The 144,179-nt window shown below is 33.1% G+C and overlaps 7 protein-coding genes, 6 long non-coding RNA genes and 2 pseudogenes across 20 annotated transcripts; 7 read left to right on the top strand and 8 right to left on the bottom strand.

Moving 5' to 3' along the window:
* Window positions 1-7,765: 7,765 nt before the first annotated feature.
* LOC123920405 (cyclic nucleotide-gated ion channel 2-like) lies at window positions 7,766-12,873 on the bottom strand. Of its 2 annotated transcripts, XR_006813655.1 has the most exons (8): window positions 11,685-12,873; window positions 10,869-11,084; window positions 10,437-10,753; window positions 10,193-10,304; window positions 9,664-9,903; window positions 9,439-9,525; window positions 8,440-9,331; window positions 7,766-7,960 (listed from the first exon to the last, which is right to left on the bottom strand). XR_006813655.1 is itself a non-coding variant. In XM_045972664.1 (7 exons), exons 1-7 carry the CDS (start codon window positions 12,114-12,116, stop codon window positions 8,846-8,848), a joined length of 1,890 nt encoding a protein of 629 aa, XP_045828620.1. In that variant the 5' UTR covers window positions 12,117-12,873; the 3' UTR covers window positions 7,766-8,845. The 2 variants fall into 2 exon arrangements, 1 of the variants encoding a protein (XP_045828620.1); XM_045972664.1 differs by having other exon boundaries at window positions 7,766-9,331.
* A 5,386-nt stretch (window positions 12,874-18,259) lies between these two features.
* On the top strand, window positions 18,260-20,333 carry LOC123920576. Its single transcript, XM_045972857.1, has 7 exons — window positions 18,260-18,439; window positions 18,530-18,616; window positions 18,710-18,872; window positions 19,050-19,213; window positions 19,359-19,412; window positions 19,642-19,782; window positions 19,962-20,333. Exons 1-7 carry the CDS (start codon window positions 18,260-18,262, stop codon window positions 20,331-20,333), a joined length of 1,161 nt encoding a protein of 386 aa, XP_045828813.1.
* Window positions 20,334-23,065: 2,732 nt separating this feature from the next.
* LOC123920410 (EH domain-containing protein 1-like) lies at window positions 23,066-31,491 on the bottom strand. Of its 2 annotated transcripts, XM_045972672.1 has the most exons (16): window positions 29,990-31,489; window positions 29,822-29,901; window positions 27,183-27,251; window positions 27,053-27,110; window positions 26,824-26,879; window positions 26,690-26,726; window positions 26,523-26,584; window positions 25,860-25,973; window positions 25,621-25,723; window positions 25,455-25,504; window positions 24,971-25,099; window positions 24,629-24,880; window positions 24,442-24,521; window positions 24,047-24,173; window positions 23,615-23,758; window positions 23,066-23,513 (listed from the first exon to the last, which is right to left on the bottom strand). In XM_045972672.1, exons 1-15 carry the CDS (start codon window positions 30,078-30,080, stop codon window positions 23,738-23,740), a joined length of 1,329 nt encoding a protein of 442 aa, XP_045828628.1. In that variant the 5' UTR covers window positions 30,081-31,489; the 3' UTR covers window positions 23,066-23,513; window positions 23,615-23,737. The 2 variants fall into 2 exon arrangements, with proteins under 2 accessions (XP_045828628.1, XP_045828629.1); XM_045972673.1 differs by lacking the exons at window positions 25,455-25,504; window positions 25,621-25,723 and having other exon boundaries at window positions 29,990-31,491.
* On the bottom strand, window positions 28,129-29,073 carry LOC123920413. The gene is made up of 2 exons (XR_006813657.1): window positions 28,791-29,073; window positions 28,129-28,487 (listed from the first exon to the last, which is right to left on the bottom strand). It is a non-coding gene; the product is annotated as an uncharacterized LOC123920413 (long non-coding RNA).
* Window positions 30,082-33,904, bottom strand: LOC123920575 (syntaxin-31-like; the record flags this gene model as incomplete). The annotated part of the gene is made up of 4 exons (XM_045972856.1): window positions 33,576-33,904; window positions 33,227-33,477; window positions 31,568-31,606; window positions 30,082-30,132 (listed from the first exon to the last, which is right to left on the bottom strand). Coding segments are annotated over exons 1-4 (558 nt in total), but the record flags the coding sequence as incomplete, so codon positions are not given.
* Window positions 33,905-45,621: 11,717 nt separating this feature from the next.
* On the top strand, window positions 45,622-49,776 carry LOC123920415. Of its 4 annotated transcripts, none has more exons than XR_006813659.1 (4): window positions 45,622-45,757; window positions 47,038-47,143; window positions 49,223-49,283; window positions 49,392-49,776. It is a non-coding gene; the product is annotated as an uncharacterized LOC123920415 (long non-coding RNA). The 4 variants fall into 4 exon arrangements; XR_006813661.1 differs by having other exon boundaries at window positions 45,648-45,757; window positions 47,035-47,143; XR_006813660.1 differs by lacking the exon at window positions 47,038-47,143 and having other exon boundaries at window positions 45,625-45,757.
* Window positions 49,777-61,470: 11,694 nt separating this feature from the next.
* Window positions 61,471-65,671, bottom strand: LOC123920406 (cyclic nucleotide-gated ion channel 2-like). The gene is made up of 7 exons (XM_045972665.1): window positions 64,626-65,671; window positions 63,810-64,025; window positions 63,378-63,694; window positions 63,134-63,245; window positions 62,605-62,844; window positions 62,380-62,466; window positions 61,471-62,272 (listed from the first exon to the last, which is right to left on the bottom strand). Exons 1-7 carry the CDS (start codon window positions 65,055-65,057, stop codon window positions 61,787-61,789), a joined length of 1,890 nt encoding a protein of 629 aa, XP_045828621.1. The 5' UTR covers window positions 65,058-65,671; the 3' UTR covers window positions 61,471-61,786.
* Window positions 65,672-67,560: 1,889 nt separating this feature from the next.
* LOC123920412 lies at window positions 67,561-70,910 on the bottom strand. The gene is made up of 3 exons (XR_006813656.1): window positions 70,756-70,910; window positions 68,054-68,114; window positions 67,561-67,945 (listed from the first exon to the last, which is right to left on the bottom strand). It is a non-coding gene; the product is annotated as an uncharacterized LOC123920412 (long non-coding RNA).
* Window positions 69,765-70,650, bottom strand: LOC123920417. Its single transcript, XR_006813666.1, has 3 exons — window positions 70,486-70,650; window positions 70,282-70,377; window positions 69,765-70,164 (listed from the first exon to the last, which is right to left on the bottom strand). It is a non-coding gene; the product is annotated as an uncharacterized LOC123920417 (long non-coding RNA).
* Window positions 70,911-76,239: 5,329 nt separating the features above from the next.
* Window positions 76,240-77,551, top strand: LOC123920416. Of its 3 annotated transcripts, none has more exons than XR_006813664.1 (4): window positions 76,240-76,559; window positions 76,759-76,829; window positions 76,938-77,033; window positions 77,151-77,551. It is a non-coding gene; the product is annotated as an uncharacterized LOC123920416 (long non-coding RNA). The 3 variants fall into 3 exon arrangements; XR_006813665.1 differs by having other exon boundaries at window positions 76,748-76,829; XR_006813663.1 differs by having other exon boundaries at window positions 76,240-76,658.
* A 5,644-nt stretch (window positions 77,552-83,195) lies between these two features.
* On the bottom strand, window positions 83,196-130,823 carry LOC123920572 (annotated as a pseudogene).
* LOC123920404 lies at window positions 88,830-95,648 on the top strand (annotated as a pseudogene).
* On the top strand, window positions 106,775-109,408 carry LOC123920414. The gene is made up of 3 exons (XR_006813658.1): window positions 106,775-107,028; window positions 108,856-108,916; window positions 109,025-109,408. It is a non-coding gene; the product is annotated as an uncharacterized LOC123920414 (long non-coding RNA).
* On the top strand, window positions 111,227-115,448 carry LOC123920407 (cyclic nucleotide-gated ion channel 2-like). The gene is made up of 7 exons (XM_045972666.1): window positions 111,227-112,332; window positions 112,933-113,148; window positions 113,264-113,580; window positions 113,713-113,824; window positions 114,114-114,353; window positions 114,492-114,578; window positions 114,686-115,448. Exons 1-7 carry the CDS (start codon window positions 111,901-111,903, stop codon window positions 115,169-115,171), a joined length of 1,890 nt encoding a protein of 629 aa, XP_045828622.1. The 5' UTR covers window positions 111,227-111,900; the 3' UTR covers window positions 115,172-115,448.
* Window positions 130,824-138,463: 7,640 nt separating the features above from the next.
* LOC123920403 (syntaxin-31) lies at window positions 138,464-143,596 on the top strand. The gene is made up of 6 exons (XM_045972663.1): window positions 138,464-138,792; window positions 138,889-139,139; window positions 139,497-139,636; window positions 140,734-140,772; window positions 142,572-142,769; window positions 142,942-143,596. The coding sequence occupies exons 1-6, from the start codon at window positions 138,576-138,578 to the stop codon at window positions 143,099-143,101; spliced, it is 1,005 nt and encodes a 334-aa protein (XP_045828619.1). The 5' UTR covers window positions 138,464-138,575; the 3' UTR covers window positions 143,102-143,596.
* Window positions 143,597-144,179: the final 583 nt, after the last annotated feature.

Raw genomic sequence — 144,179 nt, 5'->3', positions numbered from 1 at the left:
CGAGTGAGTTCTTTTAAAAATAATGACACAAAAGGTGTGTACACTTGAGACCTAATGTCACATACGCATAAACAAACAATATTTTAAAAGGTAATTTCACCATAATCAAGGATTTCGTTGTTCTCTCTTTGGTGGCTACGAATTTGGTGAGAAATTAGGATTTTTGTGAACTTCAAATACCACAAATCATAAGATCAATAAATATTTTGATTCCCTACTTTATACTGTATGTGTGTATTTACACAGATTTTTTATTTTCTAACTCTCATCAACCAACTGCATATTTTGTAACATGTTGTAATATAAAATTATAAAAAAAAAAAAAAAAGGAAAAACGAGACAATCTGCCAACAAGATATGTGTTCCATTCCATCCTTATTATTAGCCTAAACAAAACTATACAAACTTCTTTGCAAACATACAAACTTTTGCATACAAAGATCCTTATGCAGCTCATTCTGCCGGTGGTTTTTACAATGGTATTTCTTTGAACTACTTTTTTTCTTCTTGAAAGTGCCTTAGTAATGGGTACTCATAAGTCATAACTCATAACTACATGCATTGGAATAAAATACTACCCTGTTATACCATTGTGATGTTAGTGGAAGTACCTTAGTAATGAATACTCATACATGTGTTCAAAAAAGTTGGTATGTTAGTGGTCATTCATGAGATGAATATGTAGTGAGGAAAGACACATAGTTATGTTCGAATTGTTAATCACCTTTGTTCTTACTAATGTTTTCCCTTTTATAGTTCAGTCTTCAATCTTAAAACTGTTTTCCCTTTTATCTTTGTTACATGCTGAAACTCTTTAATTTGTTATGTCACATAGTCTTCGAATAAACTAGAATTACAAATCATCTTTGTTACATGCTCAAACCTTTTGATCTGTTATGTCTCATTTTTCAAATTATCTATTACAAACAGTTTCACCCATGTCTTGATTTTATTTTATTTCCATAGCTTTCATTTACAAACTGTTTCATGATGCTACAATAAATATTTTGGAAACGTATATTTTGAAAAGATTATTCAAATTAGTAACTGTTTTATTTTAATGAAACTGCTGGAGAAACACTTAGTAGTGTATTTTCTGGTTTTGTTTGGTTGGGTACGCGGTATAAGTGTGGTTTACCTAAGGCTACTCGACATAAGTGTGCTCTCCTTAATTTTCTATTTTGTTTTCAATCTTAATTTTTAATAATAACTCTTTGCCTTTTTTTAGTTGTTCCATTTTTATAGCGATATTTTGTTATAAGATTAGGTGTATTTATTCCATAATTTTAAATCGCAACCTGCATTGGCTTAGAATGACATTGTTTTTTCTCTATTAGATTGCGCTGATTTATTCTGTTTTGCGAGGTTTTGACTCTGATCCATCACAACAAACCTGACAAAAGTCAACTATGAAACACTGTCAGACAAAAAATTTCCACATCTTTTGGCAATGTTCAGCTGGTTACAAGACTTTTTCTTCCTTAAGTCACTCTCAAAATCGAATCTCATCCCATCAAAACTTTTCCATGTTCTATTGGTAAGATTATTTGAATTTTGAAATTCAAATTTTACCCCTTGCTTTTCAATATCAATAATTGATTTGGTTTGGTCATGCTTATCCCTCTTTAATTTCTATTAATTACTTCTAAGGTCTTTTAAGTATATTATAAAAAAAAAGGTTTTTCTAAGTATATAATATATTCAAAGCTAATGCTTTAAGTCTTGACTTTTAAAGCTATTTAGTGAATCAATGAGACTTGAATCTGTGAAACGATTCTATCTGTTTCTTGTAGTTATTTTCTGTAGACTTTTTGTTTGTAAATCTCATATGAAAATTATAGCTACTTTCTATTTGTCAATCAGACTTGGTAGTAGGGGTGCTCGCGGTTCGGTTTGGATCGGTTATGAGGCAAAAAGTCATCCGATCCAAAGAAAAAATAGCATGCGGTTTGGTTCGGTTTTTGGATGAGCAAGAAAAATATCCGATCCAATCCAATCCAATTTTATGCGGTTTATTTCGGTTCGGTTAGTTCGGTTTTATTCGGTTTTTAAATAAACAATGCATAAATACTTGTAATATAAAAAAAAATATATTTTATCTGAAACTATTTGAAAAGAAAATTAAGCAAACAACTAATTATATATATAGGATACTTGGTGGACGGTTTAGAAAGTCATATTTTCAAGATTGCAAGAGAAAATCAAAGAGTATTATTATGCAAAAGAGAAAGAACCAATAAAAAATTTAGGATTGTTGCCGTTATGACAATTGAGTTTTAACCATGGGATTTTATATGGATTTGGAATAACTACAAGATATATAAAATAATTTAAAACCAATATATATATATTGGTTAATGTAATATCATACTAATAAAAAAGAAAAATAAGTATTAAAATATATGTATGCGGTTTGGTTCGGTTTGGATCGGTTTTGAGAAATCAATCCAAAATCCGATCCGATCCAGCGGTTTTTACAAAAGGGCATCCAAATGCATCCAAAATTATTCGGTTTTTTGCGGTTTTCGGTTTTTTTGGATCGGTTTTCGGTTTTTAATTGGATTGGTTTGGATTTGAGCACCCCTACTTGGTAGTGTTCAGATCATATTTGGGTTAGTGTTGGAATAGTTTACATGTGATGTGTGTTCAATCAGACATATGGTTGTTGAAAGGAAAATAAAAAAAATAGAAGAGGCATATGGCGAAAACTGTGTGTCATAGAGCATCACGGACATTTCATTATATAATATTAAGAGCATTAATTACAAAAGAATATTTACTATGGAATATGCTATGCTAAGAATACTCTAGAATATATTTACAATAATATTAAATATCAACAATGGTAAACAATTTTAGGAAGAAAACTACCAAATTACTTAATACTACATGACTTTCCCATTGTTTAGTGCAACAAGAGCAATAAGTATCATACCATCAGTTACTACAGGTGCTAATGTGTCAGTAAATCCTTTACTACCAGTTGTGTTTTTAGCTTCTTGAATTGACCATCTACATCCCCTTTGGTTTTGTAGATTCATCTAGACTAGCAACTGATCATTGCACACCCTTTTCTCCCAATCCAATAGTTATCCTCATCAAAAGTAACATTGTTTGATTTTATAACATTTTGAGTCTTCACATAAGGACTCCGTACCCCTATGCTTGGACGCTATAGCTGATAAAAATTATGATTTCTATTAGAAGAATCTTCTGAATTGTTTTCATTGAACTGAGAATTGGTAGTTACAAAGTGGTTACAGATCCATCATTTATAGATGGTTACACAAGCTAAAGCTTAGAGCCTATGAACTATCTGGGATGTGAGGTCAGCCCATTGATATGTCTTTGGGACAATTTAATTCAAACCACAAATTAACCTATCATATCATATTCACTTACACCTAGTCACGTGGTACATAACTCTTCTAAAAATGTCCTATGATTTTCAAAGAGGCATGAATCCACTACTGTGTAGGATCAACTAAACTCAATGATTCTAAATTCCAACATTATCAAACACATGTTCAACATTGGCCAATTAATTAATTAAGCCTTCTAAATTTTCTTCAAACAAATATCAAAGGCAATAATTGAACATGATATAATTCTATATATGAAGTTATATTTCAATATAAAATCCTCACATGTATAAGTAATTGGAAACTTTCTTTAAACAAAATGAAAGTGGTAAGATACTCAAACCTCTAGCTTGTTAGTAATTATTTTCCTTTGTTCCACACTTCTAATTTTTACTTTTATAGATACAAAAACCATACACAACAAAGAGAAGAGAATTGAAGTTCAAGAGAATATTAACTTGAAATTAACATAACATATATTATTATTACAACAAATTAAATAAATAGTACTAGTGATTTTCAAACCGACTTGGAAGCATTATTATTATTACAACAAAATTTGATTTCTTAACTCAAGTACGTAGTGATTTGAATTAAGAAAGAAATATATCCAAATAGGCTTATTGCACAAACGACTTGGCCCACTCAAGATTCCCCTTTAAATAAACCTATAAAACTTACTCTCTAATCATACTTCTAGAACTCAGAATTCTCAACACAATTTTTTAAAGTAGTAACATTTTTTTTGTTGATAGGAAAAGAATGGAAGAAAAAAGGAAATTAAAAATAACAATAAAAATAAATAAAATATTAGATGAATGAAAGTATTGTCTTAATCTAATAGCTCGATCAATAGTGTCTCTTTTTCTATATGTCTTGTGTATGGTGTAAAATTTGTTTAAATTGTTAGATTAAATTACACCACTAGATTCTATCACGTACCTTCAAAACTATATCAACTCTCACATGTTTTCTTAAAAAAACACTTACTTTATTAATTAAGAAATAAAATACAATGCCTAGATTTATTTAAACTTAAACAATGTAGCTAGATGAGCATAAAACTAATTCCTCTCCAGTGTAGCTTGCAGCTCCTTCAAGCATGCGCCGGCAGCACCTCAATCATAGGCATAGGCGGCAACATTACTGGTGGTGGCTGAGGAGGTGAACGCTGCCTACGGTATGAGAAAATTGAAAAAACCACACAAAATATCACAGCAACAACCATTCCGACAATGAGTAAAATCGATTATAGTGGAATTCGGTAGGGGTTGTAGTCATGGTGGTCAAATGGTAATATAGTATTAGTAGGTTGAGTGAAGGTGGAGGACGCCGGTGATATACTCACCGGCGGCTCAGGGAAGGTGAAGGTGGGAAGTACAATCACCGGGGGCTCACTCTCGTATTTTTTGCTCATTTGTGTATGTAACATCCCGGATTTATATCCAAGAAATTACTTAAAATTTACTTAGAAAATTTCGGCTGTTTTTTTTTTTTCTTTCAATTAAAATAGTATAGTATAACGACTGAATTGAAATTCAAAAGGAACATAGCTTAATTAAATCCAAGTGGTAGTTCGAAAATCCTAGCGGAAGAAAATCCATAACCGCATTTCTAAACAAGTTTAAATGTCAAAAAGAACTGAAATTAAAGTAGTATTGCCGCAACGGCATATTTATTTCATAAAATGCTGAACTTGCAAAAACCCAATTTTCCCGCACGTACGCGCTTCAAACGTCACATTCAATCAAAGCTTTCTTCTTGAGTACCTAAAATGTTGGGTGTAAAGGGTCAATTTCCTTATCCATATTGACTCATACTCACCACAAGAAAACATCATGAAACAATAACAAAACACTTCACCTTATGAAAAAAAATATAATTATTAGTTTTCATAAAAAACTTTGGTGATTAGAGCACAATTATAGAATAAAGTTCAGATACAAAGAAAAGTAGAATACGTGACACATTCTAGCATATACCACAAATGTAATGATCAGCCAAGTATATAAAAGAGAAGCAGCGATCTGTTTTGCCAAGTACAACCAAGTCCATGTATTTTATTTTCTTTCCCTCTATTTACATTAGTTCTCTTATGACCAGAGTCATTATTGCCACTATTGATTTTTCCTCTCTATGTGAAATGCAATGTAACTAAGACAACCCTATATGAGACAATGATCCGGATAAAAACCCATACCAATGGCAAAAATCTGCCACACAGGCTCCTGCCACACAGGCCCTAAAACTTGCCACACAGGCTCTACTACAACACATACCAATGGGGAACATCTGCCACACAGGCCCTAAAACTTGCCACACAGGCTCTAAACAGACTTTTCTCTATATGATGCATGCCTCCTATGTAAAGATTATCATCTTCTTAAATAAATTAGTCCTAACCGACCACTGTAGACAGCACCCTAATAATCCTTGCACTCTTATCTATATATGTACCTTATTTTATACTAACCAACAAACAATGGAATTAATCCTCCCGGTTTAAGTATAAATTGGTTAAATTTTACTTGCTTAATAATCTAGTTTCACATAAGCTTGTAAACAACCATAATAGCACATCAGACATTATATGATATTGTACATATGCAAATAATAAACTAATAGCAAGTATTGAAGCAGGTCATAAATACATATATGTATATACTGGTAAGTAAAAACACAATTAGCAAGACAGATTACACATTTACATGAACCGACCCCATAGTTCCTAATGCATTACCCTATTTCTTTTCTTTTCTAATAAAGTTACGGTTGTTTCTAATTTGTTTTAAGTGACAAAGGCTCTACTATCACCTCACAACATAGTCCTATGTAGCATGAGTGTATGGGGAAAAAGCCCTTACCTGAGACGCTTTCCTTATAATGATTTTGACTCTAGATTTCTCTACGGTTAATCGCACGATCGGGGCTTAACGGTTCTAGAAAGAATAATTATTTTTAGGATTAGAAAGAGAATGAACTGTGAAGAAATAAGGAAGTGAATGGAAGATTGATACCTTAGAGACCAAGAGCTACACTAGGAGTTGACGAGAGGATTGGTGGTGAGAAGTGGCTTCTGCAAAGTATACTTGTTTGTCAACTAGAGAGTTTGTGGGAGTGGAATGTTTTTATGTGGGATATGTATGTTGGTATTTATAAGGTTTGAGAGTTATGTTAAAATAGGAGGCGGCGGTGAATAGGAACAAATAGCATAGGAATTTTAGGTTTAGTTAGTACCCGTTTTATCCTAATAATTCTCATCCATATCAATTCCCTCTCTCACAAAACAAGGCTCTACCCAATCCATGGATCAACGTGTGCCTCTTTAGGCTAAAATGTTTCAATACCATTAATAAAAATAAAATACTTCAATATAAGAATTAAATTAACATTTCGAATATATTCGGTTGCTCCTATATAAAAGAATACTAGCATTACATTGAATAATTAGAATATACTGAGATCCTAAAGTAATTTGTGGATTGACCAATGAAAAATACTCGTCAAATAATTATTTTTCCAAAGATGATTTGATAAAATATTCATTATCTTATAAAATAAATAGAATATAAAATAGTTACCATATTATTATAGAATTTATTTATCAAATAATAGATCAATAAGATGCATATATAAAATATTGGGGCGTTACAGTGTAACTCTCGGAGATGAATTATGAGAATGTTTAGAGAAGAATAATAATCTTCAAAACAACAGTAATTAATTTTCCTTGAATAATAATCATCTATCTGTCTTATTCAATGGTACTACAAGGTACAAACAAACAGCTGTAATTCCATTACTCATCCTAGTCGTCTAGATCCTTCCTAGGATGGTTGACCATTCTTGACTCTTCTCTTTTATGATTGTTGCCGTATTGTATTTAACTATTCTTTGATTTCTTAAAAATGTGAAATACTAGTGTATGAAATAAAGTGGAGTGGAATAGACCGGAATAAAATCGAAAGTCGAATTCATTGTCTACATATTTTATGGATCCAGTACGTCGACCAAAGTTTCAATTTCATAGTTTACAAAGTGGGGAATCAATTAGAACTTCTTTATTCTATTTTTCCCCTTAAAATAATAGAAACACAAAATTATGAAATATAATTTGAGATCATGTCGTAGAAAAACGGTGGATGGTGTTCTAGCCTTTGAATTAGTTCAACAAGACACTATAGCTAATAAATACATATGCAAAGAAAAATCTTAAAAAAAAATCTTGGGATGTAGTGTGAATATTTGATGGACACATATGCAAAGAAAAACATTATATTATATTTATAACTGAGAACTCTCTAGTCTTAAAACATCTAGCTATAAAGACAAAGAGTTATGCATAAACTTACTCTGCCATGCCCAAACACTCGGAACATCCTTTTAATCAGTGAACAGAGGACAAAAGTGTTGTTAATGATACTACATAGAAAACTCCATGATTACTGTCATTTAATATTAACAATCAAACAAAAAAAATTAAGACTAAAATAAAATGTGAAAATAAACTAGTAAGGCTATCTTGAACCATTTAACAAGTTCATCAATGGGCTTATCTTGAACCAATTGTGATAGAAATCCTCCAACAAATGTGTCTCCTACAAACACAAAAAAGTAGTACATAACCATGTTTCCATTAGCAATTTAGTTGGACAAAATTGGCATCCTAATTGCCACTGCAAACATAAATCATGTAGAATGTGTTTGAGTATGGTCCCAACATCCTATTTATTCATGTATTCAGCAAAATCCTATCTAAAACTTCAATCTCTTTCCTTCATTTGGCAAACCGCAAATCAATAATACATCTCAATGTACCTTTTGTGAGTCAAACTAGTTTACAAGATCCCTAGCATGAAGCTAGTATAATTATAAACAAAATCCACATATTAGAACCTTTTATCTGTTAGAAATCACTTGAAGATTTATTCTTATTCAGAATCTATTACTTATCAACAATTAAAAATCTAACCTGGCATTGTTCAATAACCAAACCTCATACCAAAACCAATCCATCTACAATTACTATGTTACCACCCTAATCTAAAAAACTACATAACAATCTAAATGCACAAACCTTTATTGTTTAGCTCTATGTCTTGCAAGATTGACTCATAATGAAGTAACAAACCATGACCATCCCTACTCAGAATCAAAATCATTTGGCAGGCACCAGGGCTATGAAGTAACATGGCCTCGAGGGTGTAGTATATTAAAACTAACACATACAATTACAAATTAATCATTATCGATAATTTCTCAGTATTAATATCACCATATAATAAACAAAACATAGATCCTGAAAAAAGTTCATCAGAACATACCGAATGAAGAAGACATGAAGGTTGTAGATTATTGAAGTTAACACTTAGGAGAGAAAATGTTATTTTCATTACTGTGATATTGTGCTAACTGCTATTACAAGGAGATACTTCATCATATACATAGGTAATGATGAAGTTCTAGCTAGAGGAGATACTTTATCATTCAAGGTGATCATGTGGCCTAGTTGACGTGAACATTGCAGCATACTGCCAGAGTGTGCGCTCGGTGCCTCCATTGTCCCTTACAAGAGTCACTAGACCTCTAGTCCTTTGCCTGTAACGCCTATAAGCAACTTGAATGTTGACAGCAGCCCATGTTCTCCAATTCGACGAGTAGTATCTCGCCGTTCTCTTAAGCCTCTCGTTTGCGAATTTGTACCGGAAGTGATCAGTTATGTACCTCAAATTTTGAGCATCAACACCGAATGCTTCTGTTGATTCGAGACACACAAATGTAGCTGAGGAGGCCGGAAGCCGGTCTATAAAAGGGCGTCTGAGGCACCATGAAAGAAGTTCATCGCCTAAAAAGCCACCTGGTTCAAGGACACTTGTTGCTACCATGCCTTTGCTGAGATTTTGGGTTCGCCTTATGCTTCCACGGACAATAAACACCATCCTTGGTACAAGATCACCTTCTCTAATTATCTGTTTCATAATGATATACACAAAAGAGTTAAACAACCATGACCGTCATTTTAAAGTTCTATCTAAACAAATTGCTTCAATTGTTAATATGATAATATCATTAATACCTTTTCATCTCTAGAGAAGACTAGGGGCTTCACTCTGTCACAGATGTTGTCAAGAATAAGATCATCCAAGTTATGGAATAATGGTACCTATAATACAAGATGGAAGTCATGGATAAGCTTGTTTCCTTTATCTTTCTTAATCAAACAACTACGGAATATTATCCATTTTATTGAGGCAACTTTACTGTACAATTTCTTTCATTTTCAAGTTTGGAATTATCTTACCTTTTTAATCAGGTCCAAGCAAAGGTAGCGCTTGATGTCTCTCCTCAGGCCCTCGGGTAAGTCTTTGATAAGTTCCTCCATCTCATCTTCTCCTCCCATGGCTGCCCATCTCTGACGTTCAAAATGCCGAACCCTTTGTCTTAACCGGGATGGCAACTGCCTCCTCCTCATCCACCATTCCATGTCACGACGTCTAAGCTGCGTGTTTCTCTTCTTTGCCAGGACTCCTTCTAAGAATACCTTCATAGTACAAATGTCTCATTGTTAAACAATGTGTGAGTCTGAAACAGTTTTTCAATAAGCGTAACAATATCAAGCATTTTTCATATTTACTTGTCGGATTGGATTGCCTGCAGTCACCAATCCCATGCATTCACGCAATCATCCCATTGGTGGCTGATGAATTGATATCGGACCGCGCTTGAAATCTAGACTGTCCAATTTCGATCCAACGGCCACTAATGTGTTTATTGTGTTAATGCGTGGGATTTCGGGCAATCCAAATCCAATAATAATCTATTCTGGATACCTGGATGTTACCAATCAACAGAGTGGAAAGTAGTATTCCAGCAAGTACAATGCATATACTGAAAATCACTTCTAGCCAGTTACTTGTGGGTTCAAGATTATTTCCAAAAGTGCTGCAAGAATTAGTAGGGGATTAATATATGAAATAGAATATTATTTGGATACTTCTCAACCAAATCCAGGGAAACATTTTTGCATGAATCAAACTGCAATCAATTATGGAAATCAATTATTGAGAAATCTACCTGAAAGTCTTCAAACCCCAAAAAATGGGATCAAGAATCTTGTCAGCCAAGGAATCGCTGGATATGACAGGAAGTGCCCATTTGTAGATCCCATATCTGAAAGGTCCTTCGACATCTAAGCACACAGGCGGTATCAATGTTGAGTTTCCACCACATGAATTTCCAATGGTTCCTGGTGGAAACAATGAGTATGACCGATAACATATTTCCTCTGAGCATGACAGAGGGAGACTGCATCCGACAGACCTGTCACATTGCTGTTGAAGACAAGATGCAACGCGTTGAATGGCAAGGACATAACAACACGCTCCAGCAACCTATAAATTGTATCCCATTTGAATGATAAACTCAAATAAGTTAATTTCAAACATGCTTTGTATGATAACTTGAAAGTAGTGATGCGGCTCAAATTTTCATTTGAGGTTTTCTTACCTGAGAGGCAAAGAAATAAGCTATAAGATTGAGTCCAAATCCCCAACAAATGGTGCCAAAGATATAGCCTGTGACTTTTTGCATTCTTCTCATCATGGATATGCTATGGTAAACCTTAGGGAGAAATTGGAACAAAAAAATCAATAGCATTGTTGTCATCAGTATTTTAATCCTCTCTTCTTTTATCAATTTTGGTACTACTACCCAAAATACAACCTGCAAATAGAAGGATATCATATAGTCAAAATAAGTTTAATAAATTACTATCTGTTAATAAAAACATTATGAGATTAATTTATAATATTGTTCTAGTTTTGATGAATTTATTTTGACCAATTTATAAAGTTGAGTCTATTGACAACTAGCTTGTTGACCTATTTACAGGTAAATTTATCGACATGTTTTGAAGCTGTAATGAGAAAATTTTAATATTAAATCATACTTATTTTGAAAGATCAGAATGATCTACAGTTCTCGGATATTAACCTGGTGGTGGAATAGGTGAAAAGATCATAATGAACTAGAGTTCTCGAACATTAAAAAAAATGTTAAAAATAAAGAATTGTTAGTTCGAACCCGCATCCCCTATCATATCCAACATGTTTATCATTTGTGTTATAATGACATGACAATAATGCATCTCTTTGTATCAATTTGGGTGTAGCATATAATCATTTGGTTCAAAGTATACTTAACAAGTATACTTAACTGTCTGTCTATTCCAAGAGTATAAATAAACTATAAAGTATAAACTAATAAAAGTAAACTAATGAACACTCAACTGCTTATACATATATATAGGTCCAAAATTCTTACCTGAGGCACCGGAAGAATAACAAAAACATCGAACCAAAAGCCTCTGAGAGATCTCATATAATGACAAGCAATGGCACGTGCGTCCCACACGAGTCTCCCACGTCCAACCACAAGTGATTCTCTCAACACATACGGTAATCTAAACTGCAGCAGAATATGAAGCAGATGAATCGCATCAATAGCCGACCGCGCCACAGTAGCAAGGAATGCCAAACCACCGTCCATATACAAACACGGGGAACCTCCTCTCCCTATGGACAGCGCGTAGAAAAATATGGGGTCAATGGCCAATGCAACACCACGCGCAAATAACAAAGCGCGGTTCCATATTTTCACGCGCTTGCTTGTTGGATCGAAAGGTTTTCCGTAGCTATCACAGCTGGTGGAGTGGAAAAGTGGCACACCTACTTGTGTGCAAGCATAACACTCCATATTAAATGCTACTAAGTTCTAGACCCCAGAGGAAAGCACAGCAATCAGTCCTAAAGGTAGATGCGACTTCGTTCCTTTATTTTCTTATAAGAGTGTTAGCGCACCGCAGGAAAATTCGTTCTTCAATTCATGATAAAACACAATGCAGCAAAATAATAAAAGAAGAGATGCTTCCACCACCACCGCCTAAATCAGTTCAGTCATCAAATCCACCACTTAACTCATTCATGATAAAATACAATTTCCTACGCATAAAATCTTCTTTCAAATTCACCAGATTCCACCACTTAACCCAGATTCTTCTTCACCGAACTTAATTCTTCTTCAAATCACCCACATTCACCAAACTCAGTTGCATACTGCAATTTTCCCCTGAAACCCACCACCATACAGATCTATATTTCCCCTTTGTAAGATGGGAAAAGAAATCAAAATGATGGAAATGGTAGAAACAATTGAAATTTCTTCCGTACACTTTCACCCAAATACTCTTCTCCTTTGTTGTTGACTTGACAGTTGACAAAACAAGTGTGTAAATGTAATGCAGCTGGATGTGTACGGAAGAATTGTGTAATGAAGCAGGATATGTACGGAAGAATTGTCTATCTTTCTTTCTGGTAGAGTAGAGTAAGTAAAGAATGGGACAGACAGAGTTCAAGGAGATATGATTTGACAAGACTGTCTTTTCCTAGTACTAAGGTTGTAGAGAATGATTTGTCTGATCAGAAGGTGGGACCCACATGGGAGTCCAAATTTGAAAAGGAGAGGAGAGGGACGTTACTTGGAGGTTGAGAGAAAGGGTGAAAAAGAGAACGGATTAACTCTCGATTCGTTTGATTTTTTATGTTTTCAATGTCCGAACCGATCAACTCTCGATTGGATTACTGAATTAAAACATAAAGAACAAATTTTTAAGATGTAAGAAAAATAATTAAAACACCATGTTGAATTCAGATGTTGTAGGAGAAACAAAATTTGATTAAATTAACTTGTACATACATACACTAAAAACATTATGAAATATGGAATATCAAAACAAAGACAAAGTAGTATCAACAAATTAGGACAAATAAGATTTTGATGTGTTAGTGTATGATATACTAACTTGTTGCTTTTCATTATAATATCACCCATCTTAAAAAGATTTGTTACAAAGTTGGACATCATTTTATAATATAAGAAAAAGACATTAAAATGCATCTTTCATTTTTGGATTTCATAGCTGACTACAGCATTCAAACATGACACCATCCACAATGGCATGCCCAACTCTTGGTGATAAGTTGAAAAGGCATAAATATAAGAAAAAAACCAAAAGATTTGAAACAAACAAACTTATCATATTATTGAGAACCAAACAGCGACATTATTTTTAAAACAAATTCATAAAAAGGTTTAGTTTAGCATGATAAAGTAGAAGACGAAAACAGCGAAATGACTAGGGAAACCTTAGCCAATCACCAAACCCAAAACTAGTGAATCAGCTGTAAATCAAGCACATGTCAGTGCAAATCAATAACAGGTTATATACCTACAGATTAGAACAGCGACTTCCAAGTTACTACTCACTAACAGGTTATATACCTACAGCCGTAACAAATAATGACGCTATGCAAAGTCAAAGTTGTTTCATTTCACTCCCAGTGGCGGCTTGGATATATGTGCAAGATGTGCGACGGCATCGGGCCTCAAAATTTTGAGGGCCTCGGCTCAAAATTTTGAGATCCTATAATATTACTTATATATTATTTATACCTATAAAATATCAGATGTATATTAATAGATTAATTTTTAAGCCCTAAACTAATAGTTATATATTGTTAATGTTCATATAATATCATATGAGTATCAATAGATTAGTTATCTATGCTCGTAAATATAGTTTTAGTCCATTTATTCTTTCCATAAAATTTAAACTTAGATTAGGAGGTTCCTTTTTGACATTATATACAAAGATAATTATTTTGTATTTCTTATCCCATTTGATTTGATGCAATTGGTTTAATATTGATAATCTATATGTTTACAAGAATAAAAATGATTTTTTTTATATTATACGCAATTTAAATCGACAATTTTTAAAATTTTTTTTTCTATATTTAGGGCCACTTTTATATTTTGCATAGGGTCTCCTAAAACCCAGAGACGCCCCTGTTCACTCCAATATTCCTTCAATTCCAAATCTCAAACTTTCAACCAAAAATCTCTACTGATTTCCCTATTTTAATTCCCTATTTGCGCATGAGTCACAGAACTGAACTGGTAGATGCAGCCTTGAGCTGCTGCCTCTTGCGCATGAGGCACAGTTATAGTTGCGCATGAGGTGCAACTCGCAGTATATATACTGTTGTTCATTTTCTGCATCTGCCACGAAGAGAGAAAGTGAGTTTTCCAAAGATTGTTCATCAACATTAATCTAAGGTCAAAAGGGATCTTTTTGGGTATACTCTAGGGTTGGGATAATCATCGTAACATCGGAAAACACATATTGGTTGAACCTTTTGGTCATGGGGAGAGATTCCGAAAAAGGGTAGATTTAAGAAAAACTCTAAATCTTTTAACACTTGTGGTGAATCTCATTGTAATCAAGTTTTCTATTGATAGTGGAACATAGAGCTCTCTCTCCCAGAGTAGGTTGGTTTTAACCAAATTGGGTAAACAAATTCATCGTGTTCTTTATCATTTTTACTTGTTTTAACTTTTGTGTTTAATTGCTCATCCATTTTGATTTGATTGCTTATTCATTTGCTCCATACATTAAAGGATTTATTGGTGTCGTTTCTTCGAATAGAAATAAGATTTTGATGTGTTATATTTATACTAACTTGTTGCTTTTCATTATAGTTATCCATTTTGAAAAGATCTGTTACAAAATTGGACATCATTTTATAATATAGTTGAGCAAAGAAAAAAATGAGACATGATTTGAAAACATATGTCCTTTATAGTTGGAGAGACAACTATAAGTATGTGTTTGGTTACCAGCAGTATTTGGTCACACCGTTGATAGTGCATATATATGCCGAAAGAAGATTTATAGTTGGAGAGACAACTAAGTCTCATTAACAAATCTCCTATCAAGAGTATTCAAGTATATTTTACACACATATATCGTTTATTAGTAGTTTAATTTAAACTTCATTTAATAGCTATTTTTTTTTACTGATTTTAGTGGTTTCTATAGAAAGAGTTAGGGTACATATAATCGATTGTGTTGATATTAACAAACAATCTGCTTTCGATCATTCTTTATTAAAGAATAATAAATTGCAGGTAAAATATTTTATTGTAGTTAATTTTCTTTTTTTTTATTACTCATTTCTCCATAATTTTTTCTTACCTCAACTATATTATAAAATGGATGATTTTTGTCGTTTGAGTTGCTCTTGAAATTCTCCTAAATTTGATGATTTTTTTTGCTTTATCTGAAAATGGAAAAATCAATTAATGCACATAATATTGTTTGTTTCAAATATTGGAGAAAGAAAAGAGGACTAGAAACCGGCAATTATAGAAAATCTTAGTTGTGATGCATTTCATTCAACCATGTGTCACGTGAATACATATCATATCAGCCATTTTCCATATCTCAGCTTATAAAAAAAAAAAAAAAAACATTTTCCATATCTCTATCAGACTATCACCATTTAAAATGGATCTCACACAAAAAGGGACAAGAAAAAAATTAAGAGAGTTCTATATTTAAAAATAGAGACAGTCCTACTAATTATGCAAATTTAAGTAGGGTCACTAACCTAATAATAATTTTTTTTTAAGAAGTCAAATAATGTTGGAGAACAAGCACGCACATACACTTTGTGTTATTGAAGAAGAAGAAAATTTAGGGAGAAGAAAAGAGATTTTATCGATTAGAGAATATGAGAAAAAGTTATTTACACACTTGTTCTAACTCCTACTTATAGAAAACAAAATATAGGTGATTAACTTTATAAGCAAGTAACCAACTAACCAACTACTAACTAATAAGTTAGTTACAACCAACTAACTTGAAATGAAACTAACTTTTTAAACTAGGTTTGAACAATTACAAAACAACAAATAATATATTAACAAAACAAAATTTTGTGCATTTAGATTGTGTGCTAATTCTTAAGAAAATGACTAATTTTATTGATTTTACAATAAAATTAATATTATTTATTAAAACATCCTTATATTATAAAATTCAATAATTAATGATATAGTGAAGAACGTTAATAAATGGCTACACTGTTAGCAAACAAGATATATAATGCAGGGGGCCATATATATTATGTACATGTCTGTTTTTTTCTTTTTCTAGTAAAATATATTAGACAATCTAAATTTACTTATGTATTATTTTCCTATAAAAACAATTGTAAAAAAAAAAAAAAAAAGTCGAAAGTGGCAATTAGGCACATGCATATGCATCCAACTCCTAGTTTGCAACAAAATGAATATAGACTATTTTTATTATTAGTATGGAGTTTGTTTGTTTGTTTTTGACTCAAGAAAGAATATAGTTTGTCGATGAATAATACTAGTAATCTTTTGTCAAAAAAAAAAAACATAATAATAATAATAATACTAGTAATCTGAATATGAATATGATGATCACATTATTTGGTCCCACCGTGAATGTACTTTAGAATTATGAACCGCGAACGTGTTGTGAAGAACAAACAAAAAGACAAGACACCATACTGAAGATGAAATGGACCAAGGACATGCTGAGAAATTTTGCTTCAACAGTTGATCAATCCTCCATTTTCACAATTTGTCAAGTAGCATATTGAGAGTTAATTAAAAATGAGAATGAGAAACAAATTTGAGAGTTTTCCACCCTTTGAGAGTTATCCCACCTTCCCACCCACGTACATCGCCTCCCCCTTGCCACCCGATAGCATATTACCGACTTTTACATTTGACGACGCTGACTACAACCCCTACCAAACTCCATCATGGGTTATTTGGCTCGTTGTCGGGTTCATGGTTGCTCTGGTTTTAGTTTCGGTTGTTTCAATTGTGTCACAGTGCTGCTGCAGTAAGAGGACTCCTCAGCCACCACAAGTGGTGTTGCCTCCTATGCCGATGACTGAGATCGAGATGCAGACCTTTCTGGCACGACCTTGATGGAGCTGGAGGAGAGGGAGGAAGTGTGTGTTAGCAAGCTGGGTCGACCCAAGTCTAATACAGAAGTTCAAAAGTCTTTTTGGCACCATGATTTCAAGTTCAATTGAAAAATTATTGCACTTGTTAGTTGTTTTTTATAACCAACGTTGGCTATAAAGAATTGTGCATTGGACTAAGCATGACATGGCAAGTGGTCAACTAAAACTTAGTTTACGGCAACAATATAACCAACGTGAACTAAGCCAACTTCAAACAACATAGTAATAATATTTTATATCATTATGAAAATGAACATCAACTAGCTATATTAATATGTGGGGTCAACTTTTGGTTCTTTATAAACAACCCACGATTAAAGTAAAAATTACTTAAATCAACTATAAATTTTTTAAATCCTACAAATCACTTTAGGTGGGAAGAACTTCTCTTTTGGTCGTCATTTAATTTAATTTTGATGTAATTTTCTGTTTAATAAAAAAAAAATTATGTAATTTTTCGGTCTAATGTTTTATGTTATAATCAACAAATTTTTTATGTGATATTTCTGCATATCTTCTAAACTGAAAATACCACTTTTTACACAAAAGTGAAGTTAAGCCTATATTTTCCTACATAATATTTTTTAAACAACATATTGGGCCTTTTTTTAGGTAGATAATATATTGGGCCTTAAACACTTAAGTTTCTACGGTTCAAATCTTAACAAAATAAAATGCATATTCACACTCAATGCCTTATAATTTTTTATATAAATTATTCATATTAAATTTATAAATTTGATCTCCATAAGTTTGATTCATGCCTCCGTCTCTCCTTGACTGCATATATAGAATTAAAACTAATGGGTTAAATTCCGTCAAAACTGTATTAAATTCATTCAAAAATATAATCAATTTATATTAATGATTCATATATCCTAGGGTATATATATATATATATATATATATATATATATATATATATATATATATATATATATATATATATATATATATATATATATATATATATAGGCAATATATTCAACTATGATTCATCATCAAAACAAGAGAATTGTAAAAATGATGAATATGTTGTTCTTTGTTTTTTATTTGGCGACTAGCACTACTGTTTACACAGTTGATAGTTTGCAACGCATGTCGAAAGATGATTTAGAGTTGGAGAGACAATTAAGTCTCATTAACAAGTCTCCTATCAAGAGTATTCATGTATATAAAAACATTTTTATTATTGGTAGTTTAATTTGATCTTCATATATAATAAGATTTTGTTTTGATTGATTTTGGTTGTTCCTATAGGTCGAGGCAGGGTATATAGTTGATTGTGTTGATATCTATAAACAGCCGGCTTTTGATCATCCCTTGTTACAAAATCATAAATTGCTGGTAAAATATTTTACCATGGTTAATTTTATATTTTTTGTTTTATTTTTTACCTATATATACTCTTACTTTCAATATTCATTTTATTTGTGGTAGATAAAACCAAGTTTTGAAAGAAAAGATACTCAAACAAGTATGAAGATTTCGCCAACCAAATCCCTTTATGGGCTCCAGAAAGTTAGTTGTCCAAAAGGAACTGTTCCTATTCGAAGAGTCACTAAAAATGATCTCATTCAAGACAAATATTTATTCAATGATCGTAAACTAACTCAAAATAGCTTTCGCACTAGTGTAAGTTTGCTCATATATACAACTGAATTTGTGTCAGGAACGACTTCATTTTGGTGTTAATATATATTTCATTTTTGTTTGTTCAAAAAAATATATAATGGTTCAATATTTCATTAATATATATGTGATTGTATTGAACATGTAGACTGCTCATGTATTACTTTCACCTTCCGGTGGTCCTACTATGGAGTAAATGGAACTACTAGTGTTTGGCATCCAAGTGTTGTTAAGGGTCAAGAAAGTGCAGGGCATTTATATGTCCAAAATGGAAATGGAGATGGTACTAATAAAATTGTAGTTGGATGGCATGTGAGTTTTAATTTAGGATTTAATTTATCCCTATTATTATATCAATATTTTTTATTCATAAAAGCATTCATTTTATGGCTTTATAATTTAAATAAATTTGATGTAATAGAAAAAACTAACTAATATATCTGATACATGATGTTAGGTATTTCCACAATTATATAATGATAATTATACACATCTATACACATATTGGAAGGTAAGTAATTTTTTAATTTTTTTATCTTTACTTGTATTACAACATAAGAAATACTTCGTATCTTGGCAAGATTTGTTCTTACTAAAATAACTAATTTTTTCAATGTTTAAATTTTTTTAAAAAATTTGCTATTATTTGAAAAACACAATTTTCATTCTTTAAATTTTGATGTTATTGAAAAACATTGTTTTATTACTTTAAAATCTAACATGATACTTAAATATCACAGTCAGGTAATGCAAATGGATGCTACAATATATTGTGCAACGGTTTCGTTCAGACCGCCCAAATATATTTCGTTGGTTCACGCATATCACGTACATCAGTCTATCGTGGCACTATGACTGAGTTGCCAATTTCTCTTGTCCAGGTTAATTTTTACTTGAAATTTTAATTGAAAATATATAGATTATTTTTTTTAATCGGCTAAATTTTATTAATGAACAAATTACTTAAACAAGAAGTAAAGTATAATAGAAATTGTCAGATTATTTTACAATATCAAGGATTTAAATAATATATTTACAAAATTTTATGGTATATATCCAGGATCCAGCAAGCAAAAATTGGTGGTTATCTGTGGCATTTAAGACAATTGGATATTTTCCAGCACACTTGTTCTCTAACTTGAAAGAAGCTGATGAAGTGGGATGGGGTGGGCTTACAGTAACTCCTTCGGGTACTGATAGTCCTGCGATGGGAACAGGAGGTCTCCCAAATGGTGATTTTGGTTACGCTTGTTATTTTAGGAACGTTGCATATCAAACCGTATCCAGAAAATTTATTGGACCCGTAACAAGTTTAGCAGCCACATTAAATGATTGCCCTAATTGCTATAATGTTCGCTACTATGGAGATAAAGGAGGACAATTTGGATATTCTCTTCAGTTTGGAGGACCTCCATGTTCCTGTGGAAAGTAATTGTATAAAACAATATTGCAACTCTTTTTGCAATGATTTATGAATGAATATGGTTTTTATTTTATTTTTGTAATTTTGATAATGTTATTTATTAAAATAATTTAAAGTTCCTTTTTATAGCGTCTGTTTGTTTCCAATGATTTTGGAAGGAAAGATTCATGAAGGAAGGAAAGCTCAGTTTCCAACATCCTTCTATTGTTTGGCACATGAAGGGGAGGGAAACATTTGAAGTACAGAAGCTGGGACCCACACATTTATTCTTTCCGTCCAAAAGTGGAGAGAAAATGGAACAAAGACAAAAGCTTACGTGAAAATGACAATAATATCTATCCTTATGTTGTTTTTAAAATTCACACCTAAGGAAATATTATATTATAGGGATATTGATGTCTTTTAAAAAATTTATTCTTTTTTAATTTTACTTTTTATGTTTCTTTCCTCTCACTTTTTATTCACTTTTGCTCAAACCAAACAACCATACAATCAACTCATTTTTCACTCAGTTTCTACTCATTTTCATTCCTTCAACATTCTTTAGGGATGACAATTTGACCCATACCCAGAGGGTACCCGCAAAAATTACCCACAACGGGTAGGTAAAAACCCGCATTTTGGGTACGGGCATGGGTATGGGTAATTACCCGCAAAAATAAACGGGTATGGGTGCGGGTACGGGTACCTTAGTACCCAACCCGCCTCATACCCGCATAATATATATTTATTTATTTTATTTATATTATTATATTATAATATATGTAAATCAATTTAAAAAAATACAACTCTACTAAACTATTACATATTTTTAATAAAAATGTTTATTTATAACATAATATAAAAATAATGTGAATATTTAACATAAATATGAACTTTAAAATAAGGTTAGTAATAATTTTGTTTATAATCTTCATTAGTCAATATTAAAATCTTTGAAATTTTTTTAATTATATTAAAATTATATGATATTTTATAATTGATCAATTTATTTTTAGTAAAAATGCGGGTAACGGGTACGGGTATGGGTACCTAGGTACCCATAGGGTATGGGGACGGGGGCAAAAGTTATTACCCACGCGGGTTTGGGGATGGGTACTAGTATTTTTTCAATCTGCGGGTATGAGGATGGGTACTTTAGTAACCTACCCATACCCTACCTATTGTCATCTCTAAATTCTTTCCTCTTACTACTGTATTTCCTTTCACTTTCTTTTGTCAACCAAACAAAGCCTAAGAGTCAAATAATATAAAAATATATGTCTCAATGAAGACCTTATACATCATGATGACAACTACACAAATATCACAAATAGGCTATTCTTCTAGTTGTATTGCAAATGTATCTAGTGGGGGCCAAATTATTTGTGTAGCAAGCCTATATGATAGCCGAATTGGGGATTTTATTGAGAAAGATGTTTGTGAAAAAGATAAAGGGTTTAAACAAGAAACATTCAAATTAGATAAAAAAAAAAGGCCCAACTTGAAAAACTTAAATGTTTTAGAGAACTCTGATGAGGATCTTCAAAAAGCAAGGAAAATGTGGGAGGTGGTAACCAATTGAGCTTTTATGCAGAATTGACAGATAGAGTTCTTCAAAATCTATCGAACTTGAAGCTCAAGGAAAAGAACTACTTCAAAGTGTTATAAATACCCAACACGGTTAACAAACCTTTTAGACACCTCCCACCACCATTGGAGAAACAGAACACACCCAACACCACAAAAGGATAGCTATGAACGAACAACTGATACAAAACCAAACTACCTTAAAGTTTTATACAACAACTCCCGCACGGGGCAAGTCCCAAGTCCCACATACAATACGGTTGAAAACCATTACAAATTAAAATTTCCCTCTTAGCAAGGCTTTCTTTGTTGGTAATTGACCAAAGAAGTAGTTGCCAAGTAAAAACAATAACTTTTAAATGAACATGGCTTATCCATAATTTCTCGAATCAAGATAACTTATCCAAGCTCAAAGAAACTGGGGGATGGATTGAACCGAATAAGTAACGAGATATTGAGTTAACCGTGTACATACATCCAATCTTGTGGTCACACTTCTTAAATGAAACTATATATCCTTTTGACATGAAATTAGAAACAACCACGTTTTCCACCCATACATCATCCCACCAAAATTTAATATTGCTTCCATTCTCATGCTTATTGGAAAATAAGCCTTGAAATCGATATGACCCACAAACCAAGCCCACTATTAATAAATATTTGCACCACAAAGAGACTATAACCAATGTCCCAGGGACATTGTCCCCTCAGTTCTGCCATGGTCATCGTAAGTTGTAACCTAAAGCAAATGTGAAGGATTTTTGTTAGATGAAGACCACAAAGTACGATAACCAATTCTCATTTTCCATACTACATTCACTTCATTCAATAGTATTTTTGTTCTGCGCTTCGTTTCCATTTATTTCTTCGCTATCACTCTCTCTTCTTTCATTCTCATTCTCAATTTCACATCCTTCTCTACATTAATATCCTTTTCACATGTATGTTGCAGAACAATGAGAATGTACGATAACTAAAAAGGAACAAAAGATTATTGTGGTGGGGATGTGTATTTCTGTCGGACCAACCCATCATCACTCAACAGTCAAAGATTCATTAACAACAAAGACTAGAAAATACTAAAACTTTTAAACCAAGTAAGAGATTCAAGACTAGAAGCAGAAAAAAAATTAAAAACCAAAAATCACTGATATTATAGAGAAAAAACATGTCTAACCCGACAAATAATTGTGGTTTCACTTTATTTTTTATTTTGAAACTTTGTTGCTGATGACACTGATAAAGAATACAATACAAAGTTCATATATGAACATTAAAACTCTACTACAGAAAATGGGATTAGGGACCAGGGTGTATTACATCAATAACCCGTAAGATTATTCTTTTTACTGGATATAACCCGCAATATTAGTATACTACAAATGTCACTGCAACTAAATCAACTCATCAATGGATTAAGTGCTAAGAAATTTAATCATAAGGATTCTTAAAATTCTTCAAGAGGTTAGGAATGTCGTAGGCAAGCATGTCATCAACTACTTGTATCATTTTTGGCTTCAATTTCTCAAACTTGTCGATATTATAACCACGCAAGCTCTCTCTGAAATGCTCAACATTTGGAAAGTCACCAGGAGGTAAATGGAACTCCCTTTGTACCTGTTTTGAATTTTACAGGTCATATATACACAATATAATATTTAAGTGACATCAAAGAGACATGTAAGGTGAGCAGAGCAAATGAAGAATCTGGTGCATACCTTTCCAAATTCACCTGCCAAGTTATCAATGAGTTTTTGCTGAGCTTTAGATTTGCCCATCATCGCAGGCATCTCCTTTTTAAGATGACCGATAATGTAAGCATGTATCTTGGCTGCTCGGGCTCATTTAACAAATTCAATGATCTACAATAGTCAATGAATTGAATACATAAGATAAAATTATGCAAATCAGCAACTTCAATAAATAACATATAAACAATAATTAACTGGATTGTGATATTCAGCAAAAGTATACATATCAAATTTCTCCATCAAGAAAATGACCCCGGAAGATCCACAAAATTAAATCAAAAGGCAAACTTCCTAGTAATTAAATCATGTCAATCTTCATAGTTTATTTGCTAACTATGTCTAGTAGAAAATAAAATAAAATGACTCTTCAATAAAATAAAATTAAATAAATAAACTCACTCTTCGATCACAAGCCGCCTTTGGTATATCTTTCAGATCTGAAAGAAGGTCTTCCTGTTCTTTTTCAAACAGTTCCTTTCCGATTGGACCGCTGACAGCATCATTTACAGGCTTGTCGTTAAAGGAGCTGCAAAAGAAAGGTGAGATTACGGTAGATTTGGAATTAACCCTCATAGCACAATAACAGAAATCTATAATTATGATAAGTATCAAAAAAATTTGAAAAATACATCTGCCACAATTCCACCACAAAAATAACATTGGTGCAACTTCATGATACTAGATAAAGATAAAATTAAAATAACTGGTGAATGCAGAAACACATTGGTTTCTTTCCAACTCTCCATGTCAAAGAGTACATTTTAACAATGACATACATATACTAAGTGACATACCCAATATACACACGAGTGACTTCAGGTGTGTTCAGCACCTTCCTGAGTGACCACATTAAGGCTCCATAAACCCTCATCAGCTGTAACATAGAGCCAAATTGAGGTCAGTATTCCCTAAAGCATGTACTAAGAGTTTCATTAGTATATATATAAAAACAAACCGAAGTTTAACTACACAAGTGCTTACTTGCTGAGTATCAACTTGATCTGCCTTGTTCAAAACTACTCGAATTTTGTCATCATGTCCCCGCAAAGAAGTTATCACGCGATTGAACTCATCACTAATATCAAGTTTGTGAGGATCAAACAAGAGGAGTATCAAATCACACTTTGCAGCAAACCAAGATGTTACACCCGTAAAATCATATGCTCGTTGTGTCCGTTGCTTTTCTCCAGATAGAACTCCAGGACTGTCCACAAATGTAATGTGCTCCAGTAGCTTTGGACAATCAAAAATTGGTTAATGGTTATATCCAAATGCACACAAGGAAAATCAATTAACTTATTCAATGGAGCTAAAGCAACTTACCGGATGAGGCATTTGTGAACACTCAAATTTTGACAGAAAAGCTGTGCCAAAAGTTGTAAGTCCACTAAACGGCATGTCTGCTTGGACAGCAACAGTATTTCCAGGAATGCTTCTCTCATCAGGTCCAGACTGTACACCAACACCATTTGCTAGTTAAAATTAATGCAATAATTCATTTTCCAAGATGACTTGAAGATATCTTACAATAATTCAAAGAATAATGCTAGTAACACACTTTTTAACACACTCTTTTATTGGTTAAAGTTTATATCGTCCCACCAAAATTATATGCGACCCACCTGATTTGGTGGGACCAATATGAATTTTAACCAATAAATGATAGTGTGTTGGAAAGTGTGTTAGAGAGTGTTGCTAGAACTCAAGACAATTCAAATAGTCAAAACTAGGCACTTATGCAAAAATAATTTGAAAACTTTAAGGTATTAGAGTGTTGTGGGAGGGACTCTGGTTTTCTGGCACATACCATGACAACAACAAACCTATCAGTTGTAGGCTCAGGTCCAATATGTGCACCTATTGATAGTTATGGAAAAACAACACAAGCTTCAATAACTTATGTCTACAAAACAGATATGGGAAGTTCCACACTTAGACACCGATATGGATATAGAAAAAGCAGAATTACTTGCCTGGATAACCACATTTAAGCAGATGTTTGATAAATGTTGTTTTACCAGTTGAATATTGACCCAAAAGCATAACCATAGGTTTGGCATCAAAATCACTATTTGTCTACAGTAAGTAAAGCATTGCAATCAATAAAGATGTCAATTGTGTATTTAAAACAAAGCAATGATGTAACCAAGTATAGAAATGTGACACTAAATCTATAATGGCCAGTCATTTCTAAAGATGGTAACTTACTGACCAATAATGGGGAGACAAAATCATTAAAGCGGTAAGTAACTTCTAAAGGCTTCAACTTCTGGATATAGAGTCTCTTCAAGCCATCAATTATTGATGTCACAGAGGAAAGTGGCACCTGTTGAAATATGCACCAAAATAGAAGTGAAAACCCTATAAGAACATATAAGTATAATTTCTAAGCTTTGGCAATAGCAAAGAAGTAGCAGCACACCGAATAAAGGGCCTAGAGAACACATCTACAGGATAATGCCAAATTGTTTTATGCCCTATCAGATACCAACTTAGATGGATACAAGACAAAATGAAAATTTGATTAGCCTTGATACTTCAGGCAGATTATTGGTATTGGCATGCATCATTTAGACGTTTGCATAAAATCCAAGAGATAATGTTAGTTTCAGGCCTCTAGTAACATCCTAGTCAGACAAAAATCAAACCAACCATTCCTGGGGATACTTTTCATTCTTCAAGATTATGATGACACAAAATGAAACTAAAGCATAATAAAGCTGGTAAAGAATGCCAATCAAACTTGTAACTGTTACTAATCCAAAACTTAAGATGAATATTGAGGATGTTCTCTCTAGCAGCAGATAAGGATAATGCACAAAGAAAGGGAGGAAAAATTCAAAGTCACAGATACACAGAGTAGCAGAATGCTTGCCTTTTTTGTGGACTTCGAAGAAAACCAACTGCTTGATGGTGATAGCTGTAACTGAGGACTACCTGCATTATCGCTAGTTACTTAACTGGGATTTTGAAGAGAAAGGAGCAAACAAGAAAACAAAAATCAACGAGTGCCCATATTCAATAAAATGGGAAATATATTACCATTTACATCAGTGTCTTTTTGTTTATGCTTTTTTTTCTGTAGATACAAAGCCAAGCAGTAAGTACTTTTACTAAATAAACATGAAAAAGTTAATACCATAAAAAAATAGGAAATCGTAAAAATAAATACTTACAGCTAGTAATACATCCAAACCCTCCATTATGGGAGGTTTCAGATTTTTCAAATCAACTGCAATAAATGATAAGCTCTATTAGCTAAAAAAAAACTTGCTATCGAAATTCACAATAAATATGTGCAGACAGTACACACTATGTGCATTTTAATATTTGACCAATACAATTACAAAACTTTATTCAAACAAAACAATAGAAGAAAAACCTAAACACACATAACTTACTTACCATCACTATTCAGCAGATCATGTGTTATTGGGTGTCCAGATTGTGCCAAAGAAACTACCTACATTTCAAATGAGTAAGATTCTGGAAATCGATCAGCATTAAACTTCCGCAAAGTGTAACATATTTTTACCTGCATAGCAATGATAAACTCTTGGAAACCTAGATAACCTTGTCGCTTTGAATCTGCAATAGCCCACACCTTATTTTGGTAAGGAGCAAAGAAACAAACAATTTAGTTCACGAGGTATAAAGAAAAAAATTAAAAGAGATACTTATCAACAAGTACAGTTTATGTAAAAACTCAAATACCACATGTCCATACCATTCCAATTGATAGACACAAACGTCAAATTAGTATCGAAGTGAAATAAATAAAAGTGTAGGAGTTCAAATTCAATCCACTATCAGTCTTTTTTTTTTTTTTTTTGGAATAGAAGAGGGCAAACGCCCAATCCACTATTAGTCTAGTACAAAACAAAATAAATTAAAGTTAAAATTTAAAACAAAATGGTCAATTGACAACATAAAACTCTTAATAGCAACATCTTTAAATCTAAAAAACAAAAAGTCAAAACAAAAGGAGTTACATTGAATAACAGTGTCGTTAATTGCAGATTGCAGAAAATAACGGTTTTTTCAAATTCCACTACACAACAGTGCTATAAGCCTATAACGCTGCTATAGCCGCTATTTCACAATATTTGGTACTAAATAGTATATCGTGGAACAATAGCGATTTGTTCAAATTCCAATATGCAATAGCGCTAGCGCCGCTATAGCTGTTATTTAACAACATCGTGGGATAATCTGTGATAGTGTTTCCACAAATCAAAGTTCAAACCCAATTCAAGAGCAACCACTATAATTTGATTTAGCAAAGTGAAAAAGAGTAGAGTTTAGTATAGTAGGCATAGTAGTTAATCCCGGATCCCGGAGCGGAGCAGCCAACCCCAAAAATGGGATAGCGGCATCCCGGGGAGCGGGATGGCCGGGATGGCGCTATTCATTTTTTTATTTTTTTATAAATTACATAAATAATACTATAAATATATAATTAATGTAAAACTAAACAAACATCTCAAAATCCATAAAACATTCATAAATCATAAATTCAAACCACAAATCTCAAGTCTTCAACACCTTCATCATCATAAAGTAACAAAAATTACCAACAAAAGTCAAGCAAAATAAATAAGCAAAAGTCACTTAGATTAATAAAGTAACTAAAATAAATAATCAAGTCTAATAATCATCATCAAAATCATTGTCTTCTTCATAATCCTCATCAGCCTCCACAACATTATCTTCAACATCATCTCCAATTTCTTCAACACCTTCATCCTCCACTTGTTGTATGCCTCACATAACTAGACTGCACAGTTTCTGAGATTGATGGTATTGCTGAAGATGAAGATGATGCCATAGTTGACAAATTCTAAACTATAACAGAATGAAATAGATATTAGAAGATAGAAAGAAAAAAAAAACTGAGCTTGAAGAGAAAGGAACAGAGTGGTTTAATTAGAACAACAATCAGAGCTTGAAAAAATAATCAGACCTTGAAAAGAAAAAAAAAACAGAGCTTGAAAAAAAAAAAAAAACAGAGCTTGAAAAAACAGAGTTGGAAAAGTAGAGAAGAAAGAAACAGATTTGATGATGATGAAGTAGAGAGATTAGAACAAAAAAAAAACAGAGTTGATGATGATGAAATAGAGATGATGAAAGAAACATAACCAACCTTGGTGAAGTTTGGAGAGATGATGAAGCTTTGAAGAAGTTAGGAGGTGGAGATGATAATACGATGAAGCTTTGATTTTGGAGATGATAATACGATGAATTTGATTTTGGATCGTTATTTTGATGTGAAGAAAATAATAGATGTGAATTGATGCGGCGGCTAGGGTTTCTTTTGTGAAGTTGTGAACAACAAGATGTAAAATACCAAATATACCCTTACTAAAATCAATAAAATTCCCAAAAACCCATGTTTTTAAAAACCCGGTCCAATCCCGGGATGGATATACGCGACCCGCTCCATTGAGAACCCGGGATCCCACCGAGAAGGTGAGCTGCTCCGCTCCGAGTCTTCCCGTAGCGGTTGGCCACCGCTCCGCGCCGCGTCACCGGGATCCCACCGGGATCGCGCGCGATTGACTACCCTGATAGTAGGATGGACAGGGAAAGTTGAAATTGGACCGATGCATGCTTGACAGTGTAAGATGCTCATTGGATGTTAGTGTAAACCATTAATTTGCAATGTCATACAATTAATTTCAAAATAACCTATGATTTGGTGGAATACAAGATGCTCATTGGATGTTGGTGTAAAACTATCTTACATTGGCGGTGCATATTCTATATTCTCGAATACAAATGCAAAGTCATTACAATTACTATATATATAATAAAATTCTATATTCTCGAATATAAATGCAAATTCATTACATTTACTATATATATAATAATGGTCATACATTGTCGGTGTAAAATAGGTTTACACTAATATCCAATGAGAGACCACCATCTTTCCGCATCACACTATCAGTTTAAAAATAACCATACAAAGTGGGTGACATGGCAAAACAGTGGATTCTCAGTTAGAAAATTACAACAGGGGCAAACCTGCCAAAATCACATTATCTAAGTTTTGATTCCATTGCATATGTTACCTCCAAGCAACCAATTTAATCCCTTTTTCTGAACTATCAAACCAAGCAATCATATCTTAAGATTGTTTACAAGTCATAAATGTAAGAAAAACAAGAAAACCTGTTTAAGATCTTGACGGGACAAATTAGACATAGCGAAAAACTTGGTGGCATCATTCCCCGTCATGCGTCCATCACTATCTGAAAATCAAAGCGAGCACAGTGTTCAGTTCCATTGTTAAACCAAAAAAACTAAGCAAGAAATTAGTGAAAATAGATAGATTAGTACCTGAATCAGCGAAATTGAACCATTGCTGGTAAATGTTGTGATGCTCTTTGGAGCACGAACCGATTGGGATCGGATCGAACTCCAACTCCATTGATAGAAGAACAATACACTGTATTGCGTTTCACGTTTCCAAAACGCAGATTCTGTGATGTCGTTTGTGCTTTTTGTGAGTTATCATATTCGACGAGTTCGATTAGCGTTGCAAAGGAAACTAGAGTTAGCTTTCTTGTTTAAGATGATTCGAGGATTCAAGAGACAGTAAGTGAAATAATAAGCACTATCGAGGTCGTAATTAAATTTCGTGAATACATAAATCATGTCAAATTAAAAAGGGAAAATAACTGACACCAGAAAAAACCATACCATTACTGATGGACTAATTGACAAATCAGAGTTAAAAAATACTAAAGGGCCAAGGATGGAGGGACTGAATTCTCCTTGTTTGAGAAGGATTCTAAGCTAGGTTTCAACTCGTCAGAGTTGGGATCATTCACCTTGGTGGCCTTTTGGCTTCATTGCAAACTTGTAGTGATGGGTTTATTCATGTCATGTTTTCTGGTTTGTGACTTTATTCGTGCTCAGAGCTATGGGGTTAATACTCTGGGTTCATTCACCTTGGTGGCCTTTTGGCTTCATTGCAAACTTGTAGTGATGGGTTTATTCATGTCATGTTTTCCGGTTTGTGACTTTATTCGTGCTCGGAGCTATGGGGTTAATACTCAATACAACATTGTTCATTTTTTTCGCAGATGGGTTCATGATGGGATATTATAGCAATTTGTAGTGTCAAGTACTATAACTCCAAGACTAATGTTGTGTGCACTATGTTGTTGTATCCTTCAGCTGTTGTATTTTGAGTTTATGAAGAATAAAAAAACTACTATAATTTTAGGCATGTCAGGGGAAAATAACCATTTGTTAGACTCATTCAATTGTTGTCAAACTCACAAGTCTATAAAGGCTAGTCAATTTTATACAAAAATAATAATTGTAAACAAGTTAACTCAATTTTGATACCTAAAGTCGGAAACTAGCTGATTCTGAGTTAACTCGAAAATTTGACAACCACAGGAAGGAGAGATTGCCTGGCTGGATAATCTTTGGGAACCACATGTTACATGGTGTGAAACGAGGAGGTTAGTGAAGGGGATTTAAATGGCGGAAAGAAGGGACGCTTTTTTAGCACGACTGATTAGGGTAGAGGATTTTCTGTGTGAAAGAAGTGCAACTCTGACTTTTTAGAGCATCCTCTGGTTTTTTATTTCTTCATTATGTTTGTTGTCCTACAATTCTGTGATTAGGTTTCTATTCTCTGCTTGTAAGAACTCACTCCTCTGTTCCATTCAGAAAGTTCAGTGCTAATTTCTGTTCTTCTTAGACTAGGTCTTTTTAAGTTAATATACAACAAGAGATTTATGATCCATGAGAAACCTATGAAAGCCACATTTTTTACATTTTACATAAAATGCTAGCTTAAAAGTAAAATTTGGAGTTTTTAGACCAACATATAATCACGTTATATAGAAATGTAAAGGGGACAATTTGATCTTGTAGCTGTGAAAGAAAATGCAAACAAACCTTAGCTGATTGCCAACTGGAATTCCATTTGATGGTAATCTGCATAAGACAAGAATTTTTCAGGAATTAAACTTCAAAGGCTTGTCATTTTAAACATAATCAAAATAAGACATTTAAATTAGCTATGTCAAATAGAATCTGTAATTGTAAGTATTAAAATGCTCTTTGTCAAATAGAATATGTAATTAGCTATGTCATAGTTAATCGTAGGTTCCTATTTAAGCGACATAACAGACACATGTACAAACCCAAAACTTGTGATTTTCGCATTCCAAATATGTCAGATATTTGTTAGCAGTAGAAAAGAATTGAGGATATATAAAATAAGCCGTTAAGACTACGAGATTTTAACAATGTTTCACAAGGAGTAAATATCTGAAAGGGGATTCAGTAAAATTATGCCGAGGGTGAGAATCCCTTCAAACAGTTTAAAGTGCAGTTCTAAACTTCGAGTTTAAATAATTTAATTGCATGTTCATACTGAATTTCAGAAGAGTAAAAATAGATCTTCTATACAGAGTGCGGGCCTCTTGTCTGGGAGTCATTTGTCAAGTCTGACATTTAAATTTTTCAGCAAGAGAAACAAGGATCACCTACCTATCAACACATCAAATATATATGTTCTGCTTCTCTGAGATGACTATCACCAAGACTATTACTTGTCTAGCTGAGTAAAGTATCAAAGTTGAAATTAAAGTTTTTTCTTTCTGGTACAAGAATTAAAGCTCTACTATGTCATTGTGTGTGTTAGGGAAAATAATGAAAAGTATTGATACTCGAGAGTCGGAAAATGAATTATATATCATGTCAGGGGTAAAATGAAACAATAAATTTTTAGCTAGATGAGACATTAATACGAAGGCACACTCGCATACATATGGCCAGATTGAACCATTAACCAACCCATGATATGACCTCAAGACAATTGAAGAATAAGAGTTTTAAAACTTTCAAATTCAGATGCACCAAGTAGAACTAGAAGGTGACAAGACAACCTCAACAGCCACATTCAAATGTTTGCACATTGTGCCACCTTCCCTAGTTTTACATAATGGCAACGAAGTTGGGAAAGAAAATTCACAACGCCAAGGCATAATAACAAAGCCAACCTTTAACATGATAATAAAATTACTTACCCTGATGTTTGTTGTAAACTCTCAGTTTCAAATGCATTTGTTGAATTAGACCAAGGTGGCGGCTCAGTAGTTGACTTTGGTTGATGCTGTAAAGGGTTATTAGAAAATATTTGCCTCCTATTCTCGTGAGCCTTGATATTCTAGGGTACATAACATACATTCACCATATAAATTACATAACATGAGAAAAATTGTGTGACATGACATAATATACATAAAAATTTGATTGACGATAAACATACAAATATAGATTTAATTCATATACACCGTCAATCTAAATAATTTTTAATCGTCGGATGATTAAAATCTTTTGACATAAGTATAGTCAATCAAGCATCACAGAAAATAGCAGTTTGTTCAAATTTTACTGTGCTAGAGTCCTATAGCCGCTATTTGACAACACCTTGTACTAAACCGCGTATCAGAGAACAATAGCAATTTGTTAAAATTTCCCTATGCAATTGCGCTATAACGCCACTATATCCGCTATTCGTTTGTAAAGTTTGTGCTAAACAATAGTTACCTCTGTCCTAGTAGTCAAAACATCTTGAAGATGCTTTGTGGCTCCCATGAGCTTGTTCTTCAAGTCATCACAAACAGCATTGGAATGTACAACTCTATCTTCTGAGTAAATCTCATCAGCCAAATCAATTTTCTGAATATTTTGCAAATCCAAAACAGCCGCATTCAACGTCGTTATATCAGTCTTAATGAATGCAGTTAGTTCTTGAATTTCCATAATTGGATCATTAAACATCGACGATTGCTTCGCCACTACAACAACCAATAACAGATCATAAAAACAAAATTCAATCAATTCAATTCGATTCAATATATATATATACACATAAAATGATGATGAAATTGCTTACACTTAGCGAGTCTAGCGATTTTCTGTGAAGTTTCATGGATTCCAAATCCGATTTGTGATGCTTTTCGGTTGAATTCGGATCTTGAATAGGAATTTTGAGAGGTAGACGGTTGTTGATTAGGCGGTGATGTGGCTCCACCTCCTCCGCCGCCGATCTTCTTTAGAGTCTCCGTCAGTGATCGGAACTCCGACGTACGGTCACGGTAAGTGGAAGCCATCGAATCGGAGAGAGAAATTCTATGGCGAGAGAGATTTCGTACACACAACGTATCAGTTTCATTGAGCAAACGGAAACGAACCGAATCAGAAAAGCCATATTGGACCGGGTGGTCGGACAGGGTCTGTTTGGGAAAATACAAAACAAATACTCCGTCTGTCCCACAATAAGTCAGTCATTTGACTGCGTCACGCATGTCAATGCATGATTTTAATGATTAATATTTTTAATCGTATAATAATAAAAATTATAAAAATATGATATTTTGTAAATACTCTTCGAGATGAATTCAACATCTTATATGCTAATATATGTTTTATTTATTAGTAGAAAAATAGGGTCAAAACAAGATATGTGAATAGTGTATATAGTCAAAATGACTCACTCATTTTGGGACGAAGGGAGTAAATTTAACTGACTGAGTTAATTCGAAAATTCAATTATTAACTCTTTCAATTTCTTTATGGATCAAAAAGATATTTTTTTTTTTAAAACTTGATATTCGACTTAAAAAGTTGAACTTGAGCTCAAAATAAGTTCATCAATTAAATGAATTGAATTTGAATAATGTATAATTCAACATGTTTGAAGGTATGTTAGATTAGTCCATCCAAATTGATAAACATTAGTATTATGTTTTCTCACTTATTTTAAAATATCTAAATCGAAGGCATACATTAGTATTTCACATTTTTAAGAAATCAAAGAATAGTTAAATCATAAAAGAGATCTTCTTCACAATAAAGTTAACAATCATAAAAGATAACATAGTTAAAGCATAAATAGAATCTAGTTAAAGAATAAAAACATCAGAGGTATATACAATAATGTTATATTTTTAGAGGTATACATAATCACATAGTGTCATAGTTAAAGTATAAATCAATGGTCTAAAATAAAACAATAACATAAGTTATATGAAAAAACCTTTATTATGACTTTGCAACAAAGCTCCACTGATCACACATTGATCATACATGGTGTTATCTGCATGCACACAAGAAAAATAGGTAGAAATAGATAAACTCTCATAACAACATCAGGGCATCACAAAAGTCATAGAAATTGTGTTAGACTAGAAGGAAAATGCCATTGTGTTTCATGACCATGCCTAAATTATAAAAAATCTAATATTGACAAGTGAAAGTCGTGATAATATTTTATCAACTCCACGATAACATGAGTAACATCATTTCCCCTCTAGTCTCTAGGTTTGTCAAAATGCCAATCAAGTATATATCTCTCACCCTTATTATCCTAAGTCTTTCGTTATCTAACTACTATATATGTATCATTATTGCATCACTTGGCCTATATGTTCTAAAGTATCTTCTCAAATTGTGAGTTATGTTTTCACTTGAGTTTTTGTTGAAAGAACGATAATCACATAATAAATCATTCACACCAACAAGTGCATCATACTTTCTCAACATGAAAGAATCAAAGTAGCATTATAAAATTGCAATAATATGGTATCCTATTCTTCGTGAAGATATTAGAAAACTATTATTCGGGTCATAAAATAATTAATTTAGAAGGTGAGAAACTTATCGTATAAAGTCTTCTTCATCGCCACAAGCTAAGGTTCTCATAAAAGAATTGAAGAGTCATGATATAAGAACTTGCATCACAAACTACATAAGATTGCACTTGAAGTTATGTGACTAAACTCACATTGAGCTTTGTGTGCTTTGAGAGGATATACTACAACAATACAAGACAAAAAAGGAAAACTACATAAATTTTATGAGATCCTCATAATCTAATAAAAGTGTCATTCTACTATAAAGTTTCTCAAGATGAGAATGTTTAAGAAAGATTTTCAATGAGTTAATATTTTAAGATTTTCAATAAAGATTTTCAGAGTTAATATTTTAAGATTTTCAATGAGTTATGTTTAAGAAACAATATTCCTATACTAGTTCAGCAAAGTGAAAAGAATCATCCTTGAAGAAGGAATCATTTTAAGATTGAATTATTCAATTAAGTCATTTGTTGGTAATATATATAAGTAGGATAATTATATTTGAATGAAGGGCAAACAGGTAACAAGCTGTGCCGCTATTAATTGAAGAATAATTATGAGAATAATATCATGTGGGAGCCCCTAATATGGTCCTCAAAAATTTAGGTGCACTGGTGATCCTCTTAATTTGACCTGCTACAACAGGTTTCCTTAACTTTTTTGTTGGTGGGTCCCATAACAGTAAAAAAAATTAAAAATTTGTTGATATTAAATTAGGATGATAGATTCCGTTAATGCCCTTGCATTGAACTGTGAATCTAAGTAGTAGTAAGTACAACTCTGTCAAAAAACAACCAGCAGCCAATCTCACAGTATCAATGCTTCATTGCAAATAAAATCCAAACAGTTTAACAAGATTACCATTCTCATTGGACCTGTTAATTATCACCACTCATGAAATTGAAACTTTCTATTTTCATATTATCAAAAATAGATATTTCTTTAATAGATCTTTCTCCTTCTCTATCACGTTTCCCACTCCCATAAGAAATAACTTTAACATACTTGCAGTCTCCAACAACTGATAGTATTGGATCTGTCTTATTCATTGCAAAAACATCTCCTAGACCAACTGGTACATCATCACGACCCATCATATGAAGTATGTCATAAATTATGTCTATTGTTGCAAAGGACGCGTGCGTTTGATGTGGGGTTGCACGAATAGAAAACAATAGCACGAATGAGGAGATGGAGGTGCGGCGTCACTGTTGGGTTGTTCGTCGACGGCGGCGGCGCGGTGACGCGTGAGATCGAAACAGAATACGATCTGGTTCGCGACGGTTCTTGCAAGGACTAAGAGCAGAGTCACGATAGAGAATATCAGTGTTGGTTGAGAACATAAAGCGTTTTTTATATGTTGATGAAATTCTGGGTTGGGTTGTAGTTGTTCAATTGATGATTTTCTTTTTATGGGTTTACTTTAAAAAAAAAATATTGAGTTTATACGAAGATCGTGATTAATTTGTGGATTTTTACGAAGTTTATGATGAATTTCTGTTTTTAATTAAAAATATTTTTAAAATTGAAATTATTAATATTTCAACATTTTTCCTAACATTATATTATAGTATTAAAAGGAACTACTACTACTAATGCATTAATAAAAAGAAAAAGAACTACGGTTAAAAAAAAAGATTTGTTCTCATCAATTTTAATAATATTTTAAATCTTTTATCTTTAAATGTAATTTTATCTTTAAAGATAAAAATATAAAAAAAATACAAAACATAAAGTCAGGAACAAAAAAATAATTAGTTAAAATAAAAGAAATCTACCCATAAAAATAAGAACCAAAACCATGATAAAATATATGCATAAAAAATAGGTCCTTTATTTTTTATACTGTAAATAAATAAGGGATCAAAGTGTTACAAAAAAAAAACTAAAGGACTAAAGTGTTACAAAAAATAAGATAAATGACATGTAATGTAATTTTGCCTAAAAAATAAAAATTTGGGGAAAACATAATTTAGGGATTTAGGGTTTGAAGTTGGGTTACCCTTTCATTAAAACTAGGTTTTCGATTAGACTTTTATTACGATCTGTCTATACATTCGGAGTCTGATGATCAAAATTCTTTTTCTCATTTGTTTGTTAGTCCAATTAGGTGATATTGAACATTCATATTGATAAAATTTAAAATCTCCGGTCAAAACTTAAAGTTTTAGTCAAAAAAAAAATTAGATTTTGAAATATTAAAAAAATTCTTCTTCATTGAAAGCCAACATGACAACACAAAATGGTCATAAAAGGGAAAAATTAATTCATATTCGTATTTTAATTTATACTAAAATACAACACCCAAATAATTTTGGAAATAATCAACGATTTAAAAAAAGTTATACATTGTGTGTAAAAAAAAAAAAGGTTATACATCCAATAATATGTAGTTCTTTGCTAATCGAAAAACAAAATTATATAATGAATTTATGTTTTTTAGTATTTAATTCACCGTAAATACTAGATAAGAAAAAAGATGAACAAATAAAAAAACTCAAAAAATTTCAAAACCAATATTATTTCAGATGAAGAAGATGAGAGCATTATGAAGTTGTAGATATATGACTATGACTAGTTAAAGGGGCAAACATGTAATCAACTACTCATCTCTTTAAAAAATTTGTTTTTTTTCTTTTAAAAATTTTGTGGGCCCCACTCACCAATAAAAGGAGCAACCTGCTATAGCAGGTACAATAGAGAGGTTCATTGGTGGACCTTTTATTTGGGGTTCATATTAGGGGGACCCATATCATGTCCCTATGTATGAATATTTTTTCATAAAAATATTTATAGCATGATTTAAGTATGAGCCAGAACTATTCAATATTTATTTTTGACCAATATAATTAAATCAAACATCATTTTGGACTTTGAAAAAGACCCTTAGCTAGCGTATTAGCCTTTGCATATTACAATGGAATGGATTGTGTGAACCAATTATGAGACATTTTACATTACCTTTTATTAGCATTTGTTACCATCCTGTAATTTTATTTATTGGACTTTTTTATAAATGTTTCCTATATAAAAAATAGCGAATGATTGATAAACTGACTAGCTTATAGGTAGATGAGCTTATAACGAATGACTTGTAAACTAGACCAAACATAGTGCTTCATATATAATGTTTTTAGTACAAAAAGAAATTGAAAAAAATGGCAAATTTTAATCAAAATAAATACTGTATTTGATTGACTAACATAAAATAAATAATTGATTATTAATCAAAATTTTAATGTTCAAAACCCACCAAGTTATGAAAACGCGGTCGTCCATCCGTGATTGCAATAATGTGAATTGGCGTTGGCTAGCATGGGAAAGTAGCGTAGGTCTCCCACCATGGGAAAGGGATTTTTAATCTGTATTTGCAGGTGAAACAGGTTATATCATTATAATATTAAGTTATGTTATTTGCACAATTACCACAACTGGCATATTTATGAATACTGCCCTTTACAACATTAAATATTAGTTTAACCCCAAATTAAAAATATAGATGCCTCTTTCTCTGTAGTTAGGGGTTTTCATTGCACTAAGTTAGATGATGAAATTGTAGATGAAAATAAGCTTAGATTGAAGACTTCCCCTTGTAGTTAGGGGTTTTTTTGCTCTGCTATTTCTACCATGAATTCTATCATTAATATGACACCAAATTGTATGAATTAATTCAATGGACACTTTCTCAAACTCTAACCTTCAAAATCTCATCACTTCCACCACAACACCATCAGCAACTCGTGAATTTCATCACTTCACAAGAATTCCTATTGCAATCCAACAATTTATACAGTTAAAAATTTAATTGTAATTCTAACTATTTTCTTCATGATTTCTTTTATTTGAAAAATCAATTAATTTCTTCATTGTTACCAAAGGGACAAATTATATTTTGACTGTAATTTTGTTTCATCAAAGGGACAAATTATATCATAAAACTGGAGATTCAGATTTTAATTGTAATAGTACAAATTAATTCAATTTTAATATATCCTTTATGTTGAACGAAAACTTAGATAATAAGACCAGGTATTAGAACTTGTAGTCTCTGATTTCACTGATATGCGATTGTGTATCAATCTTGAAACCGTAGTCTGGTTCGAAACCACCGTGTTCTTGCGATTGTTTTCGAAATCTTCATCGTGTTCTTCCATCTGTGCAACACCTTCACAATGATGTACAAGGGGGTTTTCAATGGGATTAAAAATGTGTGATTAAAACTGAATTATAGAGATTAATACGACACCTTCACAACACCAATTATGTTTTTTGGTTTATTTTAAAATCAGTGGAATTAAAACTGAATTATAGGAAATATATGGGTTATATTGGTGATGGACAAATTTTAATTACTCAAAACCATGTGGTCAATAGTATGAAAAACAAAAAACTGAAGAACACTGCACCCTTCAGGTTGCCAGTCAATCATCCTGTCCATTAATTATTTTATTAATATATCGAATGGCTAAAACCTCATTTCCCATGATGGGAGACCTACACCACTTTTCCATTCTAGTCAGAGCCATGTGAATTGAAGCAATACTTTATGGGTCTGTTTGGTAAAAATAAGCTATAAGCTAGCTGATAGCTGAAAAGCTAGTTTATAGCTGATAGCTGAAAAGCTAGCTTATTGAAATTAAAGTGTTTGGTAAAATTAGCTTTTAAAGTGATTATTAAATATAAAATTACATAATTGATAGTGGGTAGTTTATTTTTTAGAGTGGGTAGTTATTAAATTAAAGGGTAAAAATGGAATAAAGTGTAAAAAGCTATAAGCTATAAGCTCAAATGCTACTTGAAATAGCATCTGAAAAAAAGCTATAAGCTAGTACAAAAAGTTTGTTGCCAAACACCTCTAATTTTTTGAAACAAGCTTATAAGCTCATATAATAAGCTATAAGCTAGCTTATTTGTGTTACCAAACAGAGCCTATGTTATTTTGGTAGTCATTCCAGGTTGGTTGGAAATTGGAATAGTTGTACCGTTGAATAGATAGGAGATCGATGTGGGAGCATAGTGGTTGGATAATTGGCGTAAACAACGTCTCTTTGATTTTGTTTTTCTTATAGAAAATCTCTTAATAATAAATGCAACATACCGTCCATCATCATCATTAAATTCTTTTAAATAAGGGTATGTTAACTTGTGTGCACATGTTAAGTAGGGGTGTGCAAAATATCCGGTCATATGGATATGACTATATCCAAATCCAAAACCAACTCCAAATAACCAGTTATTTGGAAACAGATATTAACCAGACCATTCTAAAAATGGTTGGGTATCCATTATGTAAATCCGGTTTTTTAATTAAATGCCCATATCCATGTCCAAATCCATTGGATTAGACTTTTTGCGCATTTCTTCATTTTTTGATATGAAACTTTTGACTATTTTTTTTACGCTAATTATCCTATAAAAACCTAAAATCAGCCGGCAACCCGAAAAATCGGCAGAAAAAACCTAAAATTGGCCAAAAGCCCAAAAATCGACTATAAACCCTAAAATCGGCCAAAAATCTAAAAAATTTGCCGAAAAACTTAAAATCGGCCAAAATTCCAAAAATTGACTATAATCCCTAAAATCGGATGAAAACCCAAAAAATCGGCCGAAAAACCAAAATTCGACCGAAAAACCCAAAAAATCGGCCGAAAACCTAAAATCGGCCAAAATCCAAAAAATCGACTATAAACCCTAAAATTGGCCGGCAACCCGAAAAATCGGCAGAAAAAACCTAAAATCGGTCAAAATTCCAAAAATCGACTATAAACCCTAAAATCGGCTGAAAACCCAAAAAATCGGCCGAAAAACCAAAAATCGACCGAAAACCCAAAAAATCGGCCGAAAACCTAAAATCGGCAAAAATCCAAAAAATCGACTATAAACTCTAAAATCGGACGGCAACCCGAAAAATCGGCAGAAAAACCTAAAATCGGCCAAAATCCCAAAAATCGACTATAAACCCTAAAATCGGCCGAAAACCTAAAAAATCGGCCGAAAAACAAAAAATCGACCGAAAACCCAAAATCGGCCAACATCCAAAAAATCGGCCGAAGAATCTAAAATCGTCCCTAAACCCAAAAAACTCGGCCGAAAACCTAAAATCGACCCAAAATCCTGAAATTGGCTATAAACCTCAAAATCGGCCGAAAAACCTAAAATCGACTATAAACCCATTTTTCGGCCGATATTAGGGTTTATAGTCGATTTTTTCGTTTTTCGGTTGATTTTTCGTTTTTCGGTCGATTTTAGGGTTTATAGTCGATTTTTGGGTTTTTTGCCGATTTTAGGTTTTTCGACCGATTTTTTGGGTTTAGGGTCGTTTTTTGGGTTTTCAGCCGATTTTAGAGTTTATAGTCGATTTTAGGGCTTTTGGTCGATTTTAGGTTTTTCAGCCGATTTTAGGTTTTTCCGCCGATTTTTTCGGTTTTTCGGTCAATTTTTGGGTTTATGGTCGATTTTATTAAAATGAATAAAATTAAATGAAGGAAATTCAATTACATTATCCAAATAAAATATAGGAATTTATTCTATGTATAAAATTCTGATTTCTTTACTATTTTTTTTTACGCAAGTTTTACTAAATTTGGAATTTTTTCAAAAAAAAAAAAGATTTTTTTAAATTGTCTTAAAACCAGTTTTTAAAATGAAATAACTGATTTTTTTTATCAGATTTAAAAATAACCGGTTAAAAATTGGATTTAAAAAATGACCACTTTTAAATTTGGTTTGGTTAAAATAACTGGTTATATATCCATAACCAAATTTATAACCAGTTTTATAACCGGTTTATAATAAAATATGGTTATGGTTATGAATCCAAATCCAATTAAATGGTTTCGGTTTGGATATGGTTTGGTTTGTCAAATTATCCGACCATGCACACCCCTACCATATATAATATATGTACATGTCTGTTTTTTTTCTAGTAAAATATATTAGACAATCTAAATTTACTTATGTATTATTTTCCTATAAAAACAATTGTAAGAAATAAAAAAGTCGAAAGTGGCAATTAGGCACATGCATATGCATCCAACTCCAAGTTTGTAACAAAATGAATATAGACTATTTTTATTATTAGTATGAAGTTTGTTTGTTTGTTTTTGACTCAAGAAAGAATGTGGTTTGTCGATGAATAATACTAGTAGTCTTTTGTCAAAATAATAATAATAATAATACTAGTAATCTGAATATAAATATGATGATCACATTATTTAGAATTATGAACCGCGAATGTGTTGTGAAGAACAAATTAAGAACAAACAAAAAGACAAGACACCACATTGAAGATGAAATGGACCAAGGACATGCTGAGAAATTTTGCTTCAATAGTTGATCAATCCTCCATTTTCACAATTTGTCAAGTAGCATATTGAGAGTTAATTAAAAATGAGAATGAGCAACAAATTTGAGAGTTTTCCACCCTTTGAGAGTTATCCCACCTTCCCACCCACGTACATCGCCTCCCCCTTGCCACCCGATAGCATATTACCGACTTTTACATTTAACGACGCTGACTACAACCCCTACCAAACTCCATCATGGGTTATTTGGCTCGTTGTCGGGTTCATGGTTGCTCTGGTTTTAGTTTCGGTTGTTTCAATTGTGTCATAGTGCTGCTGCAGTAGGAAGACTCCTCAGCCACCACAAGTGGTGTTGCCTCCTATGCCGATGACTGAGATCGAGATGCAGACCTTTCTGGCACGACCTTGATGGAGCTGGATGAGAGGGAGGAAGTGTGTGTTAGCAAGCTGGGTCGACCCAAGTCCAATACAGAAGTTCAAAAGTCTTTTTGGCACCATGATTTCAAGTTCAATTGAAAAATTATTGCACTTGTTAGTTGTTATTTTATTTTATAACTATTTTTAATTCCTCCAATTGTTATTTAGTATTATTTGTATTTCCTTCGAGTGGCCAATGACCCAATTGTATTAGATTCACTATGGAATAGTACTTCCTCCGACCTTAATATAAGAAGAAGTTCACTTTTTAGATACATTGAAATATTAATTTATCTAGACTATATTATTGTCTAGATAATATATCTAAAAACTGATATTCTTCTTATATTAAGGACCGGATGGAGTGAGTATATTGTAATGCAATCTCTCTTGGAAATATGAATAAAGTTATATTTTAGGCAAAATTACACTACAGGTCCTTTATCTTATTTTTTTGTAACACTTTGGTCCTTTATCTTTTTTTTGTAACAATTTGGTCCTTTATCTTTTTTTTTCGTAACACTTTGATTCATATCTTATTTATTTATAAAAATAAAGGACCAAAGTGTAAAAAAAAACAAGATAAAGGACCAAACTGTTACAAAAAAAGGGACTAAAATGTTACAAATAAAAAAAATAAAGGACTAAAGTTTAGTTTGACACCAAATCTCATCCGTTAATTTGTTTAATTCAAAGGTTTGTATTTATTCACTTAATAACCAATTTTGTTCCATAAAACACACAATTATTTCTTAAAATAAAAAAAATATGATTTTAATTAAAATGCAGATTTTATTTTCCTTCTAAAACTCCTCACCATTATTTCTCTCTATCTCTCTTCCCGATGTGGTATCTCTCTATGGTCAGAGATTTTTGCTTTCACATATTGATAAAAAAGTTTCTTTGATTTTCACATTCATACTCAAAATAATTACAAGCACTAAGAATTATTCAATGAAAGATGTCAATATTCCGATTGGATATAAAAAACTATGAATTAAAACTAACATTATTTATCAATTTTGAATTATGTGAGGGAAGTGTTTTTCTTGCACAAAAATTCAATTAACATATCCATTAGTTGAGTTTACGTTTGGTGATTTTGATTAAAGCTTTGTATGTGTTCATTAGAGTTTTGTTTTATTTTTTCTTTGATGATTTTTTCATTGATGTTGTTGTTAAAGAAGATAATAGAAATCAAACCGCCAGCAAAGCACATTTTTCTTATTTGGGTTCTACAATAATAATGACTAGAGAATTACCAAATCAGGGATTAAAAATTGGAGTTAGATGATTAAATATAGTCCATTAGATTAAAGAAAATGAACGGATGAAATTTGGTGTCAAACTAATCTTTAACACCTGGTGTCAATGGATTCCGACTCATATCTTTATTATTGGTATAGATAGATTATAGAAGATAGATGTCTTCTGCTGTGTAAGCACGGTTGAAATCAAAAATCATACTATCCCCCGTGGATCAGTATAATACTAATAGTCAAAATATTCTCAATATTAAACTTCAACAATTAAATGACAAAAAAAATACTATTTCAATGATAAATCAAAAACAATAAGATATTATTGGTTTAGTCATCTTCTCCATATATAGTTCACTTTTGTGTACTTTTTCTTTAATTTGTCACTTCAATATATTATAGTAACTGAACCACCAAAAAATGAAAACAAATAATTTTAATACAAAAGTCATAAATTCATTAATAATAAAAAAACAATGATATCGAAATAAGATAGAGAGAAAAAATGGTTGAAAAAGTGAAAATTGACGAATATCCACAGTATCAAATTGAACTAACCTCATGTGTTTTTCTTGTTTTATTTTGCCTTTCATTACCTTTTCTTTGTTTCTTTGTATTAATTTCTCTTTAGCAATCTTTTGGCTTTTCCAAAAATAATAATTTCAAATGATATTGTCAAAATAATAATTAAAAATGCAAAATACTCCAAATATTCATACTCAAAAAATCCATGAACAAACCCATTACAAATTTGGTATACATAGGATAATCTTCCCCCTTCCATTAGAATTACAACGTGTCAAATAACAACATAAATTGTTCTTGTTAAAATATAGTTTTGACAAACACTGATACATGTTTTTATTATAGGAGTTGTTGAAATTCCAACCTATTTCTATTGATTATCCGTATCCAACACAATTGTACAAAATAAGAGTATGAGATGAGAGTATATATAACAAATATATTAATTGTTCAATAAATTTTAAAATATGAATGGTCTATCATGAAAACTTACAAGAGGGAGCCGAAAAATTAAAATAAAAATTTACAAGAGGGAGTATATCAAACCAAATTAAAGAGAATAATTTTTTTTGATAATAAAATAGAATAAAAAATTTGATAGTCAATTTAAAACTGAAGGGCAGAATAGTCAATAAAGGAGTTAGTTAACGTATTCTAGTTTCTTCTTCGCTACTCTGTTTTTCACAAAGACACCCCTTCTCCTTCTTCTTCTTCATCATTCACTCTTCAAAAAAATTTCAACCCTTTATTCTTTTCTTCATTCATCAAATTTCTTCTTCAAAATCCTCAACAATGTTCTTCTACAACCTTTTCTCCCGTTTCTCAACAACCATTTCCCGAACCTCACTTCTCTCTACTCAGCGAATTCCCCAACAACAATTCCATAACTTCTCCAATCAATTTCATTCCCTAATCATTCCTCAATCTACCAACAAGGTTCATTTCTAAACTTGCTAATCAATTTTCATTTTTTCCTATTTTTTCATGTTGTAGGATTTTTCTAGGGTTTTATGTTTAAGCTCAGAATTTGTTAGGCTTATGATAAAAAAACATTAATTTGAAAAATACATTATATATTGTATTTGCATATTGTTTAGTGTTGCATTCTAGATTAGCTAGTTGCTTTCTACGAAGCACAGACTCTAACACGTCGACGCCAATAATAATTTTAAAAATTAACATAATTTAATGTAATCATAAGTTTCGGTGTCGTGTCGGCGACACCTACATGTGTCTGACACCGGGACATGCTTAATCCGAGGAGTGTCCGAGCTTCATATAATGCTTTAGCATGTTGTTTCAGGTTTTTAATCTGTTTTAGTAATTCCTTTTGAATTCAAATGTTTAGAAGGAATACTGAATGTCATTTTAGGGTTTAGAAAAGTAGCTGTGAAATCTCGTCGATCATTCTGGATAAGCCTTCTATCCTGTGTTGAAAGTAGTCCTTGTGAGCACGAAAGTAGTCCTTGTGAGCACTTAAGTTTGCGTTCAATGCTCCAGCTATATTCAAAGCAACTCGGAGATTTTTTTGATTGCTGAAGTTCAATGTTTAGCCCCAGTGTTCTCCCAGTTCTGATTTTTTTTAAGTTCCTTCAATTGCTCGATTCTCAAGGATTGACACACTTTGTTGGTGATCAATTACACATATCTCCTGATTAGTGATAAGCTTTTGTATAATATGTAACTTAAATGGTGATTTGGGTTTAAGTTGAATAAGATCAAGATTAGACTCAGAGTAAATTCCATTAGCTTGTTATTAAAAATTACCAATTTAAGATATGATTCACATGATTAATGCAGGTTCTCTCCCATATTGGGAGAACTGACTAAAATGAGGCTGTCTATTATCAATAACATGTGCTCCCAACATCGCATACTTCATAGCATCAATCAAGATAAATGAATTACCTGAGGAATGACATCGATTTTGTGGCTGCTTATGATTGATATTAAGAAATGGATTTAATTGCTAAGAATTCCTTGGTGTGTACTTTTCATTTTGTCTTTGAAAGGAAACCTTTCCTCAACTAGATGTTTGAAGAAGTTAGAAAGCACCTTACATTTACAACATTATAGAAATAGTTTGACTTGTATGATTATCATTAGTAGTATAACATGAAAGCAAAAAGAAAGAAAAGAAGATTTGATCATTTGAATCTCATAAACCGTTTACTTGTTGTATTTATTACTCTAATTGATCAATTGATCAATAGCAGGTTTGGATGGACTTGAAGGAACTAATTGAGTGCAAGCCTGTTTTCTAATCTCTCAAGATGAATGCTACAAAGCATTATTAAGATATTAAGCTACAGTATGCTGCAGGTATACTATTTTTCTGCTTTGATTGTTTTTTCTGATTTGCATTTGCAGCTACGGTATATTGTAGGCACACTACTTGAAATTGTGTTCTGGCTGCTAGTAGGGCATTACTTATGCTTTTTGCATTATAGTAAGGTGTAGTTTCTTATTTGGAGTATTAACCAAGTTATAAAAGATGCCAAATATGAACCATTCCCCGAACCTTACTTCTCTCTGCTCCGCGAATCCCCCAACAACAATTCCATAACTTCTCCAATCAATTTCATTCACTACTTATTACCCAATCCACCAACAAGGTTCATATCTAAACGTTCTAATCATTTTTCACTTTTTCGTGTTTTTTTAGGCTGTAGGGTTTTGCTAGGGTTTTAGGTTTTTTTCTCAGAATTTGATAACTCATTAAGTTTCAATACTGATTCTTATACTTTATGTTCATATATTATTTCTCTTCCATGTTGAAATGTGTATTTGCAGCTATGGTATATTGTAGGCACAGTACTTGAAATTGTGTTCTGGCTCCTAGTAGGGGCATTACTTATGCTTTTTGCATTAGAGTAAGATGTAGTTTATTATTTGGAGTATTAACCAAGTTATAAAATATGCCAAATATATGAATCTTAAGCACAAGATAGGGGATTTAATGATTGTATTAGCATGTCTATATAAGTTGTGTTTGTGTGCTTAAGTCTGTATAACGGGTATTAAGGTGTTTATAATCGATATTAAGATGCCAAACTAATCATATTTTGTTATGTTGAATTGAGTCCTATTTAACAGACCATGTTACTGATAGTTCAGAATTCACAAGGCGTTCTTGATTCTTACTACAAAATTGAGAGTGCAAAGCTATCTACAATTTACAAAATTATATGTCATAAATCTGCTGTTAAAATTATCATTTATCTTTTAATGTGTGAAGGGTTATTTAGATAATGTAGATGAAGAGAAGTATTATGAAGGATAAACTAAAATATGGAATTTGTTGACAATATTTTAGAGGAAGTTGAATTTGCTAGGATACTTGCTTTGTTTAAGTGTTATAGAATTTCAGTTGATTTAATCTGTTTTAGATGATTGTGGTGGGAATTAAAATAGGGAAATCAGTAGAGATTTTTGGTTGAAAGTTTGAGATTTGGAATTGAAGGAATATTGGAGTGAAATGAAACAACTTTGACTATGCATAGCGTCATTATTTGTTACGGCTGTAGGTATATAACCTGTTAGTGAGTAGTAACTTGGAAGTCGCTGTTCTAATCTGTAGGTATATAACCTGTTATTGATTTGCACTGACATGTGCTTGATTTACAGCTGATTCACTAGTTTTGGGTTTGGTGATTGGCTAAGGTTTCCCTAGTCATTTCGCTGTTTTCGTCTTCTACTTTATCATGTTTGATTCTGTTCTCAAAATGTCTTCTAGAAATGCTAGTTCTGTTCATTACTTGTTTATCTCTTTTCATCATCCCACAAATAGAGACTGAGATATAAATGAATTTATCTAACTTATTATAGAGCTAGTTGCAGGACTGTTGTAATTACTTTTAATGATCTAATAACAGGACTATTGTGATATACTTTGTTTGTAGAGCTAGTGGAATCATGATCGAGTTGTCAAGACTCTATTGACGTTATTGTTAATTTACCTGTAATTTGTGTAAAGTGTATGTATAAATTTTGAAGGAGAATGGAAGGAGAGGAGGTGGAGATGGATAAGTGAATGTTATAGTGTGGAAATGCTAAACTAAACCTTTTTATGAATTTGTTTTAAAAATAATGTCGCTGTTTGGTTCTCAATAATATGATAAGTTTGTTTGTTTTAAATCTTTTGATTTTTTTCTTATATTTATGCCTTTTCAACTTATCACCAAGAGTTGGGCATGCCATTGTGGATGGTGTCATGTTTGAATGCTGTAGTCAGCTATGAAATCCAAAAATGAAAGATGCATTTTAATGTCTTTTTATGTCCACAAGTAGATTTCTCTTACTTCCTTTTCTACTTATTTGATGTCCATTATGTTGCTATTGGACTTTTTATGAGTAACTTTCAATCAAACTAATAGATATTAAATCTATTTGCAAGTGTAGGATTGATTAAAAGAAAGCAACACATTCAGTTCTAAAAGATTCTCTTTTAAGTTCTATAAAGGTACCATAAATGGTTCTCTTTTTCTTATACTTTATTGCAACATCAACATTTTTTATGCATCCTTTGAAGTTGCAAAAGTTGCAATTATGAATCTATGATGATGTGTAGGTTGCTTCTTGACATTACATAGTTAACATGAATCCCAGGTTTGATCACATATTGTGGAGCTAAAGTTCAGGTATCACATCATATTACACTTGCAAAACCTATTTGTGTGTACATCTTTATATTTTTCTCTGATATGATGTCTTTGGCTCTACTTATGAGCATGCTTTAGGTTTTGGTTCTGTTTCATGAATTACCTTGTTGGTGTGTGGTGTTACGATACAAAAATCTTTGTATAATTTCATTAATTTGTATTTTAAAGTGGTAATGGCCTAGTTAAAGTGCTTGTGTATTAAAACATATATGTGTACTCTTGTGATCCTAAGAGATGCGTTGTATAATTGTATTGTAAACTATTGATCAATAATACTATATGATGGTGTGTCTCTGTGTAATGTGTGTGCCATTCAGATAACCTGTGATTTTGTTCTCTATTAAATTTTGTTTCACGAAGTGATTTAGAGGTTGCTTTTTATTAGTTCCTCTTCCTCCAAAACCCTTCAATATTTTCGTTGACAGTATATTGCACTATTGTTTCCTGCTATCTCTGCTGCTGATTTGATACATTACTATTGCAATTACTTGTGCAACAAGTAATCTGTTCCTATAACTAACTAACTAACGACCTAAATCAGATAAATTAGTTGCAAATCACAACTAACCAAAACTAACTATATATTTTGCTAAACACGCTTAGTTTGAATTACTAATCTCAACAAAAACTAGAAGGCCTTTTGGCAAGAAGGATAGAAAGTTTGAAGGGCACAAGGTTCTGTCTACCACACAAAAGGTAAGAAAAAAATTAACTATATATATATATATATATATATATATATATATATATATATATATATATATATATATATATATAGGCAATTAACATTATATTGAAATAGAGAAATGAGTAGTAAAAAAAATGAAAATTAACCACAATAAAATATTTTACCTGCAATTTATGATTCTTTACTACCGAAAGCAGGTTGGATGTTAATATCTACACAATCGACTATGTACCCTAACTCTTTCTATAGAAACCACCAAAATCAGTAAAAAAAAAAAAACTATTAAATGAAGTTCAAATTAAACAACAATAAACGATATATGTGTGTAAAGATACTTGAATACTCTTGATAAGAGACTTCTTAATGAGGCTTAGTTGTCTCTCCAACTATAAATCTTCTTTCGACATAATATATGCACTATCAACTATGTGACCAAATACTGCTAGTTACCATACACATAACACAGGACAGAATAAATCTTCTTTCAATTTGTAGGAACCAAAGAATGATGTTTTCTCTCCCAACCCCCGTGTTTCTTTTATATCTCTTGAATTTCCAATTTTGTCCTTGCAAAAAACTTCGGTTTATAGAAATCGAAGTTTTTTGCCTTGAAAACAAATTTCGGTTTATGAAAACCAAAATTTACTCTGAATTTGTACTAAAAAATATTTGGTTTCTGCGAATCGAAGTTTTTTTCAAGGACAAAATTGGAATATTGGGAAGTATAAAAGAATCACGGGGGTTGGGAGAGAAATCATTCCAAAGAATCGATGAGCCGAACCAATTATTATATTATTTACCATTTATTAAGTTCATCTCATCAAGCAAACTCACACCTAAAACCGGCCCACCAAAGCAAAGTAAATTTAAATAAGGGTATCTTTGAAATATATTTAAATTTTACTTATTTAATAATTAAAAGTAAGTAATTTTACTTATGTGGATTGAACATCTTTTTCTCAAGTTTATTTGTTCAACTATATTATAAAATAATGTCCAACTTTGTAACAAATCTTTTTAAGATGGGTGATATTATAATGAAAAGCAACAAGTTAGTATATCATACACTAACACATCAAAATCTTATTTGTCCTAATTTGTTGATACTACTTTTTCTTTGTTTTGATATTCCATATTTCATAATTTTTTTAGTGTATGTATGTACACGTTAATTTAATCAAATTTTGTTTCTCCTACAATATCTGAATTCAACATGGTGTTTTAATTATTTTTCTTACATCTTAAAAATTTGTTCTTTATGTTTTAATTCAGTAATCCAATCGAGAGTTGATCGGTTCGGACATTGAAAACATAAAAAATCAAACGAATCGAGAGTTAATCCGTTCTCTTTTTCACCCTTTCTCTCAACCTCCAAGTAACGTCCCTCTCCTCTCCTTTTCAAATTTGGACTCCCATGTGGGTCCCACCTTCTGATCAGACAAATCATTCTCTACAACCTTAGTACTAGGAAAAGACAGTCTTGTCAAATCATATCTCCTTGAACTCTGTCTGTCCCATTCTTTACTTACTCTACTCTACCAGAAAGAAAGATAGACAATTCTTCCGTACATATCCTGCTTCATTACACAATTCTTCCGTACATATCCAGCTGCATTACATTTACACACTTGTTTTGTCAACTGTCAAGTCAACAACAAAGGAGAAGAGTATTTGGGTGAAAGTGTACGGAAGAAATTTCAATTGTTTCTACCATTTCCATCATTTTGATTTCTTTTCCCATCTTACAAAGGGGAAATATAGATCTGTATGGTGGTGGGTTTCAGGGGAAAATTGCAGTATGCAACTGAGTTTGGTGAATGTGGGTGATTTGGAGAAGAATTAAGTTCGGTGAAGAAGAATCTGGGTTAAGTGGTGGAATCTGGTGAATTTGAAAGAAGATTTTATGCGTAGGAAATTGTAGGAGTTAGGGGCAATTTGTCAAGTAGCATATTGAGAGTTAATTAAAAATGAGAATGAGCAACAAATTTGAGAGTTTTCCACCCTTTGAGAGTTATCCCACCTTCCCACCCACGTACATCGCCTCCCCCTTGCCACCCGATAGCATATTACCGACTTTTACATTTGACGACGCTGACTACAACCCCTACCAAACTCCATCATGGGTTATTTGGCTCGTTGTCGGGTTCATGGTTGCTCTGGTTTTAGTTTCGGTTGTTTCAATTGTGTCACAGTGCTGCTGCAGTAGGAGGACTCCTCAGCCACCACAAATGGTGTTGCCTCCTATGCCGATGACTGAGATCGAGATGCAGACCTTTCTGGCACGACCTTGATGGAGCTGGATGAGAGGGAGGAACTGTGTGTTAGCAAGCTGGGTCGACCCAAGTCCAATACAGAAGTTCAAAAGTCTTTTTGGCACCATGATTTCAAGTTCAATTGAAAAATTATTGCACTTGTTAGTTGTTATTTTATTTTATAACTATTTTTAATTCCTCCAATTGTTATTTAGTATTATTTGTATTTCCTTCGAGTGGCCAATGACCCAATTGTATTAGATTCACTATGGAATAGTACTTCCTCCGACCTTAATATAAGAAGAAGTTCACTTTTTAGATACATTGAAATATTAATTTATCTAGACTATATTATTGTCTAGATAATATATCTAAAAACTGATATTCTTCTTATATTAAGGACCGGATGGAGTGAGTATATTGTAATGCAATCTCTCTTGGAAATATGAATAAAGTTATATTTTATTTTATCAGTTTAAATTTTATGTCTTTTGGTCATCCATACAGTTATCATGTATCATAAATTTTCAAAATTACGGTTTTGCCCAATTTCATAAAATATTCTTATTATGAATTGTGGTTGCGTACAACATGATGTATCTGTTAAGAACAAATGGCCAACTTGCTTCATTGATCATACAAACATTTCTTATATAGCAAGTCATTACAATTGGGCCTAACACAACTATATTGGGCTTAAGCTAATCAAGGCTCAATACTACAAACCAACTATACAACAAACTCTCCCCTAATTGAACAATCTTAAGAGTTCAATTAAAGAAACTTGACAAACAAGCTAAACAATATTCACACAAAAACTGAAATAAGCAAAGCAAAAAACTGAAGCAATTCTGCAGCCAAGCAAAACAATCTGCAGCAAGATACTTGACTCAGCAGCACCAAGCCTACATGTCTGATCAAGCATTCATTTCATCACCATTCCTAAACCACTTCTCAATTTCAGAAAAGCATCCAACTTCAAAGGTTTAGTCATAATATCAGCCAACTAGTCTTGTGATTTGCAATGTTTGAGCTCAATTGTACCATCCTTTGTGAGATCTCTTAAGAAGTGAAATCTCACATCAATGTGTTTACAACGACCGTGCATGATGGGATTCTTAGACAGCTTGATGGAGGAGCTGTTATCACAGTAAATCTGAGATAACAATATAGTTGATCACAAGACCAACCCATTGATCTGTCTCTGGGACGTGAATAACACTAATATGCTTGGCCAGAACCTTTTCTCTAACAAAGAAGAGATCAAATTCCATGTGTTTAGTGCGAGCATGGAGGACATGGTTATGGGATGTTTTCTAACCTTTCAAACCATTGTCTAGGGATGTTTTCTCTTCGGGCCCCCCGTGTTTCTTTTATACCCCCAAATATTCCAATTTTGCCCTTGATAAAAACTTCGATTCGTAGAAATCGAATTTTTTTTAGTACAAATTCAGAGTAAATTTCGGTTTTTATAAATCGAAATTTGTTTTCAAGGCAAAAAAAATTTAGGTTTCTATAAACCGAAGTTTTTTGCAAGGGCAAAATTGGAAATTCAGGGGGTATAAAAGAAACACGGAGGGCCCAAAGAAAAAACATCTTGTCTAGGAGCTTGTTTGATTGAGCCCATACAGTGCCTTGGTGTTCAATGGTATAATAATTTTTTTTCAACTATATCAACTCACAATTTAATTCAATCCACAAATTAACCTATCATATCATATTCACTTACACCTAGTCACGTGGTACATAACTCTTCTAAAAATGTCCTATGATTTTCAACACTCAATAGAGGCATGAATCCACTACTGTGTAGGATCAACTAAACTCAATGATTCTAAATTCCAACATTATCAAACACATGTTCAACATTGGCCAATTAATTAATTAAGCCTACTAATTTTCTTCAAACAAATATCAAAGGCAATAATTGAACATGATATAATTCTATGAAGTTATATTTCAATATAAAATCCTCACATGTATAAGTAATTGGAAACTTTCTTTAAACAAAATGAAAGTGGTAATACTCAAACCTCTAGCTTGTTAGTAATTATTTTCCTTTGTTCCACACTTCTAATTTTTACTTTTATAGATACAAAAACCGTACACAACAAAGAGAAGAGAATTGAAGTTCAAGAGAATATTAACATGAAATTAACATAACATATATTATTATTACAACAAATTAAATAAATAGTACTAGTGATTTTCAAACCGACTTGGAAGCATTATTATTATTACAACAAAATTTGATTTCTCAACTCAAGTACGTAGTGATTTGAATTAAGAAAGAAATATCCAAATAGGCTTATTGCACAAACAACTTGGCCCACTCAAGATTCCCCTTTAAATAAACCTTCATATGTATTGTGTATGGTGTAAAATTTGTTTAAATTGTTAGATTAAATTACACCACAACCTTCAAAACTATATCAACTCTCACATGTTTTCTTAAAAAAACACTTACTTTATTAATTAAGAAATAAAATACAATGCCCAGATTTATTTAAACTTAAACAAAGTAGCTAGATGAGCATAAAACTAATTCCCCTCCGGTGTAGCTTGCAGCTCCTTCAAGCATGCGCCGGCAGCACCTCAATCATAGGCATAGGCGGCAACATTACCGGTGGTGGCTGAGGAGGTGAACGCTGCCTACGGTGTGAGAAAATCGAAAAAACCACACAAAATATCACAGCAACAACCATTCCGACAATGAGTAAAATCGACCATAGTGGAATTCGGTAGGGGTTGTAGTCATGGTGGTCAAATGGTAATATAGTATTAGGAGGTTGAGTGAAGGTGGAGGACGCCGGTGATATACTCACCGGCGGCTCAGGGAAGGTGAAGGTGGGAAGTACAATCACCGGGGGCTCACTCTCGTATTTTTTGCTCATTTGTGTAACTCTCGGAGATGAATTATGAGAATGTTTAGAGAAGAATAATAATCTTCAAAACAACAGTAATTAATTTTCCTTGAATAATAATCATCTATCTGTCTTATTCAATGGTACTACAAGGTACAAACAAACAGCTGTAATTCCATTACTCATCCTAGTCGTCTAGATCCTTCCTAGGATGGTTGACCATTCTTGACTCTTCTCTTTTATGATTGTTGCCGTATTGTATTTAACTATTCTTTGATTTCTTAAAAATGTGAAATACTAGTGTATGAAATAAAGTGGAGTGGAATAGACCGGAATAAAATCGAAAGTCGAATTCATTGTCTACATATTTTATGGATCCAGTACGTCGACCAAAGTTTCAATTTCATAGTTTACAAAGTGGGGAATCAATTAGAACTTCTTTATTCCATTTTTCCCCTTAAAATAATAGAAACACAAAATTATGAAATATAATTTGAGATCATGTCGTAGAAAAACGGTGGATGGTGTTCTAGCCTTTGAATTAGTTCAACAAGACACTATAGCTAATAAATACATATGCAAAGAAAAATCTTAAAAAAAAATCTTGGGATGTAGTGTGAATATTTGATGGACACATATGCAAAGAAAAACATTATATTATATTTATAACTGAGAACTCTCTAGTCTTAAAACATCTAGCTATAAAGACAAAGAGTTATGCATAAACTTACTCTGCCATGCCCAAACACTCGGAACATCCTTTTAATCAGTGAACAGAGGACAAAAGTGTTGTTAATGATACTACATAGAAAACTCCATGATTACTGTCATTTAATATTAACAATCAAACAAAAAAAATTAAGACTAAAATAAAATGTGAAAATAAACTAGTAAGGCTATCTTGAACCATTTAACAAGTTCATCAATGGGCTTATCTTGAACCAATTGTGATAGAAATCCTCCAACAAATGTGTCTCCTACAAACACAAAAAAGTAGTACATAACCATGTTTCCATTAGCAATTTAGTTGGACAAAATTGGCATCCTAATTGCCACTGCAAACATAAATCATGTAGAATGTGTTTGAGTATGGTCCCAACATCCTATTTATTCATGTATTCAGCAAAATCCTATCTAAAACTTCAATCTCTTTCCTTCATTTGGCAAACCGCAAATCAATAATACATCTCAATGTACCTTTTGTGAGTCAAACTAGTTTACAAGATCCCTAGCATGAAGCTAGTATAATTATAAACAAAATCCACATATTAGAACCTTTTATCTGTTAGAAATCACTTGAAGATTTATTCTTATTCAGAATCTATTACTTATCAACAATTAAAAATCTAACCTGGCATTGTTCAATAACCAAACCTCATACCAAAACCAATCCATCTACAATTACTATGTTACCACCCTAATCTAAAAAACTACATAACAATCTAAATGCACAAACCTTTATTGTTTAGCTCTATGTCTTGCAAGATTGACTCATAATGAAGTAACTATAAAGGAATGAATAAAGTTGTATATTGCATTACTTTTGAGAGTTTACAAGAGGTGTATATATACACAAGTATAGTAACCTAATTGGAGTAAATTATGGAGTAAATTAAGGAACAAATATCTCCAATAATTAAGGAACAAATATCTCCAATAATTAAGGTGATTGACTCTATAGACTTTATACAAATCCTAAAATAATAATGGTAATAATTAAATACTAATTATGCTTGATATCCTCCCGCAAGTTGGGCGACCTGGAAGAAAGATGCAACTTGGATAGTAGAAACTCGAACCGGGGGCGAAGCAGAGGCTTGGTGAGAATGTCAGCAAGCTGGTCGTTGGTAGAGACGAAGGAAACACGAAAACGGCCACGTTGAACGTTTTCACGGACAAAGTGATAAGCTAAGGCTATGTGCTTCATTCTGGAGTGGAAGACAGGATTAGCACTCAGATGTGTAGCACCAAGATTGTCGCAGTAGATGACAGGACCAGCTGTAGGAGTGTGACCAAGTTCAGTGAACAAAGAGAGTACCCAAAGGAGTTCACTGGCCGTGTCGGCCAAGGCTTTATATTCAGCTTCAGTGGATGATCGAGCAACCGAGCGTTGCTTGCGGGAACTCCAAGAGATGGGGGTGTCGCCAAGATAGAGCAGGTAACCAGTGGTAGAGATGTAATCATCTTTGTCACCCGCCCAGTCCGCATCTGAGTACGCATGAAAGTTCAGGGGAGCAGTCGCGGAGATGAAAATGCCTTTGTCGCAAGAGCCGGCCAGATAGCGAAGTAGGCGCTTGAGAGCCAACCAGTGCATGGTGCTCGGGTTCTGCATGAACTGAGCAAGTTTGTTGGTCGCGAAGGCAATGTCTGGTCGAGTAAGACTCAAGTATTGGAGACTTCCAACTAGTGCTCGGTATTCAGTCGGGGAGGGCAAGGGATCACCAGAGTTTTTGAGCAGCGGAGGAGTAGCAGTTATTGGAGTGGACGCTGGTTTAGCTTCTGTCATGCCCGACTTTTGAAGGAGATCAGTGATGTATTTCCGTTGTGAAAGAAACATGCCCGCAGCAGAAGGAATGACTTCAACACCCAGGAAATAATTGAGATAGCCAAGATCTTTCAATGAGAAACGGGCAGCAAGTGTAGCAATGAGACGAGACAATTCTGTCGAGGAGCTCCCCGTAACAATGATGTCGTCGACATAGACGAGCAAGTATAGTGTCGCGCGTGGTGTCCGCTGAATGAACAAAGAAGCATCGGCGGTGGAATTGACGAAGCCAATGGAGAGCAGGAATACACGAAGTTCCATATACCAAGCGCGAGGAGCTTGCTTTAACCCGTAGAGCGCCTTCTTTAGGCGACAGACATGATCAGGGAAGCTTTTGTTAACAAAGCCAGGTGGTTGAGCCATGTAGACCTCCTCGTTGAGTGTCCCTTGAAGAAAGGCATTGTTAACATCAAGCTGGCGGACGGACCATCCTTGTCGAACTGCCAAGGCGAGGATGATCCGAATTGTCACTGGTTTGACGACGGGGCTAAATGTTTCTGTGTAGTCACAACCAGGGCGTTGATGGAAACCCTTAGCGACCAATCGAGCCTTGTACCTATCAATGGACCCATCTGGATTTCTCTTGATGCGAAAGACCCACTTACAACCAACCAAATTTTGAGCAGAGGAACGACTAACGAGTTCCCAGGTGTTGTTGCGATGTAGGGCATCAAATTCAGCCAACATGGCGGAACGCCAGTCCGGATCACGAAGGGCTTGGGTAATAGTACTAGGTTCCATCGGGGATGAGGGACGGACATGGAGGTTGAGTTTGTGGATGGGTTTGACGATGTTGTTTTTGGACCGGGTGATGATCCCACCGCCATGGGGTTCAGTGGTCGTTGTGGGGGGAGAGGTCGTTTGTGGTGGTGGGAGCAATGTTGGCTGTAAGGAGGAAGGGGGGTCATTACTGGTCGTTTCATTGCTCGTTGTATGTGAGGACGAGGATTGGGATGTGGTCGGGGAGGAAATGCCAGACGGGGAGGGAGGCTCAACAAGTGAGGTATCCGGGGATGTGGGATTGGTGCTCGCAGTAGGTGGAGCGATGGTCGGCAAGACGGGCAGTTGGAGTGGACCAGTCTGTGAGGTCGTGGACGTGATCGGTTGGGCCACCAGTGATCGGAAGGGGAATTCAGTTTCGACGAACTTGACATGGCGAGAGGTGTAAATCCGTCCAGTTGAAGGATCGAGGCATAGATATGCATGTTGATCTGCTGAGTAACCTACAAAAACACACATAGTAGACTTTGGAGCAAGTTTATGGTTAGCATAAGGTTTAATCCAGGGAAAACACAAACATCCAAAACATTTTAATTTATGATAATCCGGACTAATGCGGATGAGTTTAGAGTAAGGTGATTGGTTCCCGAGGATTGGGGTAGGGAGACGGTTAATGAGGTAGGCTGCAGTGGTCATGGCGTGAGGCCAGTAGGTGAGGGGAAGGCCAGCGTGGTGAAGGAGGGAGAGACCGGTTTCGGCAATGTGCCGATTCCGCCGTTCAGAGATGCCATTGTGTTCGGGTGTATGAGGGGGAGTGGTGTGGTGACTTATGCCATGAGTACTTAGAAAGGGACGAAGACCAATGTATTCGCCACCATTGTCAGTGTATAGGACTTTTATTTTGTGTTGGTAGAAGTTTTCAACTAGTGTTTTAAATTTGGGAAAAATAGACTGCACATCAGATTTTAGTTTCATGGGATATAGCCATATATAGCGAGTATAATGATCAACAAACAAACAATAGTAACGAAGACCATCAGTAGATAAAACAGGGGAAGTCCATACATCAGAAAAAATTATTTCTAATGGATAAGTAGATGTAAGAGTAGATTCATGAAAAGGAAGTTTATGACTTTTATTAATTTGGCATGAATTACAATCTGATTGTGGAAATTTATTTGAACCTAAAGAAAAATGATGTTGAATAAATTTGAAGATGGAAGTTGAAGGGTGTCCAAGCTTGTGATGCCAGGAAGCAGAGGATTCCACTTGGACGGTGTGGGCGGAAGGCGAGGTCGTGGGCAACAGATAAAGTCCATTCACACATGAGCCTTTATGGGTTGTTTGGCGTGTCTGCAAGTCCATGACATAAAAAGAGTTTGGTAAGAAAACAACGGCAGAGTTAGTTTGTTTGGTGAGTTGAGAAACAGAAATAATTTGTTGTTTCATGGAGGGAACATAAAGAGCATTAGACAAGGATAAATCATTAATTAAAAGTGTTCCAGAGTGAGAGATGTTTAAACCTGAACCATTCCCCATGAAGAGGGAGTCGGGGCCAGTGTATGGATGGTGAAGTGCCAGATTTGTAAGGTCGTTGGTCACATGATGTGTTGCTCCACTGTCGAGCAGAAAACCAGGCGAGGATGTGCCAGCAGTAGCTGTGTGGGCCTGGGCCTGGCCAGTGGTGCTCGGAGAAGAACGAGGAGGTGCGGGGACGCTGGGGTGTTGGGTCCGAAAGAGTTGGCAGTCAGCGAGGACGTGTCCCTTGATGTTGCACCATTGACATCGACCAAGGAATGGTTTGCGATCACCTGGGCGTTGGTTGGTCGGTGCAGGTGCCTGACTTGGTCGAGGCTTGTTGTTGGTCGACCTTGCCTGAGCGTGCAGCGCAGTAACAGGAGCAGGTGATTGGCGTTGAGCAGCAGCAAGAGAGAGTTCCTGGATGAGGAGCTTTTCGAGGAGATCATCAAAGGTGATTGGAGTGTCCCTTGCGTTGACCCCATCAATGACTGCTCGGTAACCGTCATCAAGGCCGCGCAAGACATAGTCGGTCATGTCCTCGACAGAGACAGCAGAGCCGAGAGAGGCGAGGAGATCAGCAGTTTGCTTCAGAGAGTGCATGTAGGTCGTGATGGATTGAGTACCTTTCGAGGCCATCCGAAGACGTTCCTTGAGTTGTTTAAGGTGACTGCGGGAGGCTTTGGCATAGGTGTTCTTGAGAAGCTCCCAGAGGTCGTGCGAGGTCTTCGTCTGGGACACCAAGGAGGCCACCTCGTCGGAAAGAGTGGTGAGGATGGCACCATAGATGAGGCGATCCTGGCGACGCCATGTTTGAAAAGCAGGGTTTGGTGATGTTACCGGAGGCGTTGCGGTGGTGGTGATCGTTGCTGTCGGCGTAGGGAACGATCCATCAGTGTATTTGAGTAGATCAAAACCATCAAGGAAGGCTTCTACCTGGAGTTTCCAATTGAGATAATTGGTAGGGAGAAGCTTGGTGACACCGCTGAGGGTGATACATGAAAAGGGTTTGGAGGGTTCATAGGGGTTAGCTATGGAGCGAGAGCCATCGGAAGCCATGGGAGGCAAAGTGTGACGGCAAAGTGTTAACAGGGTAGGGCTGGAACGTTACCAACTGATACCATATAAAGGAATGAATAAAGTTGTATATTGCATTACTTTTGAGAGTTTACAAGAGGTGTATATATACACAAGTATAGTAACCTAATTGGAGTAAATTATGGAGTAAATTAAGGAACAAATATCTCCAATAATTAAGGAACAAATATCTCCAATAATTAAGGTGATTGACTCTATAGACTTTATACAAATCCTAAAATAATAATGGTAATAATTAAATACTAATTATGCTTGATAGTAACAAACCATGACCATCCCTACTCAGAATCAAAATCATTTGGCAGGCACCAGGGCTATGAAGTAACATGGCCTCGAGGGTGTAGTATATTAAAACTAACACATACAATTACAAATTAATCATTATCGATAATTTCTCAGTATTAATATCACCATATAATAAACAAAACATAGATCCTGAAAAAAGTTCATCAGAACATACCGAATGAAGAAGACATGAAGGTTGTAGATTATTGAAGTTAACACTTAGGAGAGAAAATGTTATTTTCATTACTGTGATATTGTGCTAACTGCTATTACAAGGAGATACTTCATCATATACATAGGTAATGATGAAGTTCTAGCTAGAGGAGATACTTTATCATTCAAGGTGATCATGTGGCCTAGTTGACGTGAACATTGCAGCATACTGCCAGAGTGTGCGCTCGGTGCCTCCATTGTCCCTTACAAGAGTCACTAGACCTCTAGTCCTTTGCCTGTAACGTCTATAAGCAACTTGAATGTTGACAGCAGCCCATGTTCTCCAATTCGACGAGTGGTATCTCGCCGTTCTCTTAAGCCTCTCGTTTGCGAATTTGTACCGGAAGTGATCAGTTATGTACCTCAAATTTTGAGCATCAAGACCGAATGCTTCTGTTGATTCGAGACACACAAATGTAGCTGAGGAGGCCGGAAGCCGGTCTATAAAAGGGCGTCTGAGGCACCATGAAAGAAGTTCATCGCCTAAAAAGCCACCTGGTTCAAGGACACTTGTTGCTACCATGCCTTTGCTGAGATTTTGGGTTCGCCTTATGCTTCCACGGACAATAAACACCATCCTGGGTACAAGATCACCTTCTCTAATTATCTGTTTCATAATGATATACACGAAAGAGTTAAACAACCATGACCGTCATTTTAAAGTTCTATCTAAACAAATTGCTTCAATTGTTCATATGATAATATCATTAATACCTTTTCATCTCTAGAGAAGACTAGGGGCTTCACTCTGTCACAGATGTTGTCAAGAATAAGATCATCCAAGTTATGGAATAATGGTACCTATAATACAAGATGGAAGTCATGGATAAGCTTGTTTCCTTTATCTTTCTTAATCAAACAACTACGGAATATTATCCATTTTATTGAGGCAACTTTACTGTACAATTTCTTTCATTTTCAAGTTTGGAATTATCTTACCTTTTTAATCAGGTCCAAGCAAAGGTAGCGCTTGATGTCTCTCCTCAGGCCCTCGGGTAAGTCTTTGATAAGTTCCTCCATCTCATCTTCTCCTCCCATGGCTGCCCATCTCTGACGTTCAAAATGCCGAACCCTTTGTCTTAACCGGGATGGCAACTGCCTCCTCCTCATCCACCATTCCATGTCACGACGTCTAAGCTGCGTGTTTCTCTTCTTTGCCAGGACTCCTTCTAAGAATACCTTCATAGTACAAATGTCTCATTGTTAAACAATGTGCGAGTCTGAAACAGTTTTTCAATAAGCGTAACAATATCAAGCATTTTTCATATTTACTTGTCGGATTGGATTGCCTGCAGTCACCAATCCCATGCATTCACGCAATCATCCCATTGGTGGCTGATGAATTGATATCGGACCGCGCTTGAAATCTAGACTGTCCAATTTCGATCCAACGGCCATTAATGTGTTTATTGTGTTAATGCGTGGGATTTCGGGCAATCCAAATCCAATAATAATCTATTCTGGATACCTGGATGTTACCAATCAACAGAGTGGAAAGTAGTATTCCAGCAAGTACAATGCATATACTGAAAATCACTTCTAGCCAGTTACTTGTGGGTTCAAGATTATTTCCAAAAGTGCTGCAAGAATTAGTAGGGGATTAATATATGAAATAGAATATTATTTGGATACTTCTCAACCAAATCCAAGGAAACATTTTTGCATGAATCAAACTGCAATCAATTATGGAAATCAATTATTGAGAAATCTACCTGAAAGTCTTCAAACCCCAAAAAATGGGATCAAGAATCTTGTCAGCCAAGGAATCGCTGGATATGACAGGAAGTGCCCATTTGTAGATCCCATATCTGAAAGGTCCTTCGACATCTAAGCACACAGGCGGTATCAATGTTGAGTTTCCACCACATGAATTTCCAATGGTTCCTGGTGGAAACAATGAGTATGACCGATAACATATTTCCTCTGAGCATGACAGAGGGAGACTGCATCCAACAGACCTGTCACATTGCTGTTGAAGACAAGATGCAACGCGTTGAATGGCAAGGACATAACAACACGCTCCAGCAACCTATAAATTGTATCCCATTTGAATGATAAACTCAAATAAGTTAATTTCAAACATGCTTTGTATGATAACTTGAAAGTAGTGATGCGGCTCAAATTTTCATTTGAGGTTTTCTTACCTGAGAGGCAAAGAAATAAGCTATAAGATTGAGTCCAAATCCCCAACAAATGGTGCCAAAGATATAGCCTGTGACTTTTTGCATTCTTCTCATCATGGATATGCTATGGTAAACCTTAGGGAGAAATTGGAACAAAAAAATCAATAGCATTGTTGTCATCAGTATTTTAATCCTCTCTTCTTTTATCAATTTTGGTACTACTACCCAAAATACAACCTGCAAATAGAAGGATATCATATAGTCAAAATAAGTTTAATAAATTACTATCTGTTAATAAAAACATTATGAGATTAATTTATAATATTGTTCTAGTTTTGATGAATTTATTTTGACCAATTTATAAAGTTGAGTCTATTGACAACTAGCTTGTTGACCTATTTACAGGTAAATTTATCGACATGTTTTGAAGCTGTAATGAGAAAATTTTAATATTAAATCATACTTATTTTGAAAGATCAGAATGATCTACAGTTCTCGGATATTAACCTGGTGGTGGAATAGGTGAAAAGATCATAATGAACTAGAGTTCTCGAACATTAAAAAAAATGTTAAAAATAAAGAATTGTTAGTTCGAACCCGCATCCCCTATCATATCCAACATGTTTATCATTTGTGTTATAATGACATGACAATAATGCATCTCTTTGTATCAATTTGGGTGTAGCATATAATCATTTGGTTCAAAGTATACTTAACAAGTATACTTAACTGTCTGTCTATTCCAAGAGTATAAATAAACTATAAAGTATAAACTAATAAAAGTAAACTAATGAACACTCAACTGCTTATACATATATATAGGTCCAAAATTCTTACCTGAGGCACCGGAAGAATAACAAAAACATCGAACCAAAAGCCTCTGAGAGATCTCATATAATGACGAGCAATGGCACGTGCGTCCCACACGAGTCTCCCACGTCCAACCACAAGTGATTCTCTCAACACATACGGTAATCTAAACTGCAGCAGAATATGAAGCAGATGAATCGCATCAATAGCCGACCGCGCCACAGTAGCAAGGAATGCCAAACCACCGTCCATATACAAACACGGGGAACCTCCTCTCCCTATGGACAGCGCGTAGAAAAATATGGGGTCAATGGCCAATGCAACACCACGCGCAAATAACAAAGCGCGGTTCCATATTTTCACGCGCTTGCTTGTTGGATCGAAAGGTTTTCCGTAGCTATCACAGCTGGTGGAGTGGAAAAGTGGCACACCTACTTGTGTGCAAGCATAACACTCCATATTAAATGCTACTAAGTTCTAGACCCCAGAGGAAAGCACAGCAATCAGTCCTAAAGGTAGATGCGACTTCGTTCCTTTATTTTCTTATAAGAGTGTTAGCGCACCGCAGGAAAATTCGTTCTTCAATTCATGATAAAACACAATGCAGCAAAATAATAAAAGAAGAGATGCTTCCACCACCACCGCCTAAATCAGTTCAGTCATCAAATCCACCACTTAACTCATTCATGATAAAATACAATTTCCTACGCATAAAATCTTCTTTCAAATTCACCAGATTCCACCACTTAACCCAGATTCTTCTTCACCGAACTTAATTCTTCTTCAAATCACCCACATTCACCAAACTCAGTTGCATACTGCAATTTTCCCCTGAAACCCACCACCATACAGATCTATATTTCCCCTTTGTAAGATGGGAAAAGAAATCAAAATGATGGAAATGGTAGAAACAATTGAAATTTCTTCCGTACACTTTCACCCAAATACTCTTCTCCTTTGTTGTTGACTTGACAGTTGACAAAACAAGTGTGTAAATGTAATGCAGCTGGATGTGTACGGAAGAATTGTGTAATGAAGCAGGATATGTACGGAAGAATTGTCTATCTTTCTTTCTGGTAGAGTAGAGTAAGTAAATAATGGGACAGACAGAGTTCAAGGAGATATGATTTGACAAGACTGTCTTTTCCTAGTACTAAGGTTGTAGAGAATGATTTGTCTGATCAGAAGGTGGGACCCACATGGGAGTCCAAATTTGAAAAGGAGAGGAGAGGGACGTTACTTGGAGGTTGAGAGAAAGGGTGAAAAAGAGAACGGATTAACTCTCGATTCGTTTGATTTTTTATGTTTTCAATGTCCGAACCGATCAACTCTCGATTGGATTACTGAATTAAAACATAAAGAACAAATTTTTAAGATGTAAGAAAACTAATTAAAACACCATGTTGAATTCAGATGTTGTAGGAGAAACAAAATTTGATTAAATTAACTTGTACATACATACACTAAAAACATTATGAAATATGGAATATCAAAACAAAGACAAAGTAGTATCAACAAATTAGGACAAATAAGATTTTGATGTGTTAGTGTATGATATACTAACTTGTTGCTTTTCATTATAATATCACCCATCTTAAAAAGATTTGTTACAAAGTTGGACATCATTTTATAATATAGTTGAACAAATAAACTTGAGAAAAAGATGTTCAATCCACATAAGTAAAATTACTTACTTTTAATTATTAAATAAGTAAAATTTAAATATATTTCAAAGATACCCTTATTTAAATTTACTTTGCTTTGGTGGGCCGGTTTTAGGTGTGAGTTTGCTTGATGAGATGAACTTAATAAATGGTAAATAATATAATAATTGGTTCGGTTCATCGATTCTTTGGAATGATTTTTCTCCCTACCCCCGTGATTCTTTTATACTTCCCAATATTCCAATTTTGTCCTTGCAAAAAACTTCGATTCGCAGAAACCAATTTTTTTAGTACAAATTCAGAGTAAATTTTGGTTTTCATTAACCGAAATTTGTTTTCAAGGCAAAAAAAACTTCGATTTCTATAAACCGAAGTTTTTTGCAAGGGCAAAATTGGAAATTCAAGAGATATAAAAGAAACATGGGGTTGGGAGAGAAAACATCATTCTTTGGTTCCTACAAATTGAAAGAAGATTTATTCTGTCCTATGTTATGTGTATGGTAACTAGCAGTATTTGGTCACATAATTGATAGTGCATATATTATGTCGAAAGAAGATTTATAGTTGGAGAGACAACTAAGCCTCATTAAGAAGTCTCTTATCAAGAGTATTCAAGTATATTTTACACACATATATCGTTTATTGTTGTTTAATTTGAACTTCATTTAATAGTTTTTTTTCTTCTGATTTTGGTGGTTTCTATAGAAAGAGTTAGGGTACATAGTCGATTGTGTTGATATTAACAACCAACCTGCTTTCGGTAGTAAAGAATCATAAATTGCAGGTAAAATATTTTATTGTGGTTAATTTTCATTTTTTTTACTACTCATTTCTCTATTTCAATATAATGTTAATTGCCTATATATATATATATATATAGTTAATTTTTTTCTTACCTTTTGTGTGGTAGACAGAACCTTGTGCCCTTCAAACTTTCTATCCTTCTTGCCAAAAGGCCTTCTAGTTTTTGTTGAGATTAGTAATTCAAACTAAGCGTGTTTAGCAAAATATATAGTTAGTTTTGGTTAGTTGTGATTTGCAACTAATTTATCTGATTTAGGTCGTTAGTTAGTTAGTTATAGGAACAGATTACTTGTTGCACAAGTAATTGCAATAGTAATGTATCAAATCAGCAGCAGAGATAGCAGGAAACAATAGTGCAATATACTGTCAACGAAAATATTGAAGGGTTTTGGAGGAAGAGGAACTAATAAAAAGCAACCTCTAAATCACTTCGTGAAACAAAATTTAATAGAGAACAAAATCACAGGTTATCTGAATGGCACACACATTACACAGAGACACACCATCATATAGTATTATTGATCAATAGTTTACAATACAATTATACAACGCATCTCTTAGGATCACAAGAGTACACATATATGTTTTAATACACAAGCACTTTAACTAGGCCATTACCACTTTAAAATACAAATTAATGAAATTATACAAAGATTTTTGTATCGTAACACCACACACCAACAAGGTAATTCATGAAACAGAACCAAAACCTAAAGCATGCTCATAAGTAGAGCCAAAGACATCATATCAGAGAAAAATATAAAGATGTACACACAAATAGGTTTTGCAAGTGTAATATGATGTGATACCTGAACTTTAGCTCCACAATATGTGATCAAACCTGGGATTCATGTTAACTATGTAATGTCAAGAAGCAACCTACACATCATCATAGATTCATAATTGCAACTTTTGCAACTTCAAAGGATGCATAAAAAATGTTGATGTTGCAATAAAGTATAAGAAAAAGAGAACCATTTATGGTACCTTTATAGAACTTAAAAGAGAATCTTTTAGAACTGAATGTGTTGCTTTCTTTTAATCAATCCTACACTTGCAAATAGATTTAATATCTATTAGTTTGATTGAAAGTTACTCATAAAAAGTCCAATAGCAACATAATGGACATCAAATAAGTAGAAAAGGAAGTAAGAGAAATCTACTTGTGGACATAAAAAGACATTAAAATGCATCTTTCATTTTTGGATTTCATAGCTGACTACAGCATTCAAACATGACACCATCCACAATGGCATGCCCAACTCTTGGTGATAAGTTGAAAAGGCATAAATATAAGAAAAAAATCAAAAGATTTAAAACAAACAAACTTATCATATTATTGAGAACCAAACAGCGACATTATTTTTAAAACAAATTCATAAAAAGGTTTAGTTTAGCATTTCCACACTATAACATTCACTTATCCATCTCCACCTCCTCTCCTTCCATTCTCCTTCAAAATTTATACATACACTTTACACAAATTACAGGTAAATTAACAATAACGTCAATAGAGTCTTGACAACTCGATCATGATTCCACTAGCTCTACAAACAAAGTATATCACAATAGTCCTGTTATTAGATCATTAAAAGTAATTACAACAGTCCTGCAACTAGCTCTATAATAAGTTAGATAAATTCATTTATATCTCAGTCTCTATTTGTGGGATGATGAAAAGAGATAAACAAGTAATGAACAGAACTAGCATTTCTAGAAGACATTTTGAGAACAGAATCAAACATGATAAAGTAGAAGACGAAAACAGCGAAATGACTAGGGAAACCTTAGCCAATCACCAAACCCAAAACTAGTGAATCAGCTGTAAATCAAGCACATGTCAGTGCAAATCAATAACAGGTTATATACCTACAGATTAGAACAGCGACTTCCAAGTTACTACTCACTAACAGGTTATATACCTACAGCCGTAACAAATAATGACGCTATGCATAGTCAAAGTTGTTTCATTTCACTCCAATATTCCTTCAATTCCAAATCTCAAACTTTCAACCAAAAATCTCTACTGATTTCCCTATTTTAATTCCCACCACAATCATCTAAAACAGATTAAATCAACTGAAATTCTATAACACTTAAACAAAGCAAGTATCCTAGCAAATTCAACTTCCTCTAAAATATTGTCAACAAATTCCATATTTTAGTTTATCCTTCATAATACTTCTCTTCATCTACGTTATCTAAATAACCCTTCACACATTAAAAGATAAATGATAATTTTAACAGAAGATTTATGACATATAATTTTGTAAATTGTAGATAGCTTTGCACTCTCAATTTTGTATTAAGAATCAAGAACGCCTTGTGAATTCTGAACTATCAGTAACATGATCTGTTAAATAGGACTCAATTCAACATAACAAAATATGATTAGTTTGGCATCTTAATATCGATTATAAACACCTTAATACCCGTTATACAGACTTAAGCACACAAACACAGCTTATATAGACATGCTAATACAATCATTAAATCCCCTATCTTGTGCTTAAGATTCATATATTTGGCATATTTTATAACTTGGTTAATACTCCAAATAATAAACTACATCTTACTCTATTGCAAAAAGCATAAATGCCCCTACTAGGAGCCAGAACACAATTTCAAGTAGTGTGCCTACAATATACCGTAGCTGCAAATACACATTTCAACATGGAAGAGAAATAATATATCTAAGTATACATTCTTCATTGATACATCACTTTCATATCAAAATGATCACCAGAACCTTCACATAAAGCAAAAGCTCAACATGACAACACAAGTTGTGGATTCCTAATTGTGCATATGACTTGCCAGTATGCTATTGAATCTTAACTCAAGCCATCAAAATTAAATATCTAAGTATACATTCTTCATTGATAAACACTATAATTAAGACTATGCATCTCCATGATGAGTTCCATGCCCATGACCATCTAATACTAGGTCCTTGCCCATTACTAACTCCATGACTTAGCTTCGTGACAAGATGATGACGAATGCATCATATTGATGAAGTTCAATAGCAGTAATCAAAACACGAACCAAACTCTATTTGTCTTGTTAATATATAATCAGAGGTATGAGACAGAAATCTAGCAAACAAGAAGAATGAAATACTTACAGTCAAAAGTCAATGAGAATGAAACAATTTCTAATGCAGGCACTAATAATGTGCAATAATGCAAAAGGAAATATATGCAAATGTTTACCGATGATATAAGCAGCTGAAGGAGCTGCGGGGAAAATTAAGATATCATTTTGATCCAGTGCCTTGTTAAAGCTATTCCTTATAACTCAGCAAATACCTGTCATATTGAACATAAAATATGCCAAACATTGTCAATAACCATCGGTAATAATGAGAACTTAGAAAGCATACAACATTTGTACTAAAGATGGTGAAGAACTCTTACCATTACTCACTTGAGGTGGCATCAAATCTATCACTTTAGGCATCCATCAAAAAATTTCAGCATCCCTGCAGCTGCACAAACACTAATGTTGAACTGTTGGTCATAAACTTAAGTCAATCGTTACACAAAAGGCATCGGAAACAAGTAAACACATACTGTCACCACTCTGACCTTGTCAAATTCTGAGAAAAAACCTAAAACCCTAGCAAAACCCTACAGCCTGAAAAAACACGAAAAAATGAAAATTGATTAGCAAGTTTAGAAATTAACCTTGTTTGTAGGTTGGGCAATGAGTAGCGAATGAAATTGATTGGAGAAGTTATGGAATTGTTGTTGGGGGATTCGCGGAGCAGAGAGAAGTAAGGATCGGGGAATGGTTCGTGAGAAATGGGAGAAAAACTTATAGAAGACCAATGTTGAGGATTTTGAAGAAGAAATTGATGAATGAAGAAAGAATAAAGGGTTGAGATTTTTTTGAAGAGTGAATGATGTAACAAAGTTTACTGCGTATAATTCTATATGAATTCTAGTGATTATAGATTATCTTTATTTCAATATAAGAAAAAAAATTAAAATTTTAATATTAATAAAAATATCAATCAACAAAAATAATAACAGGTAATATGAAATTGAGGTACTCCATTTTATGATAAACAAGTAATAAACTGATACCAAACTAACAAGAATAAACTCCATTGATAGAACTTGAAGAACAAAGAGAAGGAAGAAGAAGATTGTATTGAATATTGAATGAATGAATGGTTACAAGTGTGTCTAGAGTTTATATAGAATAGTTAGTTACAAAACTGAATAACCAACTTATCTAACTAACTCTAACTAACTTGTCTTACAAGTTTAACTAACTAACTCAATGTAATAAGCTAATTAGTCGGGAATGGATTCTCTCAAGTGTGATTTACACTTGAGAGAATAAAGTGTAATCTAACATAATCTAACATAAAGTGTAATCCATACCAGTTATTTTCTACTTCATACGGTCCTATATATAAGAAAATTTCTACTTTTTAGATTATATAGGATCAGAGGGAATGAAGTAGCAAATAGAACAATTCTTTTATGATGTGAAAGATCATGTTTTTTTTTACCGTGAAAGATCATGTTATACATCATGTTGTACGCAACCACAAATCATAATAAGAATATTTTATGAAATTGGGACTATTTTATGGAATAAGGGCAAAACCGTAATTTTGAAAATTTATGATACATGATAGTAATTGTATGGATGACCAAAAGACATAAAATTTAAACTGATAAAATAAAATATAACTTTATTCATATTTCCAAGAGAGATTGCATTACAATATACTCCCTCCATCCGGTCCTTAATATAAGAAGAATATCACTTTTTAGATATATTATCTAGACAATAATATAGTCTAGATAAATTAATATTTCAATGTATCTAAAAAGTGAATTTCTTCGGATCAGAGGAAGTACTATTCCATAGTGAATCTAATACAATTGGGTCATTGGCCACTCGAAGGAAATACAAATAATACTAAATAACAATTGGAGGAATTAAAAATAGTTATAAAATAAAATAACAACTAACAAGTGCAATAATTTTTCAATTGAACTTGAAATCATGGTGCCAAAAAGACTTTTGAACTTCTGTATTGGACTTGGGTCGACCCAGCTTGCTAACACACACTTCCTCCCTCTCCTCCAGCTCCATCAAGGTCGTGCCAGAAAGGTCTGCATCTCAATCTCAGTCATCGGCATAGGAGGCAACACCACTTGTGGTGGCTGAGGAGTCCTCCTACTGCAGCAGCACTGTGACACAATTGAAACAACCGGAACTAAAACCAGAGCAACCATGAACCCGACAACGAGCCAAATAACCCATGATGGAGTTTGGTAGGGGTTGTATTCAGCGTCGTCAAATGTAAAAGTCGGTAATATGCTATCGGGTGGCAAGGGGGAGGCGATGTACGTGGGTGGGATGGTGGGATAACTCTCAAAGGGTGGAAAACTCTCAAATTTGTTGCTCATTCTCATTTTTAATTAATTCTCAATATGCTACTTGACAAATTGTGAAAATGGAGGATTGATCAACTGTTGAAGCAAAATTTCTCAACATGTCCTTGGTCCATTTCATCTTCAGTGTGGTGTCTTGTTTTTTTGTTTGTTCTTAATTTGTTCTTCACAACACGTTCGGGGTTCATAATTCTAAAGTACATTCACGGTTGGACCAAATAATGTGATCATCATATTCATATTCAGATTACTAGTATTATTATTATTATGTTTTTTTTTTTGACAAAATTTTGTCAAAATTTTTGAATCATATGATATTAATTATGAATAATACTAGTAATCTTTAAAGATTACTAGTATTATTCATCGACAAACTATATTCTTTATGGAGTCAAAAACAAACAAACAAACTCCATACTAATAATAAAAATAGTCTATATTCATTTGTTACAAACTTGGAGTTGGATGCATATGCATGTGCCTAATTGCCACTTTCGACTTTTTTTTTGTTTTACAATTGTTTTTATAGGAAAATAATACATAAGTAAATTTAGATTGTCTAATATATTTTACTAGTTACTAGAAAAAAACAGACATGTACATATATTATATATGGTCCCCTGCATTATATATCTTGTTTGCTAACAGTGTAGCCATTTATTAACGTTCTTACAAAATATTCTACTAAACAATGTCTCACTCATAGGGGAGCTAGATAGATATTTTATAATAAGTGTTTCATTACTACTTTTCTTTTTCTTTACTATATCATTATTTATTGAATTTTATAATATAAGGATGTTTTAATAAATAATATTAATTTTATTGTAAAATCAATAAAATTAGTCATTTTCTTAAGAATTAGCACACAATCTAAATGCACAAAATTTTGTTTTGTTAATATATTATTTGTTGTTTTGTAATTGTTCAAACCTAGTTTAAAAAGTTAGTTTCATTTCAAGTTAGTTGGTTATAACTAACTTGTTAATCACCTATTTTTTGTTTTCTATAAGTAGGAGTTAGAACAAGTGTGTAAATAACTTTTTCTCATATTCTCTAATCAATAAAATCTCTTTTCTTCTCCCTAAATTTTCTTCTTCTTCAATAACACAAAGTGTATGTGCGTGCTTGTTCTCCAACATTATTTGACTTCTTAAAAAAAAAATATTATTAGGTTAGTGACCCTACTTAAATTTGCATAATTAGTAGGACTGTCTCTATTTTTAAATATAGAACTCTCTTAATTTTTTTCTTGTCCCTTTTTGTGTGAGATCCATTTTAAATGGTGATAGTCTGATAGAGATATGAAAAATGAAATGTTTTTTTTTTTTTTTTGATAAACTGAGATATGGAAAATGACTGATATGATATGTATTCACGTGACACATGGTTGAATGAAATGCATCACAACTAAGATTTTCTATAATTGCCGGTTTCTAGTCCTCTTTTCTTTCTCCAATATTTGAAACAAACAATATTATGTGCATTAATTGATTTTTCCATTTTCAATTAAAGCAAAAAAAATCATCAAATTTAGGAGAATCTCAAGAGCAACTCAAAAGACAAAAATCATCCATTTTATTATATAATAATAATATAGTTGAGGTAAGAAAAAATTATGGAGAAATGAGTAATAAAAAGAAAAAGAAAATTAACTACAATAAAATATTTTACCTGCAATTTATTATTCTTTAATAAAGAATGATCGAAAGCAGATTGTTTGTTAATATCAACACAATCGATTATATGTACCCTAACTCTTTCTATAGAAACCACTAAAATCAGTAAAAAAAAAATAGCTATTAAATGAAGTTTAAATTAAACTACTAATAAACGATATATGTGTGTAAAATATACTTGAATACTCTTAATAGGAGATTTGTTAATGAGACTTAGTTGTCTCTCCAACTATAAATCTTATTTCGACATAATATATGCACTATCAACTGTGTGACCAAATACTGCTGGTAACCAAACACAGACTTATAGTTGCCTCTCCAACTATAAAGGACACATATGTTTTCAAATCATGTCTCATTTTTTTCTTTGCTCAACTATATTATAAAATGATGTCCAATTTTGTAACAGATCTTTTCAAAATGGATAACTATAATGAAAAGCAACAAGTTAGTATAATTATAATATATAACACATCAAAATCTTATTTCTATTCGAAGAAGCGACACCAATAAATCCTTTAATGTATGGAGCAAATGAATAAGCAATCAAATCAAAATGAATGAGCAATTAAACACAAAAGTTAAAACAAGTAAAAACGATAAAGAACACGATGAATTTGTTTACCCAGTTCGGTTAAAACCAACCTAGTCTGGGGAGAGAGAGCTCTATGTTCCACTATCAATATAAAACTTGATTACAATGAGATTCACCACAAGAGTTAAAAGATTTAGAGTTTTTCTTAAATCTACCCTTTTTCGGAATCTCTCCCCATGACCAAAAGTGTTTTCCGATGTTACAATGATTATCCCAACCCTAGAGTATACCCAAAAAGATCCCTTTTGACCTTAGATTAATGTTGATGAACAATCTTTGGAATACTCACTTTCTCTCTTCGTGGCGGATGCAAAAAATGAACAACAGTATATATACTGCGAGTTGCGCCTCATGCGCAACTAACTGTGCCTCATGCGCAAGAGGCAGCAGCTCAAGGCTGCATCTACCAGTTCTGCGACTCATGCGCAAATGGCAGTAGCAAATCCAAAACCATTTTTCTGCATTACTTTCAATTCTAAGGCAAATCCTAACAATCTTCACCTTGCCTTTTAATTGATGGTGATGTCAACTTTCCACCAACTATCATGCCGCTCCACCAGATTTTCACCACATCTTCTTCGAACCCCGGAATGCCTTCCGTATTCTCGAAGAATTGCTTGTCTCCAAACCAATCTTGGAATTTTAGATGATTCCACAAGCTGCAACATCAAACTTTCCTTGTATACAACTACGTCTATTTGTTGAATTTATGATAGATTTATTGATGACGATGTGTAAAGTAAAAGAATGAAATAAATGGTTGGTTTTTTCTTTTTTGAACCAAAATAAATGGTTGGTTTTGAAAGTTGAAAAAAGTGTGAAAACAAAAAAAGGCTACACCAAATTTTAAGTATTTTCTATATTATTGGTATAGATAGATTATAGAAGATAGATGTCTTATGCTGTGTAAGCGAACGGTTGAAATCGAAAATCATACTATCCCCCGTCGATCAATATAATACTAATAGTCTAAATATTCTCAATATTAAACTTCAACAATTAAATGACAAAAAAATATACTATTTCAATGATAAATAAAAAACAATAAGATATTATTGGTTTAGTCATCTTCTCCATAGTTCACTTTTGCGTACTTTTTCTTTAATTTGTCACTTCAATATATTATAGTAACTGAACCACCAAAAAATGAAAACAAATAATTTTAATACAAAAGTCATAAATTCATTAATAATAAAAAAACAATGATATCGAAATAAGATAAAGAGAAATAAAAATGGTTGAAAAAGTGAAAATTGACGAATATCCACATTATCAAATTAATAATTTCAAAAATAATAATTTCAAATGATATTGCCAAAATAATAATTAAAAATGCAAAATACTCCAAATATTCATACTAAAAATATCCATTACAAATTTGGTATACATAGGATAATCTTCCCCCTTCCATTAGAATTACAACGTGTCAAATAACAACATAAATTGTTCTTGTTAAAATATAGTTTTGACAAACACTGATAAATGTTTTTATTAGTTAACGTATTCTAGTTTTTTCTTCGCTATTCTACTCTGTTTTTCACAAAGACACCCCCTTCTCCTTCTTCTTCTTCTTCTTCATCATTCACTCTTCAAAAAAAAATCTCAACCCTTTATTCATTCTTCATTCATCAATTTCTTCTTCAAAATCCTCAACAATGTTCTTCTACAACTTTTTCTCCCGTTTCTCAACAACCATTTCCCGAACCTCACTTCTCTCTGCTCCGCGAATCCCCCAACAACAATTCCATAACTTCTCCAATCAATTTCATTCCCTACTCATTGCCTAATCTACAAACAAGGTTAATTTCTAAACTTGCTAATCAATTTTCATTTTTTCGTGTTTTTTCAGGCTGTAGGGTTTTGCTAGGGTTTTAGGTTTTTTCTCAGAATTTGACAAGGTCAGAGTGGTGACAGTATGTGTTAACTTGTTTCCGATGCCTTTTGTGTAACGATTGACTTAAGTTTATGACCAACAGTTCAACATTAGTGTTTGTGCAGCTGCAGGGATGCTGAAATTTTTTGATGGATGCCTAAAGTGATAGATTTGATGCCACCTCAAGTGAGTAATGGTAAGAGTTCTTCACCATCTTTAGTACAAATGTTGTATGCTTTCTAAGTTCTCATTATTACCGATGGTTATTGACAATGTTTGGCATATTTTATGTTCAATATGACAGGTATTTGCTGAGTTATAAGGAATAGCTTTAACAAGGCACTGGATCAAAATGATATCTTAATTTTCCCCGCAGCTCCTTCAGCTGCTTATATCATCGGTAAACATTTGCATATATTTCCTTTTGCATTATTGCACATTATTAGTGCCTGCATTAGAAATTGTTTCATTCTCATTGACTTTTGACTGTAAGTATTTCATTCTTCTTGTTTGCTAGATTTCTGTCTCATACCTCTGATTATATATTAACAAGACAAATAGAGTTTGGTTCGTGTTTTGATTACTGCTATTGAACTTCATCAATATGATGCATTCGTCATCATCTTGTCACGAAGCTAAGTCATGGAGTTAGTAATGGGCAAGGACCTAGTATTAGATGGTCATGGGCATGGAACTCATCATGGAGATGCATAGTCTTAATTATAGTGTTTATCAATGAAGAATGTATACTTAGATATTTAATTTTGATGGCTTGAGTTAAGATTCAATAGCATACTGGCAAGTCATATGCACAATTAGGAATCCACAACTTGTGTTGTCATGTTGAGCTTTTGCTTTATGTGAAGGTTCTGGTGATCATTTTGATATGAAAGTGATGTATAAACTTCTATTTGAAAATACTTGTGTTATTTAATTTTAAATGCTTGTTATTTTTTTTATATTTTGGTCAATATATACATACAGATTCATCTGAATTCTAAGATTCTTCAAAAATCATCAACTTCATTCTTTCAAATGAAGTTCCTTCAAAAACCACAATGACTTGGTGAAAGAATCTGACTTTTGTGCACGCAGAACCTCGAGTCGCACAGCAAAACCAATATGACTAAATTGAAATAGGAAAATATGGAAGTTGCGTGTACACGATATATATTGTCGCGCTTGCCCAACGAGTGAGTTTTTTAAAAAATAAAGACACAAAAGGTGTGTACTTGAGACCTAATGTCATACACGCATAAACAATATTTTAAAGGTAAATTCACCATAATCAAGGATTTTATTGTTCTCTCTTTGGTGGCTGCGAATTTGGTGAGAAATTATAGGATTTTTGTGAACTTCAAATACCGCAAATCATAGGATCAATACATATTTTGATTCCCTACTTTATACTGTATGTGTGTATTTACACAGATTTTTTATTTTCTAACTCTCATCAACCAACTGCATATTTTGTAACATGTTGTAATATAAAATTTTAAAAAAAAATTTTTAAAAAAAAAAGGAAAAAAGAGACAAATCTGCCAACAAGATATGTTCCATTCCATCCATATTAGTCTAAACAAAACTATATACGGCTTCTAATTTGGGTTGCCCTCATTAATTCATTAACAGTGAATTAAAGTGTGACAAACTTATGAGGACTCTTATGCATGTGATTTAGAATGAAGAAGCCAAATTACAAGGAATCTTCCTTTATATACTTTAGTACTCTTCTTGCATGCCCTTGCTTTAGGACAGTAAAAACCAACACCAACAAAAACCAACATCGAGTAACCTAGAGAATCTATTAGCAATGCATGCATAATTGCCAGTTTTATAGTCCTTTTGTTTTTTCCAATATTTGAAACAAAACAATATTATGTGCATTAATAGATTTTTCCGTTTTCTATTAAAGCAAAAAAATTCATCAAATTAAGGATAATCTCAAGAGCAACTCAAAAGAATAATAGGCTTTAACATATTTGAAAAACAAACTCACTCGCCTTTCTCTTTATAATGCTGTGTGGTCAATTGTTATTTGAAAAACAAAAAAAATAATCATCAACCTGTTCATCTTCTTCTTAAGCATACACAATACCCTTTCTTCTTCAAACACTGTTTTTCAATAAATATAATCCCCCTTTCTTCTTCTTCTTCTTATAATGTCATTGTTCACTTTCACCTTCAGTGGGCCGCCGACGAGTATATCACCGGCCACCTTCCCTGAGCCACCCGATACTATATTACCGACTTTCACATTTGACCACCCTGACTCCAACCCCTACCGACCACCATCATGGGTAGTTAGGCTCATTATCGGGGTTTTGGGTTTTCTGGTTTTGATAGTGGCTGTGTGGCAGTTCTGTACTGCTACAGGAGGAGGAGTTTAACTCCTCAGCCACCACCAGTGGTGTTGCCGCCTGTGCCCATGACTGAGATTCAGATGAAGAGGTTGATGGCGCGACGACCTTGATGGAGCTGGAGGAAATGACACAGTAAAATCTCCTAATAATATATTGTAGCTATTTATTTATTTCATCTCTAATTTAATTTGGCCTCTAGGACTTAGTATAAATAAGGCCAATCTCCATGTATTTTCAATCAAAATTTGTAAGAATTATAAGTAGTTATGAAATTCCATGTATTGTGTTTAAATCTCTGTTTTATTTATCATTATTATGATATTTAAACGAGGATATATAGTACTTTCTTATTTTGCTGTAAACCTTGTTAGTAACTTAGTATAATAATCATATTTTAACTTGAAAGTAACTGCAAGCTTCTTATACCAATGAAGAGAATTCTTAATATTTTCCTCCATTTTTGCCATATTGATTCTCACCGTGACTCATTTTGCGTACTGGTTTTTGTTTGTATCTTACAATTTTTTTTATTGTACTTGCAATTTATGGAAGTTGAAATCTCAATATTGAACCTATCCATGTGACATGTACTTAAACTGCTATGCATGGAGCAAATATGCAGAACTGGAGAGATATATATCTATCTGAGACTGAATGAGCTCGAGCAATATTTGATCTTGCAATTGCTCAACCAGCATTGGACATGCCTGAGTTGTTGCGGAAGGCATACATTGACTTTGAAACTGCCGAGTGTGAATTCGAGAGAGCAAAAGGGGGCTTTATGAAAAACAGTAGTAATGAACCAGTTTGCATTAATGAAGAACATAGGATTAGGAGGAACAGATGCAACACAATCCAGGAGGAATGAACAGAGTCGTTTTTCCTCACTATTAGTATTAACCTAAACCACATATGAATCAACAAAAAGAAACTCAAACAACCGTATTGAATGTAATGTATCACTAAATCAGTGAAAGAGAGTCCCTAAAGTATATTAACAACCAATTGCAATGACATCACATAAATCACAATCAAAAACTCATCTCTCTCTCTCTCTCTCGCACTGGTGGCAAGTACTTTCTCGTTCATGAATCTCGTTTTTATTATATTGTATGTCCTTAAAAAGGAGGGGGTAATTCAAGATGAAAAATAAACTTATGCGTCAACTCAAAAAATGCTGCTCTATTTTCATTGGCCAGTGGAAGTGGGCTGTCCGAATTTCGGGTAAACTAACATGCGCTTAATTATAAATTGTGATTTACTGATCACCCTGAACTTTCAAATGAACGTAGTCTAGCAATTCCTTTTAAATAGGGCAATGGAAGAACTTGTTTTTATTTCTTGCAGAACCACCATCATGCTCCTCTGATTTATTTGTTAGTATAATGAACTTGAAAAAGTAAACATGCCTCAGCATCCATCTCAAGTCTCAAGAGAACCTTGTGCCCTTCAAACTTTCTATCCTTCTTGCCAAAAGGCCTTCTAGTTTTTGCTGAGATTAGTAATTCAAACTAAGTGTGTTTAGCAAAATATATAGTTAGTTTTGGTTAGTTGTGATTTGCAACTAATTTATCTGATTTTGGTTGTTAGTTACTTATAGGAACAGATTACTTGTTGCACAAGTAATTGCAACAGTGTGTGTATAAATGTAGTGTTCTGTTAATAATGCAGAATTAGAAGAATAAGACAGTTGCTTGTTCCACAAGCCAACTGTCAAGTAGTGTTTGTTACTAACTGTCACAAGTTGTTAAGGGTAGTTTTAACTTGTAATAGTTAGTTACTCCCTCCGGTCACATTTATAGGGGTAGTTTTATTGCGGTGTTTGTTTAGTTCATATTGAAAGATCATCTTCGATCAATTGCAGATTCAATCAATAATCCGGGCATCAACGTTGCAGATCCGGAAGCATTGACATTCCGATGACTTTAATTTTATCGTATTCTTTGTGGGCATTTTGTCGTTGTATGCTATTAACTTAGATGATGTGAGTTTGTTCACAGATTCATCCTTTTTGTATTCGGTGATGTTGAGTTTGTATTTACATCTGCTGTACTCTATCAATTATCGGAATGAATGAATATCGTTTTTAGTAAATAAATAAATAAATAAATAGATCCAGATTTCAAATTACCAATGTGGAGACTTATATCAAACAAAATATTTTGAAATACTAGTATACTACTGAGACATTCTTACTTAGACACACATGATTTAGACACAAATTAGGCACACACATAAATTTATAAAATTAAAAGAAAAATAAAATAGTCAAATCAATCAATATTATTTTAATTATTTTTTCTTTAATATTTTACCTTTGTTGTGAGTGTGCCTAAGAAAAAATCATTTGGGTTTCTGCACATATTAGAATGTCTCACTACTACTACTGACATGCCATACTCCTCCATATACATGTTATACTCCTCCATAACACTGAATTAATATTTATTTTACAGATTTTACGGATTAAAGGAAATCATGTATGATTGTAGGCTTGGGCAACAGCAAAAACCACTGCAACAGTTTCAAACAGAGATATTCTTCCATGACCCAAAAATTTGGACCACATTCTTGGTCACACACACAAGAAAAGTAAATGTAGAAAAAGTAATAATAAAATAATATATAATTTTTTAAATGATTAAATTTTTGTTGTGTTTTGAGTGTGTGATCAAATTTAATTTCTTAGTCTCATGACTACGTAAGAATAACTCTTTCAAACAAACATTTATATGGGGGATTTAAAACTGCTGGAAATTCACCCTTTTGTTAACCGTCGTTAATTACTCCCTTCATCCCTAATTATAAGTAATCTTTCAAAGATAAAATTTGTCTCTAAATATAAGTCTCTTTTCAATTCCTTACACACATTTATTATTATTTTTTCAACCATAACCCTACTTTGCAATGAAATACGTAAATTTAACTACAAATACATATTTTCACAAAGGACAATATAGTAATTGTAATACCCAAAAAACACACATTTATCACAATACAGGTACGTTTGATTTGCAAACGAATGATTACTGGACAGAACAGTACTGAACAAGTGACTGAGTTACATGACAACTTTTTGTATTACACTCTATTTGATGATCAGTGCATATGACAAACAATTTTGTACAGTACCTTGTTTGATATGTTAATGTACAATGATTTTTTTAGTTAAAAAACACGTAATTTTATTTTTTTAAAAATATTTTCAAATTAAAATTAAACCATCTCATAATTTGATGAACAATGTTCATCATCTTCATCTTCTTTTATGAAAAAATAAAAAATAAAATCCCAACATCATCTTCATCTCATAAACCTAAAAATCTCCAACATCATGAGAAACTAACACCTTGATCCTTCATCTTTTTTGTGCTGTCCTTTTTTCTTTTTTTAAATCAAATGTCGGACAATTATTTTTGTTCTATTCTTTGTTTTTTTTTAAATCAAATTGCAAAGGGGATTTATATAATGGGACGGAGGGAGTAACTCATAAAATTCTTATGGCAAAACGCCATTTATTTGATTTTTTTTTATGAACGATCACAAAACCTGTATTCCACATTTTAATCATTTCTGTACTGAAAATAATATATTCATTTACATGTGTATTTATTTTCAGGAATTACGGGGAGTACGATAACATGCATGTTGGTTTGATCTTTGAGAACAAATAAGAAATAATCAATTTAACTTAGTTAAATAGTTCCAATTGGTTTGATATTTTAAAAGTAATAATTTTTTTTGGGTTTACAATGAGCTGAGATCGAACCCAGAACCTATAACATACTACCCAAACCCCTGACCACTAGACCAAACCTAGTGGCTTATTTTTTTTTTTTTAAGAAAATACATTTTTCATAATACTATGGTTTTTTTATATTATAAAAAAATACATAAATTACGATTATAAAATAATATATAACAGTAAAAAAATACATAACTAGAATCATTATTTTAAAAAAAAAAAAAAGGTAACACCATTCATAGTAGGAAATAAAATATCCCTATTTATATTGTACCCAGAAAACGATAACCCTATTTGTTATATATATATAATTTATTTTTGACAAAAGTTATTTCATTCCTTTTAACTTAGTGTTTATGTGTGTGGTGCACTCACGTGTGCATGCATGCGTGCGCACGTGTTAAAATAAATAAATTAAATAGTTATTAATGTCCGCAATTTATTAAAACCTTTATCATTCAAGGTTATCACGTGGCTTAAATGACATGAACATTGCAGCATACTGCAAGAGTTTGCGTTCGGTGCCTCCATTGTCCCTTACAGGAGTCACTGGACCTCTAGTCCTCTACCTGTAACGTCTATAAGCAAGTTGAATGTTGACAGCAGCCCATGTTCACCAATTCGACAAGTAGTATCTCGCTGTTCTCTTAAGCCTCTCGTTTGCGAATTTGTATTAGAAGTGATCACTTATGTACCTCAAGTTTTGAGCATCAAGATCGAATGATTCTGTTGATTCAAGACACACAAATGTAGCTAAGGAGGATGGAAGCCGGTCTATAAAAGGGCGTCTAAGGCACCATGAAAGAAGTTCATTGCCTAAAAAGCCTCCTGGTTCAAGGATACTTGTTGCTACCATGCCTTTGCTGAGATTTTGGGTTCGTCTTATGTGTCCACGGACAATAAACACCATCCTTGGTACAAGATCACCTTCTCTAATTATCTGTTTCATAATGATATACACGAAAGAGTTAAACAACCATGACCGTCATTTTAAAGTTCTATCTAAACAAATTGCTTCAATTGTTCATATGATAATATCATTAATACCTTTTCATCTCTAGAGAAGACTAGGGGCTTCACTCTGTCACAAATGTTGTCAAGAATAAGATCATCCAAGTTATGGAATAATGGTACCTATAATACAAGATGGAAGTATTATCAAACAACTACGAAATATTATCCATTTTATTGAGGCAACTTTACTGTACAATTTCTTTCATTTTCAAGTTTGGAATTATCTTACCTTTTTAATCAGGTCCAAGCAAAGGTAGCGCTTGATGTCTCTCCTCAGGCCCTCGGGTAAGTCTTTGATAACCAAGTGGCAGATCCATGTATATTTCTTCAAAGAGATCTCCATTAAGGAAAGCATTGTTTATATCTTGCTGGGCCAATTTCCATTGTCTTGAAGCTGCCAAACTAAGTAGGACACAAACAGTAGTAAGTTTGGCTACTGGTGAGAAAGTGTCCATTAAAACCTTTATCAGTCAAGGTGATCATGTGGCCTAGTTGACGTGAACATTGCAGCATACTGCCAGAGTGTGCTCTCGGTGCCTCCATTGTCCCTTACAAGAGTCACTAGACCTCTAGTCCTTTGCCTGTAATGTCTATACGCAACTTGAATGTTGACAGCAGCTCATGTTCTCCAATTCGACGAGTGGTATCTCGCCGTTCTCTTAAGCCTCTCGTTTGCGAATTTGTACCGGAAGTGATCAGTTATGTACCTCAAATTTTGAGCATCAAGACCAAATGCTTCTGTTGATTCGAGACACACAAATGTAGCTGAGGAGGCCGGAAGCCGGTCTATAAAAGGGCGTCTGAGGCACCATGAAAGAAGTTCATCGCCTAAAAAGCCTCCTGGTTCAAGGACACTTGTTGCTACCATGCCTTTGCTGAGATTTTGGGTTCGCCTTATGCTTCCACGGACAATAAACACCATCCTTGGTACAACATCACCTTCTCTAATTATCTGTTTCATAATGATATACACGAAAGAGTTAAACAACCATGATCGTCATTTTAAAGTTCTATCTAAACAAATTGCTTCAATTGTTCATATGATGATATCATTAATACCTTTTCATCTCTAGAGAAGACTAGGGGCTTCACTCTGTCACAAATGTTGTCAAGGATAAGATCATCCAAGTTATGGAATAATGGTACGTAATCCAATATGGAAGTCATGGATACAATTCTTTCCTTTATCTTTCTTAATCAGTCAACTACAGAATATTATCCATTTTATTGAGGAACTTTACTGTACAATTTCTTTCATTTTCAGGTTTGGAACTATCTTACCTTTTTAAAAATATTCCATTATAAAATAGTTATTAATTAACACGTACGCACGCATGCATGCAAGCGCGAGTGCACCACACACATACACACTAAGTTAAAAATAAATGAAGTAACTTGTCAAAATAAATATATACGAAATAATTAGGGGTATTGTTTTGAACAGGAAATTGAAACAACTCAATCATCATAACAATATTGTTCATACTTCATATGACATATAGTTCATGTACCATTATTTTTGTCTGCTCAAAAAAATTATATGGTTCAGTATTTTGCATGCGAATCACACAATAACATTTTACATGTTTGTGTTGATTGAGATATAATTGGTCAAAATGGTACATGAACTCTCATTCAAAAGCACTTCTAGTTCTAGGACATGGTACATGATGGAATCATGAAATAAAGTCACATGAGAAAGTGAGGGAGGAATATTTCTATATAATGAAACAAATGAATCCAAATAAGGGAAACTTATGTTATAAGCATATATATGGGGTCAATTTTGTATTTTTATTTGTTAGTATAATGAACTTGAAAAAGTAAACATATATCAGCATCCTTCTCAAAAGAACCTTGTGCCCTTCAAACTTTCTATCCTTCTTGCCAAAAGGCCTTCTAGTTTTTGTTGAGATTAGTAATTCAAACTAAGTGTGTTTAGCAAAATATATAGTTAGCTTTGGCTAGTTGTGATTTGCAACTAATTTATCTGATTTTGGTTGTTAGTTAGTTAGTTAGGAACGGATTACTTGTTGCACAAGTAATTGCAACAGTATATGTATAAATGTAATGCTCCATTCATAATTCAATACAATTCTCTTTCACAATTAATCCTCATGTCTCAATTACAATAATTTCTCTTCCGATTAATCATTTCTATCTCAATCACTCATTCATCCAAAACTAACTATAATTGCCATAGGTTCATGTGAATCAAATGTAAATGCTACTAACAAAGGCTCCCAATTTAAGACAGGAAATAAGATCAACAATTTATATATAGTTAGTCAATTTGGTTCTGAGCCAACAAAGGCTTACATCTCAACCTCTAAGTGTGACTCACACCAGATTTTAGGGAAATTAAAACAAACAAATAACACTTGTTGGCATGTTTTGAGATAAAGAGAAAGCGATTATCATTTTAAAGAAATAATGTTACCGTTTGATAATCTTTATTCTTTAACGTTGGAAGATATATAGTTTTTGAGTGCGGTGGTAATGAGAGATGAATAGTTTCCATTCAATGGATGGATATGGGCTGCCTATTTAATGGGCCATTGTGCTTTATCTGATCCAAATAAATATGCTAGTCTCTTTTGTGCTGTTTTTCAAAACTTCAAATAGATGAAATATGAGAATTTATTTTGCCACCTAACCATTATCCGCCCTATATAATTACTAAAATAAGTAGCAAGCTCACCCCAAAATTATCATACCAGATTTGTTTTTAATAACGTTCGCTACTTAAGTAGCGGACGTCATTTACAAAATTTCTCATTTTTATTATGTTTGCTACTTAAGTAGCGGAAGGGTAAAAATGAAAACACGTAGTGCACGCGAGAAGTAGGTAGAACGAAAAAAAAAATCTCGTAAAATATATGTATAAGTGTGTTCCGAACTGGGGCAAAGGTCCAATACGAGCTGCCAAAATACTCTAAGTCCGATCTAAACCCGCTCCATTCTGGTAGCTTCCCATATGCAAGCCACTAGTAACAAACATCATTGTTCTCGTCTCCCCCTACAACGAATACCCTCTTTGAAACACTGTTAGAACAGTTAGATTCATCTCAACGACTCTCTCTCTCTATATATATATATATAGTTTATTTTTGAGCTTATGAAAATAGTTTATGCAAATAAAAAAATAGTTATGTTAATTTATAAGTTTTCACTAACAAAAATTGTATTTTTATAAGCTATTTTTTCATAAACTACCTTGAAAAAGTTTATAATGATGCATAAAAGCATATTTATTTTCATAAGCTATTTTGCATAAGCTCAAAAATAAGTCAATCCAAACTGGCCCTATTGCCCTAAATCAAACAATCACACTTTTTCAAATAAAACTATCCATCATTAATTCAACTTGAAAATGATATTACACAGCAGCATACCAGCAATAGAAAATTATGAAACACATACTTACATGAACATTAGACAAGGGTCAATGGATAGTAACGCATAGTGACACATATTAATAGAAAATGACATAATTTAAAATAAACTCATATATAATACGAATAAATTAAAGTGACCAAAATATTCAAGCTTTTTGAATGTGCATTGTTATGATGCCACTAGGGTTTAAGAAAACTCTACAAGTGAGTTGTATACCACACTTTAACCCAAAACTTTAAGTCGTTGGGTTTATGGGTCCTCTCACTTATAAAGTGTTCAACCTTCACTTTTCTAAACAATACGAGACTTAACTCATTCCCAATTGCCACAACAATTGAACCATGTAAATAAATACAAATAAAAGTAGAGAAAACATAACTAAATAATTGAAAAAATGCAGTCAATTTTTTATTCATATATAATAATATCAAACTAATCCAATTGTTGCATAAGCCCAGTCCAATGTTGTTATCAAGCCTTTGGAGGTTATCACTCTGACATCCAAGCCAACATGTAATTAAGTTGGAGAAAATATGTTAGTAATTAAGTTAATCGTATACCTTGGTGTGACCCTGAGTCATGCTTATACAGAGAGAATGTTGTAAATGCCTACTTAGGTGCAAGGAGAAGTGCATGGAGTCGTTGAGATAAGATCTAACAATCTATGAGTGACACAGGGAAAAATCCGCTACGACGCATGTACAAAGAGATCATGTGCACCATTATTATAGTCAAAATTCGTCGAGAATAGCTCCACAACTATTGGGCCCTAGAGTTAGGCCATAAAATGGCCTGAGGCACTGTCCAAAACACCATGTATAAGGGCGTTCAAATTCTAAATTGTAGAATGAATTTTTACACATTCAAATTTTTGAATTCATGTATTAAAATTTAAACCCATATATAGAAGGATTTCGTAAATGTAAAATTTAAATATGTAAAATAATTTTTTTTTTTAAAATGTTCAAATTCTACAATTCAAGAGTAAAAACTAACTCGGGTTACAAATTTACTCATATTGCTCTTAAGGTCCGGGATTAACTTATTTTTGAGCTTATGTAATATAAATTAGGTTTTATGTTATTTCATAAGTTCACTCACACTAATGAAAATTGTATTTTTATTAACTATTTTATCATAAATTACATTGACAAACTTATAATAATATATAAAAATTTCATAAACTATTTGCATAAACTCATTAAGTTAATCCAAACGGGCCTTAATAATCTTGTGGGAAAAACATTTTCTCATATTAAAGTGGTGACAATGACACCAAGTTCCATTAACGCTAAGTTAGGAATTTGGCATGATAAAAAGCAAAGCAAACGCATATGTAAGCAAGCAAACTGCAAAAATAATTAAAAAACAAAATTGCTTTCCCCTTTACTCAACTTAAAAAAATAATTTAAATTGTTTGAGTAAACTAACAAAATAAATTAAATCAAGGCTTAAATATGAAAAAATTCTCTACATTTAAGACTCATTTGAGTTTTAGTCCGTACATTTTAAAAAACTTTCATTTTATCACTGCAGTTTTCATTTTATTTTAAAAATGATCTCTTAAATAAATAATCATATTTAGTAAAATGAAAGTGAGACATTTTTTGCATATTTAAGCCTTAAATTAAAATAAACTTATTTTAAAGTTTAAACAAGAAATATATTCTTGTACTACCAACTCTGTTTCAAAGCTAATCGAACTCGTCGTATACCGCACTCATTTTCATTTTCTGTTCACTCACAAACGACATCACATCACAGAATCTGCGTTTTGAAAGCGTAACAAAGTGTATCGTTCTGCTATCAATGGAGTTGGAGTTCGATCCGATCCCAATCGGTTCGTGCTCCAAAGAGCATCAGAACATTTACCAGCAATGGTTCAATTTCGCTGATTCAGGTACTAATCTATCTATTTTCACTAATTTTTTGCTTAGCTTTTGTTTGTTTAACAATGGAACTGAACACTGTGCTCGCTTTGATTTTCAGATAGTGATGGACGCATAACGGGGAATGATGCCACCAAGTTTTTCGCTATGTCTAATTTGTCCCGTCAAGATCTTAAACAGGTTTTCTTGTTTTTCTTACATTTATGACTTGTAAACAATCTTAAGATATGATTGCTTGGTTTGATAGTTCAGAAAAAAGTGATTAAATTGATTACTTTTAGGTTTTAGGAATTGAGAAATTGGAGGTAACATGCACTGGGATCAAAACTTAGATGATAGTAATGTGATTTTTGCAAGTTTTCCCCTGTTGTAGTAGTTTTCTAATTGAGAATCCACTGCTTTGCCATGTCACCCCACTTTGTATGGTTATTTTTAAACTGATAGTGTGATGCGGAAAGATGGTGGTCTCTCATTGCATATCAGTGTAAAACTATTTTACACCAACAATGTATGATCATTATTATATATAGTAATTGTAATTGTTAAGAAGTCCCACATCGGATGTGAGATGGCCTGTGTAAGGGTTTATAAGTAAGAGGCAATCCTCACCATACAAGCCGGTTTTGTAGGGTTGAGTTAGGCCCAACACTCATTTCTAAGATGATATCAGAACCTCTCCAAGATTCGTTGGGTCACCCACCATTTATATTCACGCACCAAGCCCAATAGTGCTGGGCGTGAGGGGGGTGTTAAGAAGTCCCACAATCGGTCCAACACTCATTTCTAAGAGTAATGAATTGCATCTGTATTCGAGAATATAGAATATGCACTGTCAATGTAAGATAGTTTTGCACTAACATCCAATGAGCATCTTGTATTCCGCCAAATCATAGGTTATTTTGAAATTAATTGTATGAAATGGCAAATTAATGGTTTCTTATTGGATGACCGTATAAAACTTTCTTACACTGTCAAGCATGCATTAGTCGAATTTCAACTTTCCCTGTCCTTCCTACTATACTAAACTCTACTCTATTTTCACTTTGCTAAATCAAATATAGTGGTTTCTCTTGAAGTGGGTTTGAACTTCGATTTGTGGAAATGCATCACAGATTTTTCTGCGATGTTGTTAAATAATAGCTATAGCGGCGCTAGCGCTATTGTATATTGGAATTTGAAGAAATTGCTATTGTTCCGCGATATACTATTTAGTTCCAAATATTGTGAAATAGCGGCTATAGCACTGTTGTGTAGTGGAATTTGAAAAAAAAAAAAGGTAGTTTCTGCAATATGCAATTAACGACACTGTTATTCAATGTAACTCCTTTTGTTTTGACTTTTTGCTTTTTAGATTTAAAGATGTCGCTATCAAGAGTTTTCTGTTGTCAATTAACCATTTTGTTTTAAATTTTAACTTTAATTTATGATTATGTTTTGTACTAGACTAATAGTGGATTGAATTGAATTTGAACTCCTACACTTTTATTTATTTCACTTTGATACTAATTTGACGTTTGTCTCTATCAATTGGAATGGTATGGACATGTGGTATTTGAGTTTTTTTTTTATATAAACTGTACTTGTTGATGAGTATCTTTTTTAATTTTTTTCTTTATACCTCGTGAACTAAATTGTTTGTTTATTTGCTCCTTACCAAAATAAGGTGTGGGCTATTGCAGATTCAAAGCGGCAAGGTTATCTTGGTTTCCAAGAGTTTATCATTGCTATGCAGGTAAAAATATGTTACACTTTGCGGAAGTTTAATGCTGATTGATTTCCAGAATCTTACTCATTTGAAATGTAGGTAGTTTCTTTGGCACAATCTGGACACCCAATAACACACGATCTGCTGAATAGTGATGGTCAGTAAGTTATGTGTGTTTAGGTTTTTCTTCTATTGTTTTTGTTTGAATAAAGTTTAGTAATTGTATTGGTCAAATATTAAAATGCACATAGTATGTACTGTCTGCACATATTTATTGTGAATTTCCATTGCAAGTTTTTTTAGCTAATAGAGCTTATCATTTATTGCAGTTGATTTGAAAAATCTGAAACCTCCCATAATGGAGGGTTTGGATGTATTACTAGCTGTAAGTATTTATTTTTACGATTTACTATTTTGGTTATGGTATTAACTTTTTCATGTTTATTTAGTAAAAGTACTTACTTTTTGGCTTTGTATATACAGAAAAAAAAGCATAAACAAAAAGATGCTGATGTAAATGGTAATATATTTCCCATTTCATTGAATATGAGAACCCATATTGATTTTGGTTTTCTTGTTTGTTCTTTTCTCTTCAAAATCCCCGTTAAGTAATTAGCAATAATGCAGGTAGTCCTCAATTACAGCCATCACCATCAAGCAGTTGGTTTTCTTCGAAGTCCACAAAAAAGGCAAGCATTCTGCTACTCTGTGTGACTGTGACTTTGAATTTTTCCTCTCTTTCTTTGTGCATTATCCTTATCTGCTGCTAGAGAGAACATCTGAATATTCATGTCATGTTTTGAATTAATAACAATATCAAGCTTTATTGGCATTCTTTACCAGCTTTATTATGCTCTAGTTTCAGTTTGTGTCATCGTAATATAAGAATGAAAAGTATCCCCAGGAATGGTTGGTTCGGTTATTGTCTGACTAGGATGTTATTAGAGGCCTGAAACTATAACATTATCTCTTGGCTTTTATACAAGTGTCTAAATGATGCAAGCCGATCCCAATAATCTGCCTGATACTCAATAGGTGAATAATATTAATGTGCCAGTTTCGAGTTGTTACTATCAAGTCTAATCAATTTTTTTATTTTGTCAAGTATCCTAAGGCCATCCTGTAGATGTGTTCTCTAGGCCCTTTATTCTGTGTGTTGCTACTTCTTTGCTATTGCTAAAGTTTAGAAATTATCAATATATGTTCTTATAGGGTTTTCACTTGTATTTTGGTGCATATCTCCACACACAGGTGCCACTTTCCTCCGTGACATCGATAATTGATGGTTTGAAGAGACTCTACATCCAGAAGTTGAAGCCTTTAGAAGTTACTTACCGCTTTAATGATTTTGTCTCCCCATTATTGGTCAGTAAGTTACCATCTTTAGAAATGACATGCTATTATAGATTTAGTGTCACATTTCTTTACTTGGTTACATTGTTGCTATGTTTTAAATACACAATTGACATCTTTATTGATTGCGACGCTTTACTTACTGTAGACAAATAGTGATTTTGATGCCAAACCTATGGTTATGCTTTTGGGTCAATATTCAACTGGTAAAACAACATTTATCAAACATCTGCTTAAATGTGGTTATCCAGGCAAGTAATTCTGCTTCTCTATATCCATATCGGTGGCTAAGTGTGGCACTTCCCATATCTGTTTTGTAGACATAAGTTACTGAAGTTTGTGTCGTTTTCCATAACTGTCAATAGGTGCACATATTGGACCTGAGCCTACAACTGATAGGTTTGTTGTTGTCATGGTATGTGCCAGAAAACCAGAGTCCCTCCCACAACACTCTAATACCTTAAAGTTTTCTTAGTTTTCAAATTATTTTTGCATAAGTGCCTAGTTTTGACAATTTGAATTGTCTTGAGTTCTAGCAACACACTCTAACACACTTTCCAACACGCTATCATTTATTGGTTAAAATTCATATTGGTCCCACCAAATCAGGTGGGTCGCATATAATTTTGGTGGGACGATATAAACTTTAACCAATAAAAGAGTGTGTTAAAAAGTGTGTTAAAGATTGTGTTACTAGCATTATTCTTTGAATTATTGTAAGATATCTTCAAGTCATCTTGGAAAATGAATTATTGCATTAATTTTAACTAGCAAATGGTGTTGGTGTACAGTCTGGACCTGATGAGAGAAGCATTCCTGGAAATACTGTTGCTGTCCAAGCAGACATGCCGTTTAGTGGACTTACAACTTTTGGCACAGCTTTTCTGTCAAAATTTTAGTGTTCACAAATGCCTCATCCGGTAAGTTGCTTTAGCTCCATTGAATAAGTTAATTGATTTTCCTTGTGTGCATTTGGATATAACCATTAACCAGTTTTTGATTGTCCAAAGCTACTGGAGCACATTACATTTGTGGACAGTCCTGGAGTTCTATCTGGAGAAAAGCAACGGACACAACGAGCATATGATTTTACGGGTGTAACATCTTGGTTTGCTGCAAAGTGTGATTTGATACTCCTCTTGTTTGATCCTCACAAACTTGATATTAGTGATGAGTTCAATCGCGTGATAACTTCTTTGCGGGGACATGATGACAAAATTTGAGTAGTTTTGAACAAGGCAGATCAAGTTGATACTCAGCAAGTAAGCACTTGTGTAGTTAAACTTCTGTTTGTTTTTATATATATACTAATGAAACTCATAGTACATGCTTTAGGGAATACTGACCTCAATTTGGCTCTATGTTACAGCTGACGAGGGTTTATGGAGCCTTAATGTGGTCACTCGGGAAGGTGCTGAACACACCTGAAGTCACTCGTGTGTATATTGGGTATGTCACTTAGTATATGTATGTCATTGTTAAAATGTACTCTTTGACATGGAGAGTTGGAAAGAAACCAATGTGTTTCTGCATTCACCAGTTATTTTAATTTTATCTTTATCTAGTATCATGAAGTTGCACCAATGTTATTTTTGTAGTGGAATTGTGGCTGATGTATTTTTCAAATTTTTTTGATACTTATCATAATTATAGATTTCTGTTATTGTGCTATGAGGGTTAATTCCAAATCTACCGTAATCTCACCTTTCTTTTGCAGCTCCTTTAACGACAAGCCTGTAAATGATGCTGTCAGCGGTCCAATCGGAAAGGAACTGTTTGAAAAAGAACAGGAAGACCTTCTTTCAGATCTGAAAGATATACCAAAGGCGGCTTGTGATCGAAGAGTGAGTTTATTTATTTAATTTTATTTTATTGAAGAGTCGTTTTATTTTATTTTCTACTAGAAATAGTTAGCAAATAAACTATGAAGATTGATATGATTTAATTACTAGTAAGTTTGCCTTTTGATTTAATTTTGTGGATCTTCCAGGGTCATTTTCATGATGGAGAAATTTGATATGTATACTTTTGCTGAATATCACAATCCAGTTAATTATTGTTTATGTGTTATTTATTGAAGTTGCTGATTTGCATAATTTTATCTTATGTATTCAATTCATTGACTATTGTAGATCAATGAATTTGTTAAACGAGCCCGAGCAGCCAAGATACATGCTTACATTATCGGTCATCTTAAAAAGGAGATGCCTGCGATGATGGGCAAATCTAAAGCTCAGCAAAAACTCATTGATAACTTGGCAGGTGAATTTGGAAAGGTATGCACCAGATTCTTCATTTGCTCTGCTCACCTTACATGTCTCTTTGATGTCACTTAAATATTATATTGTGTATATATGATCTGTAAAATTCAAAACAGGTACAAAGGGAGTTCCATTTACCTCCTGGTGACTTTCCAAATGTTGAGCATTTCAGAGAGAGCTTGCGTGGTTATAATATCGACAAGTTTGAGAAATTGAAGCCAAAAATGATACAAGTAGTTGATGACATGCTTGCCTACGACATTTTTCTGCTTATTCTGATGCAGATTGGGGGGAGTTGCACCTCAACAAGAAAATCTACAACTGGATTTTGCATCTTCATTGGTGAATCCTTGGTGTCTTGGAGATCAAAAAAGCAAGTCACAGTATCTAGATCATCAGCTGAAGCAGAGTATAGAGCATTGGCTGCAGTAACTTCTGAGTTATTATGGCTAAAACAACTTTTAAGAGCCTTTGATATAGCGGTGCCTTCTTGTAAAGTCTTTTGTGATAGTACATCAGCAATTCTGATGGCTAGCAATCCCATGAGTCATGAAAGGGCTAAACATATTGACATTGACTGCCACTTCATTAGAGAGCACATGGCTGCAGATTTCATCAAGTTAATCTTTATAACTACACACAACCAACACAGTTGTAGGGTAATTTTGTACACATGTCACTCCCATATTCAATTTCAGCAAATCCTACATGGAAAAAGACAAAACAACTACTTCATTTGGCCTCAATTTTAACTATTGTTCAACCCAAATTGTACCCGAGTGTTGTTCAACCCAAATTGTGCTGAAAGTGTAGTCTTGAGGGAAAGGTGTGTGATTATTAGTGCTTATGATTTTTAATTTATTAAGTATTGACTATTTTTTTAACACACATCAACATAATTTACTGACTATATTTTGTTGTTTTTTGTATAAAGCCTGCCTGAAAGTCTTGAGAGTCCTTCTCCAATGACTCTGACTCAAATCCATGTTGAACCTACTGTAAGCCCAGTTGACGAGTTTCTATTCAATACACCAAGAATGACTTTGCAAGGACTCAAAGACGCAACTACTGTAAATTTTTAATTGAACTCACCTACTTTTTTTTAAGTTTCCTCTTTCGTGTATATACTAATATACTTTAAAAATTTGGGTTTAGGAATCACTTAATGTTGTGTGTGCAACTGTCAAAAGGATTTTGAATCCAGACTGTTTTTGGTATACCGCTTGTGTTTGCAACAAATCTGTGATCCCAGACTCTAAGATGTTTTTTTGCGAAAAAATGCAATAAGCATGTAATGAGAGTTTTCCCTATGTAACTACTATTCCAAAACACTGTTTGTTTATTTTTTGATTTTATAAGTATTAAGGTGACTGATTCAGAATTTATAATTTTTTCTTCCATGTATAAGGTATTGTCTGAAGGTTAGGGTTATGGATCAGACAGATCATGCTCCCTGTGTGATATTTGACAAAGATGCAAGCCCTTTGTTCAACATGAGCTGTGCTGATATGTTAGAGCATACTCGAAGGGTAATACTTGAAATTTTTATCCTTTTTTAACATTATATATCTATATTAATATATGTGGTGCTGATGAGTTGTCTTTTGATAATATAGAATGGTGGTGTTGGATCAGTTCCACCTCAAATTTTTGGGTTGGTTGAGAAGACCTGGCTGTTTAAGGTTGAGACAAAACCTTCAACCAATCCTAGATTTGAGCAGGCATTTAGGGTACGAAGAATATGCACTGATCATGCCATGATCAAGCAATTCCAAGACAAGTGGGACAAGGAGGAAGCTGCCATTAGCAAAATTAACAATGTATGCAATCTCTATGACCATATTATTTTATGTTGATACTTTCTGTCTTTATGTCTTACTGATTAAGTTTCTTATTAAATTAGGAGGTTGGTTCTTTAAGTACTTTGTTGGAGAAAGGAGAAGATGTATTGGTTTGTAGTTCTGCCAATATTTTGTCTGAGGTATGTTATCAATTACAATAGTTTTCATGTGTTTAATCAATATCATATACCATAAATATTTATCTTTTACTTTCTTAGGATTTACAGTCATTGACTGGAAGTAGTAGCAAGGACAAAGGAAAAGAGATTGTTTGTACTCCTGTTGAATGTACCCAAGATTTAATGAAGAAATTTTCCTCTGCTGTTGTAAACCTCGGTGATGATTGTGTTGATACTTTTGATTTCGTCAAAAGTCCAAAGATGCAAAAATCTCTTATATCTTCCAAGGTTGTTTCTAGTTATCATCAGCTTAATTATCTTTATTATTACCCTTGAATACAAATACTGACCTCACTTATTAAATATGTTATTTAGGATTTACATGAATTGACTGCAAGTGGTGTGAGAGGAAAAGCTAAAGAGATAGTTGTTGAGGGGACTCATGCTGAAGAATCTGTCATAACTGAGAATCAACTTTCAGCAAATGAGGAAAATGGAACAAAGACCAACAAGGTTGCTGCAAAAGGAAACACAAAAGACATGGTCATTGAAGGTACTCCTGTTGGACATATCCAACAATTTGAGCAGAATTCTAATTCTGATGTTGAGTCAAACTCTAAGGTGGCCATAGCTCCCAGAAAAATTGCATCAAATGAGATTAAGGGAGCTAATAGCAAGAAACCTGCTAAGAGAGTTTCTCCTCAAAAGCTTGATGAAGATGAAGATGACAATACCCCGATTAAGCTTTTGAAAAGGGCGATTAAGATAGAAAAGATTGCTTAGGAGAAAGGTGTGTGGTGGAATCTTTGATGGGTTTGTTTTTTGAGGAGATATGTTATTATAGTGTCTTTGCCTAAAACACGTGGTGATCAACTGGCAGACCCTCTTACTAAGGCTTTGCCTAAAAACTTGTTTCATTCTCTTATGACCAAGTTCGGAATTTGTAATATATTGAGGGGGAGTATTAAGGCAATTAGTTAGTTTTTCAGTTTCAGTTAGTTACTAACTAATAACTATTTTAGTTGTTGAGTCAGTTTGTAACTAATTTTTTGTTTTTTTCCTCTAGCTAGAACTTCATCATTACCTATATATATGATGAAGTATCTCCTTGTAATAGCAGTTAGCACAATATCACAGTAATGAAAATAACATTTTCTCTCCCAAGTGTTAACTTCAATAATCTACAACCTTCATGTCTTCTTCATTCGGTATGTTTTGATGAACTTTTTTCAGGATCTATGTTTTGTTTATTATATGGTGATATTAATACTGAGAAATTATCGATAATGATTAATTTGTAATTGTATGTGTTAGTTTTAATATACTACACCCTCGAGGCCATGTTACTTCATAGCCCTGGTGCCTGCCAAATGATTTTGATTCTGAGTAGGGATGGTCATGGTTTGTTACTTCATTATGAGTCAATCTTGCAAGACATAGAGCTAAACAATAAAGGTTTGTGCATTTAGATTGTTATGTAGTTTTTTAGATTAGGGTGGTAACATAGTAATTGTAGATGGATTGGTTTTGGTATGAGGTTTGGTTATTGAACAATGCCAGGTTAGATTTTTAATTGTTGATAAGTAATAGATTCTGAATAAGAATAAATCTTCAAGTGATTTCTAACAGATAAAAGGTTCTAATATGTGGATTTTGTTTATAATTATACTAGCTTCATGCTAGGGATCTTGTAAACTAGTTTGACTCACAAAAGGTACATTGAGATGTATTATTGATTTGCGGTTTGCCAAATGAAGGAAAGAGATTGAAGTTTTAGATAGGATTTTGCTGAATACATGAATAAATAGGATGTTGGGACCATACTCAAACACATTCTACATGATTTATGTTTGCAGTGGCAATTAGGATGCCAATTTTGTCCAACTAAATTGCTAATGGAAACATGGTTATGTACTACTTTTTTGTGTTTGTAGGAGACACATTTGTTGGAGGATTTCTATCACAATTGGTTCAAGATAAGCCCATTGATGAACTTGTTAAATGGTTCAAGATAGCCTTACTAGTTTATTTTCACATTTTATTTTAGTCTTAATTTTTTTTGTTTGATTGTTAATATTAAATGACAGTAATCATGGAGTTTTCTATGTAGTATCATTAACAACACTTTTGTCCTCTGTTCACTGATTAAAAGGATGTTCCGAGTGTTTGGGCATGGCAGAGTAAGTTTATGCATAACTCTTTGTCTTTATAGCTAGATGTTTTAAGACTAGAGAGTTCTCAGTTATAAATATAATTGCATTGCGATTTCCCCCCTCTAGGGATAATGTAATAATTACTACTACTAACTGAGCCATCACTGTGTGATGTAATGATAATGGTGATGATGTTGAATTCTTAGTTTTTTCCATGTGGTATTAGCTTTTATTTTGTTTATAATGTTTTTCTTTGCATATGTGTCCATCAAATATTCACACTACATCCCAAGATTTTTTTTTAAGATTTTTCTTTGCATATGTATTTATTAGCTATAGTGTCTTGTTGAACTAATTCAAAGGCTAGAACACCATCCACCGTTTTTCTACGACATGATCTCAAATTATATTTCATAATTTTGTGTTTCTATTATTTTAAGGGGAAAAATGGAATAAAGAAGTTCTAATTGATTCCCCACTTTGTAAACTATGAAATTGAAACTTTGGTCGACGTACTGGATCCATAAAATATGTAGACAATGAATTCGACTTTCGATTTTATTCCGGTCTATTCCACCCCACTTTATTTCATACACTAGTATTTCACATTTTTAAGAAATCAAAGAATAGTTAAATACAATACGGCAACAATCATAAAAGAGAAGAGTCAAGAATGGTCAACCATCCTAGGAAGGATCTAGACGACTAGGATGAGTAATGGAATTACAGCTGTTTGTTTGTACCTTGTAGTACCATTGAATAAGACAGATAGATGATTATTATTCAAGGAAAATTAATTACTGTTGTTTTGAAGATTATTATTCTTCTCTAAACATTCTCATAATTCATCTCCGAGAGTTACACAAATGAGCAAAAAATACGAGAGTGAGCCCCGGGTGATTGTACTTCCCACCTTCACCTTCCCTGAGCCGCCGGTGAGTATATCACCGGCGTCCTCCACCTTCACTCAACCTCCTAGTACTATATTACCATTTGACCACCATGACTACAACCCCTACCGAATTCCACTATGGTCGATTTTACTCATTGTCGGAATGGTTGTTGCTGTGATATTTTGTGTGGTTTTTTCAATTTTCTCACACCGTAGGCAGCGTTCACCTCCTCAGCCACCACCAGTAATGTTGCCGCCTATGCCTATGATTTGTTGGGTCATCACGAGAGGGCAGCCGGGGATCATCCACATTGGGCTTAAGAACAACTCTACAAGTGAGTTTGGACACCACACTCTTACCCAAAACCTTAAGGTGTTAGGTTTATGGGTCATCTCACTTATAAAGTGTTCAACCTCCACTTTTCTAAGCAATGTGGGACTTAACCACTCACACTTGCCACAACAATCTCCCCCTCAAGTGTGAGTCCATCCACTCTTGGATATGCTCCCCCTCAAGCGGAAGCTTTCTTCATCCTACACTTGTACCGCCGTAAGCCACACTGCTCCACGGGACTCGCCGCCTGACCACCTTTGTCAGGAAGACTTTCGATACAAGGAGCCAGTTCAACCCTTCGTCGAACCATCGGCTCTGATACCACTGTTGGGTCATCACGAGAGGGCAGCCGGGGATCATCCACATTGGGCTTAAGAACAACTCTACAAGTGAGTTTGGACACCACACTCTTACCCAAAACCTTAAGGTGTTAGGTTTATGGGTCATCTCACTTATAAAGTGTTCAACCTCCACTTTTCTAAGCAATGTGGGACTTAACCACTCACACTTGCCACAACATGATTGAGGTGCTGCCGGCGCATGCTTGAAGGAGCTGCAAGCTACACTGGAGGGGAATTAGTTTTATGCTCATCTAGCTACATTGTTTAAGTTTAAATAAATCTAGGCATTGTATTTTATTTCTTAATTAATAAAGTAAGTGTTTTTTTAAGAAAACATGTGAGAGTTGATATAGTTTTGAAGGTACTGATAGAATCTAGTGGTGTAATTTAATCTAACAATTTAAACAAATTTTACACCATACACAAGACATATAGAAAAAGAGACACTATTGATCGAGCTATTAGATTAAGACAATACTTTCATTCATCTAATATTTTATTTATTTTTATTGTTATTTTTAATTTCCTTTTTTCTTCCCTTCTTTTCCTATCAACAAAAAAAATGTTACTACTTTAAAAAATTGTGTTGAGAATTCTGAGTTCTAGAAGTATGATTACAGAGTAAGTTTTATAGGTTTATTTAAAGGGGAATCTTGAGTGGGCCAAGTCGTTTGTTCAATAAGCCTATTTGGATATATTTCTTTCTTAATTCAAATCACTACGTACTTGAGTTAAGAAATCAAATTTTGTTGTAATAATAATAATGCTTCCAAGTCGGTTTGAAAATCACTAGTACTATTTATTTAATTTGTTGTAATAATAATATATGTTATGTTAATTTCAAGTTATTATTCTCTTGAACTTCAATTCTCTTCTCTTTGTTGTGTATGGTTTTTGTATCTATAAAAGTAAAAATTAGAAGTGTGGAACAAAGGAAAATAATTACTAACAAGCTAGAGGTTTGAGTATCTTACCACTTTCATTTTGTTTAAAGAAAGTTTCCAATTACTTATACATGTGAGGATTTTATATCGAAATATAACTTCATATATAGAATTATATCATGTTCAATTATTGCCTTTGATATTTGTTTGAAGAAAATTAGTAGGCTTAATTAATTAATTGGCCAATGTTGAACATGTGTTTGATAATGTTGGAATTTAGAATCATTGAGTTTAGTTGATCCTACACAGTAGTGGATTCATGCCTCTATTGAGTGTTGAAAATCATAGGACATTTTTAGAAGAGTTATGTACCACGTGACTAGGTGTAAGTGAATATGATATGATAGGTTAATTTGTGGATTGAATTAAATTGTCCTAAAGACATATCAATGGGCTGACCTCACATCCCAGATAGTTCATAGGCTCTAAGCTTTAGCTTGTGTAACCATCTATAAATGATGGATCTGTAACCACTTTGTAACTACCAATTCTCAGTTCAATGAAAACAATTCAGAAGATTCTTCTAATAGAAATCATAATTTTTATCAGCTATAGCATCCAAGCATAGGGGTACGGAGTCCTTATGTGAAGACTCAAAATGTTATAAAATCAAACAATGTTACTTTTGATGAGGATAACTATTGGATTGGGAGAAAAGGGTGTGCAATGATCAGTTGCTAGTCTAGATGAATCTACAAAACCAAAGGGGATGTAGATGGTCAATTCAAGAAGCTAAAGACACAACTGGTAGTAAAGGATTTACTGACACATATAGCACCTGTAGTAAAGGTTAATTTGTGGATTGAATTAAATTGTGAGTTGATATAGTTGAAAAAAAAATTATTATACCATTGAACACCAAGGCACTGTATGGGCTCAATCAAACAAGCTCCTAGACAAGATGTTTTTTCTTTGTGCCCTCCGTGTTTCTTTTATATCCCCTAAATTTCCAATTTTGCCCTTGTAAAATACTTCGGTTTATAGAAACCGAAGTTTTTTTTGCCTTGAAAACAAATTTCGATTTATAAAAACCGAAATTTACTCTGAATTTGTACTAAAAAAAATTTGGTTTCTGCGAATCGAAGTTTTTATCAAGGACAAAATTGAAATATTTGGGGTATAAAAAAAACACGGGGGCCCGAAGAGAAAACATCCCTAGACAATGGTTTGAAAGGTTAGAAAACATCCCATAACCATGTCCTCCATGCTCGCACTAAACACATGGAAATTGATCTCTTCTTTGTTAGAGAAAAGGTTCTGGCCAAGCACATTAGTGTTATTCACGTCCCAGAGACAGATCAATGGGTTGGTCTTGTGATCAACTATATTGTTATCTCAGATTTACTGTGATAACAACTCCTCCATCAAGCTGTCTAAGAATCCCATCATGCACGGTCGTTGTAAACACATTGATGTGAGATTTCACTTCTTGAGAGATCTCACAAAGGATGGTACAATTGAGCTCAAACATTGCAAATCACAAGACCAGTTGGCTGATATTATGACTAAACCTTTGAAGTTGGATGCTTTTCTGAAATTGAGAAGTGGTTTAGGAATGGTGATGAAATGAATGCTTGATCAGACATGTAGGCTTGGTGCTGCTGAGTCAAGTATCTTGCTGCAGATTGCTTTGCTTGGCTGCAGAATTGCTTCAGTTTTTTGCTTTGCTTATTTCAGTTTTTGTGTGAGTATTGTTTAGCTTGTTTGTCAAGTTTCTTTAATTGAACTCTTAGGATTGTTCAATTAGGGGAGAGTTTGTTGTATAGTTGGTTTGTAGTATTGGGCCTTGATTAACTTAAGCCCAATATAGTTGTGTTAGGCCCAATTGTAATGACTTGCTATATAAGCAAGATTTGTATGATCAATGAAGCAAGTTGGCCATTTGTTCTTAACAGATACATCATGTTGTACGCAACCACAATTCATAATAAGAATATTTTATGAAATTGGGACTATTTTATGGAATAAGGGCAAAATCGTAATTTTGAAAATTTATGATACATGATAGTAACTGTATCGATGACCAAAAGACATAAAATTTAAACTGATAAAATAAAATATAACTTTATTCATATTTCTAAGAGAGATTGCATTACAATATACTCACTTCATCCGGTTTAAGAAGAATATCACTTTTTAGATATATTATCTAGACAATAATATAGTCTAGATAAATTAATATTTCAATGTATCTAAAAAGTGAACTTCTTCTTATATTAAGGATCGGAGGAAGTACTATTCCATAGTGAATCTAATACAATTGGGTCATTGGCCACTCGAAGGAAATACAAATAATACTAAATAACAATTGGAGGAATTAAAAATAGTTATAAAATAAAATAACAACTAACAAGTGCAATAATTTTTCAATTGAACTTGAAATCATGGTGCCAAAAAGACTTTTGAACTTCTGTATTGGACTTGGGTCGACCCAGCTTGCTAACACACACTTCCTCCCTCTCCTCCAGCTCCATCAAGGTCGTGCCAGAAAGGTCTGCATCTCGATCTCAGTCATCGGCATAGGAGGCAACACCACTTGTGGTGGCTGAGGAGTCCTCCTACTGCAGCAGCACTGTGACACAATTGAAACAACCGAAACTAAAACCAGAGCAACCATGAACCCGACAACGAGCCAAATAACCCATGATGAAGTTTGGTAGGGGTTGTAGTCAGCGTCGTCAAATGTAAAAGTCGGTAATATGCTATCGGGTGGCAAGGGGGAGGCGATGTACGTGGGTGGGAAGGTGGGATAACTCTCAAAGGGTGGAAAACTCTCAAATTTGTTGTTCATTCTCATTTTTAATTAACTCTTAATATGCTACTTGACAAATTGTGAAAATGGAGGATTGATCAACTGTTGAAGCAAAATTTCTCAGCATGTCCTTGGTCCATTTCATCTTCAGTGTGGTGTCTTGTCTTTTTGTTTGTACTTAATTTGTTCTTCACAACACGTTCGCGGTTCATAATTCTAAAGTACATTCACGGTGGGACCAAATAATGTGATCATCATATTCATATTCAGATTACTAGTATTATTATTATTATTATGTTTTTTTGTGTGAGATCCATTTTAAATGGTGATAGTCTGATAGAGATATGGAAAATGAAATGTTTTGTTTTTTTTTTTTTGATAAGCTGAGATATGGAAAATGGCTGATATGATATGTATTCACGTGACACATGGTTGAATGAAATGCATCACAACTAAGATTTTCTATAATTGCCGGTTTCTAGTCCTCTTTTCTTTCTCCAATATTTGAAACAAACAATATTATGTGCATTAATTGATTTTTCCATTTTCAATTAAAGCAAAAAAAATCATCAAATTTAGGAGAATCTCAAGAGTAGGGTTGGGAATAGGCCAGGCGGCCTACAGGGGCCTTCGGCCTGGCCTGTATAAGCCTGGTCTGGCCTGGTTATTAAAAATGCCAGGCTTAGGCTTTGAAAACGGCCTGTTTACATAAATAGGCCAGACTTAGGCTTCTAAAAAGGCCTACGAAGCCTGATAGGCCGGCCTGTTTATAATAATTATTATTTATATAATATTATTATTTATATCTTATAAAAAAATATTATTTATATAAATATTATTAGCTTTTAATTATTGCGATTTTTCGTAATCGTATTTGTTATTTTATTAGTTTTTAATTATTGTGTTAATCATATTATTAGCTTTTTCTTAATGTTGTAGAAATTATAAAAATTTAAATGTGAACTTTTTAAGGTCTGTTTAGCCTATTTAAAAAAAACTATATAGAGAAGCTTTAAATTAACACAGGCTTTTAAACAGGCTACAAGGCCAGACCAGGCTTTTAAAAGGCTCAGGCCAGGCCAAAAAAAAAAACATTTGATAGGCCACAGGCCAGGCTCAGGCCTGAAAAAAAATCGTAGGCCAGGTTCAGGCCTGTCAAGGCCTGGCCTGGCCTGGCCTGTTCCCAACCCTACTCAAGAGCAACTCAAAAGACAAAAATCATCCATTTTATTATATAATAATAATATAGTTGAGGTAAGAAAAAATTATGGAGAAATGAGTAATAAAAAAAAAAGAAAATTAACTACAATAAAATATTTTACCTGTAATTTATTATTCTTTAATAAAGAATGATCGAAAGCAGATTGTTTGTTAATATCAACACAATCGATTATATGTACCCTAACTCTTTCTATAGAAACCACTAAAATAAGTAAAAAAAAATAGCTATTAAATGAAGTTTAAATTAAACTACTAATAAACAATATATATGTGTAAAATATACTTGAATACTCTTGATAGGAGATTTGTTAATGAGACTTAGTTGTCTCTCCAACTATAAATCTTCTTTCGACATAATATATGCACTATCAACTGTGTGATCAAAACATAATATAAAGGACATATGTTTTCAAATCATGTCTCATTTTTTTCTTTGCTCGACTATATTATAAAATGATGTCCAATTTTGTAACAGATCTTTTCAAAATGGATAACTATAATGAAAAGCAACAAGTTAGTATAATATATAACACATCAAAATCTTATTTCTATTCGAAGAAACGACACCAATAAATCCTTTAATGTATGGAGTAAATGAATAAGCAATCAAATCAAAATGGATGAACAATTAAACACAAAAGTTAAAACAAGTAAAAACGATAAAGAACACGATGAATTTGTTTATCCAGTTCGGTTAAAACCAACCTACTCTAGGGAGAGAGAGCTCTATGTTCCACTATCAATAGAAAACTTGATTACAATGAGATTCACCACAAGAGTTAAAAGATTTAGAGTTTTTCTTAAATCTACCCTTTTTCGAAATCTCTCCCCATGACCAAAAGGTTCAACCAATAAGTTTTTTTCCGATGTTACAATGATTATCCCAACCGTAGAGTATACCCAAAAAGATCCCTTTTGACCTTAGATTAATGTTGATGAACAATCTTTGGAAAACTCACTTTCTCTCTTCGTGGCGGATGCAAAAAATGAACAACAGTATATATACTGCGAGTTGAGCCTCATGCGCAACTAACTGTGCCTCATGCGCAAGAGACAGCAGCTCAAGGCTGCATCTACCAGTTCTGCGACTCATTCGCAAATGGCAGTAGCAAATCCAAAACCATTTTTCTGCATTACTTTCAATTCTAAGGAAAATCCTAACAATCTTCGCCTTGCCTTTTAATTGATGGTGATGTCAACTTTCCATCAACTATCATGCCGCTCCACCAGATTTTCACCACATCTTCTTCGAACCCCGGAATGCCTTCCGTATTCTCGAAGAATTGCTTGCCTTCAAACCAATCTTGGAATTTTAGATGATTCCACAAGCTGCAACATCAAACTCTCATTGTATTCAACTACGTCTATTTGTTGAATTTATGATAGGATTAATGATGACGATGTGTAAAGTAAAAGAATGAAATAAATGTTTTTTTTTTTTGAACCAAAATAAATGGTTGGTTTTGAAAGTTGAAAAAAAGTGTGAAAACAAAAAAAGGCTACCCCAAATTTTAAGTATTATCTTTATTATTGGTATAGATAGATTATAGAAGATATATGTCTTCTGCCGTGTAAGCACGGTTGAAATCGAAAATCATACTATCCCCCGTCGATCAATATAATACTAACAGGGAGCCGAAAAATTAAAATAAAAATTTACAAGAGGGAGTATATCAAACCAAATTAAAGAGAATAATTTTTTTTGATAATAAAATAGAATAAAAAATTTGAGTGTCAATTTAAAACTGAAGGGCAGAATAGTCAATAAAGGAGTTAGTTAACGTATTCTAGTTTCTTCTTCGCTTCTCTGTTTTTCACAAAGACACCCCTTCTCCTTCTTCTTCTTCTTCATCATTCACTCTTCAAAAAAATCTCAACCCTTTATTCTTTCTTCATTCATCAATTTCTTCTTCAAAATCCTCAACAATGGTCTTCTATAAGTTTTTCTCCCATTTCTCACGAACCATTCCCCGATCCTTACTTCTCTCTGCTCCGCGAATCCCCAACAACAATTCCATAACTTCTCCAATCAATTTCATTCGCTACTCATTGCCCAATCTACAAACAAGGTTAATTTCTAAACTTGCTAATCAATTTTCATTTTTTCGTGTTTTTTCAGGCTGTAGGGTTTTGCTAGGGTTTTAGGTTTTTTCTCAGAATTTGATAACTCATTAGTTTCAATACTGATTCTTATACTTTATGTTCATATATTATTTCTCTTCTATGTTGAAATGTGTATTTGCAGCTACGGTATATTGTAGGCACACTACTTGAAATTGTGTTCTGGCTCCTAGTAGGGGCATTTCTTATGCTTTTTGCATTAGAGTAAGATGTAGTTTATTATTTGGAGTATTAACCAAGTTATAAAATATGCCAAATATATGAATCTTAAGCACAAGATAGGGGATTTAATGATTGTATTAGCATGTCTATATAAGTTGTGTTTGTGTGCTTAAGTCTGTATAACGGGTATTAAGGTGTTTATAATCGATATTAAGATGCCAAACTAATCATATTTTGTTATGTTGAATTGAGTCCTATTTAACAGACCATGTTACTGATAGTTCAGAATTCACAAGGCGTTCTTGATTCTTACTACAAAATTGAGAGTGCAAAGCTATCTACAATTTACAAAATTATAAATCTGCTGTTAAAATTATCATTTATCTTTTAATGTGTGAAGGGTTATTTAGATAACGTAGATGAAGAGAAGTATTATGAAGGATAAACTAAAATATGGAATTTGTTGACAATATTTTAGAGGAAGTTGAATTTGCTAGGATACTTGCTTTGTTTAAGTGTTATAGAATTCCAGTTGATTTAATCTGTTTTAGATGATTGTGGTGGGAATTAAAATAGGGAAATCAGTAGAGATTTTTGGTTGAAAGTTTGAGATTTGGAATTGAAGGAATATAGGAGTGAAATGAAACAACTTTGACTTTGCATAGCGTCATTATTTGTTACGGCTGTAGGTATATAACCTGTTAGTGAGTAGTAACTTGGAAGTCGCTGTTCTAATCTGTAGGTATATAACCTGTTATTGATTTGCACTGACATGTGCTTGATTTACAGCTGATTCACTAGTTTTGGGTTTGGTGATTGGCTAAGGTTTCCCTAGTCATTTCGCTGTTTTCGTCTTCTACTTTATCATGTTTGATTCTGTTCTCAAAATGTTTACTAGAAATGCTAGTTCTGTTCATTACATGTTTATCTCTTTTCATCATCCCACAAATAGAGACTGAGATATAAATGAATTTATCTAACTTATTATAGAGCTAGTTGCAGGACTGTTGTAATTACTTTTAATGATCTAATAACAGGACTATTGTGATATACTTTGTTTGTAGAGCTAGTGGAAGCATGATCGAGTTGTCAAGACTCTATTGACGTTATTGTTAATTTAACTGTAATTTGTGTAAAGTGTATGTATAAATTTTGAAGGAGAATGGAAGGAGAGGAGGTGGAGATGGATAAGTGAATGTTAGTGTGGAAATGCTAAACTAAACCTTTTTATGAATTTGTTTTAAAAATAATGTCGCTGTTTGGTTCTCAATAATATGATAAGTTTGTTTGTTTTAAATCTTTTGATTTTTTTCTTATATTTATGCCTTTTCAACTTATCACCAAGAGTTGGGCATGCCATTGTGGATGGTGTCATGTTTGAATGCTGTAGTCAGCTATGAAATCCAAAAATGAAAGATGCATTTTAAAGACTTTTGTTGACCTCGTCACTAAAGTTGAGGTTTATCTTTGTAGTTCTTCTGTCTTTTTATGTCCACAAGTAGATTTCTCTTACTTCCTTTTCTACTTATTTGATGTCCATTATGTTGCTATTGGACTTTTTATGAGTAACTTTCAATCAAACTAATAGATATTAAATCTATTTGCAAGTGTAGGATTGATTAAAAGAACGCAACACATTCAGTTCTAAAAGATTCTCTTTTAAGTTCTATAAAGGTACCATAAATGGTTCTCTTTTTCTTATACTTTATTGCAACATCAACATTTTTTATGCATCCTTTGAAGTTGCAAAAGTTGCAATTATGAATCTATGATGATGTGTAGGTTGCTTCTTGACATTACATAGTTAACATGAATCCCAGGTTTGATCACATATTGTGGAGCTAAAGTTCAGGTATCACATCATATTACACTTGCAAAACCTATTTGTGTGTACATCTTTATATTTTTCTCTGATATGATGTCTTTGGCTCTACTTATGAGCATGCTTTAGGTTTTGGTTCTGTTTCATGAATTACCTTGTTGGTGTGTGGTGTTACGATACAAAATCTTTGTATAATTTCATTAATTTGTATTTTAAAGTGGTAATGGCCTAGTTAAAGTGCCTGTGTATTAAAACATATATGTGTACTCTTGTGATCCTAAGAGATGCGTTGTATAATTGTATTGTAAACTATTGATCAATAATACTATATGATGGTGTGTCTCTGTGTAATGTGTGTGCCATTCAGATAACCTGTGATTTTGTTCTCTATTAAATTTTGTTTCACGAAGTGATTTTGAGGTTGCTTTTTATTAGTTCCTCTTCCTCAAAAACCCTTCAATATTTTCGTGGATAGTATATTGCACTATTGTTTCCTGCTATCTCTGCTGCTGATTTGATACATTACTATTGCAATTACTTGTGCAACAAGTAATCTGTTCCTATAACTAACTAACTAACGACCTAAATCAGATAAATTAGTTGCAAATCACAACTAACCAAAACTAACTATATATTTTGCTAAACACGCTTAGTTTGAATTACTAATCTCAACAAAAACTAGAAGGCATTTTGGCAAGAAGGATAGAAAGTTTGAAGGGCACAAGGTTCTGTCTACCACACAAAAGGTAAGAAAAAAATTAACATTATATATATATATATATATAGGCAATTAACATTATATTGAAATAGAGAAATGAGTAGTGAAAAAAATGAAAATTAACCACAATAAAATATTTTACCTGCAATTTATGATTCTTTACTTCCGAAAGCAGGTTGGTTGTTAATATCAACACAATCGACTATGTACCCTAACTCTTTCTATAGAAACCACCAAAATCAGTAAAAAAAAAAAACTATTAAATGAAGTTCAAATTAAACAACAATAAACGATATATGTGTGTAAAATATACTTGAATACTCTTGATAAGAGACTTCTTAATGAGGCTTAGTTGTCTCTCCAACTATAAATCTTCTTTCGACATAATATATGCACTATCAACTATGTGACCAAATACTGCTAGTTACCATACACATAACACAGGACAGAATAAATCTTCTTTCAATTTGTAGGAACCAAAGAATGATGTTTTCTCTCCCAACCCCATGTTTCTTTTATATCTCTTGAATTTCCAATTTTGCCCTTGCAAAAAACTTCGGTTTATAGAAATCGAAGTTTTTTTTGCCTTGAAAACAAATTTCGGTTTATGAAAACCAAAATTTACTCTGAATTTGTACTAAAAAAAATTGGTTTCTGCGAATCGAAGTTTTTTGCAAGGACAAAATTGGAATATTGGGAAGTATAAAAGAATCACGGGGGTTGGGAGAGAAATCATTCCAAAGAATCGATGAACCGAACCAATTATTATATTATTTACCATTTATTAAGTTCATCTCATCAAGCAAACTCACACCTAAAACCGGCCCACCAAAGCAAAGTAAATTTAAATAATTAAAAGTAAGTAATTTTACTTATGTGAATTGAACATCTTTTTCTCAAGTTTATTTGTTCAACTATATTATAAAATGATGTCCAACTTTGTAACAAATCTTTTTAAGATGGGTGATATTATAATGAAAAGCAACAAGTTAGTATATCATACACTAACACATCAAAATCTTATTTGTCCTAATTTGTTGATACTACTTTGTCTTTGTTTTGATATTCCATATTTCATAATTTTTTTAGTGTATGTATGTACAAGTTAATTTAATCAAATTTTGTTTCTCCTACAACATCTGAATTCAACATGGTGTTTTTATTATTTTTCTTACATCTTAAAAATTTGTTGTTTATGTTTTAATTCACTAATCCAATCGAGAGTTGATCGGTTCGGACATTGAAAACATAAAAAATCAAACCAATCGAGAGTTAATCCGTTCTCTTTTTCACCCTTTCTCTCAACCTCCAAGTAACGTCCCTCTCCTCTCCTTTTCAAATTTGGACTCCCATGTGGGTCCCACCTTCTGATCAGACAAATCATTCTCTACAACCTTAGTACTAGGAAAAGACAGTCTTGTCAAATCATATCTCCTTGAACTCTGTCTGTCCCATTCTTTACTTACTCTACCAGAAAGAAAGATAGACAATTCTTCCGTACATATACTGCTTCATTACACAATTCTTCCGTACACATCCAGCTGCATTACATTTACACACTTGTTTTGTCAACTGTCAAGTCAACAACAAAGGAGAAGAGTATTTGGGTGAAAGTGTACGGAAGAAATTTCAATTGTTTCTACCATTTCCATCATTTTGATTTCTTTTCCCATCTTACAAAGGGGAAATATAGATCTGTATGGTGGTGGGTTTCAGGGGAAAATTGCAGTATGCAACTGAGTTTGGTGAATGTGGGTGATTTGAAGAAGAATTAAGTTCGGTGAAGAAGAATCTGGGTTAAGTGGTGGAATCTGGTGAATTTGAAAGAAGATTTTATGCGTAGGAAATTGTAGGAGTTAGGGGCAATTAGGTAAGTATACTTATATCACTGTCTTGAACGTCCTGCTGCGATTGATGACTGAACTGATTTAGGCGGTGGTGGTGGAAGCATCTCTTCTTTTATTATTTTGCTGCATTGTGTTTTATCATGAATTGAAGAACGAATTTTCCTGCGGTGCGCTAACACTCTTATAAGAAAATAAAGGAACGAAGTCGCATCTACCTTTAGGACTGATTGCTGTGCTTTCCTCTGGGGTCTAGAACTTAGTAGCATTTAATATGGAGTGTTATGCTTGCACACAAGTAGGTGTGCCACTTTTCCACTCCACCAGCTGTGATAGCTACGGAAAACCTTTCGATCCAACAAGCAAGCGCGTGAAAATATGGAACCGCGCTTTGTTATTTGCGCGTGGTGTTGCATTGGCCATTGACCCCATATTTTTCTACGCGCTGTCCATAGGGAGAGGAGGTTCCCCGTGTTTGTATATGGACGGTGGTTTGGCATTCCTTGCTACTGTGGCGCGGTCGGCTATTGATGCGATTCATCTGCTTCATATTCTGCTGCAGTTTAGATTACCGTATGTGTTGAGAGAATCACTTGTGGTTGGACGTGGGAGACTCGTGTGGGACGCACGTGCCATTGCTTGTCATTATATGAGATCTCTCAGAGGCTTTTGGTTCGATGTTTTTGTTATTCTTCCGGTGCCTCAGGTAAGAATTTTGGACCTATATATATGTATAAGCAGTTGAGTGTTCATTAGTTTACTTTTATTAGTTTATACTTTATAGTTTATTTATACTCTTGGAATAGACAGACAGTTAAGTATACTTGTTAAGTATACTTTGAACCAAATGATTATATGCTACACCCAAATTGATACAAAGAGATGCATTATTGTCATGTCATTATAACACAAATGATAAACATGTTGGATATGATAGGGGATGCGGGTTCGAACTAACAATTCTTTATTTTTAACATTTTTTTTAATGTTCGAGAACTCTAGTTCATTATGATCTTTTCACCTATTCCACCACCAGGTTAATATCCGAGAACTGTAGATCATTTTGATCTTTCAAAATAAGTATGATTTAATATTAAAATTTTCTCATTACAGCTTCAAAACATGTCGATAAATTTACCTGTAAATAGGTCAACAAGCTAGTTGTCAATAGACTCAACTTTATAAATTGGTCAAAATAAATTCATCAAAACTAGAACAATATTATAAATTAATCTCATAATGTTTTTATTAACAGATAGTAATTTATTAAACTTATTTTGACTATATGATATCCTTCTATTTGCAGGTTGTATTTTGGGTAGTAGTACCAAAATTGATAAAAGAAGAGAGGATTAAAATAATGATGACAACAATGCTATTGATTTTTTTGTTCCAATTTCTCCCTAAGGTTTACCATAGCATATCCATGATGAGAAGAATGCAAAAAGTCACAGGCTATATCTTTGGCACCATTTGTTGGGGATTTGGACTCAATCTTATAGCTTATTTCTTTGCCTCTCAGGTAAGAAAACCTCAAATGAAAATTTGAGCCGCATCACTACTTTCAAGTTATCATACAAAGCATGTTTGAAATTAACTTATTTGAGTTTATCATTCAAATGGGATACAATTTATAGGTTGCTGGAGCGTGTTGTTATGTCCTTGCCATTCAACGCGTTGCATCTTGTCTTCAACAGCAATGTGACAGGTCTGTTGGATGCAGTCTCCCTCTGTCATGCTCAGAGGAAATATGTTATCGGTCATACTCATTGTTTCCACCAGGAACCATTGGAAATTCATGTGGTGGAAACTCAACATTGATACCGCCTGTGTGCTTAGATGTCGAAGGACCTTTCAGATATGGGATCTACAAATGGGCACTTCCTGTCATATCCAGCGATTCCTTGGCTGACAAGATTCTTGATCCCATTTTTTGGGGTTTGAAGACTTTCAGGTAGATTTCTCAATAATTGATTTCCATAATTGATTGCAGTTTGATTCATGCAAAAATGTTTCCCTGGATTTGGTTGAGAAGTATCCAAATAATATTCTATTTCATATATTAATCCCCTACTAATTCTTGCAGCACTTTTGGAAATAATCTTGAACCCACAAGTAACTGGCTAGAAGTGATTTTCAGTATATGCATTGTACTTGCTGGAATACTACTTTCCACTCTGTTGATTGGTAACATCCAGGTATCCAGAATAGATTATTATTGGATTTGGATTGCCCGAAATCCCACGCATTAACACAATAAACACATTAGTGGCCGTTGGATCGAAATTGGACGGTCTAGATTTCAAGCGCGGTCCGATATCAATTCATCAGCCACCAATGGGATGATTGCGTGAATGCATGGGATTGGTGACTGCAGGCAATCCAATCCGACAAGTAAATATGAAAAATGCTTGATATTGTTACGCTTATTGAAAAACTGTTTCAGACTCACACATTGTTTAACAATGAGACATTTGTACTATGAAGGTATTCTTAGAAGGAGTCCTGGCAAAGAAGAGAAACACGCAGCTTAGACGTCGTGACATGGAATGGTGGATGAGGAGGAGGCAGTTGCCATCCCGGTTAAGACAAAGGGTTCGGCATTTTGAACGTCAGAGATGGGCAGCCATGGGAGGAGAAGATGAGATGGAGGAACTTATCAAAGACTTACCCGAGGGCCTGAGGAGAGACATCAAGCGCTACCTTTGCTTGGACCTGATTAAAAAGGTAAGATAATTCCAAACTTGAAAATGAAAGAAATTGTACAGTAAAGTTGCCTCAATAAAATGGATAATATTCCGTAGTTGTTTGATTAAGAAAGATAAAGGAAACAAGCTTATCCATGACTTCCATCTTGTATTATAGGTACCATTATTCCATAACTTGGATGATCTTATTCTTGACAACATCTGTGACAGAGTGAAGCCCCTAGTCTTCTCTAGAGATGAAAAGGTATTAATGATATTATCATATGAACAATTGAAGCAATTTGTTTAGATAGAACTTTAAAATGACGGTCATGGTTGTTTAACTCTTTCGTGTATATCATTATGAAACAGATAATTAGAGAAGGTGATCTTGTACCAAGGATGGTGTTTATTGTCCGTGGAAGCATAAGGCGAACCCAAAATCTCAGCAAAGGCATGGTAGCAACAAGTGTCCTTGAACCAGGTGGCTTTTTAGGCGATGAACTTCTTTCATGGTGCCTCAGACGCCCTTTTATAGACCGGCTTCCGGCCTCCTCAGCTACATTTGTGTGTCTCGAATCAACAGAAGCATTCGGTCTTGATGCTCAAAATTTGAGGTACATAACTGATCACTTCCGGTACAAATTCGCAAACGAGAGGCTTAAGAGAACGGCGAGATACTACTCGTCGAATTGGAGAACATGGGCTGCTGTCAACATTCAAGTTGCTTATAGGCGTTACAGGCAAAGGACTAGAGGTCTAGTGACTCTTGTAAGGGACAATGGAGGCACCGAGCGCACACTCTGGCAGTATGCTGCAATGTTCACGTCAACTAGGCCACATGATCACCTTGAATGATAAAGTATCTCCTCTAAGCTAGAACTTCATCATTACCTATGTATATGATGAAGTATCTCCTTGTAATAGCAGTTAGCACAATATCACAGTAATGAAAATAACATTTTCTCTCCTAAGTGTTAACTTCAATAATCTACAACCTTCATGTCTTCTTCATTCGGTATGTTTTGATGAACTTTTTTCAGGATCTATGTTTTGTTTATTATATGGTGATATTAATACTGAGAAATTATCGATAATGATTAATTTGTAATTGTATGTGTTAGTTTTAATATACTACACCCTCGAGGCCATGTTACTTCATAGCCCTGGTGCCTGCCAAATGATTTTGATTCTGAGTAGGGATGGTCATGGTTTGTTACTTCATTATGAGTCAATCTTGCAAGACATAGAGCTAAACAATAAAGGTTTGTGCATTTAGATTGTTATGTAGTTTTTTAGATTAGGGTGGTAACATAGTAATTGTAGATGGATTGGTTTTGGTATGAGGTTTGGTTATTGAACAATGCCAGGTTAGATTTTTAATTGTTGATAAGTAATAGATTCTGAATAAGAATAAATCTTCAAGTGATTTCTAACAGATAAAAGGTTCTAATATGTGGATTTTGTTTATAATTATACTAGCTTCATGCTAGGGATCTTGTAAACTAGTTTGACTCACAAAAGGTACATTGAGATGTATTATTGATTTGCGGTTTGCCAAATGAAGGAAAGAGATTGAAGTTTTAGATAGGATTTTGCTGAATACATGAATAAATAGGATGTTGGGACCATACTCAAACACATTCTACATGATTTATGTTTGCAGTGGCAATTAGGATGCCAATTTTGTCCAACTAAATTGCTAATGGAAACATGGTTATGTACTACTTTTTTGTGTTTGTAGGAGACACATTTGTTGGAGGATTTCTATCACAATTGGTTCAAGATAAGCCCATTGATGAACTTGTTAAATGGTTCAAGATAGCCTTACTAGTTTATTTTCACATTTTATTTTAGTCTTAATTTTTTTTGTTTGATTGTTAATATTAAATGACAGTAATCATGGAGTTTTCTATGTAGTATCATTAACAACACTTTTGTCCTCTGTTCACTGATTAAAAGGATGTTCCGAGTGTTTGGGCATGGCAGAGTAAGTTTATGCATAACTCTTTGTCTTTATAGCTAGATGTTTTAAGACTAGAGAGTTCTCAGTTATAAATATAATTGCATTGCGATTTCCCCCCTCTAGGGATAATGTAATAATTTTGTCAAAGGGATACTTACTTTGATTAAAATATGAAAAAGGTCAGGACCCTTCTTACGGAACTTTGGTAAAAAAAATCCAAATTTTTTTCATTTTCACAAAATTTTAAACGCCAAAAATGTAGAGATGCTTCTTAGCTTTCCAACGCATGGTCACAGGTTTTAACGGGATAATGAAATCCTAAGGGTCAATGATTACTCCAATACAATTAATGGTACTACTCCGTCCCAAAATATAAGCAAAAGGAGGTCAATAAAAGTGAATGTATTTGGACTAAATTTTAAACCAAAAACATCAACTTTTATCGACCAATTTTTGCTTATATTTTAGGACGAAGGGAGTACATGTAATGTTGGGAATTGAATATCATTGTTTGCAGAATACTCGCGTCAATGATTATGTATATATCATATCTTTTACAATTAATTACTACTACTAACTGAGCCATCACTGTGTGATGTAATGATAATGGTGATGATGTTGAATTGTTGATGATGACCTCTTCTTCTTAGGCTTTTCTTTGCGGTAACTAATTACCTACAAATTATTATTAGAGAGTTAAATTAAATTGAAACCCCATCAACCAAAAAAAATATAGAAACCCCTAATGTCAATTAAGCACGACACAAAATTAGAAGTAAAAAAAAATGTAAAAGTAGTTTGCACGTGGGATCTTATGGACTGTTTACCTTGCTTTCTTTTTAGACAATTATTTACTTCTTTTTGGTATTAAAATACTTTATTACCCTCATCATGTATTACCTTTCTTTCATGTTCTTCGTTTGCAACCGTAAAAAATGGACTTTTCGCTTCATATATTGCAATTTTTTCCATGTTGAATTCTTACTGGATCCATAAAATATGTAGACAATGAATTCGACTTTTGATTTTATTTCGGTCTATTCCACCCCACTTTATTTCATACACTAGTATTTCACATTTTTAAGAAATCAAAGAATAGTTAAATACAATACGGCAACAATCATAAAAGAGAAGAGTCAAGAATGGTCAACCATCCTATGAAGGATCTAGACGACTAGGATGAGTCATGGAATTACAGCTGTTTGTTTGTACCTTGTAGTACCATTGAATAAGACAGATAGATGATTATTATTCAAGGAAAATTAATTACTGTTGTTTTGAAGATTATTATTCTTCTCTAAACATTCTCATAATTCATCTCCGAGAGTTACACAAATGAGCAAAAAATACGAGAGTGAGCCCCCGGTGATTGTACTTCCCACCTTCACCTTCCCTAAGCCGCCGGTGAGTATATCACCGGCGTCCTCCACCTTCGCTCAACCTACTAATACTATATTACCATTTGACCACCATGACTACAACCCCTACCGAATTCCACTATGGTCGATTTTACTCATTGTCGGAATGGTTGTTGCTGTGATATTTTGTGTGGTTTTTTCAATTTTCTCACACCGTAGGCAGCGTTCACCTCCTCAGCCACCACTAGTAATGTTGCCGCCTATGCCTATGATTGAGGTGCTGCCGGCGCATGCTTGAAGGAGCTGCAAGCTACACTGGAGGGGAATTAGTTTTATGCTCATCTAGCTACATTGTTTAAGTTTAAATAAATCTGGGCATTGTATTTTATTTCTTAATTAATAAAGTAAGTGTTTTTTTAAGAAAACATGTGAGAGTTGATATATTTTGAAGGTACGTGATAGAATCTAGTGGTGTAATTTAATCTAACAATTTAAACAAATTTTACACCATACACAAGACATATAGAAAAAGAGACACTATTGATCGAGCTATTAGATTAAGACAATACTTTCATTCATCTAATATTTTATTTATTTTTATTGTTATTTTTAATTTCCTTTTTTCTTCCTTTCTTTTCCTATCAACAAAAAAAATGTTACTACTTTAAAAAATTGTGTTGAGAATTCTGAGTTCTAGAAGTATGATTAGAGAGTAAGTTTTATAGGTTTATTTAAAGGGGAATCTTGAGTGGGCCAAGTCGTTTGTGCAATAAGCCTATTTGGATATTTCTTTCTTAATTCAAATCACTACGTACTTGAGTTAAGAAATCAAATTTTGTTGTAATAATAATAATGCTTCCAAGTCGGTTTGAAAATCACTAGTACTATTTATTTAATTTGTTGTAATAATAATATATGTTATGTTAATTTCAAGTTAATATTCTCTTGAACTTCAATTCAATTCTCTTCTCTTTGTTGTGTATGGTTTTTGTATCTATAAAAGTAAAAATTAGAAGTGTGGAACAGAGGAAAAGCAAAAGGGGTAAAATTTGAATTTCAAAATTCAAATAATCTTACCAATAGAACATGTAACCAGCTGAACATTGCTAAAAGATGTGGAAATTTTTTGTCTGACAGTGTTTCATAGTTGACTTTTGTCAGGTTTGTTGTGATGGATCAGAGTCAAAACCTCGCAAAACAGAATAAATCAGCGCAATCTCATAGAGAAAAAACAATGTCATTCTAAGCCAATGCAGGTTGCGATTTAAAATTATGGAATAAATACACATAATCCTTATAACAAAATATCGCTATAAAAATGGAACAACTAAAAAAAGGCAAAGAGTTATTATTAAAAATTAAGAACAAAATACAAAATAGAGTTATTATTAATAATACTTTCTGATTTCAAAGAAAAAATAGACAAAACAGTTACTAATTTGAATAATCTTTTCAAAATATACGTTTCCAAAATATTTATTGTAGCATCATGAAACAGTTTGTAAAGGAAAGCTATGGAAATAAAATAAAATCAAGACATGGGTGAAACTGTTTGTAATAGATAATTTGAAAAATGAGACATAACAGATCAAAAGGTTTGAGCATGTAACAAAGATGATTTGTAATTCTAGTTTATTCGAAGACTATGTGACATAACAAATTAAAGAGTTTCAGCATGTAACAAAGATAAAAGGGAAAACAGTTTTAAGATTGAAGACTGAACTATAAAAGGGAAAACATTAGTAAGAACAAAGGTGATTAACAATTCGAACATAACTATGTGTCTTTCCTCACTACATATTCATGTCATGAATGACCACTAACATACTCTTATTAGTTATTACTGTCAATGAATTGGACCCAATCCAACAACCACCCTTCTCTCACGCAAACTTAGCACAATATTTTTGTTGATAGTTTTCTCTCTGTCTCGATATATCTTTTGAATTTTCAATTTTGTCCTCGTAATAAAATTTGATTTTTAGAAACTGAATTTTTTTACCTTGAAATTATTTTTCAGTTTTTAGAAACCGATTTTTTTTTTTGAATTTTTACTAGAAAAAATTCAGAGTTTCTGGAAACCGAATTTTTTTGCAAGGACAAAATTGAAATATTAGGAGATTAAAAAGAATTACGTGCGGTCGGAAGAGAAAATGTCATTTTTGTTTAAGAGACCGTGATTGAATTGGGCTTTGCTGGGCCGAATTGTTATGGACTAATGTTTTTTGTCCCAACTTGGTATTTGCACTTGTTGTCTATGTATTCTACTGCAAATCTAATCTTGATTATTCATGTGGTCATGTTCTTACTATTGTAATTGGTTGTTCTTTTAAGTTCGAATCAAATTAAAAATTCTCTGTTCCTTTGAAGGTTACTGGATTAATATTTGATGCTATTGTATTTGATGATGCCATCAAGCTTGGTATTTATTTAGGAATGGCTCTTTTACAGCATGGATTGTTATTGTTGCAATACTTAATTTGTTGGTTTAAACCTGGAAACAAGCTTAAAAATGCCGACCAAACTATGATGCATGGGTATTCCATTTTAGACAGAGTATTGGTACTGGGTACGTACCGGTACGCGTACGGTACTTCCTCGGTACGCACTGACGCTGTACGGTATTTTAAAAAAACATAATAATAAAGTTTTAAGAGTTTTTTTATAAATAAAATTAGTATTTTTTGGATAGTAGTAAAATGAAATTATTAAACATAACAATAAAGTTTTAAGAGATTTTTTTTATAAATAAAAATTATTATTTTTTGAAAAGAAAGTATTATTCTTTTTGATAGTTAAAAAAAAATATTAAAAAAATATTAATAAAGTTTTAAGAATTTTTTTTTAAAAAAGACTTTTTTTAAAAAAAATAATTTATTAACTGACGTGGATTTTTAAAAATAAATATAATTTAATGTATTTCCACGTGTGCATGCCACATAAGCAAAGATGTACAATCAGATGCCTAGTTGTCAATATAGACGGCAAAATGAGAAAATTTTCACATTGTAGGGGAATAAACAAAAAAAAAATTGTATAAGAGGTAAACGAAAAATCCCTAATTTTACAGGGGGTAAACAGTCGTTTACCCTTCATCTTTTAAACACTAAAGAAGAAAAGGAACAAAAGTAGACAATTTATTGATGAAGAAATTATTCATAAGACTTTTCTATTGTATAGGGATAAGGGATTATATTTGAAGAACAAACCGTACTTTTTTTCCATGGACTAATATAAGTTTTCGCTCAAAAAATAAAAAACAATAAAGGATGTTACTGTTTAAAATTTGAAAAAAGAAATATTGTTTGAATTTAGATTTTATACTGTATTATTATGTGTAAACTTTTATTTACAAAAAATACATTTTCTTTTATCGGTCTTAGACGAAGTAGTAAATACTTCGTCGTGGTTTTGGGCATATCGAAAAATGTTGGGCAAGGATGACTTACTAATTTCTGGTTAGATAGGTGGATTGGTAACGATATGCTTAGTCGTGGATTTAGGCTGTTGTTTGCTATATTTGAAAAGAAAGATTCCAAGGTTATGGATATGGGTGTTGGAAGGAGTTGTGTAGAGATGGGGTGTTCTTGTGGCGTCAAGTTATTTGTTTGGGAGGAGGAACTTCTTCGGCAACGTTGAAAAGATTGGCATCGGTTAATTGGCAAAGAAAGTGAACCTATTGAAAACTGAGATTCATATGGGGTAGCCTAAAAAAATGACACGTTTAAAAACAACTTAAAATTGCTTTAAATTTATTTTTTATTTCTATTTTTATTATATTTAACAAGTGCTCCGTGATTACTGTTTAGCATACCGATATTTAAATATGAATGAGATATTTAAAGAACATTAGATTATCCAATATCTTTTAACAATGGTAAAACAAACCCATTGTAGATTGAGAAGGAATGTACTAGAATTAAAGTTGAATATAAAAATCAACAAAATATTTATAGGGTGTCCCATATGAGAATAGTAACAATGAAAAACTTTCGCAATGAAATTAAAAGAAAAAAAACATGAAATTTAAAAACAAAATTAATGGTGGCATTTAGGGTGCACAAAATGTCAAATTTGTGCACCATGCACAAGTTTCAAAAAGTGAGATGAGAGGTTGGATTTTGCATTCTCATTAAATCTTATCATACACCTCCTACACCTTATCACATACCCTTCTTCTTCTCCACTCTCCTTCTCTCCTCCCAACAAACTTTCCTCTACACGATGGAAGTCACATACTACTCCTCCACCATCACTACCATTCAATCCGACCCTCCACCACCATTACCTTGTCACCCACCTTCCATACAAGGTTTTGGTTTTTTTTAGTTGTTTTGTTTTTCTGGGTTTGAAACATCTTTTTGTGAGTGTTTAAAGACAATCAAAAGTTTAAATTTTTAAGAAACTGGTAATTATTTTTCTATTTGGTGCTTGAATTAGTGGTTTATGTTTATTTTTCCCTTTTTTGTTCATGTTTTTGAGGGTATATGATTCTTTGTTAGTGATGTTTCTGACTTTTTTTGGTTATTAATTTAATTTTGATCCATTACTTATAATTTATCCTATTATTTTTTTTCTCTTTTAATGTGTTGTTTGTTGTTGTTGTTTTGATGAATGAGGTTAAAAATGAAAATTTTATATGATAATCCGACGGAAATGGTCACCGGAAAATCGCCCATGGTGGTGTGCGGTGGCTCTCCGGCGAAGGTGGTTAGAATAGGTGAAGTAGCAGGACAATATAGAGATCTCGCAACAAAGAGCACAAATTCGGTGTTTGTTTTCTTTGAACATGTTCAAGCTGGCCGAAAACGGCCTCTAAGATCAATGGTCTGAAAATTCAAACTACTCCAATCTAAATATAAATTTGTGGGTTCTATAGAGGAGAAAGAGATGATTCAATAGTGGTGGTGGCCGAAAAGGCTCTCCTAAAATGGAGGTTTTGAGAAAAAAAAATAAAAAAAGGAAGAAAGAGAGTATGTGAATTATCAATCAAGTGTATATGATCCACAGTAAAATCTATACATTTGCTCAATCCAATGATCCACATTAAAATAAATAAACTTGTGCATCATGCACAAATTGTTAAATTTGTGCATTCTAAATGCCACCAAAATTAATCAGCAGGTAACTATTTGACACTGTATGACAGAAAAGATTGATACAATGTGCACAGAAACTACTAAAGATGAGTGTATATTATTTAAAAAATGAATAAGGTACCGGCAGCAGCGGACCTAGGGGTGGGCTGAGGTGGGCCGCGGCCCACCCCCACCCCCAAAAAATAATTTTTTTTATAAGTAGGGTATTAATTTAAATGTATTATTAATGATTTTAAGTTACCCGGTATATATATGTACAAATATTAATATAAATATTAATTTAGAGTATATTATTGATGACTATAAGTAATTCGGTACACATATTAGTTCAAGTATTAGTGTAAATGTTAGTTCATAATTAATTGAATTTATAATAATAGATAAAATTAGCAGTTGAACTAGCGTATATAAATATGAAATGACATAAAAAATATGTTTAATTAATATTAAATTTTTAAAGTCCCATATTTTCACATTTGTTGTAATTTTAGTCCTATCTCAATATTTTTTTATTACTTTGTTGCTGTAAAATTAGCGAATTTTAATGGGAAAAAATTGTGAATTTTGGTCTCAAATTTGATATTTCATCTTTAGATTCAATGTTGGAGACAATAAATCACCTTTATAGCCAAAAATCACAATTTTTAGAGTAAAAATATAGTTTGTTGGTACCAAAATAGTAACATGTGAAAATAGAAGAGCAAAAAATTCAATTTAAAAATAGATTGACTATTTTTCGGCCCACCCACGATATTTTTTCTAGTTCCGCCACTGGGTACCGGACAATATATTTATCCGGCCTGTGTACATAAAATTGTGTTCTTTGAACATTTTCGAAAGAAAGGATGAAAGAAAAGAGGAATCCCAGAAATTGATGATTCATTGGTGAACAATTTTAGAGATCTCAACGGAAAAATACAATAGGAAAAAAATGATAGTTAATAGATTTGGCAAGCAAATATGTGGGTTTTGAAGAGGAGAAATAGATGAGTTCAAAAATGGTTTTGTTTTCCATTTAGACAGATGTGGTGGCCGGAGGGAGCATGATCGAGAAGGTGCTGGTGGCGGACGGAATGTCACAACTGATGAAAGAAGTCATCGAAACTCTTCATTTTACCAAGAATTTGGATTCTCCATAGATAATACGGTCTTGCAAACTGAGTTAAGGAAAGGAGAAAAAAACTAATTAAGGAAGTTACTTTAAACAAAACCAAATCCTCACATGTTTCCAAATAACAGTGGGCATGAGAGTTCTGGAGGATGTTCGAGAGGAGCGACAACATAAGACATCAAAATTTTAGAAACACCAAATTTTTTTAACTTACTGTATACATATGTGCGTGCGTGCGCACTCGCGTGTGTGTGCGTACGTGTATGTTAAAATGAATAAATTAAATAATTATTATAATTAAATTTTAAAATAGATTTACTCCATCTCTTAGGACTTGGCTACTTTGAAGATGACACCTTACTACAAATAGCATTCTTTGAACCGGATCTCCCTCTCTTGTTAGCTGTATGTATAACATAATTAACCATACATAATTCATGTTTCTAGCTAGTTAATTAATTATAAAAAGTTTAATTTTGATGCATTGTAGGTGTAAAAAAATTACAATGTTAACAAATTATAACCAATTAGTATGTGTAATTTATGAAATTATTATAATACAAGTTAAACATTTTTAATAATTTAAAACTTACTGTTTCTCCCTTTGTGAATACAAGGGACTTGACACGGTCATAAATGTTCTCTAGCACCAATTCATCCATATGCTGAAATAATGGCACCTAAACAAAATATTGAAACATTAACATTCAAGTCCTCTTTCCCTCATGTGAAAGTGATCATCATTGCCACCTTTAATCCAAAATCATAAGCAAAAAGATGTAATAAAAATTTAGCAACATTACCTGTCTCACCAAATCCAAACAACGATGGTACTTGATGTCCCTTCGCAAACCCTTAGGGAGATTTTTGATTAATTGGCATTCATCAACTCCGCGCATTGCAGCCCTACGTTGTCTCTCGTAGTTACGCACACGTTGTCGGAGCCCTTGTGGCAAGCGCCTTTTGTTCATCCACCATTCAATGTTGTTCATCTTCAATTTCATCTCTCGATTCTTCAATGTTGTAGTATGTAAAAATACCTACCAACATGCCCCTACTGCCTGTTTCACTATATATACACATGAGAACAAAAACCATTTATCTTTTACGCCGTCCCTTAGATTTTGGGTGCCCTTATAATTTAGGTGCTCCAATTTTTGTATAAGTCATATAAAAATATATAATGTGAAACAAAAGTTAAGAAATATACTTTTAATTATTAGATTCTACAAATTGATTTCACTATCAAATCATAAGAACCTAAGTCTATTTTAAAATTTAGTTTAATAATTATTTACTTTAACACACGAACGCACGCGCGATTGCACGCACGCACATAAACACACACACTAAGTAAAAAAAATTAGTGCCTCTAATTAAAATTATGATGCCATGTGTGGTCGCTCTCTCAAAACTCTCCTATTTATATGATATGGTGTGTACTATGTGACACCATTATTACTAATACTATTAACTAGCTTAGTACGTACTCATTGCCAAATCTATGAACGATTTTCACAAGCATGATATTATGAAGAGTCAAAATCATCTTGATTGGGCTTTGGTAAGGTTAACAAAGCCGTATAAAGACGAAGTCTAACCTCTTCAATAGATGTAGACCTTGAAAAAGGTCTACCAGGCCTAATAAAAGATAAAGAAGTCAAAGTCAATCTATGTTTATACCTTCTCCAAGCCAACTGAATTGCCACAACAACCCAAGTTCTCCAACCAGGTGAGTAATATCTAACACTTCTCCTAACATTTTCCTTTGCAAATGTGTCCCTAAAATATGGTTTGCCATAAGAAACCATATGCCATTTATCACAAATTATATAAAAAATAATAATTGATATTTGACAATTTTGTGATCTTTTTTTAAACGAAATGAAACTATTTTGTGTTTAAAAATTACTTTTTTCTAAAAGAAATAGTTTTAAAAAAAAAAGAGATACTCAAAACAGCTTCTTATTTAAAAGAGTTTTATATATGATTATTGTTCATATTGTGGTTCAGACGGCAAATTCTTGGACTAATTGAATCAACAAATAGTTACATTGATTACACTAACAACTTTTTTTTAATATATGTAAAATTTGCAATGAGGATTTATATTAAAGGACGAATGGAGTATTACAGAGACTTACATGGAAAGCGACAAAATAAGCGATCAAGTTAAGAGCAAATCCCCACCAAATGGTTCCAAAAATGTAACCACCTGCGATTTGCGACGCACGAAGTTGACTGAGTGAAAAAATTTAGGAAGGTATTGAAACAGGAACATCGTCAATAATATAGGCATCACCCACGTAATTGATCCTTCTTTTAACATAGACAGAATTGTCACGCATAACAAAATCTACAAAACAGTGACATTTTAATCTATATATACAAAATGAGAACAAAAGCCATTTATCTTTTACGCTGTCCCTTAGATTTTGGGTGTCTTTATAATTTAGGTGCTCCAATTTTTGTATAAGTCGTATAAAAATATATAATGTGAAACAAAAGTTAAAAAATATACTTTTAATTGTTAGATTCTACAAATTGATTTCACTATCAAATCATAAGAGCTTAAGTCTATTTTAAAATTTAGTTTAATAAATATTTATTTTAACACACGAACGCACGCACATGCGATTGCACGCATGCACGCACGCACATAAACACACACTAAGTAAAAAAATTAGTGCCTCTAATTAAAATTGTGGTGCCATATGTGGTTGCTGAAATTTTGATTGAAAATACATGGAGATTGGCCTTATTTATAGTACTAGTCCTAGAGGCCAAATACAATATATTATTAGGAGATTCTACTGTGTCACTTCCTCCAGCTACATCAAGGTCGTCGCGCCATCAACCTCTGCATCTGAATCTCTGTCATCGGAATAGGCGGCAACATCACTGGTGGTGGCTGAGGAGTTGAACTCCTCCCCTTGCAGCAGCACAAAACTGCCACAGCCACCATCAAAACCAGAAAACTCAAAATCTCGATAATGAGCCCAACTACCCATGATGGTGGTCGGTAGGGGCTGGAGTCAGGGAGGTCAAATGTGAAAGTCGGTAATATGGTATCGGGTGGCTCAGGGAAGGTGGCCGGCGATATACTCGCTGGCGGCCCAGTGAAGGTGAAAGTGAACAATAACATTATAAGAAGAAGAAGAAGAAGAAGAAGAAGAAGAAGAAGAAGAAGAAGAAGAAAGGGGGATTATATTTATTGAAAGACAGAGTTTGAAGAAGAAAGGGTGTGTATGCTTAAGAAGAAGATGAACAGGTTGATGGTTTTTTTTGTTTGTTTTTCAAATAACAATTGACCACACTGCATTATAAAGAGAAAGGCGAGTGAGTTTGTTTTTTGTTGTGAATTCGTTGTAAAATCACACCAATAAAAGCACTTGATGTGTTGAGCAATAGAACGGCAACCGATGACTAAGCGGAATAAGCAATAATAATAACAACACCGATAAAGAAGATAAAGGGAAGGAAGAAAACGATAATTTGTTTACCCAGTTCGGTCCAACAATGACCTAATATGGGGGAGAGAGAGAAGCCCCTCGCGCAGGAGGCAGAACCTGACTTCTGAAGATAGAAAACAAGTCTGCGCCTCGCGCAGCTTTCCTGCGCCTCGCGCAGCAGACATATTCACACCAGATTTTCCTGACTTATTGTAACTGAGATTTCAAGGCATATCCAACATTTTTCAAATATGTTAAAGCCTATTCTTTTGAGTTGCTCTTGAGATTATCCTTAATTTGATGATTTTTTTTGCTTTAATTGAAAACGGAAAAATCTATTAATGCACATAATATTGTTTTCTTTCAAATATTGGAAAAAACAAAAGGACTATAAAACTGGAAATTATACATGCATTTATGTTGGTTTTTGTTGGTGTTGGTTTTTACTGTCATAAAGCAAGGGCATGCAAGAAGAGTACTCCTTCCAGACTTATTTATAAGTAAAAGTCAACAAAAAATTTTGATTTTAATTATAAGCAAAAGTTACCAAAATTAACTTTATAGGAAAAAAAATGATAGTTAATAGATTTGGCAAGCAAATATGTGGGTTTTGAAGAGGAGAAATAGATGAGTTCAAAAATGGTTTTGTTTTCCATTTAGACCGATATGGTGGCCGGAGGGAGCATTATCGAGAAGGTGCTGGTGGCGGACGGAATGTCACAACTGATGAAAGAAGTCGTCGAAACTCTTCATTTTACCAAGAATTTGGATTCTCCATAGATAATACGGTCTTGCAAATTGTGTTAAGGAAAGGAGAAAAAAACTAATTAAGGAAGTTACTTTAAACAAAACCAAATCCTCACATGTTTTACACAAATCCAAATAACAGTGGGCATGATGGTTTTAGAAGGTGTTCGAGAGGAGCGACAACATAAGACGTCAAAATTTTAGAGACACCAAATTTTTTTAATTTACTGTATACATATGTGCGTGCGTGCGCACTCACGTGTGCGTGCGTGTTAAAATAAATAAATTAAATAATTATTATAATTAAATTTTAAAATAGATTTACTCCATCTCTTAGGACTTGGCTACTTTGAAGATGACCCCTTACTACAAATAGCATTCTTTGAACTGGATCTCCCTCTCTTGTTAGCTGTATGTATAACACAATTAACCCTACATAATTCATGTTTCTAGTTAATTAGTTATAAAAAGTTTAATTTTAATGCATTGTAGGTGTAAAAAAATTACAATGTTAACAAATTATAACCAATTAGTATTTAGTATGTGTAATTTTAGAAATTATTATAATACAAGTTAAACATTTTTAATAATATGATGATTAGGAATAGTTGACGGTGAGAAATTGCTTAGGGTGTCGGTAACCATCCGATCATGATCAAATGATGATTACTCCACCGTAGTTGTTGCTTTCATGTAGTCACGCAGTTAGGGTGTCGGTAATCATTCAATCATGATCAAAATGATCCAGAAAAATTTGATTTTAAATTTGATTTAAGAATTTTAAAATGGTGAGCTTATATTTTGACCTTTCGATCTAGATTGGATGGTTTACCGTGACAAATGCACTTTAAAACTTACTGTTTCTCTCTTTGTGAATACAAGGGACTTGACACGGTCACAAATGTTCTCTAGCACCAATTCATCCATATGCTGAAATAATGGCACCTAAACAAAATATTGAAGCATTAAAATTCAAGTCATCTTTCCCTCATGTGAAAGTGATCATCATTGCCACCTTTAATCCAAAATCATAAGCAAAAAGATGTAATAAAAATGAGTAATGATATATATAACGATTGCTAGTTTAACGAGATCCACGAAGAGCATATGTGTCATGTTTTTATAAGATTAGCCAAACTTTAAACCCATGTTTGGCGGAAAACACGGGAGAGTGGTGTTGAAATTTTTAGAAAAATACACATCGTTATTTTTTCTAGAATGCATCCTTCGTGATAAGCAGCATTATTCAATAAAAATTTGGCAACATTACCTGTCTCACCAAACCCAAACGAAGATGGTACTTGATGTCCCTTCGCAAACCCTCGAGGAGGTTTTTGATTAACTGGCATTCATCAACTCCGCGCATTGCAGCCCAACATTGTCTCTCGTAGTTACACACACGTTGTCGGAGCCCTTGTGGCAAGCGTCTTTTGTTTTGTTTATCCACCATTCAATGTTCTTCATCTTCAATTTCATCTCTCGCTTCTTCGATGTTGTAGCACGTAAAAATACCTACCATTCACAACATAAAAATTAAATAATAAACTACTAATTTTTGTTCGAACCTATCGAAATTCAAAACTCGAAAGTACTTGAATTTGATCTTCAACTTAAAAAAATTATTTAAAAACAAAAAAAAAACTTTAACTACTGGCTGAATTTCGAATTATCAAGTCTTTTTTTCTTAAGAATTGAAGGGCTAAAAAAGCAATTTATGTCACCAAAATAGAACTAATCTTCCAAAACAAAATGGTGTGTATATGTACACAAGTAAAAAAAAGTGTTGAAATATTTTTGTTATATGTAACCCCAAATTGAGTGTATTATATTATGTACATACCTTGATGTTTCCAATTAGCATAGTGACTAGAATGAGGTTCCCAAAAGAGCTCACCATGCCAACAACAAAATTGTGATAATGAGATATAGAGTGCATATGAAGCATCAATAACTTCAACAAAGCATCAATAACTTAAGGGTTCAAATTCTAGTCATTGCAATATTTGGAAAAAAAATGCTTAAAAATTGATTTCACTATCAAATCATAAGAGCCTAAGTCTATTTTAAAATTTAGTTTAATAATTATTTATTTTAACACGCGAACGCACGCACGCGCGATTGCACGCACGCACATAAACACACACACACTAAGTAAAAAAATTAGTGTCTCTAATTAAAATTACGGTGCCATGTGTGGTCGCTCGGGAGAGGATCCTCTCCATTGTAAAGTGGTTCTAGTGAAATCCTGACCACAAGTTTTTTTTTGTTGCAAGTTGACCATGGTATAAAAAAAGGGATGGAGGGCCAAGATCTAAACATTCTTCCCTCCATTGAAAATCACACTGGAGAGGATCCATTCTCGTGGTCGCTCATCTCAAAACTCTCCTATTTATATGATATGGTGTGTACTATGTGACACCGTTATTACTAATACTGTTAACTAGCTTAGTACGTACTCATTGCCAAATCTATGAATAATTTTCACAAACATGATATTATGACGAGTCAAAATCATCTTGATTGGGCTTTGGTAAGGTTAACAAAGCCGTATAAAGACGAAGTCTAACCTCTTCCATAGATGTAGACCTTGAAAAAGGTCTACGAGGCCTAATAAAAGATAAAGAAGTCAAAGTCAATCTATGTCTATACCTTCTCCAAGCCAACTGAATTGCCACAGCAGCCCAAGTTCTCCAACCAGGTGAGTAATATCTAACACTTCTCCTAACATTTTCCTTTGTAAATGTGTCCCTAAAATATGGTTTGCCATAAGAAACCATAGGCCATTTATCACAAATTATATAAAAAATAATAATTGATATTTGACAATTTTGTGATTAATTTTGTGATTTTTTTCTAAAACGAAAAGAAGCTATTTTGTGTTTAAAAATTACTTTTTTCTAAAAGAAATAGTTTAAAAAAAAAGAGGATACTCAAAATAGCTTCTTATTTAAAAGAGTTTTATATATGATTATTGTTCATATTGTGGTTCAGACGGTCAATTCTTGGACTAATTGAATCAACAAATAGTTACATTGATTACACTAACAACTTTTTTTTTTAATATATGTAAAATTTGCAATGAAGATTTATATTAAAGGACGAACGGAATATTATAGAGACTTACATGGAAAACAACAAAATAAGCTATCAAGTTGAGAGCGAATCCCAACCAAATGGTTCCAAAAATGTAACTAGCTGCGAGTTTGCGACGTACGAAGTTGACTGAGTGAAAAAATTTAGGAAGGTATTGAAATAGGAACATCGTCAACAATACATTCATCACCCACGTAATTGATCCTTCTTTTAACATAGACGGAATTGTCACCCATAACACAATCTACAAAACAGTGACATTTTAACATATATACACATGAGAATAAAAGCCATTTATCTTTTACACCGTCCCTTAAATTTTGGGTGTCCTTATAATTTAGGTGCTCCAATTTTTGTATAAGTCGTACAAAAATATATAATGTGAAAGAAAAGTTAAAAAACATACTTTTAATTGTTAGATTCTACAAATTGATTTCACTATCAAATCATAAGAGCCTAAATTTATTTTAAAATTTAGTTTAATAATTATTTATTTTAACACACGAACGCACGCACACGCGATTGCACGCATGCGCACACACATAAGCACACACTATGTAAAAAAATAAGTGCCTCTAATTAAAATTGTGGTGCCATAGCTTGTTCAAAAAAAAAATGTGGTGCCATATGTGGTTGCTCCTCTCCAACCCTCTCCTATTTATATGATATGGTGTGTACTATGTGACACCATTAATTATTACTAATATTAACTAGCTTAGTACGTACTCTTTGCCAAATCTATGAATGGTTTTCTCATTCCTAATTATGTTTGTTTTTATGTTTGTTATTCGCATACAATAAGGTTTACCAAATAATTACCATGTCAATTCGAGTGTATTGTTTTCTTCTCTAAATGAGAAGTGAATTAATTAATTGGGTGATTTGGGTCTTTGCCTGCGATAAAAAAAAAATAATCACAAAATAGACTTTTATTCTTAAAAAAACTAAAATAAATAGACTTTACTACATGCTTTTTTTCTTTCTTGAAGATTTTACTACATGCTGAGATACAAAATAGTTACTTAGACACAATCACAAATTAAAGAAAAAATGAGCAAAATTATATTAATTGATGTAGCTATTTCTGTTTCGCTTAATTTTTTTTTTATTGATGTGTGTCTATATCATTGTCATGCAAGTTCATATATCATGACTCTTCAATTATGAACCTCTTTTTCTGACCTTCTAAATTAATTCTTTTATTTATGATTCAAATAATAGTCTTCTAAATATCTTCACGAAGAATATGATACCATTAATTGTTGCAATTTTCTAATATGGTAAGTATTATGGTAAGTAAATACTAAAAAGCGGTATAGTAATTTATTGTCAATATTATGGTAAAAAGAAATCATTTAAACTCATATTTCATCTAAATTCTTTATGTAATATTTATCTCTCTTAATAATTGATAAATGGTCACACTTTACTCTCTCATGTGTATACACATAAGAGAATCTATTCCCCAATTACTTATACTTTTTTGTTTTTTCAATAAACATATGAAACTGTAAACAATAAACATATGAAACAATGAGTATGTGTATAGAATATGTGATACACTTCATCATCATTTGAATAAATTAATATGTCCTCATTTTTTATTTTTTATTTTTACCAACAAAGCATTGATCTTAGTGAAACTAGATTTGGATTATTTATGCAAGGTCTCGAGTTCACGTCTAGCTATATGAATGAAAAGAGACTCAAATAAAAATGTCAAGTTTCTCGATAAAGATTAGTAACAGACAACACTGATAAATATTTCGCATCAATAATACTGATGATTGGATTATTTTATTTTTGGATTTCACGAAAACGTACAAGTAAAAAACACTTCAATTCGAACTAAATGAATAGTAATAACGAGTTCCTACTAAGTGAAAACCACTCATATTTCAACAAAAGTATGACAAGAGTCACACCACTTCAAGATCCAATAAACTAATGAAGGACCTTATGTCCATTAGTGCAGAGAAATTATGCAGAACTTATGTACATTGGTGTAGAGAAATTATGCAAAATAATTCAAATGGACCACAAAATTTAACATATTTAGAACAATTCATTTCATTCAAATTTAATATTAAATCCTTTCACCAACTTCATCCTCTCTTTTTTGCGACTCATATGCCTTCTTCCTCCTCCTCTAGTGGCAGTACTACTGATGATTGAAGTGGTGGTAAATGTCTCCTCCAGCACAGTGTCAAAGCTACAACTACCGAAACCACCAAACAAACCATATACCCCACAAGAAGCCAAACCACCCACGAATATGATGGAGGTCCGTTGGGGCTCGAGTCAGGGTCTCCTAACATGAATGTCGGGTAGGGGTCTTCAATCGTTAATGGCGGTAATAAGGTGTCCAGGCCGGGCGGTAAGGCAACGAATGTGGGAGAAATACACTTGGGGGCTCAATCTCAAAATTTTTGCCTGACATTTTAACCTGGTGGGATGTTTGTTTCTGTTATTCAAAATTGAGAATCGAATTAGTTTGTTACAAAGTGAACCTTCTATCCAATTTATACATCAGTTCACTGAACAAGTTAGATACAATACGCATTAACAAGCAAGAAAAAAAAAAGGATGTACATCTAATTAATCCAACTTATAGAGCATGTTTGTTACAGATTTTTCACCAAAAAAATCTTATTTTTCCAAAAAAAAATATATATTTTTTTTATCTTATTTGTGTTTGTTTTAGATTTTTTCAAAAATTATTTTAGTAAAAAAATTATGGTTTTGTTGGTTAATAGTTTAAGATGATGGTGATGTTGTTGTTTGTGAGATTTTGGAGAGAGTCTTAGTTATGGTTGAAAGTGAATAGGGTTTTGATGGGAAAATGGTGGTTATGAGTGAAGGTGGAAATAGAGGTATTGATTGATGAAGGTTGAAGATGATATGATATGAGCTTATGAGATATTCATTCTTTCTTTGCTTCTGTTGTTCTTTCTCTCTATTGTTTTTTCACCACCACATTGTTCTGAATTTTATACTCAAAAATTAGGGTTTAGTGTAGTCATTTCTAAGAGAGGAATGGAAGACACCGCAACATCTTTTGTTCATTGCCAATTTGGGAAAAACATGAAACCTGAGTTTCAAAAAACTCATCACCAGAAAAAGTACCTAAAAAAATTACTGTTATAAAAAGTAACAAGTAAAAAAGTGGGGTGTATAAAGAAAAAGACATACGTAGATTGTTAATAAAACAGGATTACTCACTTATTTAAACATCAAATTTAATTCAACATGGTTTCTTTTTTCTTCATTATTTGCTAGGTTAGGTTAGGAAGATGAATTAAATTTCCCATTATGGGAAATGCTTAATCCATGCATTAAAATAAGAGTTTAATTGTTGTGCACCGTCGGTGTAAAAGTTTTTTACACATACATCCAATGACGCGTTGCCACATCATTTAATGAATGTGACACATCATGTGTTTTTAATTACCATACATGATGTGTCGTTATATTATTAGACGAATGTGCAAAATAACTTTACACTGACGGTGCATATAAATTAAATTCTTAAAATAATGTGTCATATGTGTCTTTTTAAACACAAATTGTAGGCACATACAATGATTTTTAATTTCAAAAGGAGAAAGTTGAAAAAAATCCAATAAACAGTTACAAATGGTTATCTCCCATGATGGGAATGTTAGTCCACTTACCCACCTTAACCTATCATTGGGTTTTAAATTAAAAAAAAAAAATCACCATTCAAAAAAATCACAATTAAATTTTTGGAATTCAAAAGTATTGTATGAAAAAATTAAGGCATAATTAGTTAATTGGTCTCTTAAAGACATTTTAGGTTTTACAATGGTCCCTTAAAGAAAAAAAGTTTTGAATTGGTCCCTTAAAGACATATCCGTTAGTCTTTTTGGTCCCTTCCGTCCATTTTTTCCAAAGAAACGTTAACTATTAATATGTTAACCAATATACATTGTGGTCCACCATAGACCTCAATAAAATTTAAAATTTTAACCATTTAATTATTTTGTCAAAATCTTAACCATCGAATCATGTAAAGTATATGGTATCTAAGAGCCAACCAACAACACCTAACTTTTTCTCCTTTTGTTTTCATGTCCTTCCTTATTCTTCTTCATCACCAGAGAAGAACTAGAGCCAAAAACCAATAACAAAAAACAAACATTTTTCACAATCACCCAACCTGCTTATTCACATGGTGAGCTTCATCTTTACCATCACCCCCTTCTTTTGAATCTCTTCAAAATCTTCAATACCCAGAACTCAAAACCCCTCAATTCCTCAACCCTTTTGATTTGATGTTTTAGGGTGAATGAAGCTTTGATTTTTAAAGCCAACAAAACTATGAAATTAAAAACCACAAACATCAAATCTGGATAAATCTAACATGCTTGGTGACTGAAGCTTTGATTTTTAAAACTAACAAAACCATGGAATTAAAAACCACAAAGATCACATCAGTATGAATCTAATTAATAAGCTTGGTGGGAGTGGTTATATTTTAGATCTAATTAATAAGCTTGGTGAAGAGAAAAAAAAGAATTTAAGATTTTTGCAATTTTGGATTTATTTTTTCTGGATATGTTTAGAAATTCTAGGTTTAAAGGATGAAGTTATGAAGAACATGATGAAGGGATTATGAAGGAATGAGGAAGAAGATGAAGAAATAGAAATAAAAACTAGTTGGTGATGGTGCACTGTTAGATCTAGTGGACATGCAAAATCTAATGGTTTCTTTTTTTTCAAAAAGATCCGATGGTTAAGATTAAAAAATTTATTGAGGTATATGGTGGACCACCTACAATGTTGGTCCACCTAATACATTTGGGGTTGATAAATTAACAGAAATGACTAATTTGACAAACAGTGATATCTTTAAGGGACTTAAGCGGAACTTTTATTCAATAAGGGACCAATGTGCAACCAAAATTTTTTTAAAGGGACCAAAATACTAATTAAGCCAAAAATTAACTATTCATTATTTTTTTATGTTATTTCATATTTATAAGCTAATTCAATCGCTAATTTTATCAAATAGACAAATACTACAAATTCAATCAATTAGTTTATCCATTATATATAAGCTAGTTTATAAATCATTCGTTATAAGCTCATCTACCTATAAGCTAGTCAGTTTATCAATCATTCGCTATTTTTTATATAGGAAACATTTATAAAAGAGTCCAATAAATAAAATGACAGGATGGTAACAAATGCTAATAAAAGGTAATGTAAAATGTCTCATAATTGGTTCACACAATCCATTCCATTGTAATATGCAAAGGCTAATACGCTAGCTAAGGGTCTTTTTCAAAGTCCAAAATGATGTTTGATTTAATTATATTGGTCAAAAATAAATATTGAATAGTTCTGGCTCATACTTAAATCATGCTATAAATATTTTTATGAAAAAATTATTCATACATAGGGACATGATATTATTCTCATAATTATTCTTCAATTAATAGCGGCGCAGCTTGTTACCTGTTTGTCCTCCATTCAAATGTAATTATCCTACATAATTGAATAATTCAATCTTAAAATGATTCCTTCTTCAAGGATGATTCTTGTCACTTTGCCGAACTAGTATAGGAATATTGTTTCGTAAACATAACTCATTGAAAATCTTAAAATATTAACTCATTGAAAATCTTTCTTAAACATTCTCATCTTGAGAAACTTTATAGTAGAATGACACTTTTATTGAGGATCTCATAAAATTTATGTAGTTTTCCTTTTTGTCTTGTATTGTTGTAGTATATCCTCTCAAAGCACACAAAGCTCAATATGAGTTTAGTCACATAACTTCAAGTGCAATCTTATCTAGCTTGTGATGCAAGTTCTTATATCATGACTCTTCAATTCTTTTATGAGAAGCTTGTGGCGATGAAGAAGACTTTATATGATAAGTTTCCCACCTTCAAAATTAATTCTTTTATGATCCGAATAATAGTTTTCTAATATCTTCACGAAGAATAGGATACCATATTATTGCAATTTTATAATGCTACTTTGATTCTTTCATGTTGAGAAAGTATGATGCACTTGTTGGTGTGAATGATTTATTATGTGATTATTGTTCTTTCAACAAAAACTCAAGATCACAATTTGAGGAGGATACTTTAGAACATATAGGCCAAGTAATGTAATAATGATACATAGTAGTTAGATAACGAAAGACTTAGGATAATAAGGGTGAGAGATATATACTTGATTGGCATTTTGACAAACCTAGAGACTAGAGGGGAAATGATGTTACTCATGTTATTATGGAGTTGAATAAAACATTATCACGACTTTCACTTGCAATATTAGATTTTTTATAATTTAGGCATGGTCATGAAACACAATGCCATTTTCCTTCTAGTCTAACACAATTTCTATGACTTTTGTGATGCCCTTGATGGTGTTATGAGAGTTTATCTATTTCTACCTATTTTTCTTGTGTGCATGCAGATAACACCATGTATGATCAATGTGTGATCAGTGGAGCTTTGTTGCAAAGTCATAATAAAGGTTTTTTCATATAACTTATGTTATTGTTTTATTTTAGACCATTGATTTATACTTTAACTATGACACTATGTGATTATGTATACCTCTAAAAATATAACATTATTGTATATACCTCTAATGTTTTTATTCTTTAACTAGATTCTATTTATGCTTTAACTATGTTATCTTTTATATGATTGTTAACTTTATTGTGAAGAAGATCTCTTTTATGATTTAACTATTCTTTGATTTCTTAAAAATGTGAAATACTAGTGCATGCCTTCGATTTAGATATTTTAAAATAAGTGAGAAAACATAATACTAATGTATATCAATTTGGATGGACTAATCTAACATACCTTCAAACATGTTGAATTATACATTATTCAAATTCAATTCATTTAATTGATGAACTTATTTTGAGCTCAAGTTCAACTTTTTAAGTCGAATATCAAGTTTTAAAAAAAAATCTTTTTGATCCATAAAGAAATTGAAAGAGTTGATAATTGAATTTTCGAATTAACTCGGTCGGTTCAATTTACCCCCTTCGTCCTAAAATGAGTAAGTCATTTTGACTATATATACTATTCACATATCTTGTTTTGACCCTATTTTTCTACTAATAAATAAAATAAATATTAGCATATAAGATGTTGAATTCATCTCGAAGAGTATTTGCAAAATATCATATTTTTATAATTTTTATTATTATACGATTAAAAATATTAATCATTAAAATTATGCATCGGCATACGTGACGCAATCAGATGACTCACTTATTGTGGGACGGACGGAGTATTTGTTTTGTATTTTCCCAAACAGACCTGTCCGACCACCCGGTCCAATATGGCTTTTCTGATTCGGTTCGTTTCCGTTTGCTCAATGAAACTGATACGTTGTGTGTACGAAATCTCTCTCGCCATAGAATTTCTCTCTCCGATTCGATGGCTTCCACTTACCGTGACCGTACGTCGGAGTTCCGATCACTGACGGAGACTCTAAAGAAGATCGGCGGCGGAGGAGGTGGAGCCACATCACCGCCTAATCAACAACCGTCTACCTCTCAAAATTCCTATTCAAGATCCGAATTCAACCGAAAAGCATCACAAATCGGATTCGGAATCCATGAAACTTCACAGAAAATCGCGAGACTCGCTAAGTGTAAGCAATTTCATCATCATTTTATGTGTATATATATATTGAATCGAATTGAATTGATTGAATTTTGTTTTTATGATCTGTTATTGGTTGTTGCAGTGGCGAAGCAATCGTCGATGTTTAATGATCCAATTATGGAAATTCAAGAACTAACTGCATTGATTAAGACTGATATAACAACGTTGAATTCGGCTGTTTTGGATTTGCAAAATATTCAGAAAATTGATTTGGCTGATGAGATTTACTCAGAAGATAGAGTTGTACATTCCAATGCTGTTTGTGATGACTTGAAGAACAAGCTCATGGGAGCTACAAAGCATCTTCAAGATGTTTTGACTACTAGGACAGAGGTAACTATTGTTAATCAAAAACTTTACAAACAAATAGCGGATATAGTGGCGTTATAGCGCAATTGCATAGGGGAATGTTAACAATTGCTATTGTTCTCTGATACGCGGTTTAGTACAAAGTGTTGTCATATCGCGGCTATAGGACTCTAGCATAGTAGAATTTTAAAAACTGCTATTTTCTGTGATGCTTGATTGACTATACTTTTCAAATGATTTTAATCATCCGACGATTAAAAAATATTTACATTGACGGTGTATATGATTGACTATCGATTTTTTATGTATATCACATGTCATGTCACACAATTTTTCTCATGTTATGTAATTTATATGGTAAATGTATGTTATGTACCCTAGAATATCAAGGCTCACGAGAATAGGAGGCAAATATTTTCTAAGAACCCTTTACAGCATCAACCAAAGTCAACTACTGAGCCGCCACCTTGGTCTAATTCAACAAATGCATTTGAAACTGAGAGTTTGCAACAAACATCAGGGTAAGTAATTTTATTATCATGTTAAAGGTTGGATTTGTTATTATGCCTTGGCGTTGTGAATTTTCCTTCCCAACTTCGTTGCCTTTATGTAAAACTAGGGAAGGTGGCACAATATGCAAACATTTGAATGTGGCTGTTGAGGTTGTCTTGTCACCTTCTAGTTCTACTTGGTGCATCTGAATTTGAAAGTTTTAAAACTCTTATTCTTCAATTGTCTTGAGGTCATATCATGGGTTGGTTAATGGTTCAATCTGGCCATATGTATGCGAGTGTGCCTTCATATTAATGTCTCATCTAGCTAAAAATTTATTGTTTCATTTTATCCCTGACATGATATATAATTCATTTTCCGACTCTCGAGTATCAATACTTTTCATTATTTTCCCTAACACACACAATGACATAGTAGAGCTTTAATTCTTGTACCAGAAAGAAAAAACTTTAATTTCAACTTTGATACTTTACTCAGCTAGACAAGTAATAGTCTTGGTGATAGTCATCTCAGAGAAGCAGAACATATATATTTGATGTGTTGATAGGTAGGTGATCCTTGTTTGTCTTGCCGAAAAATTTAAATGTCAGACTTGACAAATGACTCCCAGACAAGAGGCCCGCACTCTGTATAGAATATCTATTTTTACTCTTCTGAAATTCAGTATGAACATGCAATTAAATTATTTAAACTCGAAGTTTAGAACTGCACTTTAAACTGTTTGAAGGGATTCTCACCCTCGGTATAATTTTACTGAATCCCCTTTCAGATATTTACTCCTTGTGAAACATTGTTAAAATCTCGTAGTCTTAACGGCTTATTTTATATATCCTCAATTCTTTTCTACTGCTAACAAATATCTGACATATTTGGAATGCGAAAATCACAAGTTTTGGGTTTGTACATGTGTCTGTTATGTCGCTTAAATAGGAACCTACGATTAACTATGACATAACTAATTACATATTCTATTTGACAAAGAGCATTTTAATACTTACAATTACAGATTCTATTCGACATAGCTAATTTAAATGTCTTATTTTGATTATGTTTAAAATGACAAGCCTTTGAAGTTTAATTCCTGAAAAATTCTTGTCTTATGCAGATTACCATCAAATGGAATTCCAGTTGGCAATCAGCTAAGGTTTGTTTGCATTTTCTTTCAAAGCTATAAGATCAAATTGTCCCCTTTACATTTCTATATAACGTGATTATATGTGGGTCTAAAAACTCCAAATTTTACTTTTAAGCTAGCATTTTATGTAAAATGTAAAAAATGTGGCTTTCATAGGTTTCTCATGGATCATAAATCTCTTGTTGTATATTAACTTAAAAAGACCTAGTCTAAGAAGAACAGAAATTAGCACTGAACTTTCTGAATGGAACAGAGGAGTGAGTTCTTACAAGCAGAGAATAGAAACCTAATCACAGAATTGTAGGACAACAAACATAATGAAGAAATAAAAAACCAGAGGATGCTCTAAAAAGTCAGAGTTGCACTTCTTTCACACAGAAAATCCTCTACCCTAATCAGTCGTGCTAAAAAAGCCTCCCTTCTTTCCGCCATTTAAATCCCCTTCACCTCCTCGTTTCACACCATGTAACATGTGGTTCCCAAAGATTATCCAGCCAGGCAATCTCTCCTTCCTGTGGTTGTCAAATTATCGAGTTAACTCAGAATCAGCTAGTTTCCGACTTTAGGTATCAAAATTGAGTTAACTTGTTTACAATTATTTTTTTTGTATAAAATTGGCTAGCCTTTATAGACTTGTGAGTTTGACAACAATTGAATGAGTCTAACAAATGGTTATTTTCCCCTGACATGCATAAAATTATAGTAGTTTTTTTATTCTTCATAAACTCAAAATACAACAGCTGAAGGATACAACAACATAGTGCACACAACATTAGTCTTGGAGTTATAGTACTTGACACTACAAATTGCTATAATATCCCATCATGAACCCATCTGCGAAAAAAATGAACAATGTTGTATTGAGTATTAACCCCATAGCTCCGAGCACGAATAAAGTCACAAACCGGAAAACGTGACATGAATAAACCCATCACTACAAGTTTGCAATGAAGCCAAAAGGCCACCAAGGTGAATGAACCCAGAGTATTAACCCCATAGCTCTGAGCACGAATAAAGTCACAAACCAGAAAACATGACATGAATAAACCCATCACTACAAGTTTGCAATGAAGCCAAAAGGCCACCAAGGTGAATGATCCCAACTCTGACAAGTTGAAACCTAGCTTAGAATCCTTCTCAAACAAGGAGAATTCAGTCCCTCCATCCTTGGCCCTTTAGTATTTTTTAACTCTGATTTGTCAATTAGTCCATCAGTAATGGTATGGTTTTTTCTGGTGTCAGTTATTTTCCCTTTTTAATTTGACATGATTTATGTATTCACGAAATTTAATTACGACCTCGATAGTGCTTATTATTTCACTTACTGTCTCTTGAATCCTCGAATCATCTTATCAACAGTTTCATTAGTTAGTTTATTAGAGAAGTAATTTTAGGTCTATAAATCGCCTCAATATTAGGAATCTCTCCTCTTTTTTTTTTTTAATTTTTTTTTTTTATCATTTAATACAAGTTTTAAATATCTTAGTTTGACACCGGTTATGTTAAGTATGAAGTAATTTCTTTGCCAGAATTCCCTGTGGTTTTTCCTACAAATTAACCTTGGAACATCTTGATATTTACATTCCTTCTGATTATATTACTTGCATTAATTGAGTAGGCAATTACTAGAATAATACATAGTGCGGTTTTTCAATTTGGAGAATGCTCTGATAAAAGTTTATCCTTAGGTTCTTGATATTTATCCTATTGGGTATGAATTACACAAGTTTTTTAGTTATGCTTAGGATGTGTATATATTCTAACTTTAACGGTCATATGTGGTAAATTTGTTTTCATTGCTGATACAGACGAAGATTAGCTGTGGATAACACTCCATCCCAGCAAATGGAGATGTCTTTGGTACAGCAGGTTGTCCCTCGGCACGAAGAATATGCTCAAAATCGGGCATCTGCTCTGCACAATGTGGAATCTACTATTACCGAACTTAGTGGAATCTTCTCACATTTGGCTACAATGGTTGCCCATCAAGGAGAGCTAGCTATCAGGTTTTTTTCACTTTTTTCTTAAATATTTGACAATTCAGATTGTTGCAGACTTGCAGTGCACTGCTTTTTTTTTCCTCTTACTGTATGTGAAGCTATATGTTAGGATAACTATATTTGTTCACATATTCTAGCAATTAGAATTAAACATGTAAATTGTAATTGACTCGGGCAGGATTGATGACAATATGGATGAGTCATTGGCAAATGTTGAAGGAGCTCACAGTTCTTTATTGAGGCATCTCAACCGAATATCATCAAATAGGTGGCTTATGATAAAAATATTTGCCATTTTGATATTTTTTCTGTTGATCTTCATATTCTTTGTGGCCTAATGTATTGATCATGGAAGTTTTTCTTCACGACTTATTTGGATTTGTCTTCATCCTTTTGTGGAAGTAAAAATGCCAAAGCAACTAAGTGAAGAGGCATACATATGAGATATGTATCATATTTGTATGTAGATGGGGTTCCATGATCTGTAAACTTTTTGGTTCATGTATTCTGTTGTTTGGCAATGACTATAGGTGTTATTAAAAATGTCGTGGCATGTAAGCCCCGAGACCTGTTAGAAATATCAGTTTGCATATAGAATATAGAATCATCACAATACCGTTGTGGAGGCGAAGGGTCATCTAAGATGCAAAAGGAGGGAGAACACTATGGACAACCTTTATAATTTTTGTGGTACATTTATTTCCACATTCTTTGCAAGTTACGGAATTGATGGTAACATACTAGTATGTAGTTCTTTGCTTAGATGTATCATGTGTATAATATTCTTAAATTGCGGATATTGTAATATAAAAAATTGATTTCCTTTTCTGAAATTGTTGATGTATACCATTCTTTTCGGTATTGATTGCTATTTTGAAGATATTGAATGTCTCATGGTTTATCTATTACATTAGTTGTGATAAGGGAATTGTGTAACTCACCTTATGGCGGCCTTCATATTAGGTGATCCATCTCCCTCTGCATTGCTCACTTAGAAAAATACACTACAGGAATATATAGGGATTTCTGTGCAATGCAGGAGAAAAGAGCAATCACCTATTTTATTACTGCTATTGGACCTTGTCGCTTGGCTTCTATGAATTTTATTAAATAGGAATTGAAGAGAGAATAAAAGGCTAAAATGGGCAAGCATTGTGTCAAGCCTCATTTTATTTTCAATGATATTGTTATATAGAGAATTGGAAATAATTTAGTCATTTTTCAATTTTCTCATTTGGGTAGACAACAATATCACCAAAATTTAAACTTTCATCAATTACCTTATGCTCCCAAGCTGGTTTTAAATGGTTTGAATCTAATTCTTTCTAGATTAGGTTGGAGGCTCTGTACGTTGTTGCTCTTGGTTGGGGCCACTCTGAGAGGCATAAATATGGTGGAAGGTTAACGAGAATTATA

Source organism: Trifolium pratense, linkage group LG4, assembly GCF_020283565.1.
Source record: "Trifolium pratense cultivar HEN17-A07 linkage group LG4, ARS_RC_1.1, whole genome shotgun sequence".
Classification (NCBI taxonomy): Eukaryota; Viridiplantae; Streptophyta; class Magnoliopsida; order Fabales; family Fabaceae; genus Trifolium; species Trifolium pratense.
This window is presented reverse-complemented; position numbering and strand designations above follow the sequence as displayed.

What these genes read in the sequence shown, in the direction of transcription:
- LOC123920407 (XM_045972666.1), top strand. Translation starts at nt 111,901, where the DNA reads ATGGAGTGTTATGCTTGCACACAAGTAGGTGTGCCACTTTTCCACTCC. An exon ending in TTATTCTTCCGGTGCCTCAG is followed by an intron (nt 112,333 to 112,932) that starts GTAAGAATTTTG and finishes TTCTATTTGCAG; the next exon opens with GTTGTATTTTGGGTAGTAGT. An exon ending in CTTATTTCTTTGCCTCTCAG is followed by an intron (nt 113,149 to 113,263) that starts GTAAGAAAACCT and finishes TACAATTTATAG; the next exon opens with GTTGCTGGAGCGTGTTGTTA.
- LOC123920406 (XM_045972665.1), bottom strand. Translation starts at nt 65,057, where the DNA reads ATGGAGTGTTATGCTTGCACACAAGTAGGTGTGCCACTTTTCCACTCC. An exon ending in CTTATTTCTTTGCCTCTCAG is followed by an intron (nt 63,695 to 63,809) that starts GTAAGAAAACCT and finishes TACAATTTATAG; the next exon opens with GTTGCTGGAGCGTGTTGTTA. An exon ending in TCTTCTCTAGAGATGAAAAG is followed by an intron (nt 62,273 to 62,379) that starts GTATTAATGATA and finishes ATTATGAAACAG; the next exon opens with ATAATTAGAGAAGGTGATCT.
- LOC123920403 (XM_045972663.1), top strand. Translation starts at nt 138,576, where the DNA reads ATGGCTTCCACTTACCGTGACCGTACGTCGGAGTTCCGATCACTGACG. An exon ending in AGTTTGCAACAAACATCAGG is followed by an intron (nt 139,637 to 140,733) that starts GTAAGTAATTTT and finishes TGTCTTATGCAG; the next exon opens with ATTACCATCAAATGGAATTC. An exon ending in CAAGGAGAGCTAGCTATCAG is followed by an intron (nt 142,770 to 142,941) that starts GTTTTTTTCACT and finishes TGACTCGGGCAG; the next exon opens with GATTGATGACAATATGGATG.
- LOC123920576 (XM_045972857.1), top strand. Translation starts at nt 18,260, where the DNA reads ATGATTCATCATCAAAACAAGAGAATTGTAAAAATGATGAATATGTTG. An exon ending in CTCCTATCAAGAGTATTCAT is followed by an intron (nt 18,440 to 18,529) that starts GTATATAAAAAC and finishes TTGTTCCTATAG; the next exon opens with GTCGAGGCAGGGTATATAGT. An exon ending in CAAATATTTATTCAATGATC is followed by an intron (nt 18,873 to 19,049) that starts GTAAACTAACTC and finishes TTGAACATGTAG; the next exon opens with ACTGCTCATGTATTACTTTC.
- LOC123920410 (XM_045972672.1), bottom strand. Translation starts at nt 30,080, where the DNA reads ATGGAGTTGGAGTTCGATCCGATCCCAATCGGTTCGTGCTCCAAAGAG. An exon ending in GTTTGGATGTATTACTAGCT is followed by an intron (nt 26,727 to 26,823) that starts GTAAGTATTTAT and finishes TTGTATCTACAG; the next exon opens with AAAAAAAAGCATAAACAAAA. An exon ending in AAAAGACACTGATGTAAATG is followed by an intron (nt 26,585 to 26,689) that starts GTAATATATTTC and finishes GCGATAATGCAG; the next exon opens with GTAGTCCTCAGTTACAGCTA.
- LOC123920405 (XM_045972664.1), bottom strand. Translation starts at nt 12,116, where the DNA reads ATGGAGTGTTATGCTTGCACACAAGTAGGTGTGCCACTTTTCCACTCC. An exon ending in TTATTCTTCCGGTGCCTCAG is followed by an intron (nt 11,085 to 11,684) that starts GTAAGAATTTTG and finishes TTCTATTTGCAG; the next exon opens with GTTGTATTTTGGGTAGTAGT. An exon ending in CTTATTTCTTTGCCTCTCAG is followed by an intron (nt 10,754 to 10,868) that starts GTAAGAAAACCT and finishes TACAATTTATAG; the next exon opens with GTTGCTGGAGCGTGTTGTTA.